The sequence below is a fragment of the Nerophis lumbriciformis genome, linkage group LG26 (assembly GCF_033978685.3).
Source record: "Nerophis lumbriciformis linkage group LG26, RoL_Nlum_v2.1, whole genome shotgun sequence".
In the NCBI taxonomy this organism is placed as follows: domain Eukaryota; kingdom Metazoa; phylum Chordata; class Actinopteri; order Syngnathiformes; family Syngnathidae; genus Nerophis; species Nerophis lumbriciformis.
The window spans coordinates 34778595-34910000 of record NC_084573.2 but is presented as its reverse complement, the minus strand read 5'-3'; the positions used below and the strand labels follow the sequence as shown (position 1 = coordinate 34910000).

At 39.9% G+C, this 131406-nt stretch overlaps 2 protein-coding genes across 2 annotated transcripts in view; both read right to left on the bottom strand.

Moving 5' to 3' along the window:
• Positions 1 to 10218: 10218 nt before the first annotated feature.
• Positions 10219 to 120684, bottom strand: ppp2r5a (protein phosphatase 2, regulatory subunit B', alpha isoform). The gene is made up of 13 exons (XM_061986988.2): positions 119666 to 120684; positions 61088 to 61284; positions 44592 to 44693; positions 44327 to 44419; positions 32748 to 32878; positions 31960 to 32019; positions 29690 to 29798; positions 19294 to 19347; positions 19050 to 19100; positions 18848 to 18967; positions 18650 to 18777; positions 11273 to 11374; positions 10219 to 11176 (listed from the first exon to the last, which is right to left on the bottom strand). The coding sequence occupies exons 1-13, from the start codon at positions 119811 to 119813 to the stop codon at positions 10990 to 10992; spliced, it is 1482 nt and encodes a 493-aa protein (XP_061842972.1). The 5' UTR covers positions 119814 to 120684; the 3' UTR covers positions 10219 to 10989.
• A 9596-nt stretch (positions 120685 to 130280) lies between these two features.
• Positions 130281 to 131406, bottom strand: part of dtl (denticleless E3 ubiquitin protein ligase homolog (Drosophila)) — a 34640-nt gene continuing 33514 nt past the window's right edge. The window contains exon 15 of the mRNA XM_061986723.2: positions 130281 to 130724. Coding sequence (XP_061842707.2) covers positions 130659 to 130724 — 66 coding nt within the window. The 3' untranslated portion in view covers positions 130281 to 130658. The remainder of the gene's footprint in view (positions 130725 to 131406) is intronic.

Here is a 131406-nt window from a genome sequence, read left to right as displayed (position 1 = left end):
TCCGAGCAATGAAGGAGTGGCTCCGTAAGAAGCATTTGAAAGTCCTGGAGTGGCCGAACCAGTCTCCAGACCTCAACCCCATAGGAAATCTGTGGAGGGAGTTGAAAGTCCGTGTTGCTCGTCGACAGCCCCAAAACATCACTGCTCTCGAGAAGATCTGCATGGAGGAACGGGCCAAAATACCAGCTACTGTGTGTGCAAACCTGGTAAAGACCTATAGTAATCGTTTGACCTCTGTTATTGCCAACAAAGGTTATATTACAAAGTATTGAGTTGAATTTTTGTTATTGACCAAATACTTATTTTCCACCATAATTTACAAATAAATTCTTTAAAAATCCTACAATGTGAATTCCTGGATTTTTTTTGTTCACATTCTGCCTCTCACAGTTGAAGTGTACCTATGATGAAAATTACAATTTTAAGTGGGAGAACTTGCACAATCTGTGGCTGACTAAATACTTTTTTGCCCCACTGTACAAGGCCATTGATAATCTCCATCGGTCCGGAGCTCCAAGCAAGGCCTCATCCCGTAAGATCGAACTAACCCTGGGAACGGTGAGCAAAAATTTCAAGAACTCCACAGGGGGACTTGGTGAATGAGCAGCGACCAAGTAACAAAGGTTACCACTACGCTGACAAGGAATCAAATCATACAACGTTAGTCAGACGTGCCCCGAAGCTTAAGCCAGCACAGATCCGTCTAAAGTTTTCCTGGGATCACGTGGCGGTTCCAGAGCTTTGGAAGAAAGTCATGTGGTCAAATGAGAGCAACTCGTCATGTTTGGAGGAAGAAAAATGCTAAATAGCATCCCAAGTACACCACTCCTACTGTAAAGCATTGGAGGTGGAAACATCATGCTTTGGGGTTTAAGGAAAAAATAATGGGGTCATGTATCGTGAGATTTTGAGTAAAGACCTCCTTCCATCAGCAAGAGCATTGAAGATGAGACGTGGCTGGGTCTTCCAATGATCCAATGATACCCCAAACAGCGCCCAGGCAACGAAGAAGTGGCTCCATAAGAAGCATTCCAAGATTCTGGAGTGGCCTAACCAGTCTCCAGACCTCAACCCCAGGGCCGGCCCGTGGCATAGGCCGTATAGGCAAATGCTAAGGGCGCCGTCCATCAGGGGGCGCCACGCCAGTGCCACAAATGTTGGAGAAAAAAAAAGTTGGTACTATTATTTCTAAATACAAAAAATAATCCCACGTTAATTAAAATGCAAAGTAAAGCCTATTTGATAGAAATATTATTTGTTACAACATTACGCCCCCTCCCTTCCCGTATCATGACTCTTTTTGGACGTCACCACATCAAAAAATCAACACAAGATGTCAAAACGGCCAAAACTGTCAGGTGCCCAGGGAAGAAAAAAGAGAAAAGAAGAGGAGTAGAAACGAGAAAAGACAGATGTAGCAAGTAGGTAACGTTAGCCTACATGAAATTATTTGTCTGTTACAGAATGTGATAGTAACCCGGCTTTTTAGCATTAAGCTAATGTTACATGATTCGGCAATTGCTAATCAATAAATAGCTAGTTCTGTTTTAACGTCGGGTTAATATTGTGGAGGGGGCTAAATTGTTATGGAAAATAATAATGTAACGTTAGGTAATTACAGTACTCCCACCTTACATTCCTCAGGGACATTTGTATTAGATCTTTTAAGCAGGTGTTTTTTGTTTACATTGTTATTGCCTTCTGGCTAGCTAATGTTTGCCCTGCAGGTAATAGTCACTTTTCCACCCCTTTATATATTAGGTATAGTTGTAAGTAAAAAAAAAAAAAAAAAGGTCAAAGACAAAGCTATTCGGTTTCTTGTGAGTATATACACTTCACTGCGCCCCCCCGATGTGGGGGGGCGCCACCTAAAATCTTGCCTAGGGCGCCAGATTGGTTAGGGCCTGCTCAACCCAATAGAACATCTGCGGAGGGAGTTCAAAGTCTGTGTGGCCCCAAACACCACTCCTCCAGAGGTCTGCATGGAATACTGGCACAAAATTCGAGCTACAATGTGAGCAAACCTGGGGAAGACCTATACAGGAAAGGTTTGATTTCGGCTATGGTACAATACAAACTTTTGTTATTGACCAAATACTTAATTTCCACCATGATTTGCAAATTAATTCTTACTAAGACTACCTCCCCAGCAGGCACAAGACATTGATTACACAAACATGTCCTTTACATAGTTGTATTAGTACCGTAAATTGAGACATTGTTGATGTCTAACGTTGGATCCACTTTGTTGCTTGGGAAATGAGCACATTTCAATAGTCAAGTCAACCTGACAATAAATAAACGTTGCCAAAAAGCATGTTGTTTCAACGTTGTATAAAATTGGTTGGGAAATGACCAATATTCAACGGTCAAATCAACGTCAGAAGTTGAACCCAACTTTGATTAAACGCCTTCAAAAAGCATGTTTGAGTTCCTCAACGTCAGGACCTAATATAACAAGTTCTCAACGTTGTTTTAATGTCTTGTGCCCGCCTGCTAGGTATTCTTTTAAAATATAGCCTCTTTGACAGTGTCAATCAAAAATGGGCATTATTATATTTTTGATCGTATATGAACACACCCATCACTCTAATTGAGCATTATGAAACATTCTAAACTCGGACATGTCGTAGACTTCACACATGATCGAGCAACACAACTAAAAAAAACATGGAGCTAGTGATGACATTATTGCAAAAAAAAAACAACAACACAAAAACAGTGTGAAAGCAGCCATATTACCACCAAAATGTGACATTGTTATTCTACATCAGTGGTTCTTAACCTGGGTTCGATGGAACCCTAGGGCAGGGGTTGGCAACCCAAAATGTTGAAAGTGTCACACCGCGGTGAGGGAAGTCTTGTCTTGGTTTTTTCTGTCTTGTGATTTACATGTTTTATTTTGAAAAGCAACTCCTTTTGTTTCAGATCACGGGTCCTTCCTCTTGTGTCACCAGTCTGACGTCATTCCTGACCCTTGATTGTTTCCACCTGTTTCCCATTACCCTCATGTTCCATATAAGCCCATGCCTCCCCTTGTTCTGTGCCAGATTGTCTCGAGCTTTCGTGCCTGTCTTGCGTTCCATGTTCATGTTCATGTCCATGCCTTGTCCCACGTCTACGTCCTTGCTTCCAGAATATCCCACGCTGTAATTTTGAATTAACTTTTTTCCTCCCTCAGAGCGACTTTTGTTATTCTACCTTTTTCTACCGCAGTGGTGAGTTATAATTTTTCCTTAAAGATTTTTTCCTCAAAGTTTTTTGAGTGATTTTTTGTTTACATTGATTAGAGTAGTTAAGTTTTATAGTCTTTATTTTCTTCCTCCTGTTGGAGCGTTTTTTTGTTAAAGTTTTTTGATAACAGATACGGTGCTAATTATATTGTCCTTATTTTTGTATTTCCTCCTTTTTGGAGTGATTTTCGGTTTTTCCCTTTTGGAACATTTTGTCGATAGCTATTTTTGTATTTCATAGTATTTGAATTTACTCGGCTCTGGAGGCTTAAAGAGTTTTTCAAAATAAAAGCTTTATTTGGAATCACCTCTCTGCATCTGAGTCCCTTCCTTCGCCCAAGCCTGACAGAAAGTGCCATATTAGACCAAAAATAAATTAAAAAAAATTGTCTGGAGCCGCAAAAAATTAAAAGCCTTATATGAGTCTTATAATGAAGACAACACATGATAAAAGTGTCTATATTAGCTATACATAGGGATGATGTTTGATAAGAAATGATCGAGTTCGAGCCTATTATCGAATCCTCTTATCGAACCGATTCCTTATCGATTCTCTTATCGAGTCCAGATAGGTTGTTGTATATGGACAAAAACACACAATATTTGGTTTAACAAAAGCTCACTTTTATTATATAAGAAGTAAATAAAATCTAATAAGTAAATAAATATTGACTGTTACCACCCTAAAAAAATAAAATAAAATAAATAAATATTGACTGTTGTTACCCAAAGTATATTAAGTGGGATTTTTCAGAAAAACAAATATATACAGTAACACAAAAACAACCTGTCTCTGTGATCACTATAGGTGTATAAATAATAATATAGTGTTAAATAAAATCAGTCCCTTGGGCACAAAACTGAAAATAATACAGCTCTCCAAAAAAGTGCACTTCTGCTGCTATTGGAACATAACTGTTTGTTATGATGCTTTGACATTTTTGCACTTTATTTCTTTATTGAAAGAAAATTCTATGAAGAGAAAAGTTGTTTGCAAATGTGGTTACAATGCTAAAAAATGAGAAGTTAGAGCTAAAAAAAAGAAATAGTCTTTATTGAGTTAACATTATTTCTTTATAGGGGGAAAGATGTGATGTTATGAGCTAGTGCAGAGGTCGGCAACCCAATATGTTGAAAGAGCCATATTGGACCAAAAATACAAAAACAAATCTGTCTGGAGCCGCAAAAAATTGAAAGCCATATTACATACAGATAGTGTGTCATGAGATAAAAATTGAATTAAGATGACTTAAAGGAAACTAAATGACCTCAAATATAGCTACAAATGAGGCATAATGATGCAATATGTACATATAGCTAGCCTAAATAGCATGTTAGCATCGATTAGCTTGCAGTCATGCAGTGACCAAATATGTCTGATTAGCACTCCACACAAGTCAATAACATCAACAAAACTCACCTTTGTGCATTCATACACAACGTTAAAAGTCTGGTGGACAAAATGAGACAGAAAAAGAAGTGGCATAAAACACGTCCTAGAAAGTCGGAGAAAGTTATACATGTAAACAAACTACGGTGAGTTCAAGGACCGCCAAAATTAGTAGGACAAAACGGTGTCCGCCAAATACTCGAATCAGTGAAGCATGTTTAATATAAACAGTGTGCTTTATAACAATTAGGAAGGTTTGTGTCATGTTTGTCCTCCTACAGAAACCATATTAAAACTAAAAAAAAATATTTTTCCCCCTCATCTTTTTCCATTTTTCATACATTTTTGAAAAAGCTCCAGAGAGCCACTAGGGCGGCGCTAAAGAGCCGCATGCGGCGCTAAAGCCGCGGGTTGCCCTAGTGTCTAAATAACTCTAAATTAAGTCTTTGTTACTTAGAATATGTTCCCCTAGTGTCCAAAAAACTCTAAATTAAGTCTGTGTTACTTAGAATATGTTCCCCTTGTGTCCAAATAACTCTAAATTAAGTCTTTGTTACTTAGAATATGTTCCCCAAGTGTCCAAATAACTCTAAATTAAGTCTTTGTTGCTTAGAATATGTTCCCCAAGTGTCCAAATAACTCTAAATTAAGTCTTTGTTGCTTAGAATATGTTCCCCTAGTGTCCAAATAACTCTAAATTAAGTCTTTGTTACTTAGAATATGTTCCCCTAGTGTCCAAATAACTCTAAATTAAGTCTTTGTTACTTAGAATATGTTCCCCTAGTGTCCAAATAACTCTAAATTAAGTCTTTGTTACTTAGAATATGTTCCCCTAGTGTCCAAAAAACTATAAATTAAGTCTGTGTTACTTAGAATATGTTCCCCTAGTGTCCAAATAACTCTAAATTAAGTCTGTGTTACTTAGAATATGTTCCCCTAGTGTCCAAATAACTCTAAATTAAGTCTGTTACTTAGAATATGTTCCCCTAGTGTCCAAATAACTCTAAATCAAGTCTTTGTTACTTAGAATATGTTCCCCTAGTGTCCAAATAACTCTAAATCAAGTCTTTGTTACTTAGAATATGTTCCCCTAGTGTCCAAATAACTCTAAATTAAGTCTTTGTTACTTAGAATATGTTCCCCTAGTGTACAAAAAACTCTAAATTAAGTCTTTGTTACTTAGAATGTTCCCCTAGTGTCCAAAAAACTCTAAATTAAGTCTGTGTTACTTAGAATATGTTCCCTTAGTGTCCAAAAAACTCTAAATTAAGTCTTTGTTACTTAGAATATGTTCCCCTAGTGTCCAAATAACTCTAAATTAAGTCTTTGTTACTTAGAATGTTCCCCTAGTGTCCAAAAAACTCTAAATTAAGTCTGTGTTACTTAGAATATGTTCCCTTAGTGTCCAAAAAACTCTAAATTAAGTCTTTGTTACTTATAATATGTTCCCCTAGTGTCCAAATAACTCTAAATTAAGTCTTTGTTACTTAGAATATGTTCCCCTAGTGTCCAAAAAACTCTAAATTAAGTCTGTGTTACTTAGAATATGTTCCCTTAGTGTCCAAAAAACTCTAAATTAAGTCTTTGTTACTTAGAATATGTTCCCCTTGTGTCCAAATAACTCTAAATTAAGTCTGTGTTACTTAGAATATGTTCCCCTAGTGTCCAAAAAACTCTAAATTAAGTCTGTTACTTAGAATATGTTCCCCTAGTGTCCAAAAAACTCTAAATTAAGTCTTTGTTGCTTAGAATATGTTCCCCTAGTGTCCAAATAACTCTAAAAAAGTCTTTGTTACTTAGAATATGTTCCCCGAGTGTCCAAATAACTCTAAATTAAGTCTTTGTTACTTAGAATATGTTCCCCTAGTGTCCAAAAAAACTCTAAATTAAGTCTTTGTTACTTAGAATATGTTCCCCTAGTGTCCAAATAACTCTAAATTAAGTCTTTGTTGCTTAGAATATGTTCCCCTAGTGTCCAAATAACTCTAAAAAAGTCTTTGTTACTTAGAATATGTTCCCCTAGTGTCCAAATAACTCTAAATTAAGTCTTTGTTACTTAGAATATGTTCCCCTAGTGTCCAAAAAAACTCTAAATTAAGTCTTTGTTACTTAGAATATGTTCCCCTAGTGTCCAAATAACTCTAAATTAAGTCTTTGTTGCTTAGAATATGTTCCCCTAGTGTCCAAATAACTCTAAATTAAGTCTTTGTTGCTTAGAATATGTTCCCCTAGTGTCCAAAAAACTCTAAATTAAGTCTTTGTTGCTTAGAATATGTTCCCCTAGTGTCCAAAAAACTCTAAATTAAGTCTGTGTTACTTAGAATATGTTCCCCATACTAAAGTGTTACCAAAAACATATAACTTTGTCTTGAATTTGAATGTATTTTTCACTAAAGAAGGGTTCGGTGAATGCGCATATGAAACTGGTGGGGTTCGATACCTCCAACTAGGTTAAGAACCACTGTTCGACATGTCTATATAATACAAAGAAAAAGTTATTCAAATCAAAATGAAACAAGTTGGCACCATCTTCTGGCCTTTATGGTGTACTACAACTACCGAGAGAAGGGTTTGGGGGGGAGAAAAGACAAGCAGTTGATGCTTGAATAGAAAGATAGAGTAGACTTTATTTGATGAAGAAACCCTGGTAAAATCTATCTGATTACAAAACAGCTTCTCATCCCTCGTCCAAAAACAAAACAAAGCCCACATTACAGACGCTGGAATGATGTACTGACAGAAAGGCATCAGAGGAAGCGGAACTAAAACGAATACAACATAACGCGGCTCCTAGGATCTATATAGTGTGAGTAGAAGATGAACAGTTCCCGATGAAAACTATCTGAGGTTATTAAGACTGGAGGTAAAGAGTGTTGAGCAGTAGAGTTTGTTTTCTCAATTCGCTACTAGCGAGAGACGTCTGGAAAAGAAACTTTTTGACCTGCACATATACAGCGCTACTGTGAAGAAGACGGATCAAGAATAAGCTCTTAATATGGAATATATAATAATGAATCAACCCTTTCCCCCTCCAATAGAGCATGTTAAATAAAGGCCCTCCCTCCCTATACATGATAACATGACAAACTATCCTCAGCTTGACATGACGGCGGAATTAAAAGATATCGCTCACAGGGACGACCTGTACCTTACTGTACATTTACATCGATACATTTAAAACGGAACCGACACGGTCATACATGTTCCCCTTTAAATAAGAGTGGCGCCGTCCGATAATTCCTACCTCAACTCCAGCTTACATGTAAGACCACTCTACAAATATACTGTACAATCAAGCCCATATAGCCGCCATCCCGTCTTGCAAAAACTAAATATTCACTTTGGAAAAATAGAGTACTGTATGTCTCGTTTTTTGCATCTATTTTCTTTTGTACAGAAATAATTTTAAGTAAAAAAAAAAAAAAAAAAAAAATACTCTGCTTCCCCTCGCTGCAGTGACGGAAACGTGTCCACGGAGTGAATGATGGCGTGGAGGCTGGAACCACGGACGGACCTCGTGCTTGGGAGAGGTCGATTTTGCTTCCGGGCTTCGTGCTAAGCTAACAGCTGGTACGTTGTATTTAACTGAAAGACGTTGACAGCGAGCCAGTGCCGAAACGTGTCAAATTGGAAAAAGCCCTGCGTCAATACTTCAGTGTAAATACTGCGCTGCTCACATGGGGACACCTCGATTAATTAAAAAAAAAAAAAAATAACGGAAATGAAAAACTAAATGTGAGGATGATTTGACTCCTGGAAGTGGTACCTCAGTTTTCGCCAAAATGTTCTCGTTTTTGCGCATAATCGAAACATTCTTTTTATTGACTGCAAAGTAAGCCAACATGGGGCCAAAGAAAGTTGCGAGTGCCAGCACTTTGATGAAGAAGGTAAGGAACGCAGAAGTCGTAGGTGCTGTTTCTTTGCCAACAAACGTCTTCAATAAAGTCATGTTTAATGTTCATTTACACCATACTTGCCAACCTTGAGACCTCCGATTTCGGGAGGTGGGGGGTGGGGGCGTGGTCGGGGGCGGGGCGTGGTCGGGGGCGTGGTTAAGAGGGGAGGAGTATATTGACAGCTAGAATTCACCAAGTCAAGTATTTCATACATATTATATATATATATATATATATATGTATGTGTGGGAAAAAAAATCACAAGACTACTTCATCTCTACAGGCCTGCTTCATGAGGGGGGGTACCCTCAATCATCAGGAGATGAAATAGTCTTGTGATTTTTTCCCCACACATACATATATTGCGCTCTACTACGGTATCGAGCACTATTTTTTGGATAACCTTATTAAGACATATATATATATATATATATATGTATGTGTGGGGAAAAAAAATCACAAGACTACTTCATCTCTACAGGCCTGTTTCATGAAGGGGTTCCCTCAATCATCAGGAGATTTTAATGGAAGCATTCACATACCATGGTTTGTATAGGGCACAGAGTGGGTAGGTACAGGCTGGCGTAGGGGCGTGGTGATTGGCTCATGTGTTACCTAGGAGATGTTTCCGTCTGTGGCGGCATGCTGATACAATTCCGCTGCGCTTGTTGAGGGATGACAGGTCTGGAGGGTATATAATAAACAGTTTCTCTTTCAAGCATAGGTTGCAGGGAGAGTTTAAAACCAGATGGAACAATCACAAGGCTTCCTTCAGGAACCAAAAACCTGCAGAATACCACAGAACTCAGCAAACACATTTGGGACCTCAAAGACAATAATGTTGAATATTCAATAACATGGCAAATTCTTGCATCCAGCACACCTTACAATAGTGGTAATAAAAGATGCAACCTATGCTTGAAAGAGAAACTGTTTATTATATACCGTCCAGACCTGTCATCCCTCAACAAGCGCAGCGAAATTGTATCAGCATGCCGCCACAGACGGAAACACCTCCTAGGTAACACATGAGCAAATCACCACGCCCCTACGCCAGCCTGTACCCACCCACTCTGTGCCCTATATAAACCATGGTATGTGAATGCTCCCATTAAAATCTCCTGATGATTGAGGGAACCCCTCATGAAACAGGCCTGTAGAGATGAAGTAGTCTTGTGATTTTTTTTCCCCACACATACATATATTGCGCTCTACTACGGTATCGAGCACTATTTTTTGGATAACCTTATTAAGCAATATGCAAACAAAACTCTGTTTAGATAATTGATACTTCAAACTTGCATAAATAAATATTAAGGAATGTAACATAACTTGGCTTCTGAGAGTTTCAAAATGTGATGAATAAAATGCTAAAGTTGTTGATAAACAAGCAATTATTTTAATAATTAAATATGGTCATTTTAAATGAATTATTATGATCATTTAAAATCAATTGTTTCAAATATGTTTATTTTAATGTATAATTCTATGGCTGGATGTAATAAGGAGTCACGAAAAAATACAAATGAAAATACAATTAATTTTGATGTTTTTAGCAAAATATTTAAAAAAATTATTTAGTTTTTGGGTTTTTTAATTAATAAATATATTTATTTTTAGGTAAAATGAACATAATAATACAATTTATCTCTAGTCTGGATGATTTAGTTGTTGTCCTCCCGTCATGAAAAAAGGCTGTCCTCACTCAGGTCCGCATGGAGCTGGAGGGGGCGTGGCTTCCAGCTCCGGCTGAAAATCGGGAGATTTTCGGGAGAATATTTGTCCCGGCAGGTTTTCGGGAGAGGCGCTGAATTTCGGGAGTCTCCCGGAAAATTCGGGAGGGTTGGCAAGTATGATTTACACATCGATTATATATATATATATTTCGCATTCTTCTCTACATGTAAAACTATAATCATTCTCTGTAAAATAGATTGGATTTCTTAGGGGAATTTTGCTGGATATTTTTGGATCGGATTACAAACGAAAACCGAGGTACAGGGTGTTTTATCAGATTGGTACATTGATTGTGGTCCTTTATGCAGGATTTAATTAGGTCTGCCTCACTTCCTCCCCCCATGACTAAGGTCGGCAGCGACGACGCAGAACGTTACAAAATAGACATCTTTGTTGAACTATTCATCTTGTCGCAGCAACAATCTGAAATGCTGAATTCAAGTCGTAATTGTCTCTCCGCCGCCGCACCACAAAACATTGACTACAAGAGCGGACAAAACAACAATATATATATATATATATTTATATATACTGCTGCTGCTGACGCGCGCTAACATCAAACCTTGTTTTCCGTGAGGCGTTTGAAGTCACTCTTTATAAAATGAGGTGTAGTTTGTCTCCCATCTTTGTTCGTCCTCTCCTGACAAGTCACGGAGACACAGCGCCAACCAGATTGCTAAAAGCGGGAGTGCGGTGTCGTTTTGGCACGTGGGTTTCTCTCTCTCTCTCTCTCTCACTGGCCGCCGTAAAGGTCAACATCATCGGTGACCTTGTCCTGATTGTTGTTATTGCTATTCTTGTTGTTGTTTTGCAGACTCAGAAGCTTGTGGCTGTTGTTCGGTTCCAGCCTGGTGTCGCTGAGCCGCAATTCCTCAAGCTTCCTCCAGAGCTCGTCGCGCTCTTGCTCCTTCTTCTTCTCCCTGGAGAGGACATTTTACAGTCTTGATCACATTGATACATGCCAGCAAAAGAAACAAAAACAAACGTCAAACTTGCTTTTCGGGGTGTTTACTCACCGTTGCCGGTCTGACTTATAGGAGGAGGTTAACTCATCAAAGAGAGTACAGTTCATCTCCATCAGTGTCTTCAGCACATTGTAGACCAGAGCTACAATGGTCCTGAACAGGAGACAGTGGACATAAAATAGGTTACCTCATAGTTTACCTCACATTAGAATGTTTACATGGACAGGTTATTACCACGTTAAATAAACAATAAAAAGGATATCAATTTGAACGACAGTAGACCTTTTAATACCAGGGATGTCCGATAATATCGGACTGCCGATAAATGCTTTAAAATGTAATATCGGAAATTATCGGTATCGGTTTCAAGACTTTTTAAAACCGCTGTGTACACGGACGTAGGGAGAAGTACAGAGCGCCAATATACCTTAAAGGCACTGCCTTTGCGTGCCGGCCCAGTCTCATAATATCTACGGCTTTTCACACACACACAAAACCCAAAAATACTTGGTCAACAGCCATACAGGTCACACTGAGGGTGGCCGTATAAACAACTTTAACACTGTTACAAATATGTGAACCCACACCAAACAAGAATGACACACATATTTCGGGAGAACATCCGCACCGTAACACAACGTAAACACAACAGAACAAATAACCAGAACCCCTTGCAGCACTAACTCTTCCGGGACGCTACAATATACACCCTCCCCCCCGCTACCCTCTATCTCAACCCCGACCCCCCAACCTCAACTTCGTTATGCTCTCTCAGGGAGAGCATGTCCCAAATTCCAAGCTGCTGTTTTGAGGCATGTTAAAAAAAATGAAACAAAAAAACTGGTCAAATAAAAAAACAATAATGAAAAGATGTCCGATAATGGCTTTTTTGCCGATATCCGATATTGTCGGGTACATTACACGTATGTTTATTATCGCAAGTTTGTCCTTAAATAAAATAATGAACATACTAGACAACTTGTCTTTTAGTTGTAAGTAAACAAACAAAGGCTCCTAATTAGTCTGCTGACATATGCAGTAACATATTGTGTCATTTATCATCCTATTATTTTGTACACATTATGAAGGACAAGCTGTAAGAATTGATTATTAATCTACTTGTTTATTTACTGTTAAAATCTGCTTATTTTATCTTTTAACATGTTCTATCTACACTTCTGTTAAAATGTAATAATCACTTATTCTTCTCTTCTTTGATACTTTACATTAGTTTTGGATGATACCACAAATTTAGGTTAGAGAAGCCCGATTTTTGCCGATATCCGATATTGTCCAACTCTTAATTACCGATTCCGATATCAACCGATACCGACATATACAGTCGTGGAATGAACACATTGTTATGCCTCATTTTGTTGTGATTCCCCGCTGGATGCATTAAACAATGTAACAAGGTTTTCCAAAATAAATCAACTCAAGTTATGGAAAAAAATGGCACAACATGGCACTGCCATATTTATTATTGAAGTCACAAAGTGCATTATTTTTTTTAACATGCCTCAAAACAGCAGCTTGGAATTTGGGACAAGCTCTCCCTGAGAGATATTGTAGCATCCCGGAAGAGTTAGTGCTGCAAGGGATTCTCGGTATTTGTTCTGTTGTGTTTATGTTGTGTTACGGTGCGGAGGTTCTCCCGAAATGTGTTTGTCATTCTTGTTTGGTGTGGGTTCACAGTGTGGCGCATATTTGTAACAGTGTTAAAGTTGTTTGTACGACCACCCTCAGTGTGACCTGTATGGCTGTTGATCAAGTATGAATTGCATTCACTTGTGTGTGTGAAAAGCCGTAGATATTATGTGACTGGGCCCGCACGCAAAGGCAGTGCCTTTAAGGTTTATTGGCGCTCTGTACTTCTCCCTACGTCCGTGTGCACAGCGGCGTTTTAAAAAGTCATACATTTTACTTTTTGAAACCTATACCGATAATTTCCGATATTACATTTCAAAGCATTTATCGGCCGATAATATCGGCAGTCCAATATTATCGGACATCTTAAAGGAAAATTCTTAGCGGTTGTGTTTGCTTCATTGCTTACCATTATCTTTACTTTGGCATCACAAGTTCAACTCTTCTTCTGTAGTTTTTCTGAGCGGGTCTATGTGTTGCTAGTGTGTACGTGTGAGTGGCAGGAAGAAATGTAATTTGGCGCCACATGTTTGATTGCATGCATAAATATCTAGACCCCAAATATACAGTAATACAACTCCTCTTTTTCAGCCTTTTTAAGAGAAAAAAACAAATAGCATCCTGTAATTGGGTCTATAAGATAATAGCACTATTGCAAACCAGCAGCTTTAGAGTACACGTATGGTGTTTAAAGTCATAATATTGTTAATGTGGGAAACCTCAAGCCACCACTGTGTGCATGTAAACACAATCTCTACAAGCCAAAAGCATCACAGACAATGTGTGTGATAAGATTGTCCCGATACCAATATTTTGATACCAGTACCAAAATGTGTTTCGATACTTTGATACTTTTCAAAATAAAGAGGACGACAAAAAATGTCATTATTTGCTTAATTTTAACATATAAAAATCGTATGATACATTAAACATACGTTTCTTATTAGAGTTAAAGAACAATTTTGGCATTAAATAACAGTGAACATAGTAGACAATTTCTCTTTTAGTAGTAAGTAAGCAAACAAAAGCTCCTAATTTGGCTGCTGACATATGCAGTAACATATTGTCATTTCTGATTGTATTATTTAGTCAAAATTATGAGGGACACAATGTAGAAAATGGATTATTAATCTACTTGTTTGCGGACTGCTGATATCTGCTCACTTCATGTTTTAACATGTTCTATCTACACTTCTTAAGATCAGCCGATCAGCTGCTATTGACGGTCCCTGACACAAGGCTGAAGCTTAGAGGTGACAGAGCTTTCGCCGCTGCTGCTCCCAAGCTCTGGAAGGGCTTAGTTTTGAGTGTTGGACAGGCCTCCTCTCTTCCTGTTTTTAAATCGCTCTTATAAACATACTTTTATTCCATGGCTTTTAACACTGAGTGATCTCCATCCTGCTATGGCGTCCCACAATGCACCTGCTGTGAACCTGTTTTTATGTTTTATTTATTTATTTTTTATCGTGCTCTGTTTGTGTTGTGGTGTGCTTGCTCGTTTCTCTTGTGATTTCTTTTAACCTGCCCATTGTACAGCACTTTGGCTACCCCTGTGGTACATTTTAAATGTGCTTTATAAATAAAGTTGATTTGATTTGATTTGATTCTGTTAAAATGTAATAAGCATTTAGTCTTCTGTTGTTTGGATACTTTACAAACGTTTTGAGTGATACTACAAATTTTGGTATCAATCCAATACCAAGTAATTACAGGATCATACATTGGCCATAATTAAAGTTCTCCTGTGTCCGGGGTCGTATTTCCTGGGTTTGTACATAAAAAATGACAAAATATTTTGTGTTCATAAATAAAACTGATGTAATTATTAGAGATGTCCGATAATGGCTTTTTTGCCGATATCCGATATTCCGATATTGTCCAAATCTTAATTACCGATACCGATATCAACCGATATATACAGTCGTGGAATTAACACATTATTATGCCTAATTTTGTTGTGATGCCCCGCTGGATGCATTAAAGTTAAACAATGTAACAAGGTTTTCCGAAATAAATCAACTCAAGTTATGGAGAAAAAAATGCCAACATGGCACTGCCATATTTATTACTGAAGTCACAAAGTGCATTATTTTTTTTAAACATGCCTCAAAACAGCAGCTTGGAATTTGGGACATGCTCTCCCTGAGAGAGCATGAGGAGGTTGAGGTGGGCGGGGTTCCGGTGGGGTGGGGGGTGGAGGATGGGTGGTAGCAGGGGGTTGTATATTGTTGCGTCCCGGAAGAGTTAGTGCTGTAAGGGGTTCTGGGTATTTGTTTTGTTGTGTTTATGTTGTGTTACGGTGCGGATGTTCTCCCGAAATGTGTTTGTCATTCTTGTTTGGTGTGGGTTCACAGTGTGGCGCATATTTGTAACAGTGTTAAAGTTGTTTATACCGTAGATATTATGTGACTGGACCGGCACGCAAAGGCAGTGCCTTTAAGGTTTATTGGCACTCTGTACTTCTCCCTATGTCCGTGTACACAGCGGCGTTTTAAAAAGTCATACATTTTACTTTTTGAAACCGATACCGATCATTTTGAAACCGATACCGATCATTTCCGATATTACATTTTAAAGCATCTCTAGTAATTATTATAGTATCGACTATATACGGCTCTTGTACTTGGTAATGTTACAGTCGATGTCTGTGTAGACCAGGGGTCGGCAACCCGTGGCTCTAGAGCCGCATGCGACTCTTTAGCGCCGCCCTAGTGGCTCTCTGGAGTTTTTTCAAAAATGAATGAAAAATGGAAAAAGATGAGGGGGAATTTTTTTTTTTTTTTTTAATATGGTTTCTGTAGGAGGACAAACATGACACAAACCTCCCTAATTGTTATAAAGCACACTGTTTATATTAAACATGCTTCACTGATTCGAGTATTTGGCGAGCGCCGTCTTGTCCTACTAATTTTGGCGGTCCTTGAACTCACCATAGTTTGTTTACATGTATAACTTTCTCCGACTTTCTAGGACGTGTTTTATGCCACTTCTTTTTCCGTCTCATTTTGTCCACCAAACTTTTAACGTTGTGCATGAATGCACAAAGGTGAGTTTTGTTGATGTTATTGACTTGTGTGGAGTGCTAATCAGACATGTTTGGTCACTGCATGAATGCAAGCTAATCGATGCTAACATGCTATTTAGGCTAGCTATATGTACATATTGCATCATTATGCCTCATTTGTAGCTATATTTGAGGTCATTTAGTTTTCTTTAAGTCATCTGAATTTAATTTATATCTCATGACACACTAACTGTATGTAATATGGCTTTTAATTTTTTGCGGCTCCAGACAGATTTGTTTTTGTATTTTTGGTCCAATATGGCTCTTTCAACATTTTGGGTTGCCGACCCCTGGTGTAGACCCATCCATCCATCCATCCATATTTTACCGCTTGTCCCTTACGGGGTCACGGGGGGTGCTGGAGCCTATCTCAGCTGCACAAACCCACCCATGGCATTTGTTTACATTGGAGGAGCGCTAACTTTCTGTTAGCGATTAGCTATTGTATTCTCCTTATGGTGTAGTAAAGCATTGTCAGCTATTTCTCGTCTTGCAGGGATGATACTTGTAAGAAACGTACTTTGTTTGTCGCCATGGAGGCCAGGATTAGTGACTTGGAAGCAGCTAAAACACTGCCGACTGCGGATGGATGTTAGCCGCTAGATCGCTATGTTTTGAAGCACCTCTTGCTGAACCTCTTCAGTGTGTATAGCTTCCTCTTTATCCTTGGTTTTGAAGCCAAAATGCGTCCATTCTCCCTCTTGTGTCTTCACATGTGTCTGTTTCTAAGTATTCGGTGCGAGTGCGTTGCTTAACATGCGCATCTGCTCGTTTTACCAGCAATGTCACGACGTGACGAAAGTGCGCCATGAAAAAAATGTACTGGTATTTTTCAGAAGCAGTATAGCACCGTTTTTAATTTATTAGTACGGTAATTTATTAGTACCGGTATACCGTACAACCCTAGTGTGTAGGTAATTAGTTACCGTATTTTCCGCACTATAAGGCGCACCTAAAAACCTAAAAATGTTCTCAAAAGCTGACAGTACGCCTTATAATACGGTGCGCCTTATATATGGACCAATATTGAGCTACAACAGGTCTCGCAACTACGGTAAGCAGCCGCCGACTTCATTGAAGAAGAAGCACGCGGTGCATGCTGGGATATATGAGGAAGGCAGGAATTGTCACTGAACTGCTAGACAACAGCAGCGACACTGACTCCATTAATGACGACTTCGACGAGACGGAGCCGGCCATTTCAGATGCCGTATTCGCTCAACTGTTTAATTCGGACACTGAAGAAGAAGAATTCGAGGGATTGGTGGATGAGGAATAACTTCATAACGTGAGCTTTACATGTTTATTTTATGTGTTGTGTTGTGTGACATTAACGTTTGAGCAACGTTGAGTTATTGATATATTGTTATTGCTTTGCACTAGATAATATCGGTCGATAAATGCTTTAAAATGTAATATCGGAAATTATCGGTATCGTTTTTTTTATTATCGGTATCGTTTTTTTTATTAAATCAACATAAAAAACACAAGATACACTTACAATTAGTACACCAACCCAAAAAAACCTCCCTCTCCCATCTTTCTGTTATTAATATTCTGGTTCCTACATTATATATCAATATATATCAATACAGTCTGCAAGGGATACGGTCCGTAAGCACACATGATTGTGCGTGCTGCTGGTCCACTAATAGTACTAACCTTTAACAGTTAATTTTACTCATTTTCATTAATTACTAGTTTCTATGTAACTGTTTTTATATTGTTTTACTTTCTTTTTTATTCAAGAAAATGTTTTTAATTTATGTATCTTATTTTATTATTATTTTTAGAGGCCTACTGAAACCCACTACTACCGACCACGCAGTCTGAGTAGATGAGTGTTATGTGTGTGTATATGTGTAAATAAATGAACACTGAAGTTCAAGTATTTATTTTATATATATATATATATATATATATATATATATATATATATATATAAAATAAAATAAATATACATTTATAGCTAGAATTCACTGAAAGTCAAGTATTTCTTTTATTTATATATATATATATATATATATATATATATATATATATATATATATATATATATATATATATATAAATATATATATATTTATTTTATTTTATTATATATATATATATATATATATATATAATAAAAGAAAAATATATTTATAGCTAGAATTCACTGAAAGTCAAGTATTTCTTATGTATATATATATATATATATATATATATATATATATATGAAATACTTGACTTGTTGAATTCTAGCTGTAAATATACTCCTCCCCTCTTAACCACGCCCCCCGCCCCTGCCCCCCACCTCCCGAAATCGGAGGTCTCAAGTTTGGCAAGTATGGATATAAATGTTGCACTACATGTTATACCTTGCTGTTGTTAAAAGATAAACGAAACACCACGTCACTGACTTTACCTCGGGGAAAATAATAAAACAGCTGTTTATTCATTTTGGGAGTGAACGGAGTTGTCAGAACGCTGCTTTGTAATCTATTAATAGAGTTTGACTGACCTATCTGACTGTTTTGTTGACATTTTCTTTAGCGCAGCTCCATCTAATGGAAGCATAACGTAACCCCAGCCTCTACTGCAGCATCTATTCTATGCGCCTTATAATGCGGTGCGCCTTATATATAAACAAAGTTCTAAAATAGGCCATTCATTGAAGGTGCGCCTTATAGTGCGGAAAATACGGTACTTTACCACGCATAATCTTAAGTACATACTGATTCCAGTGCTCTTTGGAGATCCGGTACAGGCTTCCAAACATGACGGGGAGGATCTTGTCGATGTTCTCCTCGATGAGGCTGAGAATATACTCGTTATTCCAGAAGTACAGTGCTCGCTCCGCTACCTGTGAGTACACATGCAACTGTGGTTGTAAATAAGGGTCCAGGGAAAAAAAATAAAAAATTCTTAGCTACCTGAAAGTGGGGATTGGCCACGCATTTGGAGATCTGCTTGAACAACGGCTCCTGGATTTTCTTAAACTGTGTCGGCTCAATGACATCCAAAATCTCCTCAATCTCACCCAGGAACATCACCTGTTCACACACAAAGAACAAAAGATTAGGACATCCGAGCGATGTAATGTGTGAAAATGTGTTTCTTTAAAAGATGTGACACCTCTTTCTGGCTGCACGTCTTGGGCCAAAACTTCAGCAGGCCTCGGATCACCTAAACATAAAAATAGAAAACTCACCAGGGATTCCTCTAAGATCATGAATAATGTCTCTCAAAAAAGGACGACGTGGGTGGTTTGTAGCACCCAGGACAAATTTCTCTGCAGCGTAAGATAATTTTAGGGCCTTAAGCTGAGTGTGTGGAGTGGGTGGAAAGATTTTTATAAAAATGTTTTTTTTATAAGTACCGGTTCAGTGAGCGTGGGATCCTTTTCCAAGAACTGGACAACACAGTAGGCCAGCTGAAAGACAAAAAATACACATCATAAAAAGTATCATAAATATATATCAACAATACACCATGTGACTTGTGATATGGTTTAATGGGGACCAATATTGAGATTTCCTCTTCTCTGACCTATATTTGTTGTTACAATGTTGGATACTTGTGTAAAACAGTCAGGTTCATGTATTTGGGCGTGACCTTGCACGCAGCTTTGGATGTCTTTAAACCAGGGGTATTCAACTACACTGTTCTGGGGGCCACATTTCCATACAGTTAAAGACCCTTTACTATTATTTAATTTGTATATTCCTGAGAACTGACATCCCTTGCAGTGATAATTTGTTATTAGTCTATTAGTCTTTAGTTGTAGGGGGGGGGGGGAATAGCTGTAGTAGAGATGCGCGGATAGGCAATTATTTCATCCGCAACCGCATCACAAAAGTCACATCCACCCGCCATCCACCCGAACTAACATTTTATCAAATCCACACCCGCCAGTTGTTATATATCTAATATAGACGATGCAAGGCATTAGTGAGGTTAGAAAGCTTTTGCCTGTTAAAGAAAGGAGACTGATCCAATGCAGCAGAGACATTCAATGCGTGCCACGCATTAATATATCTTGGCCACGCATTAGTGGCTAAGAGATATTCATGCGTGATAATATTATTTATCATTATTATAGTATTATTGTCATTTCCATTAAGAAAGTGTTGACTATTGTTGCCAATGCCCTCAGATCAGGAGTGCGTATCTCACACTTTGTGTGCGCAGTTGCAGCAAGCAGAACGATGCTTTTAAGAAGTTAAAAAAATGTTTTAGAAAGACTAGGCCTATATTTTCGTTAGGTAAAAAAAATGTTCTGAATTTATTTCAATGAATATTAACTTGTTAACGTTATAATGCTCAAATAGGGACGAGGGCGGGGTGCACAGTGAAACAGTGAATAATTTTGCGACAAAGATGAACCTTTATTGATTGATCTGCAGCCATGACAAAATATCAGACAATCTCCATTGTCAACGACAGGCAGGAAAATAAAGATAAACACATAGCCTATGTTGTAGGCATAGGCATAGGCTCATACGTTTTTAAGTTGAAATAAAAAAATTAATAAAAAATGTGCCTCATAAGCCTTATGCTGTCAATCACGCGCACAAACTTAAATTATACAATAACATTTGTATGTCATCCCTATTTATCCATCCATCCATCTTCTTCCGCTTATCCGAGGTCGGGTCGCGGGGGCATCGGCCTAAGCAGGGAAGCCCAGACTTCCCTCTCCCCAGCCACTTCGTCCAGCTCCTCCCGGGGGATCCCGAGGCGTTCCCAGGCCAGCCGGGAGACATAGTCTTCCCAACGTGTCCTGGGTCTTCCTCGTGGCCTCCTACCGGTCGAACATGCCCTAAACACCTCCCTAGGGAGGCGCTCGGGTGGCATCCTGACCAGATGCCCGAACCACCTCATCTGGCTCCTCTCGAAGTGGAGGAGCAGCGGCTTTACTTTGAGCTCCCCCCGGATGACAGAGCTTCTCACCCTATCTCTAAGGGAGAGCCCCGCCACCTGGCGGAGGAAACTCATTTCGGCCGCTTGTACCCGTGATCTTGTCCTTTCGGTCATAACCCAAAGCTCATGACCATAGGTGAGGATGGGAACGTAAATTGAGAGCTTTGCCTTCCGGCTCAGCTCCTTCTTCACCACAACGGATCGATACAGCGTCCGCATTACTGAAGACGCCGCACTGATCCGCCTGTCGATCTCACGATCCACTCTTCCCTCACTCGTGAACAAGACTCCGAGGTACTTGAACTCCTCCACTTGGGGCAAGATCTCCTCCCCAACCCGGAGATGGCACTCCACCCTTTTCCGGGCGAGAACCATGATCCCTATTTAAACAAAAATAAATTAAATAAATAATAATAATAAATTACCTGCAACTTATTGGCCAAGGCAAATAGCTGGTCTTTTTTCCCCTGGTCTTTAGTATTCCCTTTTTTAGTTTGTCGTGTACCACGTTGCCATCTTTTTTTTTTTTTTTTCTGTTGTGTTGTGTTGTGGTGTGCTGCAGTGCCTGATGAATAATTGACTGTTTCAAAGAGTGCTGCTCGTTTTTCGTATGTGGGTAACAACATTTAACTATGTATATATATTTCCGAATTGGTTCAACCGCCACCCGCCTGATCTATTTAAAATCTATTTTCTTCGTCATGTCACCCGCCCGACCCGCGGATTATCCGCGGACTCCGCGGTTGTGTCCGCAAACCGCGCATCTCTAAGCTGTAGGTGTCCACTGCAAAAGAAGCTGACTCTTAGGAGGATAAAATATCAATGCAAGGATCTGCCAGTTCCTAAACCAGGGGTGTCCAAAATATGGCCCTACCCTCATGTTTTGTTGGCCCACAGCATGCCGCCGACACAAAATAAAACCAAAAAAACCTGTAAAAATGTTTAAAAAATAAAAATAAAAATAAAAAAGAGTAAAAAGACTAACATAATGAGGAATAAGCTGATATTTTGATATTACGCTTTCTAACCTCCAATCCAAACGTGACAAAGTTTAGTCTTTAAATGTATATCATGTTTGTTTTATTATTAATTTTTAATAATAAAATTAATTGCATGCAGTACGCAGGCTCAGTGGAAAAGGTTTGGACACCCCTGTCCAAACTCAGAGTACCGCTGTTTTATTTGCATATTTAAAACACTTCCCTGTAGTCGTTTTTTTGTTTGATTGATTGAGACTTGTATTAGTAGATTGCACAGTGAAGTACATATTCCGTACAATTGACCACTAAATGGTAACACCCCAATAAGTTTTTCAACTTGTTTAAGACGGGGTCCAAATCATGGTGGTTCTTTGGTCAATATTTTGCATAGATTAGGTTTTACAGACCATCTTCAATCCGGTTTCTGACGGTCTCTTCGGGATGCGCCGCTTTGTGCGTGGTCTTTATTTACGTGGTTCCACTTTGACTGCGTCTTCTACCCGTCATCTTTGTTGTAGTTTTAAGTGCTGCCGTATAGAGTCCGACAGATATACAAGGTTTCTGCAGGTATCAGCAAGTCTAATTTATTGCTTTTTAATGCTTCCTAAATAATTAAATGCCCATGTCCTACTGCAGATAATTATACATAGTCAAAAGCTTACAATTGTCTGTATAGACACAATTGTAAGCATTTGACAATGATAATCTTAAATGATTGAAATATTTCTGTCTGGTTTATTAGAATTGGCTCACAATGTGAGTTTTTATTTCTATTTTCATTTATTTTATACAGTAGAAGTTGCTTTGTTGGTCACGCTAAACGAAACTTGACACCGTTAAGTGCTGCCTGCCTTTAATCGCCGACTTGTGATTAACTAATAGCATGTGTGATTTCACAACGTTGATGCCCATTGAGCAAAGTTCGAAGTTCTTTTTGCACACACTGCAGAATGCCTCTCTGGGTTTACCATGGACAGGCTTTAATCAGCGTTTACGAATGATGACGACGAAAACAAAAAGCTCATGAAAACTTCCCACATCCTGTAAGACATTATAAAGAACATTTCTATCAAAGAAAAAACTAAAACATTTTTAATAGGATGCTTTTGTATTAACATTATAAAAAAAACATTTCCATCAAAGACAAACATTTTTAATATGTTTTTGTATTGACATTACCAAAACCATTTCCATCAAAGACAAAACTAAAGAAATTGTAATACGACGCTTTTGTTACATTTTCTCTTGTTTTTCCTTAGAACGGCGTGGCTCGGTTTGTTAATCGGCCGTGCCAGCAACTTGAGGGTTCCAGGTTCAATCCCCGCTTCCGCCATCCAAGTCACTGCTGTTGTGTCCTTGGGCAAGATACTTTAACCACCTGCTCCCAGTGTTACCCACACTGGTTTGAATGTAACTTAGGTAATGGGTTTCACTATGTAAAGCGCTTTAAGTCACTAGAGATCAGTGACGTGCAGTCACTAGAGGCAGGTGAGGCCCCGCCTCACCTGCCATCATGGAAAGAAAAAAAATGTAAAAAGAAAAAAAATTAATTAAATTGTTATATGTATGCAGTGATTATACTATAAAGTTATTTTCCATTTAACTTCACCAGTTTTAGATTATTTTTATTCAAAATCGCTGAATTTTCACATTTGCCGTTCAAATACTGAGAAGAGACGGTGCGGTGAACAGCAGCCAGTTGAGGCACGTCACTCAGTGCCTCAACATGGACGGACTCGGCTAACTGCTGGCCTGCTGTGCAGTGAGACTGTATTGCTATATGAATTATATTACACATTTCCATAGTTTAGTTAGCTGAGGTATATAATGTACAGTGTATTTTGTCAACAACTGTATGTGTGTAACGTATTTCTTGTGCTGAGCGATCATAAAATGGCTGCAAAAGACGCACTGGCTGAGGCTCCAGTAGCCCCGCCTCCTGCACCCCCGCCGTAGAATTGTTATATCAACTAAAGCCCACACTTAAACTTTCCACGTGCAAGATTGAATCTATTTAAAAAAGTTATTTCATAAGAAGCCAAAAAGTGCAAAAACAATACTGTTGGTGTTGGAGGAGTTGTGAATGACTGCAGGGCCACAACATTAGGTACACCTGCAGACTGCAGGTGTATCTAATTCACAACTCCTCCAACATGAACATTATTGTTTTTGCACTTTTTGGCTTCTTATTAAATAACTTTTGTAACCTATTTTTATGGGCTTTCCTATTTGTGATGTTAAGTTCCTGTTATGCGCTGTTATACATTATATGCCTTGAGCTCTTATTTTGAAGGCGCCAAGAGCGGAAGTGATGACATGTTGTAGTGGAGCGGAGGTTTTTGAAAGAAGGTAAATAAAGTGGTCCTCGTGTAAACTGGAGCCTCCGTGTTTGTTATTTTGTAGTTTCATACAGTATAGGCGACATTTATAAACCCTCGGTTACACTTTTTTAAATAGATTCAATCTTGCACGTGGAAAGTTTAAGTGAGGGCTTTAGTTGATATAACACACCTGTTCATTAATCCAGCACAACAGCGGCGAAAATACTTTATTTATAAGTAAAGGTAAGACCATAATAACGTTTTTTTTATTAAATGTGCTTTTTTGTGTGCTACTGTTTGTATGTGTAAAGTTAAAGTTAAGTTAAAGTAGCAATGATTGTCACACACACACTAGGTGTAATGAAATTTGTCCTCTGCATTTGACCCATCCCCTTGATCACCCCCTGGGAGGTGAGGGGAGCAGTGGGCAGCAGCGGCGCCGCGCCCGGAAATAATTTTTGGTGATTTAACCCCCAATTCCAAGCCTTGATGCTGAGTGCCAAGCAGGGAAAAATGCTGGTATGAGCTTTTAAACATAACCCGTTAACTGCTGCCAATCAAATGGTGAATAAGATACTCTTTAGGGTTCATATGTTTGTAAATCTGACTGTGATGAAGTCAGTGCCTCACCAGTCATGAACCTCACCGCACGTCACTGATATATATATATATATAAATATAATTCACTTCACTTTACTCCCTTGCACATGTTTCATATTTATTTTTTCCTTTTGGTAGTTTTGTTTCAATTTCTTAATTACGGTTTGAAAATTATAGAGAAAATTAATTTTTACTTATATGTTCTGATTAATATAATTTTGTGTCTCATATTGTTTTTGAAATAAAGTTAGGGGGTACTTATTAGGGCTGCTTTGGGTGTGCCACGATTCGATTCAATATGTTTGTATAGTATTGTTCTTGTATTGTATTGTTTATGTTAAATGTGGAATGAGTGAGAGAGGTTGGGATATTATAAGCATCTGCTTCAGCCAACCCCTTTTCAAGCCTTGCATAAATGTCCCTGCCAAAATGCAAAAAAGAAATGTGTGTTGTTGTATTGTGCAGGTTTGAAATAAATACTTCAATTCAACTCAATTCTTGGGGTCACGATTCGATTATAAATCGATTTTTTCGATTCAACGCCATTCTCGATTCAAAAGGATTCTCTATTCATTCAATACAGAGGATTTCAGCAGGATCTACCCCAGTCTGCTGACATGCAAGCAGAGTAGTAGATTTTTGTATCAATCAATCAATCAATGTTTATTTATATAGCCCTAAATCACAAGTGTCTCAAAGGGCTGCACAAGCCACAACGACATCCTCGGTACAGAGCCCACATAATTATTGTAAAAATTATTATTATTATTATTATTATTATTATTGTAAAAAGCTTTCATAATTGTAAAGGACAATGTTTTATCAACTGATTGCAACAATGTAAATTTGTTTTAACTATTAAATGAACCAAAAATATGACTAATTTCATCTTTGTGAAAATATTGGACACAGTGTGTTGTCAAGCTTATGAGATGCGATGCAAGTGTAAGCCACTATTGTTCTTTTATTTTTATTTTTGTAAATGTCTAATGATAATGTCAATGAGGGATTTTTAATCACTGCTATGTTGAAATTGTAACTAATATTGATACTGTTGTTGATAATATTCATTTTTATTTCACTACTTTTGGATTGTTCTGTGTGGTGTTTGTGTCTCCTCTCAATTGCTCTGTTTATTGCTGTTCTGAGTGTTGCTGGGTCGGGTTTGGCTTTGGAATTGGATTGCATTGTTATGGTATTGCGGTGTATTGTTTTGTTGGACTGATTAATAAAAAAATTTAAAAATAAAAAAAATTTAAAAAATCGATTTTTGAAAAATGAGAATCGATACTGAATCGTACAACGTGAGAATGGCGATTTGAATTCGAATCGATTTTTTCCCACACCCCTAGTACTTATATGTTCTGATTAATTGAATTTTGTGTCTCATATTGTTTTTGAAATAAAGTTGGGGGGGGAAAAAAGCTGTGATTGGTCAGCTTGTTACGACGTCATTTCCGGGGTTCACACAGCACACCTTTGCGAACGTGTTCTCCTACGGTTTTGAAGCAATGTGTACATTAAAAGTGACCATTGTTTCAAAATATTTAGTTGAAGCACCAACATTAGAGCGAGTGTCGCTACCACTACAACACACAGGAAAACGTGCGGAAGAGAATTGCAGGTCCCGCCTGCTCAAACCAAAACAAATATTGTGGAGGACTGACTCTATTCATGTCATTTTACTGTCGAATAAATGTGCTCAGGTGCTGAGTGCATAGAGTGACACCTCTTGTCTGCAGCTTGAAAGACAAGAGACAAAGAAAGAAACACAAGGACATAGCAATTTATCGATGATGGCAAAGTTATAAAAGTTCATTTCCATTTATCCTTACATGAATAGACTTATTGATTATCGGGTCCCGGCCTATAATTGTATGACATTTTGTAATGCCTCTGGGCATCGAATTCAATGCTTTTTAATGCCATTTAAGGCTTTCATTTTTGCTAAATGTATTTAATGACTTTTAATGCCCCGCGGAAACCCTGATATAAATTCGAAATATGTGCTACTTTGTATTAGAAATGGCAACAGCGGAGGATGCATGTGCATGTACGAATTAGTCTGCCCCATAACAAGTGGATGGAAAAAAATAAGAAGCTTATTGACTATAAAGTCGGTAGGAAAAAGTATTATTTTTAGCTAATTTTGGCATGCACATTATCAGACGTGCAACGTGCAGTGAGATGAATGCAGCTTCTCCAGTTATGGTGTCCCTAATATTGTGACCGATTAATCTATACTGTTTATGTTTATTTTCGACCGTGTCTGCAAAGAAAATAGCAGTGATGTTCATTTTCAAGATATACAGTACAGGCCAAAAGTTTGGACACGCCTTCTCATTCAAAGAGTTTTCTTTATTTTCATGACTATTTATTTACATTGTAGATTGTCACTGAAGGCATCAAAACTATGAACATGTGGCGTTATGTACTTAACAAAAAAAAAGGTGAAATGACTGAAAACATGTTTTATATTCCAGTTTCTTCAAAATAGCTGCTTTGGACACTCCTGGCATTCTCTCGATGAGCTTCAAGAGGTAGTCACCAAATGGTTTTCATTTCACAGGTGTGCCTCATCAGGGTTGATTAGTGAAATTTCTTGCTTTATCATGGGGGTTGGGACCATCAGTTGTGTTGTGAATGAGAAGGTGTGTCCAAACTTTTGGCCTGTACTGTATGTGTGTATATATATATATATATATATATATATATATATATATATATATATATATATATATATACAGTGGGGCAAAAAAGTATTTAGTCAGCCACCGATTGTACAAGTTCTCCCACTTAAAATGATGACAGAGGTCTGTAATTTTCATCATAGGTACACTTCAACTGTGAGAGACAGAAAGTGAAAAAAAAATCCAGGAATTCACATTGTAGGATTTTTAAAGAATTGATTTGTAAATCATGGTGGAAAATAAGTATTTGGTCACTTCAAACAAGGAAGATCTCTGGCTCTCACAGACCTGTAACTTCTTCTTTAAGAAGCTCTTCTGTCCTCCACTTGTTACCTGTGTTAATGGCACCTGTTTGAACTCGTTATCTGTATAAAAGACACCTGTCCACAGCCTCAAACAGTCAGACTCCAAACTCCACTATGGCCAAGACCAAAGAGCTGTCGAAGGACACCAGGAAAATAATTGTAGACCTTTACCAGACTGTGAAGAGTGAATCTACAATAGGCAAGCAGCTTGGTGTGAAAAAATCAACTGTGGGAGCAATTATCAGAAAATGGAAGACATACAAGACCACTGATAATCTCCCTCGATCTGGGGCTCCACGCAAGATCTCATCCCGTGGGTTCAAAATGATCATGAGAACGGTGAGCAAAAATCCCAGAACCACACGGGGGGACCTGGTGAATGACCTGCAGAGAGCTGGGACCAAAGTAACAAAGGCTACCATCAGTAACACACTACGCCGACAGGGAATCAAATCCTGCAGTGCCAGACGTGTCCCCCTGCTTAAGCCAGTGCATGTCCAGGCCCGTCTGAAGTTTGCCAGAGAGCTCATGGATGATACAGCAGAGGATTGGGAGAATGTCATGTGGTCAGATGAAACCAAAATAGAACTTTTTGGTATAAACTCAACTCGTCGTGTTTGGAGGAAGAAGAATACTGAGTTGCATCCCAAGAACACCATACCTACTGTGAAGCATGGGGGTGGAAACATCATGCTTTGGGGCTGTTTTTCTGCTAAGGGGACAGGCCGACTGATCCGTGTTAAGGAAAGAATGAATGGGGCCATGTATCGTGAGATTTTGAGCCAAAACCTCCTTCCATCAGTGAGAGCTTTGAAGATGAAACGTGGCTGGGTCTTCCAGCATGACAATGATCCCAAACACACCGCCCGGGCAACGAAGGAGTGGCTCCGTAAGAAGCATTTGAAAGTCCTGGAGTAGCCTAGCCAGTCTCCAGACCTCAACCCCATAGAAAATCTGTGGAGGGAGTTGAAAGTCCGTGTTGCTCGGCGACAGCCCCAAAACATCACTGCTCTCGAGAAGATCTGCATGGAGGAATGGGCCAAAATACCAGCTACTGTGTGTGCAAACCTGGTAAAGACCTATAGTAATCGTTTGACCTCTGTTATATAACCTTTGTTGGCAATAACAAAGTATTGAGTTGAATTTTTGTTATTGACCAAATACTTATTTTCCACCATAATTTACAAATAAATTCTTTAAAAATCCTACAATGTGAATTCATGGATTTTTTTTTTCAAATTCTGTCTCTCACAGTTGAAGTGTACCTATGATGAAAATTACAGACCTCTGTCATCATTTTAAGTGGGAGAACTTGCACAATTGGTGGCTGACTAAATACTTTTTTGCCCCACTGTATATATATATATATATATATATATATATATATATATATATATATATATATATATATATATGTGTGTCATAGTTTTGATGCCTTCAGTGACAATCTACAATGTAAATAGTCATGAAAATAAAACGCATTGAATGAGAAGGTGTGTCCAAACCTTTGGCCTGTACTGTATATTTAATATTGTACATTTTCAAAATATAGATTCTGATACTTTTATTGAGGGCGGGGTGTGGAGGGTTTCATTTGCTAATTAAAGGAATGCCTCTACACTAACTGTTTGCAGACAGACCCAGAAAGTAGGTTAAACATAACTGTGGAGCGAAATTGCACGCCAAAGCATATACAATATATATCTCGACCACAAGGAAGTGTTTTGAAAGTAGATTAAAATCATTATAGGTCCCATTCAATGTAAGAATTAATAACTAACATGTTTTGCAAGATTCCAAACTTTTTCTGAAATGAATCACCATTTGTACTGCAAAGACACGGGTGTTGTGGGAGATGAAAATACAGATGCATGAGTAGTTATGAGTAAGTCATGTAGGGAAACATTTACAAATAGACAGTGAGTGTACTGTAAATGATTGGAGAAACAATCCTACCTGCGCGTGAAACAGGGCCAGTCCTTTTGCCGTGTGTAACGGGATGAGCACCTTCATTAGAAACTGTTTATGCTCTGCCTTCAAAGGTAGCGCAAAGCCATTGATGATGCTGCAGACAGGAAGCACAACTTACCAGTTATTATGCTTATTGGAAAGTAGGCTATTAAAGAAAGAAACATAGCTTGCTCCACGTGTATATGCATAATAATTAGTGCTGTCAAACATTTTTTAAATCAGATTAATCACTAGTTTGCATTTTGAATTATCACAGTAAATTAATAGTGCCTCATTTCAATTAACTTAAAAAAGACGCCAGTATTTGCAGACAAATACTATTTTTATTGTCAGAATGTCATTCAGGAACATTTTTAAAATGTTTTACTTGAATGCACGTCATTTATTTGCTCAAAACTTGGGATCGGTTTCACCTAAAGTCTAAAGTAAAATTTGCCAGCAAGCACACCAGTGGGAGTCAACCTCAATTGTTTTTGCACTGAAATGCATTGACCTGACCACTGATCATAAAGTAACCTTCCAGGTAACCATCCGCAGTTAAGGTAAAGGAGCACGTGCGGTAGAGATGCGCGGATAGGCAATTATTTCATCCGCAACCGCATCACAAAAGTCGTCAACCATCCGCATCCACCCGAACCAACATTTTATCAAAACCACACTCGCCCGCCATCCGCCAGTTGTTATATATCTAATATAGACGATGCAAGCATATTAGTGAGGTTATAAAGCTTTTGCCTAATAAAGAAAGGAGACTGATCCAATGCAGCAGAGACTGCATTCCACGCATTAATATATCTTGGCCACGCATTAGTGGCTAAGATATATTAATGCGTGATAATATTATTTATCATTATTATAATGTTATTGTCATTTCCATTAAGAAAGTGTTGACTATTGTTGCCAATGCCCTCAGATCAGGAGTGCGTTCCTCACACTTTGTGTGCGCAGTTGCAGCAAGCAGAACGAGGCTTTAAGAAGTTAAAAAAACGTTTTAGAAAGACTCGACCTATATTTTCGTTAGGTAAAAAAAAATTCTGAATTTATTTCAATGAATATTAACTTGTTAACTTTATAATGCTCAAATAGGGACGAGGGCGGGGTGCACAGTGAAGCAGTGAACAATTTCGCGACAGAGATGAACCTTTATTGATTGATCTGCAGCCATGACAAAATATCAGACAATCTCCATTGTCAACGACAGGCAGGAAAATAAAGATAAACACATAGCCTATGTTGTAGGCATAGGCTCATACGTTTTTAAGTTGAAATAAAAAAATAAATAAAAAATGTGCCTCATAAGCCTTAGGCTGTCAATCACGCGCACAAACTTAAATTATACAATAACATATGTATGTCATCTCTATTTAAACAAAAATAAATTAAATAAATAATAATAATAACAAATTACCTGCAACTTATTGGCCAAGGCAAATAGCTGAAGGGGGGAAATCAAACCCATCAGACTGCACTTTATCATCAAACTTGAATTATAATGAAAATAGACGGTCGCGACAAACAAAGCAGGCTAAATATCCTTACATTGTCGCCAATTGGAGATGCGCTTCACTTGAAAGCGAGGCCAAATAATTATTCACACATAGTAGTATATCTCGAATAGAAAAACCCCACAATAAACAACGCAATTGCCTTAATTCCTTTGCATTGTAGTGCGCCCAAACAACACGTAACCATCAAAATTATTCAGCTGACCGAACTCAATATAGGTTAGACATGGGCTTATTTGGTATAGCCTATAGGTAACGTAGACTAATTCGTTTAACATATCCAACCGTATGTCTACTTACTTTTTTTTTTGTTAGCACTATGCAGGAATAAAATGGCATCTACAGTGCCAGGATTCATGCGAGAGCGCCTGGCCTCTAAAATGCGCCCTGCTGCGCTGAAGGAGCGCTCACTTGCGCCACTTGTTGCTGTGACGCGGTGCCTGATTAATAATTGACTGTTTTAAAGAGTGCTGCTCGTTTTTCATATGTGGGTAACAACATTTAACTATGTATATATATTTCCGAATTGGTTCAACCGCCAACCGCCCGCATCTATTTAAAATCTATTTTTACCCGCCCGACCCGCGGTTTATCCGTGGTTGTGTTTGCAAACCGCACATCTCTAACGTGCGGTCAAAATTAACTGCGCAATTAAGCTACAACTAATGCAATCAGTTTTTTATTATTAATCACATTTTCCATGTTTTGCTTTGACAGCCCTATTAATAATAACAATAAATCACCACTCACCTTCCCAGGATTTCTAAGAGTTCAGCGACGCCATTGAAATGTTCAGTCTCATAGATGAACCTGCAAATGTAACAGGACATTCCAACTCAGAAAAAATGTTCACATTTTAGAAAAACATACAGAAATGTATAGTCACTGTGGCTCAAACAATAAAAAAGTCTCTGGCTAAAAAAGAAAGTGTGTGGACATCCCTGATGATTGACAAATAAATCCTTCCCCTGTTCAGCGTCCCTCTATCAATGTGTTTGTGGTATGTACATACAGTGCCTGACAACTGTGGCACTATATTTATCACGAGAGGCAGATGGTCAAAGTGGGTGCACCCATTTTGCCACCCTTGCCTGTTGGAAAAGACATCAAGGGCCCCCTGTTTCAATAAACTAAATCCCATTGTCACACAGCAACAGGAGCTGTAAAGAATCTAACATGCTGTGGGGAATGGCTGATGCAATTTATCTTCACTTGGCAAGATTGATGTGTTCGAGGTGCAATAATGCAAAGACACGGTTTAGGGAAAACAACAGGAAACACGGACCAGTGTGGCCACACTACCACTACAACATTCGGAAAATGTATTTTTTGTAGTCCCAGTGAGTCCTTTTTCAGTTAGATTTGTGGACCACTGCTGTTGAAAACAAGACATTATTACTTCCTCTCTTCTCCACATACTTCACTGGCTTCTAAACCAAACTATTTTTGGTGCACTATAAATTTCTTATGGTTTCTCCCATTAGGGCCCATAAAGACAGTATTATTCTTAGTATTAACAACAACAAGACATGACTGACCGCAAGAAGATGTTGTTAATCTGCTTCCGGATGAAGGCCCGAAGCCCCAGGAACTTCCCATAAATCCGGTGCAAGATGGTCTTCAGGAAGTCCCTCTCCCTTGGATCCTCACTGTCAAACAGCTCCAGAAGCTATCACAAAAGTGGATAAAAGTCAGGTTCCCTTTCTGGTTAGGTCGAAGAGTTATGACATTTTGTCTAATTCAGGGGTCGGCAACCCGCGGCTCCGGAGCCGCATGTGGCTCTTTGATCACTCTGATGCGGCTCAGCAGCTTATTTGCTGAACCCCCCAATTGTCCCGTGAGACTTCCGGATTTTAGTGCCTGTTGCAGAAAACTCCCGGGATTAATATTCACCGATTTTCACCCTTAAAGTTATATTAAGGGCGTGCCGTGATGGTACGACATTTGGCGCCCTCTACAATCTGTATTGACAACGTGCCAGCCCAACACTTGTTATACAATATACATTTTCTGCTTGCCCACGTACGTGACAGCAAGGCATACTTGGTCAACAGCCACACAGGTTACACTGACGGTGATTATATAAACCAACTTTAACACTCTTACGAATAATGCGCCACACTTTGAACCAAAACCAAACAAGAATGACAAACACATTTCGGGAGAACATCTGCACCTTAACACAACATAAACACAACAGAACAAACACCCAGAATCCCATGCAGCCCTGACTCTTCCGGGCTACATTATACACCCCTGCTACCACCAAACCCCGCCCCCACCCCGTGCGTCGGTTGAGGTGGGCGGGGTTTGGTAGCGGGGGTGTATAATGTATCCCGGAAAAGTTAGGGCTGCATGGGATTCTGGGTATTTGTCCTGTTGTGTTACGGTGCAGATGTTCTCCCGAAATGTGTTTGTCATTCTTGTTTGGTGTGGGTTCACAGTGTGGCGCATTATTAGTAAGAGTGTTAAAGTTTTTTTTATACCGCCACTGTCAGTGTAACCTGTGTGGTTGTTGAGCAAGTATGCCTTGCTGTCACCTACGTGAGCAAGCAGAAGCACCATGCAACATGTGGTTGATCAGGCACGCTGGTTATAGTGGGCGCTATATGCTGTACTATCACGGCACGCATGACGCTGACAAGCGCTATTCATTCAAAACCCGCGTGCCGCACCAGCTAGAAAATTCCGTATAAAGGTGTGGGCAGCGCGTCTGAGACCCCTGGTTTATACATAGCACAAAGCAAAATAAAAATTATATATACAATGTTATTTCATTTCAAATTTCAAAAATTTTTGCGGCTCCCATTGTTTTCTATAATTTGTGAAACTGGTCAAAATGGCTCTTTGACTGGTAAAGGTTGCCGACCCCTGGTCTAATTCCTAGGAGATGTAGCATCATAAACCAAGCGCTACATCTCATATCCTAAAACGAGAAGTATGTGTGCGTCGCACATAAACGCATTGATGACCCATGTCACAGTAATTAGAGCCACCTATAATGAGTCATAACTCACAAGGACATTTTAGGTCACGCTCGGGAATATGGCCCTTACTGCCTGTTTGCATGTCATCGGCACCTCAGCGACAAGGCCGACAGTTTGTATATAAGCTCGCATACATCCAGCACCAGCACACGGCAACGTGTCATCACTAAGGGTGTAACGATACGTGTATTTGTATTGAACCGTTTCGATACGGGGGTTCGGTTCGGAACGGAGGTGCACCAAACGAGTTTCCACACGGACATATTAAGTAGCGCACCGCATGTTGTGTAAACAATGCACACCGAGGCACAACACACGGCATTCTAGAAATGACTGGGCTACTACAAAATGCAAAAAGCCAGAGCTGGAAGACCCTCCTGCCTCGTGAAGATCTCCCGTTTGGGAATATTTCGGCTTCGCGGTGCGATACAACAATGGATAACATCGCTTCAACGAAGATAACACCGCATTTAAGCAGCCTCTCCTCGGCGAGTCAGGCAGGGCTAAAGCAATAACAAATGTATTTATAGCAGCAGATTTAAGACCATATTGCATTAAAAACTAGATTTTGAGACACTTCTATGGTGGAAGAACAATGAGCCCATATATCCTCTTACTGCCAAGTTAGCCAGGCACTACCTCGCCATACCTGCTACCTCCGTGCCCAGTCAAAGGGTATTTTCCACAGCTGGAGACATTTTAACTGTAAGCAGGTCTGCTCTTTCTGCAGACAATGTGGATAAACTGATTTTTCTGGCAAAAAACATGAAAATTGAGTGAAAGTCACCAGGGTTAAAGGCTGGGGGGGGAAGAAAAGTTAATCTGAGGCTGAGTTGACTTGAAACTGTTTAATGTTGCACTTTATTTATTTATATGTGGAAATGTTGCACTTTATATGTAGAAAGGTTTTGTTAAGAAACCAATTCTGAGCCTCATCTTATTTAGTTTTTGTTTGATATATGTTGACTTAGTTTTTGTTTGATATATGTTGACTGCATGAACCCTGGCAATGGACCCTGTGTGTATATGTATGTTATTGTTATGCTTAGCATTCATGACTGCCTGCTGTTGCACTGATCAGCCTAGTGGTGGCTCACATCCATCACACACACACAGCTATTTTAAAGCGATGTTAAAAGGATAAAGCCATTGTTTACAAATGTTGTTAAATAAATAACCAGAAAATTTATATTTTGTTGTTTTCTTACTGTACCGAAAATGAACCGAACCGTGATGTCTAAACCGAGGTACGTACCAAACCGAAATTTTTGTGTACCGTTACACCCTTAGTCATCACGCATGCTTTTGCACTGCTGCGTCCTCTGCGGGTCGTTTGGTCCTAAGTAATGCCAAAGCTAATAATAAATTGTTTTGAGGGCTATATTTCCAGAAAGCTAAGGACTTCTGCCTTCACTAGGAGTCTTATTGTGTATATTCCAGAGAACCAGCTTCCTCTACAGTACACATTTGATTTTGGTTTATTTATTTTATCAGAGTTACAGGAGCACTCTGTTGCTCTTAAAAGGACTTTATGCAAAAATGTTAGTTTTTTTATTTTTTAACTGATCTTGCAGGCCAACAGTTGAATAGCCCAAACGATGAAAAAGAAAGGATCAAAAATGGAATTGACGAACACCACAAACATAACTGAAGATTTTAAACCTGGGGTGTCAAACTCAAATACAGAGTGGGCCAACTTTTAAAACTGAAGAAAGCCGCGGGCCAAGGTTGAACAAATTAACCTTTTTAATAGGGACCCAAACAAGTTTTGCATTAAATATTGAACAAGCAAGGCTTATATAACTTTATAGTGACATGCAAAATCGAGTTTCAAATAATAAAAAAGAATAATAATAAAACCTTACAAATTCAATAGGGTCCTCTGTCCCATTGTAAAAGGAATCCCGAAGGCCATGCGGGCCCTAATAATTAAAAAATATCAATGGCATATCAAATACAATTTAAATAAAAATTGAATGCCTCTTTTCTATTTGCAGCCTTCTGAGGTAATAATCAACATTAACTTTTTCCACAGGCTAATAAATTTGAAAATAAAATAATGAATAAACCAACCATTCAGGACTTTAAACTGCTCAGTTTGCAACACACTGATCTAATCTGATGTGCCCAAGCCTGATACCTGGCATCTTTTCTTGGACGCTAGTTCATTAATAATCAAAAGCTTTGACTGAGGCATCCTTCATTATCGAACAAAGGTGTTCCTCAATCATTATATCTCGTATTCCACAGTCTTGGGGGCGTGCCTTACAGGCACTGCTTTTAACGTCCTCTACGAGCTGTCGTCATGTCTGCTTTTCATCCCTTCTCACAACGTGCCCGCCCAGTCACAAAATATGAGCGTTTTCAGTACGCACACACACACGAATGCAACGCATACCGTATTTTTCGGAGTATAAGTCACACCTGCCGAAAATGCATAATAAAGAAGGAAAAAAACATATATAAATCGCACTGGAGCCCGGCCAAACTATGAAAAAAAACTGCGACTTATAGTCCGAAAAATACGGTACTTCATCAACAGCGATACAGTTTACACTGAGGGTGGCCGTATAAGCAACTTTAACATTGTTAGAAATATACGCCACAATGTGAATACACACCAAACAAGAATGACAAACACATTTTGGGAGAACATCCGCACCGTAACACAACAGAACAAATACCCAGAACCCTTTGCAGCACTGACTCTTCCGGGACGCTACAATATACCCCCCCCCCACACACACACCTTGTAGCGTCCCGGAAGAGTTAGTGCTGCAAAGGGTTCTGGGTAGGGATGTCCCGATCCGATATTTGGATCGGATCGGCTGCCGATATTTGCCAAAAATTGCGTATCGGCAAGGCATGGGAAAATGCCGATCCAGATCCAGTTTAAAAAAAAACTTTGGTCCGTGTTTTCCAACGCACCGATTTAAATAATACATTCCACTTTTCTGCTGCTCCGTAATTTCTGTTCCGCATTTTCCAGCACACCTTCAACACATCCACAGGTCTGTGAATTCTCACGCAGTTGCTTTTAGCTGCTGGCATTACACGACAGGCTCTTCTCACTCTTTCCTGTGTCTCCCTCTCACAGACAGCAAGTGCACCTTCTTACACACGTCACATACTGTCACGTCATACGTCACATACGTATACGTCCTCCCCGAGCAGGGAGGTAGCAGCATGGCTAACGTTAGCTGTGATGATAGCACAGCCGTGCAAGCAACGCTCCCTCTAAGGTGCTCGCCTGTGCAATTGCGCACTGTTTAAGCGTCCTCTGCGCATAGCAAATCTATGCCACGCACAAAATCTAATAAAAAAATAAGCGCATAACAATTTTCGACACACGGACACGACAGAGAAAACAGTTTTCGTCATCATTGTTCAAATATTGTGACGTCTGTCGAGACGCTTATCTCCATTCGGTGCCACACGTCCACACCATCAAAATGCCGAGGCAAAAATTTCTACATCAACACCGTATGAAAAAATTAGTGATTTTTTTAGTTTTGATTTCCTTCTCTGCATGAAAGTTTAAAAGTAGCATATATTAATGCAGTATGAAGAAGAATGTTTTAATGTAGACATGCAAGCCTTGAAAGAACATTTTGAAAATCAAGACTACATTTCCTGCAAATGGGTGCATTTCTACCCTATATTTTAACTTTAGATTTATTCTCATATCAAACTCTTTTGGCTGTCTTTTTGACACTTACATCCGGCGCCCCCCTCCATACCCCGGATTATAAATAATGTAAATAATTCAATGTGATTATCTTGTGTGATGACTGTATTATGATGATAGTATATATCTGATAGTATATATCTGTATCATGAATCAATTTAAGTGGACCCCGACTTAAACAAGTTGAAAAACTTATTTGGGTGTTACCATTTAGTGGTCAATTGTACGGAATATGTACTTCACTGTGCAACCTACTAATAAAAGTCTCAATCAATCAATCAAAACACATAGAATCATCATACTGCTGTGATTATATGCATCAAGTGTTCATTCAAGGCTAAGGCAAAATATCGAGATATATATTGTGTATCGCAATATGGCCTTAAAATATCGCAATATTAAAAAAAGGCCATATCGTCCAGCCCTAGTTCAATGATGCCATTTCTGTTTGTCATGTATAATTTTGTCTATTTTGTGTTTATCCTTGAATAAACAGGTCAGTTTCTTGTTACCAACCATTGTGTATTATTCAAACTCCCCTAATTCAGCTGGCTAGTTGTTATCAAGAGTACTAAAACCCTTTTCAACATGATTCTGACAACTAAGTAGGCTAAATAACTTTAAACTTTAATACATGCTCGGATAGGCCAGTATCGGTCAGTATCGGTATCGGTCAGTATCGGTATCGGATCGGAAATGCAAAAACAATATCGGTATCGGATCGGAAGTGCAAAAACCTGGATCGGGACATCCCTACCTTGGTTACATGAATTACATTCTGGAAAAAAAATTTAAACTGCCAAAAAGGAGAGGACTTAAAGGGGTGCCTTGAGGAACGCCTCAGTTATATTAATCCTAACTTTGGACACCAGTGTTTTGTGTTTGCTAGGAAGGTTGAAATGTCAATGCAATGATCTTCCTACGTGTTTACAGTGGTCCAAGTTCCTCTTTACAACAGGAGCACTGTAGTGTTTTTATCAATTTGCTGCAAAAATGTTTGTCTCCCAAGTTTTGAACCGGACTGAGGGGGACAGTATGGTGTCATTCCCGGTCCGGATTTGGCCCCAAGTCTCCTGTTGAATAGCAGTGTGCTAAAGTAATCATTATTCAATCATAGGATCTGAATGACCAATTACGTGTGTGACTTTTAGGCAGAGGTGCCGTTACCCCTGCAGTGAATATATAGTGGACTTATAATGCTCCCTCTCAATCCCCAACTTCACAATTGGCACCCAAACATCCATACCATCAATTTGCACCCAACCGCAGCCCTCTCATCCTAAAGAGCCAAACAACAGGCAGCTATTTAAAGCTCCCCCACGACACACTCACATCATGGAAAATCAGTCCCGGCACCTCTGATGCAGCCAAGCCAACATTCCAGGCCATTTGATTCATGGGAGTTGCTGCTTGGGAGTGAGGGACGCTAGCTGACAAGACATAGGTCGTTTCTTAATATTTAGACTCGTGTATGGTTTTGTCTAACGTTACTGGCCAGGAGACACTACTTTTTGTAGTAACATGTTGTGCTGACACGTCCCATGACTACGAGCATCATGTTAGAGTGCAGGGATGTGAGCAAAATTGGGGGGTGGGGGGGGGGGGGTGGGGGGGGGATCATTTTTATCCACACAAAGTGCAAACCAAGGATAAAACAATTCAAAATCAACACCACAGTTTCGGTATTGGGTGCATTTCTACAATATATTTTACCTTTAAATTTATTCTCATCTACCAACCATTTGCATGTCCTGTGTAATGTTCCACAGAACGTATAGTGAATAATTTACTAAAATTATTATTGTTGGAAATTCATCCATCCATCCATCTTCTTCCGCTTATCCGAGGTCGGGTCGCGGGGGCAGCAGCCTAAACAGGGAAGCCCAGACTTCCCTCTCCCCAGCCACTTCGTCCAGCTCTTCCCGGGGGATCCCGAGGCGTTCCCAGGCCAGCCGGGAGACATAGTCTTCCCAACGTGTCCTGGGTCTTCCCCGTGGCCTCCTACCGGTTGGACATGCCCTAAACACCTCCCTAGGGAGGAGTTCAGGTGGCATCCTGACCAGATGCCCGAACCACCTCATCTGGCTCCTCTCGATGTGGAGGAGCAGCGGCTTTACTTTGAGTTCCTCCCGGACGCCAGAGCTTCTCACCCTATCTCTAAGGGAGAGCCCGCCACCCTGCGGAGGAAACTAACTCCGGCCGCTTGTACCCGTGATCTTGTCCTTTCGGTCATAACCCAAAGCTCATGACGATAAGTGAGGATGGAAACGTAGATCGACCGGTAAATTGAGAGCTTTGCCTTCCGGCTCAGCTCCTTCTTCACCACAACGGTTCGATACAGCGTCCGCATTACTGAAGACGCCGCACCGATCCGCCTGTCGATCTCACCATCCACTCTTCCCTCACTCGTGAACAAGTGAAGTGAAGTGAATTATATTTATATAGCGCTTTTCTCTAGTGACTCAAAGCGCTTTACATAGTGAAACCCAATATCTAACTTACATTTAAACCAGTGTGGGTGGCACTGGGAGCAGGTCGGTAAAGTGTCTTGCCCAAGGACACAACGGCAGTAACTAGGATGGCGGATGCGGGGATCGAACCTGCAACCCTCAAGTTGCAGGCACGGCCGCTCTACCAACCGAGCTATACCGCCCCAAGACAAGACAACAACAACTCTGAGGTACTTGAACTCCTCCACTTGAAAATGTAATGTACAATTCTATAACATGAATGCAAAGTACTCAGAACACGTTTTCGATTTGGCAGCTCTAACCTGTAGCCACGCCCCCCCGGTTAAAATACTCTTATTTGTATTGTGACCTCCGTTTACAATCCGTCACGTCAAAAAGATACCTTCTCCCTCCATCCATCCATCCATTTTTCTACCGCTTGTCCCTTTTGGGTTCGCGGGGGGTGCTGGAGCCTATCTCAGCTGCATTCGGGCGGAAGGCGGGGTACACCTTGGACAAGTCGCCACCTCATCACAGGGTCAATACAGATAGACAGACAACATTCACACACTAGGGACCATTTAGTGTTGCCAATCAACCTATCCCCAGGTGCATGTCTTTGGAGGTGGGAGGAAGCCGGAGTCACGGGGAGAACATGCAAACTCCACACAGAAAGACCCCGAGCCCGGGATTGAACCCGGGACTACTCAGGACCTTTGTATTGTGAGGTGCATGCACCGTGTTCCACCGTGCTGCCCACCTACTCCCTCACTACTAATAAATACTCTAGTACTACAACTGGTTCGGAACTAACAGTTTTTTGGATTGTAATCACCTAAATATGATTAGCACACTGCAAAAACTGAAATCTAAGTAAGATGAAATATCTCAAATAAGGGTGATATTTGCTTATTTTCTGTGTAATAAGATAATTGTTCTCACTAAGCAGATTTTACTCGTTTTAAGGGTTTTGGTCCTAAATGATCTCCGTAAGATATTACAGCTTGTTGCTGAGATTTGATGACCTATATTGAGTAAAACGTGCTTGAAACTAGAATATCAACTGTTGCAAAGCTGTGTCATCAACACTCAAAACTACTTTTTTAAAGTGATCATTTTGTCAGGTTTGTCACTGACAGTTTAGTTATGTTTTGAGTTTTTCCTCTGTTTGTCTTTATTTCCTGTCGGCGCTCTTATTTTGGTTATTTCCTACTTGTCTCTGTGTCCCCTCAGCTGTGGCTGATTGGCACCTGGCCACACCGGGTGTCAATAAGCCAGCTGCTATTTAAACCTGCCTTCTCCTCCGCTGGATTATTGTCATTCCTACTTGTCGATGCCAGTGTAGCTGTAAGCGGAAGCAGTAAGCTATATATTGTAGTTGTTTGTAGCTTGCTGTCTTTTTGTTCCTTGTCTTCCAGTTCCTGTTTTCCTGGCATCCTGTTTCCTGTTCCTAGTTTGTGTTTTTTCCTTTATTTTATGAACATTAAATTATGTTTTCCCGCACAATGCCTTCTGCCTTCTCTGCATCTTGGGGTTCGTCACCTACAGCTCCTGACACATTTCTTATTTCAAGCATAAAAAAAAAAATCATGACTTTGACACAATTGTGTCTCATAATTAAAACAGATGACTTTGCTGTTTTATTTTCAATGAAACAATAGAAAATACATACTCATATAGTAGTACAGTTGGCACAGTACAGTAAACTGACAGTTAATATTTAAACATTTCACATGTGACATTTCTAACTATTTGGAACAGAAATAGTTCATGGACATTCAGGTAAATTCCTCAAAATTACAATTAAAAAAATTGTGTCCGGGGGCCGGGCTGTATACATGCGCACTAATTGACTGAAAGAGCACACACTTGGCGCGATAATGTCATGTTATCGATGGAAAAATGCATTTTTAGACAATATGATTTGCCTGAGCGGCTAGTAGACCCCGAGAGTAACAAGCGGTTGCCTTGTTGCCTTTCCATTAAGAACAATAAATTTGTTTTTAGTATAAGTTTGCTGGTTTCAAGAAATATAATGCCAAGCGCATATCATTATGTCAAGATAATGGCACTAGCGTTTACTTAATTTAAGAACATTTTTCAACATATTGAGCAGAAAGGTCTCATATTTGTTTTTTCTATCAAGAAACGTGCACTTAGTGAGAATATACTTATTTTAAGGTATTTTGGGGTTCATTGAGGTTAGCTAATTTGACTTGTTTTGGAAAGTCTTGACAAGCCGAATTTTCTTGTTCTATTGGCAGATAATTTTGCTTAGTTCAAGTAAAATACCCCTGATTTTTGTATTTTTTTTCTTGTTTTTGAACACTGACTTTTTGCAGTGCAGCAAAGTGGACAGCCATTAGCGTTGTGGCTCGGAGAGTGAACGGAGGCTAGTAAGTAAAACTAACTAGATGGTTATCTAACTAGCAAGCTTGTTTCGCGACTCCTGATCGTCTTGCCGTCCTGCAACAGCAAATATGCGAGCGTTGTTTAGATCGTATTTTTGACATTTCGTTAAAAAAAAAACGCGGAAGTGATATTTTGACGTGAAAATTATTGTTTAAAGGGGAACATTATCACCAGACCTATGTAAGCGTCAATATATACCTTGATGTTGCAGAAAAAAAGACCATATTTTTTTTAACCGATTTCCGAACTCTAAATGGGTGAATTTTGGCGAATTAAACGCCTTTCTAATATTCGCTCTCAGAGCGATGACGTCACAACGTGACGTCGCATCGGGAAGCAATCCGCCATTTTCTCAAACACCGAGTCAAATCAGCTCTGTTATTTTCCGTTTTTTTCGACTGTTTTCCGTACCTTGGAGACATCATGCCTCGTCGGTGTGTTGTCGGAGGGTGTAACAACACGAACAGGGACGGATTCAAGTTGCACCAGTGGCCCAAAGATGCCAAAGTGGCAAGAAATTGGACGTTTGTTCCGCACACTTTACCGACGAAAGCTATGCTACGACAGAGATGGCACGAATGTGTGGATATCCTGCGACACTCAAAGCAGATGCATTTCCAACGATAAAGTCAAAGAAATCTGCCACCAGACCCCCATTGAATCTGCCGGAGTGTGTGAGCAATTCAGGGACAAAGGACCTCGGTAGCACGGCGAGCAATGGCGGCAGTTTGTTCCCGCAGATGAGCGAGCTAAACTCCCTGGATGTCTTGGCTCACACCGTCCCTTATGCCACCGAAGATGATCAAGAGAAGAATATCGACCCTAGCTTCCCTGGCCTGCTGACATGAGGGTATGTCTACAGAATATATTAATTGATGAAAATTGGGCTGTCTGCACTCTCAAAGTGCATGTTGTTGCCAAATGTATTTCATATGCTGTAAACCTAGTTCATAGTTGTTAGTTTCCTTTAATGCCAAACAAACACATACCAATCTTGGGTTAGAAGGCGATCGCCGATTCGTCCTCGCTTTCTCCCGTGTCGCTGGCTGTCGTGTCGTTTTCGTCGGTTTCGCTTGCATACGGTTCAAACCGATATGGCTCAATAGCTTCAGTTTCTTCTACAATTTCGTTTTCGCTACCTGCCTCCACACTACAACCATCCGTTTCAATACATGCGTAATCTGTTGAATCGCTTAAGCCGCTGAAATCCGAGTCTGAATCCGAGCTAATGTCGCTATAGCTTGCTGTTCTTTCCGCCATGTTTGTTTGTGTTGGCTTCACTATGTGACGTCACAGGAAAATGGACGGGTGTTTATAACGATGGTTAAAATCAGGCACTTTGAAGCTTTTTTTAGAAATATTGCGTGATGGGTAAAATTTTGAAAAAAACTTCGAAAAATAAAATAAGCCACTGGGAACTGATTTTTAATGGTTTTAACCATTCTGAAATTGTGATAATGTTCCCCTACGGATTCCCGCGTTTTTGCAGATATTCACATGCCTGAAAGGGGGATAGCCTATCCATAATGCTCGCTTTGTGGTTTAGTCACACATTATTGCTGACACTTTGCAAACTTTACCTGAAGTACAAACTTCTGATCAATGTAGCGCTTCGCAATGCTGGGCTGGAAGTCCGGATTCTCAAGAAAGCGCAGAAGGAACTCATAGACAAGCTGAAAAGTAGTAGGGGGAAGAAAAAAAAACATTTTACATTATTTAAAGTTACGGCGACACAATTGACTCCTCAGTGGCGAAGAGTCAGAAATGTATCATGATGATGCACTGCAGTCCCCTGGGATGCAGCTGAATGCAGGAATAGAGAAGAAACAAAACTTAGATCCTTACTTGGATATGAGGCCATGAAGCTTCTAGAGTGGGTTCATCCTCCTCTGGGTCAAAATCTGGGTTGTCACTCGGTGCAAGTGTACGGAAAATGTTCGTGGTGATCTGTGGAATAGAATCACACTGTCAACTCAACTCAGTCATTTCTTTTTACCCGCTATTGCTATATACAGCAGATTTCATAGAGTGACAAACAATTAACAAAAAAGAGCAAGTCATTCATTTTGATCTGCCATTAAGTAATGTAATTAATCTATGTTTTAAAATGCTGAGAAAAGCCCTCATCTTGAGTTATTTTCATTTAAAGGGATTAATATAGTCTTTTCTGACTTATAAATGTTACAATGTTTGATACTTGTGTTAAAAAATGCCAAAGCATAAAATCATAAGGGACATGCAGTTTGGCATGGACTTGCAACACATTTTGGATGTACTTATTTGGACATTAGGTCAAGCTCTCACCCAATGGGGAGAACCCACCCCCCGTTTTTCACCAAATACCACCTCAGAAAACACTTGGCTCTCTTGGCGCCCACTAATACACATGTGTAACATGCAGTGACATAAATACTGTTAAAAGCAGCTGTTTTTTATGCAGGTCTGAATCGATTAGATAGTGTGCAGGCGTGACAAATGTTGTGGCCAGGTGAATCTGTTTTTATAAAGTTTATTTTCGACCGTGTCTGGAAAAACAAATTGCGGTGACAACTCAAAGATATACAGTACAGGCTAGAGATGCGCGGATAGGCAATTATTTCATCCGCAACCGCATCACAAAAGTCGTCAACCATCCGCCATCCACCCGAACTAACATTTAATCAAAACCGCACCCGCCCGCCATCCGCCACCCGCCCGTTGTTATATATCTAATATAGACGATGCAAGGCATTAGTGAGGTTATAAAGCTTTTGCCTGTTAAAGAAAGGAGACTGATCCAATGCAGCAGAGACATTCAATGCGTGCCACGCTGTCACGGCCCAGACGCACACCAGTGCGCAATCATCTGGGAGCCGCGCTGAGCGCACCTCCAAGCGCGGTCGCGCCACTCAAACTGCTGCAGGCAGCTGCATTCTATCTTGTTTTAACATCCTGTGGCACTCTTCTGGGATCACGGCGGACGAAACTGCTCATGCTCAGGGTGTTTGTGGAGGTTCGGGGTTTTGCACAAATGTGATGCACCATGTTAGATGTCCCGGTTTTGTGACTGTCGTAGACATAAACGGCGTCGCAGCTCTTGCAAATCACGTAGCCAGCATTACTATCATCCTGATTTACAACCTCATAAAAACGAGTCCACGCTGAACTTTTCTGGCCTTTTTTTCCCCTGGTCTTTAGTATTCCCTTTTTTAGTTTGTCGCGTACCACGTTTGCTGCCGGCGTTGCCATCTCTTTTTTTTTCTTCTTCTATTGTGGTGTGCTGCAGGTGCCTGATGATAAATAATTGCCTGTTTCAAAGAGTGCTGCTCGTTTTTCATATGTGGGTAACAACATTTAACTATGTATATATATTTCCGAATTGGTTTAACTGCCACCCGCCTGAATCTATTTAAAATCTAATTTTTTTTTATTTCAACCGCCCGACCCGACCCGCGGATAAAATCAAAAAAATTTTATTTCAACCGCCCGACCCGCGGATAATCCGCGGACTCCGCGGTTGTGTACGCAAATCGCGCATCTCTAGTACATGCCAAAAGTTTGGACACACCTTCTCATTCAATGCGTTTTCTTTATTTTCATGACTATTTACATTGTAGATTGTCACTGAAGGCATCACAACTATGAGTGAACACATGTGGAGTTATGTACTTAACAAAAAAAGGTGAAATAACTGAAAACATGTTTATATTCTAGTTTCTTCAAAATAGCCACCCTTTGCTCTGATTACTGCTTTGCACACTCTTGGCATTCTCTCCATGAGCTTCAAGAGGTTGTCACCTGAAATGGTTTTCACTTCACAGGTGTCAAAGTTTTGATGCCTTCAGTGACAATCTACAATGTAAATACCGTATTTTTCGGACTATAAGTCGCAGTTTTTTTCATAGTTTGGCCGGGGGTGCGACTTATACTCAGGAGCGACTTATGTGTGAAATTATTAACACATTACCGTAAAATATCAAGTAATATTATTTATCTCATTCACGTAAGAGACTAGACGCATAAGATTTCATGGGATTTAGCGATTAGGAGTGACAGATTGTTTGGTAAACGTATAGCATGTTCTATATGTTATAGTTATTTGAATGACTCTTACCATAATATGTTATGTTAACATACCAGTTGGTTATTTATGCCTCATATAACGTACATTTATTCAGTCTGTTGTTCACTATTCTTTATTTATTTTAAATTGCCTTTCAAATGTCTATTCTTGGTGTTGGCTTTTATCAAATAAATTTCCCCCCAAAATGCGACATATATATGTTTATTTTCTTCTTTATTGTGCATTTTTGGCCGGTGCGATTTATACTCCGGAGCGACTTATAGTCCGAAAAATATGGTACTCCAAAAAATATGGTAGTCATGAAAATAAAGAAAAGGCATTGAAATGAGAAGGTGTGTCCAAACTTTTGGCCTGTACTGTATATTTAAACAGTGTACATTTTCAAAAGATAAATTATAATACTTTTGAAGAGGGTGGGGCCTGGTTTCATTTGCAATCTGGGAACGGCTCGGTTGGGGGGGGTTAAGAGGGGAGGAGTATATTTACAGCTAGAATTCACCAAGTCAATTATTTTATATATATATATATATAAGAAATACTTGACTTTCAGTGAATTCTAGCTATAAATATATATTCATTTTATTATATATATAAAAATAAGAGAAATACTTGAATTTCAGTGTTCATTTATTTACACATATACACACACATAACACTCATCTACTCATTGTTGAGTTAAGGGTTGAATTGTCCATCCTTGTTCTATTCTCTGTCACTATTTTTCGAACCATGCTGAACACCCTCTCTGATGATGCACTGCTGTGTGAAATGCACTAGATGGCAGTATTGTCCTGTTTAAGAGTGTCACAACATTGCGGTTTACGGCAGACGAACTGCTTTACGTTAGAGGAAAACACGTCACTCAGGTCCGCATGGAGCTGGAGGGGGCGTGGCCTCCAACTCCGCCTGAATTTCGGGAGATTTTCGGGAGAAAATTTGTCCCAGGAGGTTTTCGGGAGAGGCGCTGAATTTCAGGAGTCTCCCGGAAAATCCGGGAGGGTTGGCAAGTATGCCGAAAAATACGGTATTTTAACTTAACTTTAAATGTTCAAACTGTTACAATGGCCAAAAATATTAAATATTAATCAATATTAAAATATTAAATACACTTGTTAAATAAAACCTCTACCTTGTTTTTAATGAATACTTAGGCCTACTATGTATTTTAATGTTGGCCATTATAGTGGTACTTGGCCAAGGTTTTTTTTTATGTAGTACTATGTGAAAACAGTTTGAGAACCACTGATCTAAACCACATGGAAGTGTTTTACATGTAAATTAAAACCATCACAGGTCCCTTTTAAATGTATCATTATTGTGGCAGATCAAACAATTGATTTATAACCAAGAAAAGTTGCTTCACGAAGTAATTTATCTTTAACAGACCTAAACAGATGCATTCCTAACTATTTACTAAAATAAAACATCTTAATACACAATTTTGAAGTTAACATCAAAAAACAGCAGAAACACTTCTTAGAAATACAAAAGCAACTATTGAATGTTGGAACTTGTTACTTTTCATCTGTTTCAGATCAAATAAAACTAATAAAACAGACTCATCAATCACAGTGCTGTTCATTACAGTAGAAAAGGACGATTTATTCATTAAATCATTCACAAAAAACTTTGATTTGTATTTTGTTGCTTCGATGACTTGTTAAATGAATAAAAATAAATAAACTCCATTGTTTCCGCAAGACCGCTCCAATAGAGATCTACGATGATGTAGATCGTACTGCGGGTGATGTGGCGTGTGTGTGTGTGTGTGTGTGTGTGTGTGTGTGTGTGTGTGTGTGTGTGTGTGTGTGTGTGTGTGTGTGTGTGTGCAGGACGATACCAGCAAAGTGCTGAGAGAGATGGCTCAAATATGAGGTAAAAAAGAGAGCAAAGGCCCCACAAAATACGAGAGACGCTGTCAAATGTTTAGCGCTGATTTACACTGAAAAAGACAACGTGGTGAAATGTTTGTATGGAGCTGGCATTTCACTTAAGCACTACATCGACACGCCATTACCAGAAAGCATCCTGCATACTTAAAGGGGAACATTATCACCAGACCTATGTAAGCGTCAATATATACCTTGATGTTGCAGAAAAAAGACCATATATTTTTTTAACCGATTTCCAAACTCTAAATGGGTGAATTTTGGAGAATTAAACGCCTTTCTAATATTCGCTCTCGGAGCGATGACGTCACAACGTGGCGTCACATCGAGAAGCAATCCGTCATTTTCTCAAACACCGAGTCAAATCAGCTCTGTTATTTTCCGTTTTTTCGACTGTTTTCCGTACCTTGGAGACATCATGCCTCGTCGATGTGTTGTCGGAGGGTGTAACAACACGAACAGGGACGGATTCAAGTTGCACCAGTGGCCCAAAGATGCCAAAGTGGCAAGAAATTGGACGTTTGTTCCGCACACTTTACCGACGAAAGCTATGCTATGACAGAGATGGCAAGAATGTGTGGATATCCTGCGACACTCAAAGCAGATGCATTTCCTACGATAAAGTCAAAGAAATCTGCCGCCAGACCCCCATTGAATCTGCCGGAGTGTGTGAGCAATTCAGGGACAAAGGACCTCGGTAGCACGGCAAGCAATGGCGGCAGTTTGTTCCCGCAGACGAGCGAGCTAAACCCCCTGGATGTCTTGGCTCACACCGTCCCTTATGCCACCGAAGATGATCAAGAGCAGAATATCGACCCTAGCTTCCCTGGCCTGCTGACATCAACTCCAAAACTGGACAGATCAGCTTTCAGGAAAAGAGAGCGGATGAGGGTATGTCTACAGAATATATTAATTGATGAAAACTTTATTCATTACTCGCGGTTTTACGTAAATTATTATACATAAACTGTGTTTACCAATAATTTAGCTTAAAAACATTTATTTTTTTCAATCATTCGAGTACATTCGGGTAGTCTTGTGTAATGCAGTATTTTGTGTCTATTTAGGTATGGTTAACCTGAGTGCTGAAATTGTGGAAAAATATATGTTCTTAGCGCGCCTGAAATGGGCTGTCTGCACTCTCAAAGTGCATGTTGTTGCCAAATGTATTTCATATGCTGTAAACCTAGTTCATAGTTGTTAGTAATTATCTTATCAGACAGTGTTAAGCCGCTGAAATCCGAGTCTGAATCTGAGCTAATGTCGCTATACCTTGCTGTTTGTTTGTATTGGCATCACTGTGTGACGTCACAGGAAAATGGACGGGTGTATATAACTATGTTTAAAATCAGGCACTTTGAAGCTTTTTTTAGGGATATTGCGTGATGGGTAAAATTTTGAAAAAAACTTTGAAAAATAAAATAAGCCACTGGGAACTGATTTTTAATGGTTTTAACCCTTCTGAAATTTTGATAATGTTCCCCTTTAAGTCCCATCTTAAAACTCATTTGTATACTCTAGCATTTAAATAGACCCCCCTTTTAGACCAGTTGATCTGCCGTTTCTTTTCTTCCCCCCTCTCCCTTGTGGAAGGGGGGGCACGGGTCCGGTGGCCATGGATGAAGTGCTGGCTGTCCAGAGTCGGGACTATTATGTTAGACTCACTATGGACTGGACTTTCACAATATTATGTTAGAACCACTATGGACTGGACTCTCACTATTATGTTAGATCCACTATGGACTGGACTCTCACTATTATATTAGATCCACTATGGACTGGACTCTCACTATTAAGTTAGATCCACTATGGACTGGACTCTCACTATTATATTAGATCCACTATGGACTGGACTCTCACTATTATGTTAGATCCACTATGGACTGGACTCTCACTATTATGTTAGAACCACTATGGACTGAACTCTCACTATTATGTTAGATCCACTATGGACTGGACTCTCACTATTATGTTAGAACCACTATGGACTGAACTCTCACTATTATGTTAGATCCACTATGGACTGGACTTTCACAATATTATGCTAGACCCACTCGACGTCCATTGCATCCGGTCTCCCCTGGGGGGGGCCACATCTGCGGTCCTCTCCAAGGTTTCTCATAGTCATTCATATTGACATCCCACTGAGTTCTGAGTTTTTCCTTGCCCTTACGTGGGCTCTGACCTGAGGATGTCATTGTGGCTTGTGCAGCCCTTTGAGACACTTGTGATTTAGGGCTATATAAATAAACATTCATTGATTGATTGAGTGATTGTCTACCTTTATCAATGGAGCCGTCGGGGTGTTTTTGAAAAGTAACATTCACATTCTTTGGACCAACAATTCACTAACAGCAATGGAGTCCCCTCTGCGGAGAAAAAACGAAAAGAAGAGAAGACAAAACTCCACTCCTCCCCTTTCCTCCCTTTTGCCCGCCCAACTACTACTACCTTTCAATGCGGGGCGGTATAGCTCGGTTGGTAGAGCGGCCGTGCCAGCAACTTGAGGGTTCCAGGTACGATCCCAGCTTCAGCCATCCTAGTCACTGCCGTTGTGTCCTTCTAAGCGCTTTGAGTCACTAGAGAAAAGCGCTATATAAATATAATCCACTTCACTTCACTAAATTAGTCTGATTCCTCAAAAAGTTTGGCTTTAAAGAAGCATCCTACAACCCATGTAAACACTTTAATTAGATCCTGTTTGGCTTTTGAGAAACCGGACTAACACCTAAATTATGCGATTGGAAACCAGATCTCTCGAGTCGGTATGTGCTGCCCCAGGGGACCCTTGTATCGCGCATGCAAAAGTCTCAATGTGCAGGATATCAACCGGGAGCAGATCTTATTCACACGGCAACAACTGGAATGAAGAGGAAACTGTTTATTTGCTTCACAAAAATAATGTTACATTTTGAAGTGCGTCGATGGGAGGAAAAAAATAAACAGATTTACGGTATTTAAGGAGGTAGCTAAGGAAACGGGGAATGCCGGCTTCATTCGGGCTCCCAAACGAAATGCGAATGAGATGAAAGAGAATGAATCAGGCACTGTATATTTCAAAGTAAAGAATTTGTGCATCTGCATTTTTGGACTCCAAACTGGTTTTGCATGTATTCTGTATTGCGCACAATTGGCAAGCTTGTCCAGAACAATAGCAACCATTATCTGGAACACTTTCGGCCTGGGCACGAATGGTCTCTTCCTTCGAATTTCAAACTTCTTCCATCAATCCACAGAGCCTTTAGAATGAACTCCGAGACATTCGATGACATTAGTTTTCATTATTCTTTGTCTGAAAATTCCTTCAAACTCTCTCCCGCCAGTCTTTCTTTGCTTCGGACTTGCATCCGCTCCGAGGCCTTCTTGGTAGTAGTGTCATGTTTGTGGCGAAATCTAAGATAACTTCTTTATGTCATCTATTTAAAAGGGGAACATTATCACAATTTCAGAATGGTTAAAACCATTAAAAATCAGTTCCCAGTGGCTTATTTTATTTTTCGAAGTTTTTTTCAAAATTTTACCCATCACGCAATATCCCTAAAAAAGCCTCAAAGTGCCGGATTTTAACCATCGTTATATACACCCGTCCATTTTCCTGTGACGCCACATAGTGATGCCAACACAAACAAACATGGCGCATAGAACAGCAAGCTATAGCGACATTAGCTCGGATTCAGACTCGGATTTCAGCGGCTTAAGCGATTCAACAGATTAGGCATGTTTTGAAACGGATGGTTGTAGTGTGGAGGCAGGTAGCGAAAACGAAATTGAAGAAGAAACTGAAGCTATTGAGCCATATCGGTTTGAACCGTATGCAAGCGAAACCGACAAAAACGACACGGGAGAAAGCGAGGACGAATTCGGCGATCGCCTTCTAACCAACGATTGGTATGTGTTTGTTTGGCATTAAAGGAAACTAACAACTATGAACTAGGTTTACAGCATATGAAATACATTTGGCAACAACATGCACTTTGAGAGTGCAGACAGCCCAATTTTCATCAATTAATATATTCTGTAGACATACCCTCATCCGCACTCTTTTCCTGAAAGCTGATCTGTCCAGTTTTGGAGTTGATGTCAGCAGGCCAGGGAAGCTAGGGTCGATATTCTTCTCTTGATCATCTTCGGTGGCATAAGGGACGGTGTGAGCCAAGACATCTAGGGGGTTTAGCTCGCTCGTCTGCGGGCACAAACTGCCGCCATTGCTCGCCGTTCTACCGAGGTCCTTTGTCCCTGAATTGCTCACACACTCCGGCAGATTCAATGGGGGTCTGGCGGCAGATTTCTTTGACTTTATCGTTGGAAATGCATCTGCTTTGAGTGTCGCAGGATATCCACACATTCTTGCCATCTCTGTCGTAGCATAGCTTTCGTCGGTAAAGTGTGCGGAACAAACGTCCAATTTCTTGCCACTTTCGCATCTTTGGGCCACTGGTGCAACTTGAGTCCGTCCCTGTTCGTGTTGTTACACCCTCCGACAACACACCGACGAGGCATGATGTCTCCAAGGTACGGAAAACAGTCGAAAAAACGGAAAAATAACAGAGCTGATTTGACTCGGTGTTTGAGAAAATGGCGGATTGCTTCCCGAGAGCGAATAATAGAAAGGTGTTTAATTCGCCAAAATTCACCCATTTAGAGTTCGGAAATCGGTTAAAAAAATATATGGTCTTTTTTTCTGCAACATCAAGGTATATATTGACGCTTACATAGGTCTGGTGATAATGTTCCCCTTTAACATCAACGTAGCCATTAGACACGTAATATTTGTAATATGTGCCAACATTACAGCGGACATCAGGTACAACAAGAGCAGCACAGTTGACTTGTAAGGAGCTGCAGATGCCTTGTTTTGTGCGTGATGTCATAGGTCAATTGGAAAATCAATACAATAATCCGCGCTAAAAAGAAATAAGCGACCCCCAGTTTACGGGAGGCACACTACGTATGACCAATAGTCACATCAGAGAAGGTTTCACAATGTGTGAAAATAACCAAAAAAAACTAACATTCAGACTAATTTAGTCCAAGGAAATGTACTCAATGACAGCCAGACAATGTCCACTTCAGGGTGAGACTGACCATTGTGTTACACACACCCAACAAGTCAAGCATATGAAGGTGGCGAGGAAAATCACAGATACATACAGAGACAGTAAAGTAACGCGCTAAATATGACTGTAATTAATCGCAATTAACACGATAATTTGACGCTTTTAAGTCCACACACTGCTGACATGGCACAACCTGTCTAGACAGACATAAGATCAGCCTCCATGTTCTAATCCTCTTGAGTGCACAGTGTGTCCCACATACTCCAATTATATCATAATACAAACAGTAGGATGCACTGTGTTTTTACATTACTGGACCCTTCAGGCTCACATGCATACCTGTACAGTGACTAAATCATATAGCATTTAAGGTTTTACTACTTACGTATAAAATACTACACGGTCTAGCTCCATCCTATCTTGCTGATTGTATTGTACCATATGTCCCAGCAAGAAATCTGCGCTCTAAGAACTCCGGCTTATTAGTGATTCCCAGAGCCCCCAAAAAAAGTCTACGGGCCATACAGCGTTTTCTATTCGGGCTCCAGTACTATGGAACAGTTAGAGATGCTACCTCAGTAGAAGCATTTAAGTCCCATCTTAAAACTAATTTGTATACGCTAGCCTTTAAATAGACCCCTCTTTTAGACCAGTTGATCTGCCGTCTCTTTTCTGCTCTATTAGGTGACCACAGATGAGGCGCTAACTGTTCAAAGTCGGGACCCGGGGTGGACCACTCATCTGTGCATTAGTTGATGACGTCTCTGCGCTGCTGACTTGTCTCCACTCAAGATGATCCCCTGCTAGCCCCACTATGGACTGGACTCTCAATACTATGTTAGATCCACTATGGACTAGACCAGGGGTCGGCAACCCGCGGCTCTTTGATCACTCTGATGCGGCTCAGCTGCTTACTTGCCGACCCTCCCGATTTTCCCGGGAGAGTTCGGTGCCTCTCGCAGGAAACTCCCGGGATTAATATTCTCCGATTTTCACCCTAACAATAATAATAAGGGCGTGCCATGATGGTACAGCATTTGGCGCCCTCTACAATCTGTACAAACAGCATGCCAGTCCAGCTTTTTGTTGTATGCGTCTTCTACTTGCACACGCAGTGACAGCAAGGCATACTTGCTCAACAGCCACACAGGTTACACTGATATAAAACAACTTTAAGACTCTTACTAATAATGCGCCACACTTTGAACCAAAACCAAACAAGAATGACAAACACATTTCGGGAGAACATCTGCACCTTAACACAACATAAACACTACAGAACAAATACCCAGAATCCCATGCAGCCCTGACTCTTCCGGGCTACATTATACACCCCTGCTACCACCAAACACCGCCCCCACCCCAAGCCTTCTCCCCCACACATCAACCCCGCCCCCTCCGTGCGTCGGTTGAGGTGGGCGGGGTTTGGTAGCGGGGGTGTATAATGTAGCCCGGAAGAGTTAGGGCTGCATGGGATTCTGGGTATTTGTTCTGTTGTGTTTATGTTGTGTTACGGTGCAGATGTTCTCCCGAAATGTGTTTGTCATTCTTGTTTGTTGTGGGTTCGCATTATTAGTAAGAGTGTTAAAGTTTTTTATACCGCCACCGTCAGTGTAACCTGTGTGGTTGTTGACCAAGTATGCCTTGCTGTCACATACGTTAGCAAGCGGAAGCCCCATACAACGTGTGGCTGGACCGGCACGCTGGTTGTAGTGGGCGCTAAATGCTGTACCATCACGGCACGTTCGAGAGAATAGTTGCCCTAAAATTCGTAGTCTGCCGGAAAAATCGGAAGGGCTGACAAGTATGACGCTGTCAAGCGCCATTCATTTAAAACTCGCGGGCCGCACTAACATTCAATTTTCATATTAAGGTGTGGGCAGCGTGTCTGAGACCCCTGGTTTATACATAGCACAAAGCAAAAAAAAAAACTTTGTATGCAGTGTTATTGCATTTTAAATTTCAAAAGATTTTTGTGGCTCCCATTGTTTTCTTTAATTTGTGAAACTGGTCAAAATGGCTCTTTGGGTGGTAAAGGTTGCCGACCCCTGGACTAGACTCTCACTATTATGTTAGATCCACTATGGACTGGACTCTCACTATTATATAAGTTATGGCCCCGTTCAGGGCCATAACCATCCTGAACGGACTGCCCCATTGTCCCTCATAACTGCCTTCTCTTCGGTGCAATAACCCATTCCACCAACCACCCTGTTTTTGTTTTGTTTTTTCATGTATATATTCATTTCACACCATATTCATTGCACTTCTACATTTTTTAAATTTTTATATATTTGCACATTGTTTTTCTAGCATGCACACATCGCACTGTATGGAATGGCCTCAATCTCGTTACCTTGCGTAATGACAATAAAGCTGATTCTGATTCTGATTCTGATATTAGATCCACTATGAACTGGACTCTCACTATTATGTTAGATCCACTATGGACTGGACTCTCACTATTATGTTAGATCCACTATGGACTGGACTCTCACACTATTATGTTAGATCCACTATGGACTGGACTCTCACACTATTATGTTAGATCCACTATGGACTGGACTCTCACTATTATGTTAGATCCACTATGGACTGGACTCTCACTATTATGTTAGATCCACTATGGACTGGACTCTCACTATTATGTTAGATCCACTATGGACTGGACTCTCACTATTATGTTAGATCCACTATGGACTGGACTCTCACTATTATGTTAGATCCACTATGGACTGGACTCTCACACTATTAACTAGATCCACTATGGACTTGACTCTCACTATTATGTTAGATCCACTATGGACTGGACTCTCACTATTATGTTAGATCCACTATGGACTGGACTCTCACTATTATGTTAGATCCACTATGGACTGGACTCTCACTATTATGTTAGATCCACTATGAACTGGACTCTCGCTATTATGTTAGATCCACTATGAACTGGACTCTCACTATTATGTTAGATCCACTATGGACTGGACTCTCACTATTATGTTAGATCCACTATGGACTGGACTCTCACTATTATGTTAGATCCACTATGGACTGGACTCTCACAATATTAACTAGATCCACTATGAACTGGACTCTCACACTATTAACTAAATCCACTACACGTCCATTGCACCGGTCGCCCAAGGGTGGGGTCCCCCACATCTGCGGTCCCCTCCAAGGTTTCTCATTGTATCCCATTGGGTTGAGATTTTTCTTGCCCTGATGTGGGATCTGAGCCGAGGATGTCATTGTGGCTTATGCAGCCCTTTGAGACACTTGTGATTAAGGGCTATATAAATAAACTTTGATTGATTGATATTCTTTGTGGGTCAATTTTGCTAAGTTTAGCAGCTTAAACTCCACCCTAAACATCAGCTTTACAGATGCAGTTTTTTTTGGCTCTGCTGGTGGTGTGCCCTTTTGTCCTGACATATACTGTAACACATGCTGGTATCAGCCATAGTAAAAGGAAATAGGAGAGGAAGGAGGTCAGTGATGTTGATAGGTTTTAAATGTAGTGAGTCCCTGGGATCCACAGGTGGTGGTTTGAGTGGGTTCTGGGAAACTTCAGTGGGTTCTCACTAAAAGGGGCTGTCTGCAACCTTTACGTGGATGCCAACTTTCCAATGTGCCATTAAATGCCGCCCTCTTACGACTTTCCGCACGGTATGTCATAACTACGCCTGTATGTAACACGTGCACACACGCATCAGCTTTGTGTGTTGTCTGGATAGCTAACATTGAATGTATATTCTTCATAACAACAAGACTGCAAATTGCTAATTGCTTCTCTTGGACTGCTTTTGTGTATGTGCACGTGCTCCCTGCATGCACATGTGTAAGAGACAGCATTGAGTGACAAGCCTGAACAATTCTCGGACCAACAAGCAATTTTCATTCAATTTAATTAGCAATTGTGAAAAATATAGACACTTTAAAAAAAAAATTTGTTCGGTAAAATTGCTAGCCGCTGATGTTCTTGTTATTAAAAAAAAAAAAAAAGAAAATCCATATACAGTATTTTTCGGAGTATAAGTCGCACTGGAGTATAAGTCGCACCTGCCGAAAATGCATAATAAAGAGGGAAAAAAACATTAGGCAACTTTCATAAACTATGAAAAAAACTGCGACTTATAGTCCGGAAAATACGGTAGTTCTTATATTCTTATTTTTCTAAATTATTAATAGCATTTGCACAGATAACTGATCTGCTTGTTTATTGGAGTCCAATATGGGTGTTAATATAGTGATTTTGTTTTATTATTTACTCGGGGTGTAACGGTACGTGTATTTGTATTGAACCGTTTCGGTACGGGGGTTTCGGTTCGGTGCTGTACCGAACGAGTTCCCACACGAACATATTAAGTAGCCACCCCCGCTTCCTTCTGCCTCTGTTTCTGTCAGTCCTCTACACAGCACCCAGCATTGTCCCACCCACACAACCATCTGATTGGTTACAAACAGAGCGGTAACAGCCAATCAGCAGTGCGTATTCAGAGCGCATGTAGTCAGTGCTTAGCGTTTAGCAGGTAAGCATCAGGCAGGGGACTCTCCCCAAATGATAATAAACACCTCCCAGTCAACTAGTAGTAACATCACTATGAGCCCGTTGACCTTCTAGAAATATAAAAGGCAGCTCAGCTCGCTCACAGTCCTGGTTTGAGGTGAAGGCTAATTGGCTTTTAGCGTAACGTTAGCTCATTTTGGGGTGTGTGTGTGTGTGTGTGTGTGTGTGTGTGTGTGTGTGTGTGTGTGTGTGTGTGTGTGTGTGTGTGTGTGTGTGTGTGTGTGTGTGTGTGTGTGCATGCGTGTTACGGACAGCAAAGCCCTGTTTGTCTGTTATTTCACTTTACCTTTTTCTGTGTTGATTGAGCTGTGTTGAAGCAGCAAAAAAAGGACATTATGTTAAATAAAGAGTTTCGGTCTCTGATAGTTGATATAATAATGTAACTGCATCACTATGGACTGGACTCTTACTATTATGTTGGATCCACTATGGACTGGACTCTCACAATATTATGTTAGACCCACTCGACATCCATTGTATTCATTCTCCCCTAGAGGGGGGTGGGGTTACCCACATATGCGGTCCTCTCCAAGGTTTCTCATAGTCATTCACATCAACGTTCCACTAGGGTGAGTTTTTCCTTGCCCTTATGTGGGCTTTGTACCGAGGATGTCATTGTGGCTTGTGCAGCACTTTGAGACACTTGTGATTTAGGGCTATATAAATAAACATTGATTGATTGATTGATTGATTAAGCCAACATGAACTCCATGGTGTTCAGGGATGAATAGTCTCTCCTATTGCTATTGTACCATTTTCTCAGCTATAGTTACATTACTCATTAGTAATGCAGCAGCCTAGTTTTGAATGGCAGGGTCCCTGCTATCACATGTTGATAAAAAATATAACATTTACGTAATAAAAATCAACTACAGGCTTCCCAAATGCTGTAATACATTAAGCATGATGAGTTGACTTGAAACTGTTTAATGTTGCACTTTTTATATGGAGAAGAAAAGTTTTGTCATTTTATTTAATCTGAGCAACAACTTGAGGCAGTTTAATGTTGATTAACGTGGGCAGAATTAGTATAGTGTTCCCAATGTTAAAAGGCTATATAAGGCTATAAATGGCTTTATAGCCATTGTTTACAAATTTGGTAAATAAATAACTAAAAAATTTATATTTTGATGTTTTCTTACTGTACCGAAAATGAACCGAACCGTGACCTCTAAACCGAGCAGTGACGTGCGGTGAGGTTGATGGCTGGTGAGGCACTGACTTCATCACAGTCAGATTTACAAACATATGAACCCTAAAGAGTATCTTATTCACCATTTGATTGGCAGCAGTTAACGGGTTATGTTTAAAAGCTCATACCAGCATTCTTCCCTGCTTGGCAATCAGCATCAAGGGTTGGAATTGGGGGTTAAATCACCAAAAATGATTCCCAGGCGCGGCGCCGCTGCTGCCCACTGCTCCCCTCCCCTCCCAGGGGATGATCAAGGGGATGGGTCAAATGCAGATGACAAATTTCATTACACCTAGTGTGTGTGTGACAATCATTGGTACTTTAACTTAACTTTAACTTTACACATACAAACTGTAGCACACAAAAAAGCACATTTAATTAAAAAAACGTTATTATGGTCTTACCTTTACTTAGAAATTAAGTCCATGCGCCGCAACTAAAGCCCTCACTTAAACTTTCCAGGTGCAAGATTGAATCTATTTAAAAAAGTGTAACCGAGGGTTTATAAATGTCGCCTATACTATATGAAACTACAAAATAACAAACACGGAGGCTCCAGTTTACACGAAGACCACTTTATTTACCTTCTTTCAAAAACTTCCGCAACGTGACATCACTTCCGCTCTTAGCGCCTTCAAAATAAGAGCTCAAGGCATATACTGTATAACAGCGCATAACAGGAACTTAACATCACAAAGAGGAAAGCCCATAAATAACTTACAAAAGTTATTTAATAAGAAGCCAAAAAGTGCAAAAACAATAATGTTCGTGTTGGAGGAGTTGTGAATTAGGTACACCTGCAGTCTGCAGGTGTATCTAATGTTGTGTCCCTGCAGTCATTCACAACTCCTCCAACACCAACATTATTGTTTTTGCACTTTTTGGCTTCTTATGAAATAATTTTTTTAAATAGATTCAATCTTGCACGTGGAAAGTTTAAGTGTGGGCTTTAGTTGATATAACAATTCTACGGCGGGGGTGCAGGAGGCGAGCCTCAGCCAGTGCGTCTTTTGCAGCCGTTTTATGATCGCTCAGCACAAGAAATACTTTACACACATACAGTTGTTGACAAAATACACTGTACATTATATACCTCAGCTAACTAAACTATGGAAATGTATAATATAATTCATATAGCAATACAGTCTCACTGCACAGCAGGCCAGCAGTTAGCCGAGTCCGGAATCCATGTTGAGGCACTGAGTGACGTGCCTCAACTGGCTGCTGTTCACCGCACCGTCTCTTCTCAGTATTTGAACGGCAAATGTGAAAATTCAGCGATTTTGAATAAAAATAATCTAAAACTGGTGAAGTTAAATGGAAAATAACTTTATAGTATAATCACTGGATACATATAACAATTTAAATTTTTTTTTCTTTTTACATTTTTTTTCTTTCCATGATGGCAAGTGAGGCCCCGCCTCACCTGCCTCTAGTGACTGCACGTCACTGAAACCGAGGTACGTACCGAACCGAAATTTTTGTGTAACGTTACACCTCTAAGCAACATCATCAACATCATCATGAAGAACCGTTTCTATTTGTAAAGGCCAAACGCTGAACATATCCTCACCATGTTGGTGATCTCAGGGTACGCAGACTCCACGAGGACTCCCCTGTTGGTGGACACATAGTCCACCAGCTCATTCAGTGTGGCCCTCTTGATCTCCTTGCTCTTCATCTCCGTCACCGAGTCAATGAAGTCAAAGAGCATGCAGCACTGCCGGAGTTTCTGACTGAAAAGTTCCTGCTGCTCAGTGGAGGGCGCATCTGGAATCACACAAGTGAAAATAAGGAAATGTTGGTTACTTCACACTACAGCAGTGCTTCTCAACAGGGGGTCCTTGTTATTTTCCCAGGTTTTAGCCAGTGAAAAAAGAAAATAATTTGAAAATAATATAACTATCTGATGTCCGTGAGTGTATGTCGCTTTTTGCTTGCTACACTACCTTAAGGTGCGTGCCATGTTTCAGGGCAAGGGTACCGAGTGGGGAATTAACGCGCAGTGTGCCACGAGCGGGGGAAGGACACCACTGAAGGAATAGAACACCATAAAGAGAGCGATGGCGTCTCACGGCAGCAGCTCACGCTGTTCTGTGTGGGAAAATCGAGCACAAGTTCTGTCTCTAAACTTGGGCTGTCAAAGGTTTAAAACATTGACTTGCGATTAATCACATTTTGGCCATAATTTACTCGCACTTAATTGCGGATATAATTTTTTATTCTTTAATAACTGATAACCTGAGAAAGATAATTTTCTAGTTGTTTTGCTTTATGCAAATGTTTGTTAATTAAACACCATTCTTTTTCAACTCAACACAAAATGGCCATTAACACTCTTTTACTTGCAAAAAATAAATACCTGCTGTTTTTCTTTGTATCCCCTGCTAAGGAGCGCTTCCACTTACATTTCTGTGTTCAGATACCAGCTTAGTGCATTAAAAACACAAAATGTGGATTGTTACCATCATTAGGGGAGCTGAAAAAAAATAAATTCATATCTAAATTGCGATTTTTATTCATTCTGATTCTTAAGTCAATTCATAGTTATCAAGATTCGATTTAAAAAATATATAAATTTATATATATATGTATTTTTATATACTAATGCATTTTTTTAAATACATTTTTGTGTCATCTTCGCAGTATATCTCAAACGTCAGCAAAATAACATTGAATCGAGAATAAATTCTGAATTGAATTGTCAACGGGGCGATATGGCTCGGTTGGCGGAGTGGCCGTGCCAGCAACTTGAGGGTTCCAGGTTCGATCCCCGCTTCCGCCATCCTAGTTACTACCGTTGTGTCCTTGGGCAAGACACTTTACCCACCTGCTCCCAGTGCCACCCACATTGGTTTAAATGTAACATTGATATTGGGTTTCACTATGTAAAAGCGCTTTGAGTCACTAGAGAAAAGTGCTATTTAAATGTAAAAAAAAAAAAAAAAAAAAAAAAAAAAAAGTAAGTAAGTAATATATATATATATATATATATATATTTATAAAATAAAATATATAATATAAATATATCAACTCAGAATTGACGCGAATCGTCACCTAAAAAAAATCGGGAAAACTATATATTTGGTAATGTAATCTCTGATACTTCCACAAAAATAAGCAGGGGTGTCAAACTCAAATACAGAGTGGGCCAAAATTTAAAACTGTTACCCTAATAAAGCACTGTACAAGTACTAAATAAAACAGTGAATGATATGTCTGGGCTAGATCAGAAGAAACTAAATTCAGCTCTAGGAATGGAGAATAATAAAGACTGAACACAGGATTTATGTTTGAGTGGTACCAAATTATATTAAAGAATAATAGGAAAAATAACAAACAACATTAAACATGTAAATTCAAATGGCCATTCACATATACATAAATTCACACAACGTTCAGTTATTTACAACATCAGTATACGTGATTTAGTCCTTGGTTTTTACCAACGATGGTATGAGCGCAACACAAATTCATAGTACATTAAACAGCCCCGCAAAGTCCACGTTGTGGTGGCAGTGTCCAGAGGGGTTTTAGTGAAGGGACGGGGGAAAAGTGAAGGTTCAGGAGGACCGCAATGAACTTGCTGCGTTTTGGCAAAAAAGAAGGGAAAACAGAGGGCGGCTGCTGAGAAGCCTCCTACCAGCCCGGGGTTCGGTTGGGTGGATTCAGTTCAGGTAGTTCGGTTCCAGGCATAAAGCTTCAGACTCTAGTTCAGGGGCTCTAAGCTCGCCATCCAACCTGGCCAATTCCGCAGATAAATCATTCTCAAACACTCCCGCGGACGACCCACGGCTCCGGTAGTCGGCTCCTGCAGCAACCTCACAGTGTGTTCCTCTCGCTCTCCCCGGTAGCAGCAGACTTCCGGGTTTTATGCTCGTCTGACAGCCGCGTTAAGTCACGTGACCGCGTGACGTAATGACGCACGCAAGAACAGCTTCGACGACGAAAAATAAATAGACAGGATATTTAAATGGGGTTTTGTCACCCGGGTTACATGAACAAAGCCGCGGGCCAAGGTTGAAAAAATTAACCTTTAACGTACTCTACGAGCTATCGTCACGTCCGCTTTTCATCCATTCTAACATCGTTCAGACCCACTCACAAGATATGTGCGGCTTCTGTACGCACGCACGAGCGAATGCAAGGCATACTTCATCAACAGCAATACAGGTTAAACTGATGGTGCAAGTATAAAAAACTTTAACACTGTTAGAAATATACGTCACACTGTGAATCCACACCAAACAAGAATGACAAACACATTTCGGGAGAACATCCGCACCGTAACACAACAAAAACACAACAGAACAAATACCCAGAATCCTTTGCAGCACTAACTCTACCACCAAACCTCCCCCCCCCACACACACACACCTTGTAGCGTCCCGGAAGAGTCAGTGCTGCAAAGGGTTCTGGTTTGGTGTGGATTCACAGTGTGGCGTATATTTCTAACAGTGTTAAAGTTTTTTATTCGGCTACCCTCAGTGTAACCTGTATCGCTGTTGATGAAGTATGTGTTGCATTCTAATGTGTGTGCGTGCAGAAGCCGCACATGTTATATGACTGGGCCAGCGCTCGTTGGGCGGGCTGGCTGGCTGGCTGGCGTTTGGAAGACTCTCGGGAGGATCGGCGGGCCAGCTTTAGTGTTAATTTGATATAGCCTCAAGGGCCAAGTGAAATTACACGGCGGGCCAAATTTGGCCCGCAGGCCAGAGTTTGACACCAATGCGCTAGTACATCAATTAATTAATAATTATTAGAGGGGGTAGGGGGATGGAAATGGCTTAGTCTTGTCGGGAGAGCGACCTATCTGGGTTTTTAAGATGGGCTCTTTTTTGTCGATTAAACTAACTGAATTTTCCAACGCTACGAGATGGACAGAGGGTCACACAAGGTGAGGTTGCACATCCTGATTGCAGGTCAGATAAAATTGTCCCATTAACAGGAAATGTTCGTTAACTCTCTATTGTCGCTTAACTTTGACAATCCTACTCTAAATAAACAAAAAAAAAAATGTTACATTCAGCCAGAAAGAGGCAGTGTAGTCATTTCCAGCTTTGACAGTAAGGCTTTTTATGGATTAGGTGGTGAGTACGTTCAGGGTTATTAAAGCTGTCCAGACCAGCCAAGCTATTAACAGCATTTGGAAGCCGTCCAGGCAGGCACACTGCACGGCGATGTTGTGTTCAGGCACAGCGTAGGTAATCACTGTGGCCACAGGACAGTACCCTGCTGAGAGTTGCATCACTTTGAGTTCATACACTTTGTGCAAGGTCAGCGTCAAGCACTTTCATAATCCCCTATCAAGCTTTTTAGTGCACCGTACAGAACATTAAGAGTCAATATTTTTTTTAAGAAAGAAAACTTGGATGGATCACAAATTGTTATGTGTCAAGTTGCAAGCTTAATATTTAGCGATGCAACAAAATAGGCAGCACACAGCTTGTCAGGACCACAAATAAAACAAAACAAAAAAAGCCGGCGGATGGTGCTGACAGTTGACAGAGCACATATGCAACTTTAAGGGTCACACTTGTCATGAACCCGTTAACGAGTAGACATGTAGCCAACATGAAGAATTGGATTCTGCTTTAATGGTATAAGCCAGGGGTCGGCAACCCGCGGCTCTTTGATCACTCTGATGCGGCTCAGCTGCATACTTGCCGACCCTCCCGATTTTCCCGGGAGATTTCCGGATTTCGGTGCCTTTCGCAGAAAACACCCGGGATTAATATTCTCCGATTTTCACCCTAACAATAATGATAAGGGCGTGCCATGATGGTACAGCGTTTAGCGCCCTCTACAATCTGTACAAACAGCGTGCCAGCCCAACCTTTTGTTGTATGCATCTTCAACTTGCACACGCAAGTGACAGCAAGGCATACTTGGTCAACAGCCACACAGGTTACACTGATGGTGGCCATATAAAACAACTTTAAGACTCTTGCTAATAATGCGCCACACTTTGAACCAAAACCAAACAAGAATGACAAACACATTTCGGGAGAACATCTGCACCTTAACACAACATAAACACAACAGAACAAATACCCAGAATCCCATGCAGCCCTGACTCTTCCGGGCTACATTATACACCCCTGCTACCACCTAACCCCGCCCCAACCCCAACCCTGCTACCCCACACATCAAACCCCCCCCTTCCGTGCGTCGGTTGAGGTGGGCGGGGTTTGGTAGCGGGGGTGTATAATGTAGCCTGGAAGAGTTAGGCCTGCATGGGTTTCTGGGTATTTGTTCTGTTGTGTTACGGTGCAGATGTTCTCCCGAAATGTGTTTGTCATTCTTGTTTGGTGTGGGTTCACAGTGTGGCGCATTATTAGTAAGAGTGTTAAAGTTTTTTATACCGCCACCGTCAGTGTAACCTGTGTGGTTGTTGACCAAGTATGCCTTGCTGTCACTTACGTGAGTAAGCAGAAGCCCCATACAACGTGTGGCTGGGCCGGCACGCTGATTGTAGAGGGCGCTAAATGCTGTACCATCACTGCACGTTCGAGAGAATAGTTGCCCTGAAATTCTTGGTCTGCCGGAAAAATCCGGAGGGTTGACAAGTATGATGCATACCTGCCAACTTTTGAAATCAGAAAAACCTAGTAGCCAGGGTCCAAGGGCCGCAGGCCCCGGTAGGTCCAGGACAAAGTCCTAGTGGGGGGTTCCTTCGCCCCCCGACGCAAAATGATTATTAGCATTCAGACAGGTTAAAATGTTGCTAAAACCATCACTTTTCTATCAGTCACAGTGACTTTTCAAAACAAAAATATTACAGCAAAAATCATATGGGTTGATTGACATGTTTATTCTGTAAGCTAACTTCAATAGTTTGAAATTATTTTGACAGTTAATGCCAGTTATCCTGTCAACCTTTCACAAGACTTCAATTTGTTAATTGAAAGTATAAACAGTATAAACACTTTTTACAGTAAACAAATGGTAAAACAGTACTAAACAATTCCATTAAAAAAAAAATTGGTGTCATTATTAACTTTCTGTCCAAGCTTGTATAATCTACTGCCTTGTTCAATTGTAAAAAATATTCTGTGCCTAAAATTCACATTTCTATCACAATTATCATACTGTAAACATGGTAAGCTAACTTAATTAAAATTAATAGTCCTGTCAATAGCATGGAATTACAATTCAAATGTAGTTTTTTTTGTAAGCCTTTCAAAAGAATTCAAAATATGAAAAATTAATGAAAATTAATTTAAGCCATCAGACACTTGAAAAGTGGCACATCACATCTCTAATGTAATCATTTTAACTTTTCAACAGAAATAGCACTGCAAAAATATTAAGGACATACTTCTGTATTTTGGTAGTTATGCTGTCAACATTTAACAAGATTTCTTCAACTTGGACTTGAAAGCATAAATAGTATAAACACTTTTAACAGTATAACAGTACTAAACAATTCCAATAGATAACATTGGTGTCATTACCTTTTTGTTTGCTCAATTATTGCCTCCGTAAATAAAACTACGGCATTTATCACATCCAAAGAATCTGTTTGGGCGACGAAAAACGTTGAAAGTTTTCCACTTGTATCGCTAGCAACGGCATTAGACTTGTGTTTTTTTGTCCCAACGCGGTCTTTTACATCGCTAATTCCTCCGTGTCCGATCGAAAAATCTTGTCTGCACAAGGTGCAATTCGCGTAGTTTTCACCCTTTTTGGAACGGATAATTATTCCCGGATAGGCTTTTGAATATTCTTCACGGAATGACTGCAGTTTTCTTTTCGGTTTAAGACTCGTATGCGATTTTTCTCCGGCTGATTCCATGATCGTTCGCTCGTTTGGAAACAATGGCCTCGTGCTTGGCAGCGGTGCTATAAATAGCCTCGCGCATGGCATTCGGAATGGCTCGATAGGAAGTTACGGGAAGCTGTGTCGATTGTCATTGTTGTTACGCGATTTCGTGAATAAAACTTTTTTTTAAATATTTGTTTTTAATTAATGAAAAACCGTATTTTTTTTATCACTGCAACCGTAACCCGGAATAGGTTGATGAAAACCGTACTAATTACGGGAAAACCGGAGTAGTTGGCAGGTATGGTACTCTGAGCTGCCGTTTGGCGCGTAAACGCAAACAACAGTCAGGACCCGTCCCCCCACCCGAAGGCGGAGGGAAGCTACCCTCTCGTCCACCGGGTTGAACTCCAACGTGCAGGCCTTGAGCCGAGGGGCAACAAGAATTGCCACCCCAGCCCGTCGCCTCTCACTGCCGGCAACGCCAGAGTGGAAGAGAGTCCAGCCCCTCTCAAGAGAAGTGGTTCCAGAGCCCTTGCTGTGCGTCGAAGTGAGTCCGACTATATCTAGCCGGAACTTCTCCACCTCACGCACTAGCTCAGGCTCCTTCCCCCCCAGCGAAGTGACGTTCCACGTCCCAAGAGCCAGCTTATGTAGCCGAGGATCGGACCGCCAAGTGCCCTGCCCTCGGCTGCCGCCCAGCTCACACTGCACCCGACCTCTATGGCCCCTGCTATGGATGGTGAGCCCATTGGAGGGGGGACCCACGTTGCCTCTTCGGGCTGTGCCCGGCCGGGCCCCATGGGGACAGGCCCGGCCACCAGGCGCTCGCCATCGTGCCCCACCTCCGGGCCTGGCTCCAGAGGGGGGCCCCGGTGACCCGCGTCCGGGCGAGGGAAATCTGGGTCCTTTGTTTGTGTTCTTCATCGAGGTCTTCGAGCTGCTCTTTGTCTGATCCCTCACCTAGGACCAGTTTGCCTTGGGAGACCCTACCAGGGGGCATAGAAACCCCCGGACAACATAGCTCCTAGGATCATTGGGACACGCAAACTCCTCTACCACGGTAAGGTGGCAGCTCAGAGAGGCTCCCATTGGTTTCTTAAATTTGTGAAACTGGTCAAAATGGCTCTTTGAGTGGTAAAGGTTACCGACCCCTGGTATAAGCAGAACTGTTTTATCATTTTGGAGGGGCATTCAAATATTCTTGTCTATGATGAATCACAGTGAATAGTACATCTTAAATATACGTGGACTGTAATAATTTCGCCAAAACCTTAGGTCAAAGAAAAATATAATTTTTGTGGATTTGATACATTATCCTCACAACTGCATAACTCTTCCATTAAATATTTGGGTTATGCAGAGGATGATAAATATAGCCTGCTATTTTGCTGCAAACAATTACCACTGGCAACAGTGTTGCTTAGATTATACATACCCCACTTGTCTTTCAAATCTTTGGGTGTTTGAAAGGAACCATTTTCGTTCCATTTTTTTCTCTCTTTGCCTCTCCAGCTGCAGACTGAATTGTATTCCCCCTGCCTCCCAAATGTGATGCTATTTTTGCCTTTAAGATACAAATGCATTAGTGCAAAAATTCCTGAGGGTGTTTCAGAAAAAAAACACATTTCTATAAGAGCTCCATAGCTGTGTCAAGAGTGAGTACAGGGAAGCAGTTGAGAAAAGACAAAAATATCCCAATTAATACAGCTGCAAGGTCGATAACAGTGAGCAAGAATAAATAATCACGCGTCCCACGTGCGTGTTTAACGCTTGAATCTAAAGTGATATGTAATCACACTTACACACTTGCAAAACAAAGCAAGTTTGGCAGGCTGCACAAGACGCTGGTATTTCTAAAGCTTTTTGATTGCACATCCCCGGGTTGCTTAAACGAGCAGCTATATTGAAAACACAAACACATTTGCAATTACTATTAGGGTTAACTATATTTAAATGTCAAGAAAAGACAAGAAAAAGAAGATGTGAAAAATAAAGACCATGTTTATACATCAGGATATATACCAAAGAGACAATGCAAAGTTGGGTCGTTGAGGTTATTATATGACACTTTTGACCTCTTCACGAGGGATACTTATGGAAAATGTCTGCTCCAGTTTAACTGAACTCCATGTGAACACCTCTTTTCATGACACAGCATGTTTTTTTAAGCAAGTCAGGACTTGTGTGGCTGAAGTACTCATCTGAAAACAACAACGGTCATAAACAGGGAGTTAACATGATAAGATACTGTTACGTGGTGTTAGAAACCTTGTAATTCATTCTAATACATGAACCAACAACATAGAATCAACATAACTGCATCTATCCTAAATAGGGAATATAGTGGATTAATCGATCCGTAAAGGGGTCATATTATGCTAAACTCACTTTTCTTACCTGCCGGCACTTGTTTTTGTGTATTTGGGGTTTACATTTGAACCATGGAGGCGTTGCAAAGATATTTATAAAACAATTATGTCTTGAACTCTGTGAGATTTGCCAACAATTGTGACCGAGGTTGCCATTGTTACATCAGCGGATACATGGTAGAGCAGGGCTATTTAACTAGTGGCCCAGGAATGACACCATACCGGACCCCCCCGAGCTCAGTTCAAAACTTGGTAGGCAAACATGTTTGCAGCAAATTTCTAAAAACACTATAGTTCTCCTGTTGTGTAAACACATTTGAAGAACCTTGCATTGACCTTTTAACCTCCTAAAGGCCAGCGGACACTTGTATTTTACTAAACTGGGCTATATTGTTCAGATATTTGGAACTGATAAAATAAACAGAACAAAAGCAAATGTACACTGCAGAGTATATTGGTACCAAAATAAGAATAAGTGTGTGTATGTATGTATGTATGTATGTATATATATATACATATATATATATATATATATATATATATATATATATATATATATATATCCATCCATCCATCCATTTTCTACCGCTTATTCCCTTTTGGGGTCGCGGGGGGCGCTGGAGCCTATCTCAGCTACAATCGGGCGAGTCGCCACCTCATCGCAGGGCCAACACAGATAGACAGACAACATTCACACTCACATTCACACACTAGGGCCAATTTAGTGTTGCCAATCAACTTATCCCCAGGTGCATGTCTTTGGAAGTGGGAGGAAGCCAGAGTACCCGGAGGGAACCCACGCAGTCACGGGGAGAACATGCAAACTCCACACAGAAAGATCCCGAGCCCGGGATTGAACCCAAGACTACTCAGGACTTTCGTATTGTGAGGCAGATGCACTAACCCCTCTTCCACCGTGACGCCTATATATATATATATATATATATATATATATATATATATATATATATATATATATATATATATATATAAGGGATGTCCCGATCCGATATTTGGATCGGATCGGCCACCGATATTTGCCAAAAAATGTGTATCGGCAAGGCATGGGAAAATGCCGATCCAGATCCAGTTTAAAAAAAAACTCCGGTCCGTGTTTTCCAACGCACCGATTTAAATAATACATTCCACTTTTCTGCTGCTACCTAATTTCCGTTCCGCATTTTCCAGCACACCTTCAACACATCCACAGGTCTGTGGATTCTCACGCAGTTGCTTTTAGCTGCTGGCATTACACGACAGGCTCTTCTCACTCTTGTCTGTGTCTCCCTCTCACAGACAGCAAGCGCACCTTCTTACACACGTCACATACTGTCACGTCATACGTCACATACGTATACGTCCTCCCCGAGCAGAGAGGTAGCAGCATGGCTAACGTTAGCTGTGATGCTAGCGCAGCCGTGTGACCAACGTTCTCTCTAAGGTGCGCGCCTGTGCGCATAGCAATTATATGCCACACACAAAATCAAATAAAAAAATAAGCGCATAACAATTTTCGACACACGGACACGACAGAGAAAACAGTTTTCGTCATCATTGTTCAAATATTGTGACGTCTGTCGAGACGCTTATCTCCATTCGGTGCCACACGTCCACACCATCAAAATGCCGAGGCAAAAATGTCCACATCAACACCGTATGAAAAAATTAGTGATTTTTTTAGTTGTGATTTCCTTCTCTGCATGAAAGTTTAAAAGTAGTAGCATATATTAATGCAGTATGAAGAAGAATGTTTTAATGTAGACATGCAAGCCTTGAAAGAAAATGTTGAAAATCAAGACTACATTTCCTGCAAATGGGTGCATTTCTACCCTATACTTTAACTTTAGATTTATTCTCATATCAAACTCTTTTGGCTGTCTTTTTGACACTTACATCCGGCGCCCCCCTCCACACCCCGGATTATAAATAATGTAAATAATTCAATGTGATTATCTTGTGTGATGACTGCATTATGATGATAGTGTATATCTGATAGTATATATCTGTATCATGAATCTGTGGACCCCGACTTAAGCAAGTTGAAAAACTTATTCGGGTGTTACCATTTAGTGGTCAATTGTACGGAATATGTACTTCACTGTGCAACCTACTAATAAATAAGTGTCAATCAATCAATAAAAACACATAGAATCATCAGACTGCTGTGATTATATGCATCAAGTGTTCATTCAAGGCTAAGGCAAAATATCCAGATATATATCGTGTATCGCAATATGGCCTTAAAATATCGCAATATTAAAAAAAGGCCATATCGCCCAGCCCTAGTTTCAATGATGCCATTTCTGTTTGTCATGTATAATTTTGTCTATTTTGTGTTTATCCTTGAATAAACAGGTAGGTCAGTTTCTTGTTACCAACCATTGTGTATTATTCAAACTCCCCTAATTTAGCTGGCTAGTTGTTATCAAGAGTACTAAAACCCTTTTCAACATGATTCTGACAACTAAGTAGGCTAAATAACTTTAAACTTTAATACATGCTCGGATAGGCCAGTATCGGTATCGGTCAGTATCGGTATCGGATCGGAAGTGCAAAAACCTGATCGGGACATCCCTAATAAATATATATATATATATATATATATATATATATATATGTATGTGTGGGAAAAAAATCACAAGACTATTTCATCTCTACAGGCCTGTCTCATGAGGGGTTCCCTCAATCATCAGGATTGAGGGAACCCCTCATGAGACAGGCCTGTAGAGATGAAATACTCTTGTGATTTTTTTCCCACACATACATATATTGCGCTCTACTACGGTATCGAGCACTATTTTTTGGATAACCTTATTAAGACATATATATATATATATATATATATATATATATATATATATGTCTTATACATATATATATATATATATATGTCTTATACACTATTTTTTGGATAACCTTATTAAGACATATATATATATATATATATATATATATATATATATATATATATATATATATATATATATATATATGTGTGTCTTAATAAGGTTATCCAAAAAATAGTGCTCGATACCGTAGTAGAGCGCAATATATGTATGTGTGGGAAAAAAATCACAAGACTATTTCATCTCTACAGGCCTGTCTCATGAGGGGTTCCCTCAATCATCAGGATTGAGGGAACCCCTCATGAGACAGGCCTGTAGAGATGAAATAGTCTTGTGATTTTTTTCCCACACATACATATATATATTTTTTTATATATATATATATATATACATATATATATATATATATTCTACGTTTTTAGTGTTTACATGTCGAGTCTAATGACAGATATAATTTCGAACAAACACCACTTAGTATTAGTAATGGCCACAGCGGAGGATTTTAGCATGCACGTGCATGTATGAGCCAGTCTGCCCCACAACAAGAGGACTGAGAAATAGAAGGAAGTTATTGACTACAACTGAGTAAAAATGGCGGACTCGCGCAACGCTATTCAGGTAAATCTTTACCATGTATGGTAATCTGCTGACGTAACAATGGCTAAATACGTCTCTAAAGGCTCAAATTCCAAATGGCAAGATCGTTTTATACATTTCTCCGTCCATGCCTACATGATTTCATTTCATTTGTTGGGAGTTATGGAGATCCCAAATACACAAAAACAGGTACCAACAGGTAAGAAAAGTTGTTTTTTGCATAATAGGGTCACTCTAAAGATTGAGCAAAATGGAGTGCACAACTGGTCTGTGACCACCGTAGGGGCTGGTGATTCAGTCTCTACTTTGTGGACTAAACACGGCTGGAAGGTTATTTTACAGACCTGCACCACGGCACCATTGCAAAAACCGATCCGCCACAAGGCCATGAAATGCAGTAAAACAGCTATGTTATCTTGTTTTTTTAAATTGGAAGTTAAAGGGGTTTAAGAATGATAAAAGGTGTCCTGGTAATGGTGTTCAAATGTAAACCTATGGGCATTATTAGTGAACACGTTAGGCCAAAAGTTCTGGTTGTGAACAGAATGCAGTTTGCGTGACAGAATGTGGTTATATTACGCAACAATTTTCCATTTTAGCATCCCCGTGTTTCAGTAACTGCAGCAAAGGTCAACCACCATGGGAAACAGATATTCAATACTCAAATGGTTCATTTGTAGCACCACAATTATGTTGATAGACCACACAGCCATGCAAAATTTGGGAGTTTTATTAACCTTTTGCCTAGGACTGCTATGTACAATACTGGTGTACGTAATTCAACACCCACCTATAGTCAAACACCTTTTAACTGCATTCAATAAAAAAAGATCAAAGAGAAAACCCTGTTTGGCACAATGATAACAACTAGCTGTTAGTGTGAACACAGAAGAGTAACCACAGTTAAAATGTACAACAAACCAAGGCTGCCATGTAAAAACCTATACCTGCTCTAGTGGGTATCTATCAACATTTCATAGAAACAAGCCGAGCAGGAAAAGAACCAAAACAAACGGAAACTATGCTGGTCAGGTGACCCCTGAACAGGGAAAACTGGGTCCTACACAAAGACAAACATCAATCTGTGGCAATCTCAAACTGATATGACAACATTTGGAGCAACAAGTGGATGTTGTGACTATACACACTATTATATTGTGGGGGCACTGCTCCCCCTACTAACTTTATCTTCATACAGCGCCAAAGCACAACAGAAGTCAATTAGAAAAATACAAGTCTGTAAATATTGCTTTTTATGAAACTAACTAAATGCCCAAAATAATTTATCTTACAACAAGATGACATGTCATTTTTTTAGGGTTTTTATGGATTTTTTTAAATCAAACATTTAATGCTGTTAAATGATTTTTAAAAAACATTCCGATTAATCACAGGGTAGTTGTGAATTCATTCCCCATAATCTCAATACAATATTCATTTTGCAATAACAAATCATTAAATGTATCTAATAGTAGTTACCTGCGCCTCCAGATGAACCATGAAGTTAAAGGGGAACATTATCACCAGACCTATGTAAGCGTCAATATATACCTTGATGTTGCAGAAAAAAGACCATATATTTTTTTAACCGATTTCCGAACTCGAAATGGGTGAATTTTGGCGAATTAAACGCCTTCGGACACATTACAAACACCGAGTCAAATCAGCTCTGTTATTTTCCGTTTTTTCGACTGTTTTTCGTACCTTGGAGACATCATGCCTCGTCGGTGTGTTGTCGGAGGGTGTAACAACACCAACAGGGACGGATTCAAGTTGCACCAGTGGCCCAAAGATGCGAAAGTGGCAAGAAATTGGACGTTTGTTCCGCACACTTTACCGACGAAAGCTATGCTACGACAGAGATGGCAAGAATGTGTGGATATCCTGCGACACTCAAAGCAGATGCATTTCCAACGATAAAGTCAAAGAAATCTGCCGCCAGACCCCCATTGAATCTGCCGGAGTGGGTGAGCAATTCAGGGACAAAGGACCTCAGTAGCATGGCAAGCAATGGCGGCAGTTTGTTCCCGCAGACGAGCGAGCTAAACCCCCTGGATGTCTTGGCTCACACCGTCCCTTATGCCACCGAAGATGATCAAGAGAAGAATATAGACCCTAGCTTCCCTGGCCTGCTGATATCAACTCCAAAACTTGACAGTTCAGCTTTCAGGAAAAGAGGGCGGATGAGGGTATGTCTACAGAATATATTAATTGATGAAAATTGGGCTGTCTGCACTCTCAAAGTGCATGTTGTTGCCAAATGTATTTCATATGCTGTAAACCTAGTTCATAGTTGTTAGTTTCCTTTAATGCCAAACAAACACATACCAATCGTTGGTTAGAAGGCGATCGCCGAATTCGTCCTCGCTTTCTCCCGTGTCGCTGGCTGTCATGTCGTTTTCGTCGGTTTTGCTTGCATACGGTTCAAACCGATATGGCTCAATAGCTTCAGTTTCTTCTTCAATTTCGTTTTCACTACCTGCCTCCACACTACAACCATCCGTTTCAATACATGCGTAACCTGTTGAATCGCTTAAGCCGCTGAAATACGAGTCTGAATCCGAGCTAATGTCACTATTCCTTGCTGTTCTATCCGCCATGTTTGTTTGTGTTGGCATCACTATGTGACGTCACAGGAAAATGGACGGGTGTGTATATAACGATGGTTAAAATCAGGCACTTTGAAGCTTTTTTTAGGGATATTGCGTGATGGGTAAAATTTTGAAAAAAACTTCGAAAAATAAAATAAGCCACTGGGAACTGATTTTTAATGGTTTTAACCCTTCTGAAATTGTGATAATGTTCCCCTTTAAACAAAAAACTACCGTATTTTTCGGACTGTGGTGCGCAACAGTATATAAGCTGCACCCGCTAAATTTTAGAAGAAAAAAAATATTGTTACCATATATTAGTCGCACTGGACTATAGGCTGCAGATATACCGTATTTTCCGCACTATAAGGCGCACCGGATTATTAGCCGCACCTTCAATGAATTACATATTTCATAACTTTGTCCACCAATAAGCCGCCCCGGACTATAAGCCGCGCCTACGCTGCGCTAAAGGGAATGTCAAAAAAACAGTCAGATAGGTCAGTCAAACTTTAATAATATATTAAAAACCAGCGTTCTAACAACTCTGTTCACTCCCAAAATGTACGCAAATGTGCAATCACAAACATAGTAAAATTCAAAATAGTGCAGAGCAATAGCAACATAATGTTGCTCGAACGTTAATGTCACAACACACAAAATAAACATAGCGCTCACTTTCTGAAGTTATTCTTCATTCGTAAATCCTTCGTCTTCGGTGTCCGAAGTGAAAAGTTGGGCAAATTTACGATCCACTGGCAGATGTTGGCGTCGTCTGGCGCTGCCTCCTCGTCTTAGTGAAGGTGTGTTCGCCTTCTGTCTTCCATTGTTCCCACGCAGTTAGCAGTCTAGCTTCGAATGCCCTGTTGACACCAATATCTAGCGGCTGGAGGTCTTTTGTCAATCCACCCGGAATGACGGCGAGTATTGAATTAAGCGCGTAAGCGTGTCTCTCAATGTGCTGTTATGAGCTAGCAAATATAACAACTACACTACCCAGCATGCAACGATAGTTACGAGCATGCGCGGTAGCCCTGAGAAGCGTTGTTGTATGCTGGGAGTTAGAATGTGGTTATGAGCACGCTGTGAGAAAACGTTGAGAACTCAGTTAACACGCCTCGTCTGCATTATTTATAATTAGACAGACAACACACTTAATAGGAGCCATTTTGGGGTCTTTACATAAACACACAAATGGAAATGAAACGTCACATATCCCAGCATGCACCGCGCGCTTCTTCTACGGGGAAAAAAGATGGCGGCTGTTTACCGTAGTTGCGAGACCTAAACTTTATGAAAATGAATCTTAATATTTATCCATATATAAAGCGCACCGGGTTATAAGGCGCACTGTCAGCTTTTGAGAAAGTTTGTGGTTTTTAGGTGCGCCTTATAGTGCGGAAAATACGGTATACGTTATAAAATGACTTATTTACATATAAATATTTTGTACATGTTTATTTACCTTAATTAATTTTAAACGGTGTCTGTAACACAGCAGTCTAACGGCTGATCAAACAAAACAAAAGTCATCGTCATGGACCAACTAGCTGCGGATCAATCAGCTAAACAGACTCAATACCTCCACGGTGACATTTTGGTGAATTTACGAAACAATACAAAAAAAATGCCAATGTAAGCAAATAATACTAATAAAGACACTCCTCAACATGTTAGTATATTAGCTAATACTAACAACGCGAGCTTGATTACATTACAATAGCACGTACAAATATGCATGAAAACACTTCTGGACATCACACATGGGACGGTTGAGTAAGTAAGAATAATTTTACTTGTATTGTAAAACTAACAAACGCTACTTGTAGTGATGAAGGAAGAATCCATATGAGTAGTAACACTACGCACGACCAGAAGACGGAACAGTAGTTGTACTTCCGGTTGAAAGCTCAGTCTATACAGAAGGGCAATGCGGCAATGCAGTACCTCAAGTGAGCGAACTCACCCAAAAGATGGCACCATAGCACAAACAGTAATACACTTACTTTGCATTACAGCCGTCAGCAAATAAAAATCCATTAATTAGCCGCACCGTTTTACAAGTTGAAAGGTTCAAAGCATAGGGGGAAAAAAAGAACGGCCAATAGTCCGGAATTTACGGTACTCATTTTGTCATTAAGTTACTTTGCCCTATGGTCTTTTCTCTCAAACTGTTGCCGACGCTAGGTCTCACGCTCTTGGCTCAGCAGCACGAGCGGATTGATACTTTTTCCATAAATCTTCACAGTGGTAAATTTTAAGGTGACTAATCACATTTTATTGTGTTGAAGCTTGTCTTTCCCCCTCCCCATGCAATTTTTGCAGAACACTATTCTTAAACTACGGATGAAATGTCTTCTTCTGACACGATAAAGACAGCCCACACCGCTGATTGCTGCGCCATGATGCTTTTCTTTGTACACAACAAGCCATGTGCGCAGAATCCTGATGTCACAAATACAAAACCATACCGTAAGGGAGCAGAAGGGTTGTGGGAGCCAGGCAGAAGCACAAGCCACAAGAGAGAGCCCAACAACAAACACGGAGATGATAAGCCTTTATTATCGTCGGCTCATTTTTCGTCATAATTGCCATTATTGGTCAACCCTCGGCCGCCCACCAACATTGGCCGAGAGTTGGTGGGCGGCCTAGGGTTGCTTTATTGGGTCTGCTCCTGTCTCTGGCCATTCTCCCCCCACCCCAGCAGACGATGGCGTGGAACATCGCAGAGGCCAACACAGTGTTGTTGTTTTACTTTTGTGGTTGTGTGTAGAAGTGGCTGGTTGCATCAGCTCTGATCTTTTAATGTCTTTAATGTTCTTTGACGTTTCCCTCTTACACACATGTTTATGTGGGCTATGGCTATGACGTTTTTTTTTCCTTGGCCTCAGTCTGGAACCCCTCTCCAGGGCCCCAGGCTGAGACTGAATTTTTAAACTATTTTCAGCACAATCCCATTCAAGATCAGACAAACATTACAGGGAGACAGAACAGGATCACTGACGGGTCTGCCAACTTCCGGCACCACTTACAAAAAAGGTGAGATACAGGTAAAGAATGGGGGAGGGAGGTGAGAGAGAAAAAATCGGTCTGAGCCTAGGCCCCTGGAGAGGGGGTCCAGACTGAGGCCAAGGGAAAAAACAACTCATAGCCATAGCACACATCCCTCTTACATAAGAGGGAAACATCAAACATCAAAGGGCATTAAAGACATTAAAAGAGCAGAGCTGATGCAACCAGCCACTTCTACACACAGCTATGAATAAAAGTAAAAGAAACATATACACTAGTGATGGGTTGATGAGGCGTCATGAAGCGCTTTGACACATTGAAAAACTGTATTGATACCGTGTCGATACTGTGTCACTAAATACTGACATCTGCTGGACATTAAAAATCCCTACAGGCAACCTATGGACCGACTCAACTGACACTGATTTTATGCCCTAGTACAGGGGTCACCAACCTTTTTGAAACCAAAAACTACTTCTTGGGTACTGATTAATGCGAAGGGCTACCAGTTTGATACACACTTAAATAAATAAATATATTGTCATTTGTAAGTTACACGTAAGTGTGATTTAAACAAGAATAGCTAAATAAATAAATTTATACATATAAAAAAATGGGTATTTCTGTCTGTCATTCCGTCGTACATTTTTTTTTCCTTTTACAGAAGGTTTTTTGTAGAGAATAAATGATGAAAAAAAACACTTAATTGAACGGTTTAAAAGAGGAGAAAACACGAAAAAAATTCTAATAAAATTTTGAAACATAGTGTATCTTCAATTTCGACTCTTTAAAATTCAAAATTCAACCGACAAAAAGAAGAGAAAAACTAGCTAATTTGAATCTTTTTGAATAAATTAAAAGAAGAATTTATGGAACATCATTAGTAATTTTTTCTGATTAAGATAAATTTTAGAATTTTGATGACATGTTTTAAATTGGTTAAAATCCAATCTGCACTTTGTTAGAATATTTAACAAATTGGACCAAGCTATATTTCTAACAAAGACAAATCAGTATTTCTTCTAGATTTTCCAGAACAAAAATTTTAAAAGAAATTAAAATACTTTGAAATAAGATTTAAATTTGATTCTACAAATTTTCTAGATTTGCCAGAATAATTTTTTTGAATTTTAATCAAAGTAAGTTTGAAGAAATATTTCACAAATATTCTTCGTCGAAAAACCAGAAGCTAAAATATTTATTATTCTTTACAATAATTACAAAAAAATGTACTTGAACATTGATTTAAATTGTCAGGAAAGAAGAGGAAGAAATTTAAAAGGTAAAAAGGTATATTTGTTTAAAAATCCTAAAATCATTTTTAAGGTTGTATTTTTTTCTCTAAAATTGTATTTCTAAAAGTAATAAGAAGCAAAGTAAAAAATAAATGATTTAAACAAGTGAAGACCCATCCATCCATCCATTTTCTACCGCTTATTCCAAGTGAAGACCAAGTCTTTAAAATATTTTCTTGGATTTTCAAATTCTATTTGAGTTTTGTCTCTTTTAGAATTAAAAATGTCGAGCAAAGCGAGACCAGCTTGCTAGTAAATAAATACAATTTAAAAAATAGAGGCAGCTCACTGGTAAGTGCTGCTCTTTGAGCTATTTTTAGAACAGGCCAGCGGGCGACTGATCTGGTCCTTACGGGCTACCTGGTGACCGCGGGCACCGCGTTGGTGACCCCTGCCCTAGTATATACAATAATAATATAAACCAAGTCATTGTATTTCATTTAGGATTATTTCATATCTTCATTTAAATAAAAATATATTTTTATCTTTTTTAGATACAGTCAATAAATAATGTGAACATGTATCATAACATGGAAATCTAAGAGAACGTGTTGTGGATGATTGTGGACTGGGAATTTTTTTAATTTAATTTTTTTACACATTTTTATAAAAAAAAAAAAAAAAAAAAGTTTTTCCGACGTATTACATTTTAGACGATTTCTCTTAGTTATTATTTCTCCGGCTGTAGAAAAGACCCGCTCACAGGGCACAGAGGAGGCGTCAGTGCGACACAGTTCGCGTATCGGTCACGTGACCAAAACAGCTCATGATCGGTCACGTGACTTTCTAAAAGCGGTACGGGCACCGACACAGGGTTTCGCTCTATGAGCTCGACCCATGCGCCGATGCATCGGTGTTGCCGGACCCATCACTACTGCATACCTGCCAACTTTTGAAATCAGAAAAACCTAGTAGCCAGGGTCCAAGGGCCGCAGGCCCCGGTAGGTCCAGGACAAAGTCCTGGTGGGGGGTTCCTTCGCCCCCCGACGCAAAATGATTATTAGCATTCAGACAGGTTAAAATGTTGCTAAAACCATCACTTTTCTATCAGTCACAGTGACTTTTCAAAACAAAAATATTACAGCAATGGGTTGATTGACATGTTTATTCTGTAAGCTAACTTCAATAGTTAGAAATTATTTTGACAGTTAATGCCAGTTATCCTGTCAACCTTTCACAAGACTTCAATTTGTTAATTGAAAGTATAAAGAGTATAAACACTTTTTACAGTAAACAAATGGTAAAACAGTACTAAACAATTCCATTTAAAAAAAAATGGGTGTCATTATTAACTTTCTGTCCAAGCTTGTATAATCTACTGCCTTGTTCAATTGTAAAAAATATTCTGTGCCTAAAATTCACATTTCTATCACAATCATCATACTGTAAACATGGTAAGCTAATTTCATTAAAATTAATAGTCCTGTCAATAGCATGGAATTACAATTCAAATGTAGTTTTTTTTGTAAGCCTTTCAAAAGAATTCAAAATATGAAAAATTAATGAAAATTAATTTAAGCCATCAGACACTTGAAAAGTGGCACATCACATCTCTAATGTAATCATTTTAACTTTTCAACAGAAATAGCACTGCAAAAATATTAAGGACATACTTCTGTATTTTGGTAGTTATGCTGTCAACATTTAACAAGATTTCTTCAACTTGGACTTGAAAGCATAAATAGTATAAACACTTTTAACAGTATAACAGTACTAAACAATTCCAATAGATAACATTGGTGTCATTACCTTTTTGTTTGCTCAATTATTGCCTCCGTAAATAAAACTTTGGCATTTATCACATCCAAAGAATCTGTTTGGGCGATGAAAAACGTTGTATCGCTAGCAACGGCATTAGACTTGTGTTTTTTTGTCCCAACGTGGTCTTTTACATCGCTAATTCCTCCGTGTCCGATCGAAAAATCTTGTCTGCACAAGGTGCAATTCGCGTAGTTTTCACCCTTTTTGGAACGGATAATTATTCCCGGATAGGCTTTTGAATATTCTTCACGGAATGACTGCAGTTTTCTTTTCGGTTTAAGACTCGTATGCGATTTTTCTCCGGCTGATTGCATGATCGTTCGCTCGTTTGGAAACAATGGCCTAGTGCTTGGCAGCGGTGCTATAAATAGCCTCGCGCATGGCATTCGGAATGGCTCGATAGGAAGTTACGGGAAGCAGTGTCGATTGTCATTGTTGTTACGCGATTTCGTGAATAAAACTTTTTTTTTAAATTGTTTTTTTAATTCATGAAAAACTTATTTTTTATCACTGCAACCGTAACCCGGAATAGGTTGATGAAAACCGTACTAATTATGGGAAAACCGGAGTAGTTGGCAGGTATGCTACTGCTCATTCAGCCAAGACACCGTGAAGCCTGTCCGTCCCGGCGCTCAGTGCTAGCTCCGCAGCCCTGTCTCTTCATCTGCATCTCCTCCAGTCTCTCCAAACGGACTCTGGTGTGGCAGAGACCCAGCAGCTGGTCTCCATGGCCAAAAGGCTCCCGGGTGGCAGATCCAGAAGTCCACAAAAAAGCACCGCAGAAGTCAGGAAAGTGCCACCCCTTGTTGCACAGTCCCAAAGAGTCCCCAACCAAAAAAATAAAAAATAAATATATATATTAAGGCTGAAACGACGCGTCGACGTAGTCGACGTCATCGGTTACGTAAATACGTCGACGCCGTTTTTGTGCGTCGGCGCGTCGCATATTTATGTCACACTACTGTCATGGCGGAGCGCAAAGCAGACGATGCGAGCGAGGGGAAAAAAGCACGCCAAAAGTCGTCAAAAGTGTGGGAGTATTTCAATAAACGGCCTAATAATGTTGTTGTATGCACACTGTGTCGAGCGGAAATGGCCTATCATAGCAGCACAACGGCTATGAACGAACATTTGAAAAGAAAACCCCCGACAGCGTTCTTGCCATCACCATCAACTAGTCAATCGTCCCCGTGCGTATACGTTGTCATTATTACACAAAAACATGAATGTGTCATTTGTATCTGCGTTGTAAATTCATAAACTAAAGCACCGTTTGCTCTGAGAGGCGCGTTTGGCGTGCCTGTTCAGTGTTTACAAAGACGCGCTCCTCTTTAACGCTGTGGAGAGGCGGCGGCGGCGAGCGAACGGCGAGGCGGGGCGCGCCGGGAGCGACGCCGCAAGAGACAGGGGACGACGAGCGAGCGAGGAAGAGGAGCTGAAAAGCGAGGAAAGAAAGAGAAAAGAGTTGGAAGAGAAAAGACTTTGTGTAAAATTAAAAGATTGTAAACCTGGCAAAGCCGTCTGGCGTTCAGTCTGTCGGTCCTGAAAGAACCCCACGGCACAAGACGTGTCACAAACGCTAACGTTAATTAGTTGTGCAAATACCTTTTACAACATTAACAGTTACATATACTATGTACAAACCAACAATTAACTTTCACTTTAATCATACTATCATTGTTGTGTTATTAAGCAAAATAAGCAATACTTTTACTTTTGTTGAAATGTTTACACTGTACACTTTTTTGTATTGGATGTTTAGCTTTATTTTTGCACATTTTAGCAAATAAGCAATACTTTTACTTTTGTTGAAATGTTTACACTTGTTACAGAATATTTCCGTTTTGCACTTTTTTGTATTGGATGTTTATCTTTATTTTTGCACATTTTAAAGCAAAATAAGCAATACTTTTACTTTTTAAATGCTTATACTATTCCAGAATATTAAGATTTGCACTGGATGTTTACTTTTATATTTGCACATTAAAAAGCAAATAAGCTACTTTTAATTTTGTTAAATGTTAAAAGTTTTAAATGTTTACATTGTTACAGAATATTTTGTCATGTTGTTGTCAATGTTGACTGAGTGGCCATACTTTTTTTTTTGGAAATAAAAGCCATGCCTTTTGAAAAAACTGGCCTACATTTATTTTTTCCTCTTCATTTTAAAATAAAAAAATAATCGGTAAAAGGAAAAATAATCTATAGATTAATCGAAAAAATAATCTATAGATTAACCGATTAATCGAAAAAATAATCTATAGATTAATCGATAGAAAAATAATCGTTAGCTGCAGCCCTAATATATATAATAACACATGAAAACAAGAGGGAAACACAAAAGGATGACACAAGAGCACAGAGCATCTGCCAACAGCAGCCACTACAGCGGGTAATGTTTGTCTGCTCTTGAACGAGATTGTGCTGAAAATCTTAATTTCCCCTCGGGGATTAATAAAGAACTTCTGATTCTGATCATCGGCCACCTCTAGTATCGTGCATCCCCGTGATTTCTATCAAAATGTTGATTTGGACCGCCCAAATTATATTATACTTATAATGTAAAATGTGGTATCATAGACTGCCTACATCTACGTCAAACAAACCCTAATGTTATGTTCATAATGTAACTTGATGAACGGTGAAAATTTAATTGACAGCCTACCGAAAGCAAAACGCTACCTTAACGATACCAGAAAGAATATCGCCGAGTGGCTCAGCAGGTTGGACGGGATGTTAGCGCATGTTGGAGTTGATCAAATATTCTTCTTCACTTGTTTAGTGTGCAAATGGCACGCATGCTGGTGCAGTCTGTCGCAACAGCAACATAAAGGCGGTTAATGTGTCACGCCATCAAACAGCAACAGGCACATGCTGTAAAATGGCACATTCAATTTCCAAAGAATTTCAGATACCATTTGTTAATAAGAGCCTAGAACACTATTACCAAAGCTGAGGTCAGTGTCTGAGGATGATACGGTCATGGACAGCGGAATTACAGTAAAAATACAATTTACAATACAGGTCTAAATAAAGAGTTCTGTGTCCACACCTATTAAGTAAATTGAGTGTTAGTGTAAGAAAAAGGGGCTAAATTAATCAGAAAAATGTATTTCAAATTAGGGCTGGGCGATATGGCCTTTTTTTAGTATCTTGATATTTTTAGGCCATATCGCGATACGCGATATATATCTCGATATTTTTGCCTTAGCCTTGAATTAAGGCTGGGCGATATATCGATATACGCGAAATATCGCAGGGTTGTCTTTGTGCGATATAGAAAATGACTATATCGTGATATCGAGTAGGGATGTCCCGATCCGATATTTGGATCGGATCGGCCGCCGATATTTGCCAAAAAATGCGTATCGGCAAGGCATGGGAAAATGCCGATCCAGATCCAGTTTAAAAAAAAAACTCCGGTCCGTGTTTTCCAACGCACCGATTTAAATAATACATTCCACTTTTCTGCTGCTCCCTAATTTCCGTTCCGCATTTTCCAGCACACCTTCAACACATCCACAGGTCTGTGGATTCTCACGCAGTTGCTTTTAGCTGCTGGCATTACACGACAGGCTCTTCTCACTCTTTCCTGTGTCTCCCTCTCACAGACAGCAGCGCACCTTCTTACACACGTCACATACTGTCACGTCATACGTCACATACGTATACGTCCTCTCCCAGCAGAGACGTAGCAGCATGGCTAACGTTAGCTGTGATGCTAGCGCAGCCGTGTGACCAACCTCTCCTCTAAGATGCGCGCCTGCGCAATTGCGCACTCGCACTGCTCAAGCGTCCTCTGCGCACGGCAAATCTATGCCACGCACAAAATCAAATAAAAAAATAAGCGCATAACAATTTTCGACACACGGACACGACAGAGAAAACAGTTTTCGTCATCATTGTTCAAATATTGTGACGTCTGTCGAGACGCTTATCTCCATTCGGTGCCACACGTCCACACCATCAAAATGCCAAGGCAAAAATTTCCACATCAACACCGTATGAAAAAATTAGTGATTTTTTTAGTTGTGATTTCCTTCTCTGCATGAAAGTTTAAAAGTAGCATATATTAATGCAGTATGAAGAAGAATGTTTTAATGTAGACATGCAAGCCTTGAAAGAACATTTTGAAAATCAAGACTACATTTCCTGCAAATGGGTGCATTTCTACCCTATATTTTAACTTTAGATTTATTCTCATATCAAACTCTTTTGGCTGTCTTTTTGACACTTACATCCGGCGCCCCCCTCCACACCCTGGATTATAAATAATGTAAATAATTCAATGTGATTATCTTGTGTGATGACTGTATTATGATGATAGTATATATCTGATAGTATATATCTGTATCATGAATCAATTTAAGTGGACCCCGACTTAAACAAGTTGAAAAACTTATTGGGGTGTTACCATTTAGTGGTCAATTGTACGGAATATGTACTTCACTGTGCAACCTACTAATAAAAGTCTCAATCAATCAATCAAAACACAGAATCATCATACTGCTGTGATTATATGCATCAAGTGTTCATTCAAGGCTAAGGCAAAATATCGAGATATATATCGTGTATCGCAATATGGCCTTAAAATATCTCAATATTAAAAGCATCATTGAAACTAGGGCTGGGCGATATGGCCTTTTTTTAATATTGCGATATTTTAAGGCCATATTGCGATACACAATATATATCTGGATATTTTGTCTTAGCCTTGAATGAACACTTGATGCATATAATCACAGCAGTATGATGATTCTATGTGTTTTGATTGATTGATTGAGACTTTTATTAGTAGGTTGCACAGTGAAGTACATATTCCGTACAATTGACCACTAAATGGTAACACCCCAATAAGTTTTTCAACTTGTTTAAGTCGGGGTCCACTTAAATTGATTCATGATACAGATATATACTATCAGATATATACTATCATCATAATACAGTCATCACACAAGATAATCACATTGAATTATTTACATTATTTATAATCCAGGGTGTGGAGGGGGGCGCCAGATGTAAGTGTCAAAAAGACAGCCAAAAGAGTTTGATATGAGAATAAATCTAAAGTTAAAATATAGGGTAGAAATGCACCCATTTGCAGGAAATGTAGTCTTGATTTTCAAAATTTTCTTTCAAGGCTTGCATGTCTACATTAAAACATTCTTCTTCATACTGCATTAATATATGCTACTTTTAAACTTTCATGCAGAGAAGGAAATCACAACTAAAAAAATCACTAATTTTTTCATACGGTGTTGATCTGAAAATGTTTGCCTCGGCATTTTGATGGTGTGGACGTGTGGCACCGAATGGAGATAAGCGTCTCGACAGACGTTACAATATTTGAACAATGATGACAAAAACGGTTTTCTCTGTCGTGTCCGTGTGTCGAAAATTGTTATGCGCTTATTTTTTTTTATTTGATTTTGTGCGTGGCATATAATTGCTATGCGCAGAGGACGTTTGAGCAGTGCGCAATTGCACAAGCGCGCACCTTAGAGAGAACGTTGGTCACACGGCTGCGCTAGCATCACAGCTAACGTTAGCCATGCTGCTACCTCTCTGCTGGGAGAGGGCGTATACGTATGTGACGTATGACGTGACAGTATGTGAGGTGTGTAAGAAGGTGCACTTGCTGTCTGTGAGAGGGAGACACAGAAAAAATTGAGAAGAGCCTGTAGTGTAATGCCAGCAGCTAAAAGCAACTGCGTGAGAATCAACAGACCTGTGGATGTGTTGAAGGTGTGCTGGAAAATGCGGAACGAAAATTAGGGAGCAGCAGAAAAGTGGAATGTATTATTTAAATAGGTGCGTTGGAAAACACGGAGCGGAGTTTTTTTTTTTAACTGGATCTGGATCGGCATTTTCCCATGCCTTGCCGATACGCATTTTTTGGCAAATATCGGCGGCCGATCCGATCCAAATATCGGATCGGGACATCCCTAATCGTGATATTCGAGTATATGTTCTCACGCAGTTGCTTTTAGCTGCGGGCATTAAACTGCATGCGTTTCTCACTCTATCTTGTCTCTCCTTCTCACAGAGACTTAAAACAAGCGCACCTTCTTACATACGTCACGTGTGCAACGTCACACGCTCCCGCGAAGCAGAGAGGTAGCGACATGGTAACATTAGCTGTGATGCTAACGGTGTGGTGCGGGTGGTAATACGAGAGAGAGAGAAGGTGCGAATCTGGTAACAAATGGAGGAAGAATTCATTCCTAAGAAAAACAGCACGGGGTCCATCGTCTGGCGGTGGTTTGGCTTCAAGCGGGAATATGTTGAACAATTATGCGGTAAAAGCATTGCTACAAAAAGTAGCAGCACTGCTAATTTGTAGCATCATTTGAAAAGTCACCCGCTAGAGAATGAAGAGTGCTTCAAACTCCGCATGTCAACATCTCCGTTCGGTGCCACACCCACAAAATGCCGAAGCAACCATTTCCACATCAACACCGTATGATATATACTATTTGATATGCAGCTCATTTTTATTTGACACTTATTGAAATATCTTGTGTGACATCATGCACAAAAGTGCACTTTATTTGTTTTAAACTATTGGAGTCCACATCTCTAATGACTTCTCCTGGACAGTCAACACCACATCAATCATCAAGAAGGCTCAGCAGCGGCTACACTTCCTTAGAGTCCTCGGGAAGTACAACCTGAAGCCTGACCTGCTGCTGACCTTCTACCGCTCGTCCATCGAGAGCCTGCTGACCTACTGTATTACGGTATGGTACGGCAGCTGCACTGCAGCAGACAGGGAGAGGCTGCAAAGAGTGGTCAAGACGGCTCAGAAGATCATCGGCCGCCCTCTCCCCTCTCTGACGGACATCTACACCTCCCGCTGCCTCAACAGAGCCAGTGCCATCATCAAGGACAGCACCCACCCTGGCTCTGACCTGTTCCACCTGCTGCCCTCTGGGAAGCGCTACAGGTGCATTAAAACCAAAACAAACAGGCTAAAGAACAGCTTCTTCCCCAGGGCCATAACCATCCTGAACGGACTGCCCCATTGTCCCTCATAACTGCCTTCTCTTCGGTGCAATAACCCATTCCACCAACCACCCTGTTTTTGTTTTTTGTTTTTTCATGTATATATTCATTTCACACCATATTCATTGCACTTCTACATTTTTTTATATTTTTATATATTTGCACATTGTTTCTCTAGCATGCACACATCGCACTGTATGGAATGGCCTCAATCTCGTTACCTTGCGTAATGACAATAAAGCTGATTCTTCTTCTAGTGGTGTTCTGTACAAAAAGTACACTTTAATTTAGTGTTGTTTTGATATGTCATCTTAATGACATCATGCACAAAAGTGCACTAAGAGCTTGTTTTAAAATGTCTCTGACAATCTTGCACTTTGTTTTGGAAATGACATGAATGTTTGTGCCACTGCTTAATAACTGTTTAATAAATACACTTTTGCCAAATTGACTTAGTTGTGGTTTCCCTCTATGCATGAATGTTTAAAATGAGCATATATTAATGCAGTTTGAAGAAGAATGTTTTAATGTAGACACATAGAATCATCATACTGCTGTGATTATATGCATCAAGTGTTCATTCAAGGCTAAGGCAACATATCCAGATATATATCGTGTATCGTGACATGGCCTAAAAATATCGAGATATTAATAAAAGGCCATATCGCCCAGCCCTATACTGAACGGACTAAATCTTTTCAGACCACTCCGTGTTGTTTAAAAAAACATTTAGAGTGCAGTTCATTGGGGAACATTGAAGATAGCTGTAATTGAGGCAATCTGGTCAATGGAGGTGAGCAAGGCAGGTCTCACATGAATCCCTATTACTGTCTTAGCTGATAGATTTTAAAACGTTGTGATCGGCCTTTGCTTAATCCTCAACCGTCTGATGGAGACACTTCCACAGCGTTTCTCCTCCCAGGTGCCAGCCTGTATTTATGTTTTGACAGTGTGACCGGAGATAAGCTACGAAGAAGATTGGAAAGCTAAGTTGTTCTGCAGAAGCACTGGACCTCGTCCTTGATATTTAAATACTGCAGACTTTTATTGGGCTACAGAGGCCGAACTTGAAAGTGAATGCACACCGATCTTTCCACGTTGGAGGAAGCGATTCTGTCCAAAAATAGTCAGCCAAAAGCCGTTAAGATAATGCGAACAGTACTAAGGGTGGAACGATGCACAGAATTCAGAGGTCAAATCTTATCACGGTTTTGGGTTGGGTTCAGCGTACATTGTTCTTTTTTAACACCCCATACCATAAATCCCAATAATCCACCATTACCGTTGAAATTTTTTACCATGTACAGTATAGTACGTATAGTTACAGTAGATTATGTGCTGTTGACTCTCTAGGGTCAGGGGTCGGCAACCCGCGGCTCTTTGATCACTCTGATGCGGCTCAGCTGCAAACTTGCCGAACCCCCCGATGTTCCCGGGAGACTTCCGGATTTCGGTGCTTCTCGCCGAATACTCCCGGGATTGTTATTCTCCGATTTTCACCCTTGCAATAACAATAAGGGCGTGCCGTGATGATACAGCAATTAACACCCTCTACAATATGTATTAACAGCGTGTCAGCTAGGTCTCTTGTTATAAGCATCTTCTGCTTGCACACGTAAGTGACAGCAAGGCATACTTGGTCAACAGCCACACAGGTTACACTGACGGTGGTCATATAAAACAACTTTAACACTCTTACTAATAATGCGCCACACTTTGAACCAAAACCAAACAAGAATGACAAACACATTTCGGGAGAACATCTGCACCTTAACACAACATAAACACAACAGAACAAATACCCAGAATCCCATGCAGCCCTGACTCTTCCGGGCTACATTATACACCACTGCTACCATCAAACCCTGCCCCCACCCCAACCCTGCTCCCTCACACATCAACCCCTACCCCCCCTTCTGTGCGTCGGTTGAGGGGGTTTGGTAGCGGGGGTGTATAATGTAGCCCGGAAGAGTTAGGGCTGCATGGGATTCTGGGTATTTGTTCTGTTGTGTTTATGTTGTGTTACGGTAATAGTTGCCCAGAAATCCGTAGTCTGCCGGAAAAATCGGGAGGGTTGACAAGTATGACGCTGTCAAGCGCCATTCTTATAAAACCCGCGGGCCGCACTAACATTCAATTTTCATATTAAGGCGTGGACCGCGTGTCTGAGACCCCTGGTTTATACATAGTACAAAGCAAAAAAAAAACTTTGTATGCAGTGTTATTTCATTTTAAATTTCAAAAGATTTTTGTGGCTCCCATTGTTATCTTTAATTTGTGAAACTGGTCAAAATGGCTCTTTGACTGGTAAAGGTTGCCGACCCCTGCTCTAGGTGCACACAAACTCCAGTGTACAGATGGCGCAGAAAGTCCACAGTTATCAGAGCTTCTATTATTGCGCGCACTGCCGTGCAATAGTTTCCTGTGAAATTTCCCACAATCCCTGCATATTGTTTACATTTATCTGTCATGGCGACCTACACTGACAACGAGGAAGTGGAACTACTCGACCTGCTCGTTTTGCAAAACAGTGGTATGTACGGCCATGGAAAACATTTCATTCATACAATGACCGGATTTACATTTTATTTTATGCTTTGGCGGAAAAATGCTAATCGGTGTGACTTATCAATGCGGGTCAATGTGAAAAACGCACACCGAACAACAATTATGATGAACATCTTGAACCCTTTTTTTTTTTTTGAGAGAGAGATTTTTGTTTATAATGTATATTTTTTTCTGGATCTACTCTCTATTTTATGCTGCCCTTTTTTTTTTTGCTGCAGCTGTTACATATACTGTAATATTGTACATGGTAATTGGGATTTGTTATATACTGTATATATCATATACAAATATAATATAATAATAGAATATATCAGTATGTATTATATACTGTATACCGTATTTTCCGCACTATTAGCCGCACCTAAAAACCACAAATTTACTCAAAAGCTGACAGTGCGGCTTATAACCCGGTGCGCTTTATATATGGATTAATATTAAGATTCATTTTCATAAAGTTTCGGTCTCGCAACTACGGTAAACAGCCGCCATCTTTTTTCCCCGTAGAAGAGGAAGTGCTTCTTCTTCTACGCAAGCAACCGCCAAGGTAAGCACCCGCCCCCATAGAACAGGAAGCGCTTCTTCTTCTACTGTAAGCAACCACCCGCCCCCGTAGAAGAAGAAGAAGCGCGCGGATATTACGTTTCATTTCCTTTGTGTGTTTACATCTGTAAAGACCACAAAATGGCTCCTACTAAGCGACAGGTTTCCGGTTCATGAAAAGACGCAATCTCTCCATCCGCACACGGACTACTATTTCACAGCAACTGCCTAAAGACTTTCAAGAAAAGCTGGCTACTTTCCGTGCATATTGTAAAAACAAGATAGCTGAAAAAAAGATCCGGCCAGAGAACATTATCAACATGGACGAGGTTCCACTGACTTTTGATATTCCTGTGAACCGCACTGTGGATACAACGGGAGCACGTACGGTGAATATTCGCACCACAGGGAATGAGAAGTCATCCTTCACTGTGGTTCTAGCTTGCCATGCTAATGGCCAGAAACTTCCACCCATGGTGATATTCAAAAGGAAGACCTTGCCAAAAGAGACCTTTCCAGCCGGCGTCATCATAAAAGCTAACTCGAAGGGATGGATGGATGAAGAAAAGATGAGCGAGTGGTTAAGGTAAGTTTACGCGAAGAGGCCGGGTGGCTTTTTTCACGCAGCTCCGTCCATGTTGATATACGACTCCATGCGCGCCCACATCACGCTGGTTTTTAATATATTATTAAAGTTTGACTGACCTATCTGACTGTTTTTTTGACATTCCTTTAGCGCAGTTAGATGCGGCTTAAAACACGGGGCGGCTTATAGGTGGACAAAGTTTTGAAATATGCCGTTCATTGAAGGCGCGGCTTATAACCCAGGGCGGCTTATGGTGCGGAAAATACGGGTATATAATATGTAAATATTACATATATGTTATATTGCTACTATGGTACATTTTTAGTCTACTTAATACCTGCATTATCCTTTCCATCCTTTGTAACTGAGCTACTGTGTGGAACAATTTCCCTTGAGGATCAATAAAGTTTGTCTAAGTCTAAAGATTATTTAATATTTGTTTACTTACTATGGTATATTATTTATTTATTATTTATTCACTGTTCTGTTCCAGAGAACAAGGAAATGGGATAAAATTGCTACGGTATGAAAAGGGGTAGGATTAAATAAACTCAGCTTCTTCCTACTCCTTTTCGGACGTGCTGTGATGAAACAACTAGAAATATGTGATGCATTACATTGTGTCGTATGCATCTTAGAAATAAACTGAAACTGAACTGAACAGAACAAGTGCGCGTAACAGAGTCCACGCAGTCATAACAATTGAGTTTTCCGCCTACTTCTGCGAAACTTCTACCGTTCCATTATGTGGACTCTTATTTACGAGCTAAAATGCATTTTTTTTAAACTACATCCGTCGTCATGTCTTTCATGATTGTGAACAATAGGCAAAATTCCCAAAAAAAAGTGCAGTTCCCCTTTTAACTCTTAGGTTTTGCTCACATTTGCTTTTTTTTTTTTTTTTTCCGAGTTGGTGCTTTATGAAACACTTGTGGCAAAAATGCATTTTAAGAACTCCGAAACAAGATAAAATACAAATAATATCAAGATAATGCTTAAATGGGAAATACTAATTGTTAAAAGTATATCAAACAAATTTAAAACGTGTGCGCTTTTCGACTCGATCTGCTCCAATGGAATGGAATGCGTGCCACTTTTCTCGTGGTTTTTCATTATATCTTGCACTCTTTTGCCCTTCTTGATTACCTCTCAAGGAACTCTGAAGAAACGTTTATCCTTTTTGCGTTTTTAACGGTTTCCGACAGCCTAAAATCAGTGCTTCTCAAATATTTTCTGCTATGCCCGCCCTAGGAACAAGAACATTTCACCCCCAGGGATGGGTACCGAATCCGGTACTTTTTGGCACCGGCCGAATCCCGCCTGTCCTACCCAGCATGGATTCACGTAAACTCCAACTGTGCCATGTTACGGTACCTGGGTTGCGCATGACTCAGCTCTTTGCACCTCGGCACTTGCCGATCACTCCAGCAGCACTGAGAGAGGACTCAGTCAAACTACCTCAAGGTAATGTAACAATTTAAAATATTGAAATTGCCTCAAAAACACTTTAAGTAAGGCTCCACATTTCCAAAAATTAGCAATTTTACATGGCAATTTAAACACCCCCCAGGTGCATGTTTTTGGAGGTGGGAGGAAGCCGGAGTACCCGGAGGGAACCCACGCAGTCACGGGGAGAACATGCAAACTCCACACAGAAAGATCCCGAGCCTGGGATTGAACCCCAGACTACTCAGGACCTTCGTATTTTGAGGCAGACGCACTAACCCCTCTGCTGAATGTGAGTGTGAATGTTGTCTGTCTATCTGTGTTGGCCCTGCGATGAGGTGGCGACTTGTCCAGGGTGTACCCCGCCTTCCGCCCGATTGTAGCTGAGATAGGCTCCAGCGCCCCCCGCGACCCCGAAGGGAATAAGCGGTAGAAAATGGATGGGTGGAATTTAAAAACCTCCAAACGTATTAATGAAAACTACAACCAAGATGGATGCTACAATCAAACTGCTGGTGCTTATTAAGTACAAAACTTACAGTATTAACACTTTATAGGGCGCCACCAAAAAAACACCATGAACTATACACAACTTCCGTGTCTTGGACTTGCAACTGTAGTTACAACTTAATGCCATATCTACAAATGAGACTCAGATATACAGAGGTGGGTAGTAACGCGCTACATTTACTCCGTTACATCTACTTGAGTAACTTTTGGGATAAATTGTACTTCTAAGAGTAGTTTTAATGCAACATACTTTTACTTGAGTATATTTATAGAGAAGAAACGCTACTTTTACTCCGCTCCATTTATCTACATTCAGCTCGCTACTCCCTACTGATTTTTATCGATCTGTTAATGCACACTTTGTTTGTTTTGGTCTGTCAGACAGACCTTCAAAGTAGGATCTATCGCATGCCTGCGTTTCACCAATCAAATACAGTCACTGGTGACGTTTGACTCCGTTTCACCAATCAAACAGAGCCAGGCGCTCACATGATTAACAAGCTTAAGCTTACATGAACTCAACGTCAAATTTGAGGAAGGACATGGCGGTAAGTAACGTTAGTAGATATTTTGGCTGTCACCGTAGGCTGATGTTAGCTTCCCTGCTATGAATCACTGTCAAATGTACATCGTGTGGGGACACTGCAGCCTCATAGACACACACACACACACACACATGCATAGAAACACTAATCAGTGTGTTCCCAGGTGTTCCCACACCTATCAGTTTATGGTTTGCGTAAAGGCTAACTTGTTATTTTCCTTTGTAATCTCTGCCTACTTCGCCTATGGTGCTGTTAAATTATTGTGGCTCAATTTGCCTTAATTTTTTTTATGTTAATGTATTATTATTTAATATATATTATTGTTTTAGTTGCTTAAGAGATATTCCTGGCTCTGAATTTGCTCAGTGCTATTTTTATGTTTTTGTGCATTATTTGTTGCCGTCATCATTAAACAAACAGGTTACTCATCAGTTACTCAGTACTTGAGTAGTTTTTTCAAAACATACTTTTTACTTTTACTCAAGTAAATATTTGGGTGACTACTCCTTACTTTTACTTGAGTAATAAATCTCTAAAGTAACAGTACTCTTACTTGAGTACAATTTCTGGCTACTCTACCCACCTCTGCAGATATGTCATAATAAAACAAGATACAACTGCTAGACAGCAGTTATAATCAGCTATTTTTTATATGTTGCAATAAAAAATTAGATTTTATTATTAAAAACAATTATTTAGTCAAACACACAAAAGTACTGATATTGATTCCCATATATCAGGAATTGGTATCATATCAGTTCAAATGTGAATAGTACCCATCTATGGTTGGCCAGTAACACGGTATATATTTGAGACAATACCACCATACCAGTATCTTTTGATGTGCCTTTGTTACGGCTGTTGGCTCTTCTCTGCGCCTGATGGGCGAAGCACAGGACATCCTCTTTGGCTCAACCCCGCTCCTTGCGTGTTTACAGAGGCTTCTTTGACGCACTATGACACAGCGCATCAAACTTTTCATTTGGCCCGCCGAACACCCAATTAGTGGAAAGAATTCCACTTTCAAAGCTTCAACAATTAGTTTCCTCAGTTCCCAATCGTTTATTGAGTGTTGTTAAAAGAAAAGGTGGTGTAGCACAGTGGTGAACATGCCCTTTCCCAACTATTTTGGCACGTGTTGCAGCCATGAAATTCTAAGTTAATTATTATTTGCAAAAAAAAATAAAAAATGTATGAGTTTGAACATCAAATATCTTGTCTTTGTAGTGCATTTAATTGAATATGGGTTGAAAAGTATTTGCAAATCATTGTATTCCGTTTATATTTACATCTAACACAATTTCCCAACTCATATGGAAACGGGGTTTGTAGATTTTTGGTAGCATATAAGTATATATTGTATTTATCAATGTTGTTCTGTTGTCTCTGTCTGTCTTATCTCTCTCTTGTCTTCCAGCAATTTCCCCCTCTGTCTTCTTTTTCTTCCTATCCTCTCCTGCTCTGGCCCAGCTGCAGCAAACACTAAATATATCCATTTAATAAAGTAAAATACAAATAACGCAACAAGAGAATTATCTCACACTTCACTTTTGTAAAGCAAATCTGTACAGCAGATATGGGCATCAACATCAGCAATATGATTGGCTGCATTGGCAGAGTGGCTGGACAGGATATACGGGGGGAAAAAGAAAACAGCATGCTATCTGTGCTAACATGATAAGCGCCATTCACGTCTTTTCCCATTAAGAAACGTCAAACAGTATTAACACTGAACATACAGGCTGGGCTGTCTTTGCACAAAGTGATCGATCAATACGTTGAAACAGACTGACATCCGTTCAACAGAAAGTAAACTCACGTGACGTCACAACGGAAGTGAAAATAACTGATCACCCAATTTGGATATATAAAACAAAAAATTCTAAAATGATTACAAATTAAAATAGAAAAAAAAAATAATTAAAATAATATGAAGCTAGAACAATATTTAATGTTTCTTCTGCAAAGAAAGTCTATTTATTTTGGTTATTTAAAGGGGAACATTATTACAATTTCAGAATGGTTAAAACCATTAAAAATCAGTTTCCAGTGGCTTATTATATTTTTCGAAGTTTTTTTCAAAATTTTACCCATCACGCAATATCCCTAAAAAAAGCTTCAAAGTGCCTGATTTTAACCATCGTTATAAACACCCGTCCATTTTCCTGTGACGTCACATAGTGAAGCCAACACAAACAAACATGGCGGAAAGAACAGCAAACTATAGCGACATTAGCTCGGATTCAGACTCGGATTTCAGCGGCTTAAGCGATTCAACAGATTACGAATGTATTGGAACGGATGGTTAGTGTGGAGGCAGGTAGCGAAAACGAAATTGAAGAAGAAACTGAAGCTATTGAGCCATATCGGTTTGAACCGTATGCAAGCGAAACCGACGAAAACGACACGACAGCCAGCGACACGGGAGAAAGCGAGGACAAATTCGGCGATCGCCTTCTAACCAACGATTGGTATGTGTTTGTTTGGCATTAAAGGAAACTAACAACTATGAACTAGGTTTACAGCATATGAAATACATTTGGCAACAACATGCACTTTGAGAGTGCAGACAGCCCAATTTTCATCAATTAATATATTCTGTAGACATACCCTCATCCGCACTCTTTTCCTGAAAGCTGATCTGTCCAGTTTTGGAGTTGATGTCAGCAGGCCAGGGAAGCTAGGGTCGGTATTCTTCTCTTGATCATCTTCGGTGGCATAAGGGACGGTGTGAGCCAAGACATCCAGGGGGTTTCGCTCGCTCGTCTGCGGTAACAAACTGCCGCCATTGCTTGCCGTGCTACCGAGGTCCTTTGTCCCTGAATTGCTCACACACTCCGGCAGATTCAATGGGGGTCTGGCGGCAGATTTCTTTGACTTTATCGTTGGAAATGCATCTGCTTTGAGTATCGCAGGATATCCACACATTCTTGCCATCTCTGTCGTAGCATAGCTTTCGTCGGTAAAGTGTGCGGAACAAACGTCCAATTTCTTGCCACTTTCGCATCTTTGGGCCACTGGTGCAACTTGAATCCGTCCCTGTTCGTGTTGTTACACCCTCCGACAACACACCGACGAGGCATGATGTCTCCAAGGTACGGAAAACAGTCGAAAAAACGGAAAATAACAGAGCTGATTTGACTCTGTGTTTGAGAAAATGGCAGATTACTTCCCGATGTGACGTCACAACATCATCGCTCCGAGAGCGAATATTAGAAAGGCGTTTAATTCGCCAAAATTCACCCATTTAGAGTTCGGAAATCGGCTAAAAAAATATATGGTCTTTTTTCTGCAACATCAAGGTATATATTGACGCTTACATAGGTCTGGTGATAATGTTCCCCTTTAAAGACATTAAAAGATCAGAGCTGATGCAACCAGCCACTTCTACACACAGCCACAAAAGTAAAACAAAAAAAAACAAAAAACATATACACTGTGGTGGCCTCTGCGGTGTTCCACGCCATCGTTTGCTGGGGTGGGGGGAGCATGGCCAGAGACAGGAGCAGACCCAACAAAGCAACCTCGGCCGCCCACCAACTTGGCCAGTGTCCAGTCTGCATGGATGAGCGAGGATGCGTCTAAGGAGACCGAGGTGTCCGATGCCTGCTCATTCAGCCAAGACACCGTGAAGCTTGTCCGTCCCGGCGCTCAGCGTTAGCTCCGCAGCCCTGTCTCTTCATCCGCATCTCCTCCAGTCTCTCCAAACGGACTCTGGTGTGGCAGAGACCCAGCAGCTGGTCTCCATGGCCAAAAGGCTCCAGGGAGGCAGATCCAGAAGTTCACAGAAAAAAGCACCGCAGAAGTCACAAAAGTGCCACCCCTTGTCACACAGTCCCAAAGGGTCCCGAACCAAAAGGCAAAAAAACCACTCCCCTTCCTTCTTCCAAGACGTGCTTGCAGACCAGAACCGTACATGTGTGACAGTCTATTACATCGTCGACTGGGAATTAAAAAGTGTCTGCCTGCAAATGTATTTGTTTATCTGAGTTTGATACAATTAGCATTATTTGCACAGCTATGTTATTTATCTTACATAGATGGAGGAGGTGAGGACGGACTCGATGAGCATCTCGGTCGGCACCTTAAGTTTCCTCAACTGCCGCAGGAAGTACATCCTCTGCTGGGCCTTCTTGATGAGGGTGCTGATGGTAGGCTCCCACTTGAGGTCCTGGGTGATGGTGGTGCCCAGAAATAATATTCTTCTATTTTTATGTAATTCTGTGGCACTTAAACAGTTTATTTTCTGTGCTGTTAATACCCATCTTGACTAACTGGGTTAATAAAAGTGTTTACAGTACAGTTGTCATTCACTTCAACTTCAGTGAATCTCGCTCAAAAATGAATATCTTTATATGTATACTTTCACGGGAAAATATATCGAGATCAGTGACGTGCGGTGAGGTTGATGGCTGGTGAGGCACTGACTTCATCACAGTCAGATTTACAAACATATGAACCCTAAAGAGTATCTTATTCACCATTTGATTGGCAGCAGTTAACGGGTTATGTTTAAAAGCTCATACCAGCATTCTTCCCTGCTTGCCACTCAGCATCAAGGCTTGGAATTGGGGGTTAAATCACCAAAAATGATTCCCAGGCGCGGCGCCGCTGCTGCCCACTGCTCCCCTCACCTCCCAGGGGGTGATCAAGGGGATGGGTCAAATGCAGAGGACAAATTTCATTACACTTAGTGTGTGTGTGACAATCATTGGTACTTTAACTTAACTTTAACTTTACACATACAAACTGTAGCACACAAAAAAGCACATTTAATAAAAAAAACTTTATTATGGTCTTACCTTTACTTAGAAATTAAGTCCATGCGCCGCAACTAAAGCCCTCACTTAAACTTTCCACGTGCAAGATTGAATCTATTTAAAAAAGTGTAACCGAGGGTTTATAAATGTTGCCTATACTGTATGAAACTACAAAATAACAAACACAGAGGCTCCAGTTTACACGAGGACCACTTTATTTACCTTCTTTCAAAAACCTCCGCAACGTGACATCACTTCCGCTCTTAGCGCCTTCAAAATAAGAGCTCAAGGCATGTACTGTATAACAGCGCATAACAGGAACTTAACATCACAAAGAGGAAAGCCCATGAAAATAGGTTACAAAAGTTATTTAATAAGAAGCCAAAAAGTGCAAAAACAATAATGTTCGTGTTGGAGGAGTTGTGAATTAGGTACACCTGCAGTCTGCAGGTGTATCTAATGTTGTGTCCCTGCAGTCATTCACAACTCCTCCAACACCAACATTATTGTTTTTGCACTTTTTGGCTTCTTATGAAATAATTTTTTAAAATAGATTCAATCTTGCACGTGGAAAGTGTAAGTGTGGGCTTTAGTTGATATCACAATTCTACGGCGGGGGTGCAGGAGGCGAGCCTCAGCCAGTGCGTCTTTTGCAGCCGTTTTATGATCGCTCAGCACAAGAAATACTTTACACACATACAGTGGTTGACAAAATACACTGTACATTATATACCTCAGCTAACTAAACTATGGAAATGTATAATATAGTTCATATAGCAATACAGTCTCACTGCACAGCAGGCCAGCAGTTAGCCGAGTCATTGCGCAATCCATGTTGCGGCACTGAGTGACGTGCCTCAACTGGCTGCTGTTCACCGCACCGTCTCTTCTCAGTATTTGAACGGCAAATGTGAAAATTCAGCGATTTTGAATAAAAATAATCTAAAACTGGTGAAGTTAAATGGAAAATAACTTTATAGTATAATCACTGGATACATATAACAATTTAATTTTGTTTTTTTCTTTTTACTGCACGTCACTGATCGAGACATATATTGAATATCGAGTTTTAGTACAAATATATCGAGATATACTTTCGTCCATATCGCCCAGCCCTAGCCCATACAATGCCACAGACAAATCCTTTAACTCTGACTGTTGGGGAAAAAAAGTCTGCTCATCATATCTATAACTAGGGATGATACTCCAAACCGGTTTTCCCAGTTGTTCGATAAGAAAAGAACCGAGTCCTCAGACTCGAATCCCTTTTTGAGAACCTTTACCCGTTATCGGGACCACTAGAGTAAAGAAAAAGAGTTGGTTCTTTATTCAAATCCCTGGGAACGAATCCCGTCCCGACCAGAAATGCCCCGTGGGACATCACAAGAAATGACGTCACGTAGCTCAGTCATTAAGACGCAGATAGCGAAAGCAGGAAAAACAATAGACCGGAAAAAGCGCTCCAAGGTGTAATAAAGTTCAAAACAAAAAGGTATAATCCAATGAATAACTTTACTGAGAGATTTGAGCAGGGTACAAACACATGACGAATACTTTTACGACCAACCGGAAACATAGCAACCAGGCTAGCAACGCACCTACTTTACGGCAGCTGTCGCAACGTTCTTAAAGCAACCGCAGCACATACATATATATACAACATATCTCCCTTTTTTAACTTTTGTTTTTCTTTCCTTGTAAACAAAACAAAATCACACTGTATATGTGTTGCCTGTCTAATTATAAATAATGCAGACGAGGCGTGTTGGCTGAGTTCTTGACGTTTACTTTCACAGCGTGCTCATAACCTCATTCTTAGCTGCCGGCGTGACGACATGCAACAACACTTTTCGGGGCTACCGCGCATGCTCGTCACTCCCGCTGCATGCTGGGTAGTGTAGTTGTTATATTCCCTAGCTCAGGGGTCGGCAACCCAAAATGTTGAAAGAGCCATATTGGACCAAAAATACATAAACAAATCTGTCTGGAGCCGCAAAAAAATTAAAAGCCATATTACATACAGATAGTGTGTCATAAGATATAAATTGAATTAAGAGGACTTAAAGGAAACTAAATGAGCTCAAATATACCTACAAACGAGGCATTATGATGCAATATGTACATATAGCTAGCCTAAATAGCATGTTAGCATCGATTAGCTTGCAGTCATGCAGTGACCAAATATGTCTGATTAGCACTCCACACAAGTCAATAACATCAACAAAACTCACCTTTGTGCATTCATGCACAACGTTAAAAGTTTGGTGGACAAAATGAGACAGAAAAAGAAGTGGCATAAAACACGTCCTAGAAAGTCGGAGAAAGTTATACATGTAAACAAACTAGGGTGAGTTCAAGGACCGCCAAAATTAGTAGGACAAAACAGCGCTCGCCAAATACTCGAATCAGTGAAGCATGTTTAATATAAGCAGTGTGCTTTATAACAATTAGGGAGGTTTGTGTCATGTTTGTCCTCCTACAGAAACCATATTAAAACAAAAAATTTTTTTTTTCCCCCTCATCTTTTTCCATTTTTCATACATCTTTGAAAAAGCTCCAGGGAGCCACTAGGGCGGCGCTAAAGAGCCGCATGCGGCTCTAGAGCCGCGGGTTGCCGACCCCTGCCCTAGCTCATAACATCACATCTTTCCCCCAATAAAGAAATAATGTTAACTCAATAAAGTGTTTTGTTTTTTTTTAGCTTTAACTTTTCATTTTTTAGCATTGTAACCACATTTGCAAACAACTTTTCTCTTCATAGAATTTTCTTTCAATAAAGAAATAAAGTGCAAAAATGTCAAAGCATCATAACAAACAGTTATGTCGAATAGCAGCAGAAGTGCACTTTTTGGAGAGCTGTATTATTTTCAGTTTTGTGCCCAAGGGACTGATTTTATTCAACACTATATTATTATTTATACACCTATAGTGATCACAGAGACAGGTTGTTTTTGTGTTACTGTATATATTTGTTTTTCTGAAAAATCCCACTTAATATACTTTGGGTAACAACAGTCAATATTTATTTATTTTATTTTATTTTTCTAGGGGGGTAACAGTCAGTATTTATTTACTTATTGGATTTGATTTACTTCTTATATAATAAAAGTGAGCTTTTGTTAAACCAAATATTGTGTGTTTTTGTCCATATACAACAACCTATCTGGACTCGATAAGAGAATCGATAAGGAATCGGTTCGATAAGAGGATTCTATAATAGGCTCGAACTCGATAATTTCTTATCAAACATCATCCCTATCTACAACACAAATGTCTCCAGAACTCCTGCTTCTCCTTCGCCTCACAGTGCACAAGTGTTTGATCAGAACTATATACTCATGCTCCAATCTGAGTAGTATAACAGAGAATAAACACGAAATCCAAACGACACACACAATTTTTTTTTCGTTCCAAACCGTTCAAGCCTTAGACAATACACATCACAGGACATTGATGCTATTGCTGAGCAGTGCAGTTGGTTTGCAGCATTTATTGACTGATTGTCTGTTGGCAGGCATGATGGAAATATTTGGTAGCTGCTTGCCAATCAATGGGCCACCAGACTAAAAAATACTTTCAATTGTCGGAGCAATTACTTTCTCTTATTTTATTCCAGTGTACATTTGCAAAGAGATGTTCCAATAATACTTTTTGTTCATTTGAGAGGCAAAGCTTGTGCTATGCTCTGGGAATGCATCCTTTCGAATGAAACATACAATACAAACACTATTATGCAAGATGGAGTTGAAGGGGAACATTATCACAATTTCAGAAGGGTTAAAACCATTAAAAATCAGTTCCCAGTGGCTTATTTTATTTTTCGAAGTTTTTTTCAAAATTTTACCCATCACGCAATATTCCTAAAAAAAAGCTTCAAAGTGCCTGATTTTAACCATCGTTATATACACCCGTCCATTTTCCTGTGACGTCACATAGTGATGCCAATACAAACAAACATGGCGGATAGAACAGCAAGGTATAGTGACATTAGCTCGGATTCAGACTCGGATTTCAGCGGCTTAAGCGATTCAACAGATTAGGCATGTATTAAAACGGATGGTTGTAGTGTGGAGGCAGGTAGCGAAAACAAAATTGAAGAAGAAACTGAAGCTATTGAGCCATATCGGTTTGAACCGTATGCAAGCGAAACCGACGAAAACGACACGACAGCCAGCGACACGGGAGAAAGCGAGGACGAATTCGGCGATCGCCTTCTAACCAACGATTGTTATGTGTTTGTTTGGCATTAAAGGAAACTAACAACTATGAACTAGGTTTACAGCATATGAAATACATTTGGCAACAACATGCACTTTGAGAGTGCAGACAGCCCAGTTTTCATCAATTAATATTTTCTGTAGACATACCCTCATCCGCTCTCTTTTCCTGAAAGCTGATCTGTCCAGTCCAGTTGGAAATGCATCTGCTTTGAGTGTCGCAGGATATCCACACATTCTTGCCATCTCTGTTGTAGCATAGCTTTCGTCGGTAAAGTGTGCGGAACAAACGTCCAATTTCTTGCCACTTTCGCATCTTTGGGCCACTGGTGCAACTTGAATCCGTCCCTGTTCGTGTTGTTACACCCTCCGACAACACACCGACGAGGCATGATGTCTCCAAGGTACGGAAAACAGTCGAAAAAACGGAAAATAACAGAGCTGATTTGACTCGGTGTTTGTAATGTGTTTGAGAAAATGGCGGATTGCTTCCCGGTGGGACGTCATCGCTCCGAGAGCGAATAATAGAAAGGCGTTTAATTCGCCAAAATTCACCCATTTAGAGTTCGGAAATCGGTTAAAAAAATATATGGTCTTTTTTCTGCAACATCAAGGTATATATTGACACTTACATAGGTCTGGTGATAATGTTCCCCTTTAACTTCATGGTTCATCTGGAGGCGCAGGTAACTACTATTAGATACCTTTTATGATTTGTTATTGCAAAATGAATATTGTATTGAGATTACGGGGAATGAATTCACAACTACCTTGTGATTAATCTGAATGTTTTTTTAAAATCATTTAACAGCATTAAATGTTTGATTTAAAAAAATCCATAAAAACCCTAAAAAAATGACATGTCATCTTGTTGTAAGATAAATTATTTTGGGCATTTAGTTAGTTTCATAAAAAGCAGACAGCCCAGTTTTCATCAATTAATATATTCTGTAGACATACCCTCATCCGCTCTCTTTTCCTGAAAACTGATCTGTCCAGTCCAGTTGGAAATGCATCTGCTTTGAGTGTCGCAGGATATCCACACATTCTTGCCATCTCTGTCGTAGCGTAGCTTTCGTCGGTAAAGTGTGCGGAACAAACGTCCAATTTCTTGCCACTTTCGCATCTTTGGGACACTGGTGCAACTTGAATCCGGTCCCTGTTCGTGTTGTTACACCCTCCGACAACACACCGACGAGGCATGATGTCTCCAAGGTACGGAAAACAGTCGAAAAAACGGAAAATAACAGAGCTGATTTGACTCGGTGTTTGTAATGTGTTTGAGAAAATGGCGGATTGCTTCCCGGTGTGACGTCATCGCTCCGAGAGCGAATAATAGACAGGCGTTTAATTAGTTCGGAAATCGGTTAAAAAAATACATGGTCTTTTTTCTGCAACATCAAGGTATATATTGACGCTTACATAGGTCTGGTGATAATGTTCCCCTTTAATGAAAGTTCAGCTAAAAGCAGCCCAGTGACAGAAATATAACCTTAAGTTAAACTGGCTGTATTTAGAAAATGAACTATTTTCCTAGCCTGCTCCAAAGGCTTGTGGTTGCCACAGCAACTATGATAGTCTCTGAGTGACTCATCTTTACGGTGTTTACCACACAACAGGATCTTTACACATCCCCATCCACGGGGGTTTAAGCAATTTTTGCTCCCGCCATTAAGAACCCCCAGCCCCACGCATAAAACGCTGCTTTAAGAATTGTCCTGGTCACAGTAAGGTTACAATAGTAAGCACAATAGCACTCGGGAATTGGGTAGCGTGTGTCTAAGGTTATTCATCGCAATATGTTGATGTTTTGCATATAATGATATAAAAGGTATTTTGTTACATGTAAACACCCCACACCTGCAACATGGAGAGTCATAAATACATGAGTCACACACCAGCACAAAAACTGAAGGTCAATCAATACATGGCGTAACGTACACTACAGCAAACCATGCAGTGTGTTTCTCATCCACATCCTATTACAATTTTTGGTTTTACATTTAGACATGACATAATGACAACTCTAGGTTTTTTTTTTAATCACAGGGCAAGTCCTAACACAATAGGAGGAAATTCTCAGGAAACACACACACACACACACACACACACACACACACACACACACACACACACACACACACACACACAATGAGCTTAAATATTTTGTTAATCACATGTGGGAAATTAATTAGACTAAATAACTGCAACTCTACTCTTTCATCCAGCAAACACCAACAGTTGGAAAATGGCCTGCCTGCACAATACAAGTCAAAGAAACCTTTTGACCTTTTGACAGCAAAGATTGTAACACCAAAAGTTCTAAATCACACAAGATTTCAGCAAATCTCATGAGACTTTAGATCATAGAGAAGCTAAAGGACGAACTCTACAAGTGTTTCTGTTTTTCTGTGCCATCTCGGTAGGATAGCCATGACCATGCCTTATTGTTATCACTGTCCTGGCTGCTCAGTAAAGTACAACATGGAAGAAGAATGTAAGCTGCCATGTTGAGTCTTTTTATGATGGGCAATGAATAATCCCTCCACACATTTGACAGTCGTTCGTCACCGTGTCCGTCACACATCTTCAAAAGGGCAATTACACACTTTATTAGGGCCCAAGCACCGAGGTGAAAGCAGTGTGAAGACCCCATGGAAACGATAGTTACGTTCTAATATTAAGAGTGGTTAACTTATTTTTACACTTGCATTACAGTCAACAAAGGACAACTTTCAACTTAAAACATTGTGTGTTGACTTATTAAAGGGGAACATTATCACCAGACCTATGTAAGCGTCAATATATACCTTGATGTTGCAGAAAAAAGACCATATATTTTTTTAACCGATTTCCGAACTCTAAATGGGTGAATTTTGGCGAATTAAACGCCTTTCTATTGTTCGCTCTCTGAGCGTTGTGACATCACACCGGGAAGCAATCCGCCATTTTCTCAAACACATTACAAACACCGAGTCAAATCAGCTGTTATATTCCGTTTTTTCGACTGTTTTCCGTACCTTGGAGACATCATGCCTCGTCGGTGTGTTGTTCGTGTTGTTACACCCTCCGACAGGGACGGATTCAAGTTGCACCAGTGGCCCAAAGATGCGAAAGTGGCAAGAAATTGGACGTTTGTTCCGCACACTTTACCGACGAAAGCTATGCTACGACAGAGATGGCAAGAATGTGTGGATATCCTGCAACACTCAAAGCAGATGCATTTCAAACTGGACTGGACAGATCAGCTTTCAGGAAAAGCGAGCAGATGAGGGTATGTCTACAGAATATATTAATTGATGAAAACTGGGCTGTCTGCACTCTCAAAGTGCATGTTGTTGCCAAATGTATTTCATATGCTGTAAACCTAGTTCATAGTTGTTAGTTTCCTTTAATGCCAAACAAACACATACCAATCGTTGGTTAGAAGGCGATCGCCGATTCGTCCTCGCTTTCTCCCGTGTCGCTGGCTGTCGTGTCGTTTTCGTCGGTTTCGCTTGCATACGGTTCAAACAGATATGGCTCAATAGCTTCAGTTTCTTCTTCAATTTCGTTTTCGCTACCTGCCTCCACACTACAACCATCCGTTTCAATACATGCGTAATCTGTTGAATCGCTTAAACCGCTGAAATCCGAGTCTGAATCCGAGCTAATGTCGCTATATCTTGCTGTTCTATCCGCCATGTTTGTTTGTATTGGCATCACTATGTGACATCACAGGAAAATGGACGGGTGTATATAACGATGGTTAAAATCAGGCACTTTGAAGCTTTTTTAGGGATATTGCGTGATGGGTAAAATTTTGAAAAAAACTTGGAAAAATAAAATAAGCCACTGGGAACTGATTTTTAATGGTTTCATCCCCTTCCCCTTTAAAGGTTTTATGATTACGACAACTCAATTCTAGTTACCTCTGGGAAAGTGTGCACCACTTTATGTATGATTTGCCTTCCAAAAATACATGTTTGCCAGATTTTGCACCGGTTTCCATATTCTGTTTTGGTTATCGTACAACCAAAGATAGCACGCAACAAACCCATCCGTTAGCCCGGGTAATTGAGTGCCCAAATAAAGAATCCGACACAGAGGTGACTCAGTTTCTGTGGGTTTTTTTATTGAATATTATTATTATTATTAGCCTTTATTTAACCAGGTAAAATCCCATTGAGATCAAAGATCTCTTTTCCAAGGGAGACCTGGCCAAGAGGGCAGCAGCAAGGTTACATTAAAAACAGTAAACATATACATAAAACATCACATTTACAACATTAAAACTTGCTCACATGACACATGTGGATACAGACAAGGTAGACTGCAGTCCTTTCACAGAAGTTTTAAACTCATTCAACGTAACTATGGTTTGAAGTTTAATATTCGATTGTAGGTTATTCCATGCCTTCGGTGCTGAAAACCTAAATGCTTTCTTGCCCAGTTCAGTTCTTACTTTGGGGACGACAAATTGCAGAACATATGGTTGCAAATAAGCCAACATGGGGGCTAAGAAAGTGCTGAGTGCTGTGATGAAGGTGAAAATTAATTTCTAAGAATTAAAAAAAATGTATTCGAGAAATAACTTATTGCAAAGCACAAAGTTGGCGTCCTCCTTCACTGCCCAATGTTTATCAATCCACTTCATTTGTCATTTGTATGTGTTTCACATTGTTTGCCGCATGTAGAACTATAATTATCCAAAATAAAATGTGTATTGTCTTCACATTTTCGGGTGTCTGAAACGGATTCATTGGATGTATAATTATTACAGAAAAAATTACTTTGTTTTTCATTGGATCTTTCCGAATATATTACCATATTTTTCGGACTATAAGTCGCTCCGGAGTATAAGTCGCACCGGCCGAAAATGCATAATAAAGAAGGAAAAAACATATATAAGTCGCACTGGAGTATACCGTATTTTTCGGAGTATAAGACGCACCGGAGTATAAGTCGCACCTGCCGAAAATGCATAATAAAGAAGGAAAAATATATATAAGTCGCACCCGAGCCCGGCCAAACTATGAAAAAAACTGCGACTTATAGTCCGAAAAATACGGTAAGTCGCATTTTTTGGGGAAATTTATTTGATAAAACCCAACACCAAGAATAGACATTTGAAAGGCAATTTTAAATAAATAAAGAATAGTGAACAACAGGCTAAATAAGTGTACGTTATATGAGGCATAAATAACCAACTGGTATGTTAACGTAACATATTATGGTAAGAGTCATTCAAATAACTATAACATATAGAACATGCTATACGTTTACCAAACAATCTGTCACTCCTAATAGCCAAATCCGATGAAATCTTATACGTCTAGTCTGTTACGTGAATGAGCTAAATAATATTATTTGATATTTTACGGTAATGTGTTAATAATTTCACACATAAGTCGCTCCCGAGTATAAGTCGCATCTTCGGCCAAACTATGAAAAAAACTGAGACTTATAGTCCGAAAAATACGGTACAAATGACAACTTGATCGTCGTTATGACTATACGGTTGGACATCAAGGTTTGGGCATCAAAGGGAAACGGAATTTACATTCCGGTTCTCCCGGAACCATCAAAATTTTTAACGTCGATTTCTATATTTGATAATTTTCCTATATTTTGATGGAACAAATAGCTTCCTCTGGCCAAATGCATCTCCATACACCGTGTGGATTTACTCTCCGAAGTAAATCATCCACTATTGCGATAAACTGAATTTCTTACAACTATAATGATCACTGGAGGACGAGGCTAAGCATGGTACACAGTACACAGAGAAAGAGCAAGCAGGAGCAGACAAGCTAATTGCTAAGCTAGGCGTTAAACTGGCTTGAAAAAACACACAATTAATGCATAGTTTAGTTTAAGATGTGCAAATGGAACAGCTTTACAGCAAACAGTAAGCAGCTATTAACAGGAAATGAACACGTAGATTAAAAAGAGTCTAGAGAGAGGAAAATAAAGCAATTGTTGGGCTGCTCTATTTTGGTTTTGCATTCCCACATACTGGAAGGGGAATATGGATCAATCCATAAATCGTTAGTGTAGATACCAAGGGTAGTATCAGATTAACTCTACAATGATTAGATCAATAACTCTATTTTCCAAAATCTGTTTTTCCCCTCGTATTTGTTAATGTTTACAAACTCAGGGAATAAATCCTTGGACATGGGGACTTTGAGGGCAAAAACCAAAGCATTTCAATGAGCAGTTTTTGCTTTTGTTTGGTTATTGTGTACTATTGACTTTGTTTTGCACAAACAAATGTATACAATAAAATAAATAAGGAACTATTTGTAATAGTGTTGATATCTCCACATTGTCAATAGCACTCATCATGAATAAACTTTTTTTTTTTTACAATTAAAACATATGACCTGTATCGGACGATATAAACCCTGATCAGAACATCCTATCTCCAACACATAAACAAAAGTATAGGTCTGAATGTTTTTGACGTGGTTTTCCAAAATGAAGTAATAACATTCATAGTACATTGTTTGACCTTGCCTCTTAAAAGAACCAAAATAGTTAAGAACCGGAACTAAAACAAAGAACCAAAACCAGAAACAAAAACGTCCAGATTCACACGATGCCTAAGCCTAATTATGACTGTTCAACTCTGTTGCAGACATGGCTAAGTGGTGTGAGGGCTACAAGACAACATGGTCCACATTTATAGCCACTATCATGGGGTTATGTTTTCATAGCAGTTTGTTTGTGTTGTCTGTAAACACGATTTCCACAAGCTCGGAGGAAGAGGACCCGGCCAGCAGCAGACTACAACTACATACCTTTAGAGCTCATACCTGTCATACCGCATTCGGAGAGTTTAAAGTGACATCGGCAAAAAACAGGTTTCTTTTACCAAGTAGCGGATGTTAGGCAACATATAAAAAGTCTGGGGTTTTTTATGCATGTTTGCATTTTTCGGACGTACATAACATAATTTGTTCTGGGATCCTGGTCAACGTGATTTATTTGGATTTTATATCATCGTAAATAATGGATAATACAATGGTACTTCAGTTTTTGTATGCCTCACTTTTCATACATTTGGGAACATTTTCGCCAAAAGTTTGCTTCGGTTTTTGTATGTCCTGATTATCAATACGGCCAAACAACGCGCGTAACAAACTGGTCGTCTGCCCACATAACTCCGCGGAAGAAAGTCCAAAAACAAAGCATCCCACTCATTGGTGACTCAATCTGTGCTTATTTTATTGCACAGGCGTCACTTTTACTTTTTTAAACATTTAATTAATTTTTTGACACACAGTTAACAGAAATACGATACAAACAAATATCATTCCCCCCCAACCCCTCAAAAGTCAAATAAGTACAGGCAAATATTACTATAAAGACACAGACAACTACACTTCCGAATTGTGCAAACATGGCGCAGCAATACACAAAAGTAAACAAAAGGCTCATCAACCATCCACAATTTAACCACGTCTCAATCGGGGTACAACTGGAGATCAGTCTCCTTTACATATTTTAAGAACGCATACTTCTTGAAATTTTATAGAACAATCATTCAATGTCAGCCTAATTTTCTCCAATTCAAGGAAATAAAGAATATCTCTGATCCAGCGGGTGTGGCAGGGAGGCGCCGCTGCCTTCCAGTTAAGCACAATAAGACTTCTACCTAACAATGTAGTGAATGTCACCGGATTCTTTTTGGATTTGCTGAGAGAGGATGACAGAGGGGCTATCTCAAATAGTCCACTTAAAGGATTCGGTTCAATCCTTTCGCTGATTACCAAAGACAGAGTATTAAAAATGTCAGTCCAATAACTGCACAGGAATGGGCAGAGCCAAAACATAGGCATTAATTAAGTTAGCTGGAAACTGTTGGCACACGATTCAGATATTCCGTCATACGTCTTAGCTTGTGGAGCCTTGGTATGACAAGTATGATGTACAGTATTACCTTGCATTGGACGAGGCTGTGTCTTGCACAAATATGAACTCTACTTAAAATCTCTGTCCACCTATTCTCAGATAGGGTCACTCCTAAATCCTCCTCCCAAAGTGACTTAATTGAATTTAAAGACTCAGGGCGTAAAAGAAAAAATTGGTTATAAATACGTGAAATTGAACCTTTTAAAGTTGGAAGCGGTGTCAGAAACACATCTAAAACCGTGTCAGTCTGCAAATCTGGAAACCAAACGAAAGTCTTACAAACAAAACTGTGGATCTGTAGATATCCAAGGCTATGTCTACACTTAGCTGGATAACCCCTTAAACGAATAATTATTTAGCCCAGGGGTGCTCACACTTTTTCTGTAGGCGAGCTACTTTTCAATTGATCAAGTCGTGGGGATCTACCTCATTCATATATATAATTTATATTTACTTATTTATGAAATATATGTTTTTGTTAATAAGTTAAAGGTGTTTAATGATAATGCAAGCATGTTTAACACATATAGTTAATATTGTTAATAAATTAAAGGTGTTTAATGATAATGCAATCATGTTTAACACATAGTTAATATTGTTAATAAATTAAAGGTGTTTAATGATAATACAAGTATGTTTAATACATATAGTCAATATTGTTAACAAGTTAAAGGTGTTTAAAGATAATGCAAGCATGTTTAATACATATAATTAATATTGTTAACAAGTTAAAGGTGTTTAATGATAATACAAGCATGTTTAATACATATAGTTAATATTATTAATAAGTTAAAGGTGTTTAAAGATAATACAAGCATGTTTAACACATATAGTTAATATTGTTAACAAGTTAAAGGTGTTTAATGATAATACAAGCATGTTTAACACATATAGTTAATATTGTTAATAAGTTAAAGGTGTTTAAAGATAATGCAGGCATGTTTAACACATATAGTTAATATTGTTAATAAGTTAAAGGTGTTTAAAGATAATGCAGGCATGTTTAACACATATAGTTAATATTGTTAACTAGTTAAAGGTGTTTAATGATAATACAAGCATGTTTAACACATATAGTTAATATTTTTAATAAGTTAAAGGTGTTTAAAGATAATGCAGGCATGTTTAACACATATAGTTAATATTGTTAACAAGTTAAGGTGTTTAAAGATAATACAGGCATGTTTAACACATCTAGATTCCTTTCTTTCATGAAGAGAAAAATATAAGTTGGTGTATTACCTGATTATGATGATTTGCATTGATTGGAATCAGACAGTGGTGCTAAAAACGTCCGCATTTTCGAATGGAGGAGAAAAAAGTCCTCCTTTCTGTCCAATACCACATGAAAGTGGTTGGTTTTTGGCATCTTATTTGTCCAGCTTCCGTACTCCTTTGTATACACTTTACAAGAAATACATTGTCGGCAAACTCCGTAGCTTGCTAGCTTGTGCACGCCAGCTTTCCGAGACTGTTATTTTGTTAGCGCAACTGCGCCACTGTGCAGTCGGTCTTTGGAGTTTTGACGACAGGTACGGCGCCAGAGTCTGTTGAAATAAAGTGTTTCTCGCCTTCCAGTCGGTAATTGTAATGAGCTGGCAGCAGCCAGCGTCATCTCAGAAGACCCTCGGGTGCCGTGAATGTCAATCAAGTGACGTCATAGTAAAGATTTATGATCGCTCATTTTTAGGACTATTTTTTTAATGCCTGGCTGGTGATCGACTGACACACCCTCCGAGATCGACCGGTAGCTCGCGATCGACGTAATGAGCACCCCTGCCTTAAACGAATAATTATTTAGCCTAAGCCCCCGTTTCAGCCACACTAAACCATCGTTTAAGGTGCCCCTCCTTGGACCATTTTTTACACGGGTAAGTGCCCTGTGTATTTCTTGAATCTCCGGCTCTTAGCTTTGTATGGACTCATTGATTGTTTACAAACTGAGTTCGGAGAGGAAGTGACGCCAGAAAGACTGCGTCCCACACCGGAAGTGACGTCAGAAAGAACGCGCCACAGCTATTTTCATGACAACTGGTTTTCACTCGGAGGTAAACACTAGAAATATGGAGGCGAGTATATATGATAGTATATATCTGTATCATGAATCAATTTAAGTGGACCCTGACTTAAACAAGTTGAAAAACTTATTGGGGTGTTACCATTTAGTGGTCAATTGTACGGAATATGTACTTCACTGTGCAACCTACTAATAAAAGTCTCAATCAAACATCCAGACATGCCCTTGTTTCTACTTCTTCTACATGTACCTTGTTGAAATCACACATGAATACCTTTAGAGAAAGCGATTGCAGCTATTTGGGATACAACACTTCTTAGACTGCAAGAGAACTTTCCAATGTCGAGGTCAGCTTTGATTCTACTTACCGAAAAACTTTGTCCATTTGTCGAAGGAGAGTCAACGAGAATGCGGGCTCCCGTGGATGTGATAAAAAAGGTAGCATGTGCTTTGTATTACCTGGCCGTTGAAGGAAGACTACGGAAAACGGCGAATGCTTTTGGACTGGCAAAGCAGACTGCATCGGTTATTGTCCGCCATGTATGTCGCAGACTCAACGTCTCGGTCCAGAGTATATAAAGTCACCAAAAACTAACGGACAATGAAGGTGAAGGCAAAAGAGTGAGGAGTGTCCTGACCAGATTTGTAGATCCCTAGATTGAATGTTGTAAAATGTTCTTTATCACATTGTGTTCTTTTGTGTCCAATAAAGATTTGATCAATTTATGATGGCTCACTAAAATAGGGCCCCACAGCACACTATATTCCAGTTAATTGAAATACCACTACACTGGATATTGTTCAGATAAGTTACATTTAAGAAAATGCACACAAAGCAACACTGGAGGTGACTATAACGTGTGCATTTTCCACGCATGTGTACTAGGTTGCGTTGTGCCGGCTGACGAAGGGTGGGAGGGGGTCTTAAACGACCATTGTTTGGACAAGGATAAGGTTAGGTGGGATTTACCCCTTAGTGTACTGGCTTAGTGTAGAAGGGGCCTAAAAAAGTGATGATAGCGGAGTGAAAATGTATCACAAAGTTGCTGGAAAGAGGCAAAAGTGTTGTCTAGGGGGAAAACCTGGAAATGTACTCATTCTTTCTATTTTGACAGAAAAAAAAAATGTATGTACTGAATGCACTTGCATATCTTTTACACACTAATATCTGATCATGCAAAATATATCATATACTGTATTACAATTTGTCACCTTGACTTCAGAAATAAAAGCAAGTTATCCATCGATGTGTATGTAAAAATAAAGCTAATATTCAAATGCATGACCAATTATGTAACAATTTCTTATATATTAATTGTTACAAGCGGCCCCCGTTTTGATTGCAATTGCAAATTAATCCACCGCAGCATGAAAGAAAGTTGCCGGTTGTTGTGTACTGCTGAGAGACTGTGGAGTCGCGACAGTGTGACGTGTTGTGCCCTAAAGCAGTCCTACCCATGTGCCTGAACAGGTGATGTAAATAAAGTCATGAGAGCATGCAGCTGTTTTTGTGCGTTCTTGCATTTAACACAAGTTCTTTGATTAAAAAAATCACCATACACAAAACCCAAAACCAGTGAAGTTGGCACGTTGTGTAAATTGAAAATAAAAACAGATTACAATGATTTGCAAATCCTTTTCAACCTATATTCAATTAAATAGACTGTAAAGACAAGATACTTAACGTTCAAACTGGAAAACTTTGTAATTTTTTGCAAATGTTAGCTCATTTGGAATCTGATGCCTGCGACATGTTTCAAAAAAGCTGGCACAAGTGGCAATAAAGACTGAGAAAGTTGAGGAATGCCCATCAAACACTTATTTGGAACATCCCACTGGTGAACAGCGAGGGTCACCACTTTGTCAACAAATGCATGAGCAAATTGTTGAATGGTTTAAGAAAAACCTTTCTCAACCAGCGATTGCAAGGAATTTAGGGATTTCACCATCTACGGTCCGTAATATCATCAAAGGGTTCAGAGAACCTGGAGAAATCACTGCACGTAAGCAGCTAAGCCCGTGACCTTCGATCCCTCAGGCTGTACTGCATCAACAAGCGACATCAGTGTGTAAAGGATATCACCACATGGGCTCAGGAATACTTCAGAAACCCACTGTCAGTAACTACAGTTGGTCGCTACATCTGTAAGTGCAAGTTAAAAATCTCCTATGCAAGGCGAAAACCGTTTATCAACAACACTCAGAAACGCCGTCGGCTTCTCTGGGCCTGAGCTCATCTAAGATGGACTGACACAAAGTGGAAAAGTGTTCTGTGGTCTGACGAGTCCACATTTCAAATTGTTTTTGGAAACTGTGGACGTCGTGTCCTCCGGACCAAAGAGGAAAAGAACCATCTGGATTGTTATAGGCACAAAGTTGAAAAGCCAGCATGTGTGATGGTACGGGGGTGTATTAGTGCCCAAGACATGGGTAACTTACACATCTGTGAAGGCACCATTAATGCTGAAAGGTACATACAGGTTTTGGAGCAACATATGTTGCCATCCAAGCAACGTTACCATGGACGCCCCTGCTTATTTCAGCAAGACAATGCCAAGCCACGTGTTACAACAGCGTGGCTTCATAGGCTTCACCTACTCAGTGGCCTAGTGGTTAGAGTGTCCGTCCTGAGATCGGTCGGTTGTGAGTTCGAAAAATAAATAAATAAACATTGATTGATTGATTGAAACCCCTGGCCGAGTCATACCAAAGACTATAAAAATGGGACCCATTACCGCCCTGCTTGGCACTCAGCATCAAGGGTTGGAATTGGGGCTTAAATCACCAAAAATTATTCCCGGGCACGGCCACCGCTGCTGCCCACTGCTCCCCTCACCTCCCAGGGGGTGATCAAGGGTGATGGGTCAAATGCAGAGAATAATTTCGCCACACCTAGTGTGTGTGTTTGTGACAATCATTGGTACTTTAACTTTAACTTTAGTAAAAGAGTGCGGGTACTCGACTGGTCTGCTTGTAGTCCAGGCCTGTTTCCCATTGAAAATGTGTGGCGCATTATGAAGCCTAAAATACCACAACGGAGACCCCCGGACTGTTGAACAATTTCAGATGAACATCAAGCAAGAATGGGAAAAAATTCCACCTGAAAAGCTTCAAAAATTCCAGTTCCAAAACGTTTACTGAGTGTTGTTAAAAGGAAAGGCCATGTAACACAGTGGTAAAAATGCCCCTGTGCCAACTGTTTTGCAATGTGTTGCTGCCATTAAATTCTAAGTTAATGATTATTTGCAGAATAAAAATATGTTTCTCTGTTCGAACATTAAACATCTTGTCCTTGCAGTCTATTCAATTGAATATAAGTTGAAAAGGATTTGCAAATCATTGTATTCTGTTTTTATTTACCATATACACAACGTGCCAACTTCACTGGTTTTGGGTTTTGTAAATCTAATCCATTAATATTGTTAAAGAAGGTGAGAAACACTATAGATATCTCCTTTACCTAAAAGAGTCTTCAATGAAGGTAAAGTGCTGTTAAATGCTCTTTTATACGCATTTTGCTTTGTTTTTCTGAACTAACCAAAACAATTTCTCATTATGTCTGAATTTAGAGCTACCTTTGCACAAAAAAGGACCTCCGTCATCATCATGCCTGACTCGTCGTGTTGTCATTTTTCACTTGACGCCGGTTTGCTGTTCCCTCAGGTGGCTTGGCATACTAAGGACTTGCCAGTAGTACCGTATTTTCCGCACTATAAGGCGCACCTAAAAACCTCCAATTTTGTCAAAAGCTGACAGTGCGCCTTATAATCCGGTGCGCCTTATATTACGGATGTCCCGATCCGATATTTGCCAAAAATTGCGTATCGGCAAGGCATGGGAAAATGCCGATCCAGATCCAGTTTAAAAAAAAACTCCGGTCCGTGTTTTCCAACGCACCAATTTAAATAATACATTCCACTTTTCTGCTGCTCCCTAATTTCCGTTCCGCATTTTCCAGCACACCAACACATCCACAGGTCTGTGAATTCTCACGCAGTTGCTTTTAGCTGCTGGCATTACACGACAGGCTCTTCTCACTCTTTCCTGTGTCTCCCTCTCACAGACAGCAAGCGCACCTTCTTACACACGTCACATACTGTCACGTCATACGTCACATACTGTCACGTCATACGTCACTTACGTATACGTCCTCCTCGAGCAGAGAGGTAGCAGCATGGCTAACGTTAGCTGTGATGCTAGCGCAGCCGTGCGAGCAACGCTCCCTCTAAGGTGCTCGCCTGTGCAATTGTGCACTGTTTAAGCGTCCTCTGCGCATAGCAAATCTATGCCACGCACAAAATCTAATAAAAAAAGAAGCGCATAACAATTTTCAACACACCGACACGACAGAGAAAACAGTTTTCGTCATCATTGTTCAAATATTGTGACGTCTGTCGAGACGCTTATCTCCATTCGGTGCCACACGCCCACACCATCAAAATGCTGAGGCAAAAAATTCCACATCAACACCGTATGAAAAAATTTGTGATTTTTTTAGTTGTGATTTCCTTCTCTGCATGAAAGTTTAAAAGTAGCATATATTAATGCAGTATGAAGAAGAATGTTTTAATGTAGACATGCAAGCCTTGAAAGAACATTTTGAAAATCAAGACTACATTTCCTGCAAATGGGTGCATTTCTACCCTATATTATAACTTTAGATTTATTCTCATATCAAACTCTTTTGGCTGTCTTTTTGAAACTTACATCCGGCGCCCCCCTCTACACCCTGGATTATAAATAATGTAAATAATTCAATGTGATTATCTTGTGTGATGACTGTATTATGATGATAGTATATATCTGATAGTATATATCTGTATCATGAATCAATTTAAGTGGACCCCGACTTAAACAAGTTCCATCCATCCATTTTCTACCGCTTATTCCCTTTGGGGTCGCGGGGGGCGCTGGAGCCTATCTCAGCTACAATCGGGCAGAAGGCGGGGTACACCCTGGACAAGTCGCCACCTCATCGCAGGACTTAAACAAGTTGAAAAACTTATTGGGGTGTTACCATTTAGTGGTCAATTGTACGGAATATGTACTTCACTGTGCAACCTACTAATAAAAGTCTCAATCAATCAATCAAAACACATAGAATCATCATACTGCTGTGATTATATGCATCAAGTGTTCATTCAAGGCTAAGGCAAAATATCGAGATATATATCGTGTATCGCAATATGGCCTTAAAATATTGCAATATTTAAAAAAGGCCATATCGCCCAGCCTTAGTTCAATGATGCCATTTCTGTTTGTCATGTATAATTTTGTGTTTATCCTTGAATAAACAGGTCAGTTTCTTGTTACCAACCGTTGTGTATTATTCAAACTCCCCTAATTCAGCTGGCTAGTTGTTATCAAGAGTACTAAAACCCTTTTCAACATGATTCTGACAACTAAGTAGGGTAAATAACTTTAAACTTTAATACATGCTCGGATAGGCCAGTCGGATCGGAAATGCAAAAACAATATCGGTATCGGATCGGAAGTGCAAAAACCTGGATCGGGAGGTCCCTAATATATGAACAAAGTTTTGAAATATGCCATTCATTGAAGGTGCGCCTTATAATCCGGTGCGCCTTATAGCGCGGAAAATACGATAGTCAAAGAGTCCAGGTGAATTCCTGAAATAACTACGACTGACAGACCCAACGCAACAGGTGGCCATTGTCTTCTATTAGAAAGCCTGTCAACTTGAGATCCCAAAGTTTTGACAGACTCAACAGTGGAAGGCAGGAGATGATGCAGTGTAACGTGTCCATACCTCCTGGTGGCCTACTTAAAGCCAACCAGACCCCCAGTCATCCTCTTACCTTTTAGCTGGGGCAGAGACGAAAGCTCCACCGGAACGATCTGATTCCTGTACTGAGACGAGCCGGGGGATCTTCTCTGCTTCTGGGCCTTCCTCACGGACTTTTTCGTAAATCCGTCCACTTTCTCGGCTGCAGAGATGGCCGACATTTTGATGCAAGGAGTCGACCAAAAAAAAAAATATATATATATATATATATGCCTGATTTGAAGACGATCTGTCCGTATCCCTTTTGTCAGACTTTAAAAAAAATTACTCCTCGGTGCGTTCGCATCCGCACGACAACAAAAAATGTGGAGCAACCTGCGCGACTTGACGCTCCGTCTTCTGTCAAAACTGCGACTGTTCACTCGGCGTGATCCGGCATTGTGCGTCGGCGGTGGGGGTTAGGCTGTTTGCAGGGGCTGCATCTTGCGGGCGGATCAGCGTTTTCTGGGAGTAATCTTCGACACACATAGCACATAAGCCCGACTCGACACGACCCTTTAAACCCAACGAGTCACTCGTTGATAAAAACACACAATATTCTACTTTTGAGCCGGATCCTTGAGCGAAGCCTAGGCAAAGTTGTGCGGCTAACCTCGGTGCTCTACGGCGGGGCTAGCAGCTAACACCGACCTAGCTTACCTAGCTGCTAGCATTAGCTGACGTTACCGGACTACCACACTTTGCTACACCGTCAAAAAGTAGTGGCTCCATGCGAAACCGAGTGACTCTTCGTATAAGCGAAAATACTAAAAAAAAAAAAAAATAATGGTGTCGTTTCTACCGTCGCTGAGTAGTTCAAAGCCCCTCTACGGCTCTATACTCCATTAAAAAAAAAAAAGTTAGCCGCGTGATCCGCCGTGTGTTAGTTACATTCCCTGCCGAAATCCCGACATGTATAACCTTAAACCTCATGTAGGAAATATTTTTTCAAATATGTACGGGGGGGAAGCCCTCCGCAGCGAGTCGGCAGCCGTAAAACAACAACCCCCAGCACCGCCGTTTTTTGTGTCGTTCTCTTCCGACTTGCTGCTGTTAGGTGGAATGGGACTGCCTGACGGGGTTGGGTTTTTTTTTTTTTTTTTTTTTTTTTTTGACTGACATGTCCAGGAGCCAATCACGGGAGAGGATGTTCAAAACAGGAAACTTTTTTAACCAATAGGATAACAGCAAGCCCCAACACGTGACATGGGAAAACAAAATATGACAGTTGCGCCAGAAATGGCAACTACTGTATGATTTGTTGTGATTAGAGATGTCCGAAATAAGAGAACGACTTCAACTCCAGTTATGGAAAAAAAAAGTGCCAAGTGCCATGTTTATTATTGAAGTCACAAAGTGCTGTATTTTTTTTTAACATGCCTCAAAACAACAGCTACAAAAACAATGAAGGCACACAGCTTCAGTCCAGAGTATACTAGAGCAGGCCCATAATATCTGGTCTCACAGGCCCATGCATTTAGAGGTGTGCAAGCCCATATTTTGTAGCCTCGCAGATCAATATTGTGTTGGTCCTGCAGGCCCATAAAATCTGGTCTCACAGGCCCATATTTTTGGGGGTGTGCAAGCCCATATATTGTAGCCTCTCAGATCCATATTTTGTTGGTCTTGAAGGCCCATAATATCTGGTCTCACAGGCCCATACATTTACTGGGGTGAGTTTTTCCTTGCCCTTATGTGGGCTCTGTACCGAGGATGTCGTTGTGGCTTGTGCAGCCCTTTGAGGCACTTGTGATTTAGGGCTATATAAATAAACATTGATTGATTGATTGATTGATTGCAAGCCCATATTTTGTAGCCTCACAGATTCAAATTTTGCTGGGCTGTGGGCCCATATTTTGGGGGGCGTGCGCTAGCCCATATTTTGTAGCCTCGCAGATCCATATTTTGTTGGTCCTGCAGGCCCGTAATATCTGGTCTCACAGGCCCATACATTTAGGTGTGCAAGCCCATATTTTGTAGCCTCACAGATTCAAATTTTGCTGGGCTGTGGGCCCATATTTTTTGGGGGCGTGCACTAGCCCATATTTTGTAGCCTCACAGATCCATATTTTGTTGGTCCTGCAGGCCCATAATATCTGGTCTCACAGGCCCATATTTTTGGGGGTGTGCAAGCCCATATATTGTAGCCTCTCAGATCCATATTTTGTTGGTCCTGCAGGCCCATAATATCTGGTCTCACAGGCCCATACATTTACTGGGGTGAGTTTTTCCTTGCCCTTATGTGGGCTCTGTACCGAGGATGTCGTTGTGGCTTGTGCAGCCCTTTGAGGCACTTGTGATTTAGGGCTATATAAATAAACATTGATTGATTGATTGATTGATTGCAAGCCCATATTTTGTAGCCTCACAGATTCAAATTTTGCTGGGCTGTGGGCCCATATTTTTGGGGGCGTGTGCAAGCCCATATTTTGTAGCCTCGCAGATCCATATTTTGTTGGTCCTGCAGGCCCATAATATCTGGTCTCACAGGCCCATACATTTAGAGGTGTGCAAGCCCATATTTTGTAGCCTCACAGATTCAAATTTTGCTGGGCTGTGGGCCCATATTTTTGGGGGTGTTCGCTAGCCCATATTTTGTAGCCTCGCAGATCAATATTTTGTTGGTCCTGCAGGCCCATAATATCTGGTCTCACAGGCCCATATTTTTGGGGTTGTGCAAGCCCATATATTGTAGCCTCTCAGATCCATATTTTGTTGGTCCTGCAGGCCCATAATATCTGGTCTCACAGGCCTATACATTTAGAGGTGTGCAAGCCCATATTTTGTAGCCTCACAGATTCAAATTTTGCTGGGCTGTGGGCCCATATTTTTGGGGGCGTGCGCCAGCCCATATTTTGTAGCCTCGCAGATCAATATTTTGTTGGTCCTGCAGGCCCATAATATCTGGTCTCACAGGCCCATACATTTAAAGGTGTGCAAGCCCATATTTTGTAGCCTCACAGATTCAGATTTTGCTGGGCTGTGGGCCCATATTTTTGGGGGTGTGCGCTAGCCCATATTTTGTAGCCTCGCAGATCCATATTTTGTTGGTCCTGCAGGCCCATAATATCTGGTCTCACAGGCCCATATTTTTGGGGGTGTGGAAGCCCATATATTGTAGCCTCTCAGACCCATATTTTGTTGGTCCTGCAGGCCCATAATATCTGGTCTCACCGGCCATACATTTAAAGGTGTGCAAGCCCATATTTTGTAGCCTCACAGATTCAAATTTTGCTGGGCTTTGGGCCCATATTTTTGGGGGTGTGCGCTAGCCCATATTTTGTAGCCTCGCAGATCCATATTTTGTTGGTCCTGCAGGCCCATAATATCTGGTCTCACAGGCCCATATTTTTGGGGGTGTGCAAGCCCATATATTGTAGCCTCTCAGACCCATATTTTGTTGGTCCTGCAGGCCCATAATATCTGGTCTCACAGGCCCATACATTTAGAGGTGTGCAAGCCCATATTTTGTAGCCCCACAGATTCAAATTTTGCTGGGCTGTGGGCCCATATTTTTGGGGGGCGTGCGCTAGCCCATATTTTGTAGCCTCGCAGATCCATATTTTGTTGGTCCTGCAGGCCCATAATATCTGGTCTCACAGGCCCATATTTTTGGGGGTGTACAAGCCCATATATTGTAGCCTCTCAGATCATACTTGCCAACCCTCCCGAATTTTCCGGGAGACTCCCGAAATTCAGCGCCTCTCCCGAAAACCTCCCGGGACAAATATTCTCCCGAAAATCTCCCGATTTTCAGCCGGAGCTGGAGGCCACACCCCCTCCAGCTCCATGCGGACCTGAGTGAGGACAGCCTTTTTTCATGACGGGAGGACAACAGGGTGACAAGAACTAAATCATCCAGACTAGAGATAAATTGTATTATTATGTTTATCTTACCTAAAAATAAATATATTTATTAATTAAAAAAAAAAAACAACTAAATACATTTTTACTATATTTTGCTAAAAACATCCAAATTAATTGTAGTTTTATTTGTATTTTTTCTGACTCCTTATTACATCCAGCCATAGAAAATTTTATTAAAATAAACATATTTGAAATAATTAATTTTAAATTATCATAATAATTCATTTAAAATGACCATATTTAATTATTAAAATAATTGCTTGTTTATCAACAACTTTAGCATTTTATTCATTACATTTTGAAACTCTCAGAAGTCAAGTTATGTTATATTTCTTAATATTTATTTATGCAAGTTTGAAGTATCAATTATCTAAACACAGTTTTGTTTGCATATTTTCAGGATATATATATATATAAATATATATATATGAAATACTTGACTTGGTGAATTCTAGTTGTCAATATACTCCTACCCTCTTAACCACGCCCCCAACCCCCGAAATCGGAGGTCTCAAGGTTGGCAAGTATGTCTCAGATCCATATTTTGTTGGTCCTGGAGGCCCATAATATCTGGTCTCAGAGGCCCATACATTTAGAGGTGTGCAAGCCCATATTTTGTAGCCTCACAGATTCAAATTTTGCTGGGCTGTGGGCCCATATTTTTGGGGGCGTGCGCTAGCCCATATTTTGTAGCCTCGCAGATCAATATTGTGTTGGTCCTGCATGCCCATAATATCTGGTCTCACAGGCCCATATTTTTGGGGGTGTGCAAGCCCATATATTGTAGCCTCTCAGATCCATATTTTGTTGGTCCTGCAGGCGCAGGGTTGAGGTGGGCGGGGTTGGGGGGTGGGGGGGTTGGTGGTAGTGGAGGGTGTATATTGTAGCGTCCCGGAAGAGTTAGTGCTGCAAGGGGTTCTGGGTATTTGTTCTGTTGTGTTTATGTTGTGTTACGGTGCGGATGTTCTCCCGAAATGTGTTTGTCATTCTTGTTTGGTGTGGGTTCACACTGTGGCGCATATTTGTAACAGTGTTAAAGTTGTTTATACGGCCACCCTCAGCGTGACCTGTATGGCTGTTGATCAAGTATGCATTGCATTCACTTGTGTGTGAAAAGCTGTAGATATAATGTGACTGGGCCGGCACGCTGTCTGTATGGAGGAAAAGTGGACGCTAAAGGCAGTACCTTTGAGGCACGCCCCCAATAATGTTGGCCGGGTGGAAATCAGGAGAATTATTGCCCCGGGAGATTTTCGGGAGGGGCACTGAAATTCGGGAGTCTCCCGGGAAAATTGGAAGGTTGAAACCGATACCGATAATTTCCGATTTTACATTTTTAAAGCATTTATCGGCCGATAATATATTTATAATATTTATTTTATTATATATATATATTAGAGATGTCCGATAATATCGGCTGATAAATGCTTTAAAATGTAGCATCGGAAATTATTGCCATCGTTTTTTTTATTATCGGTATCGTTTTTTTAATTTTTTTATTAAATCAACATAAAAAACACAAGATATACTTACAATTAGTGCACCAACCCAAAAAACCCTCCATCCATCCATTTTCTAACGCTTATTCCCTTCGGGGTCGCGGGGGGCGCTGGAGCCTATCTCAGCTACAATCGGGCGGAAGGCGGGGTACACCCTGGACAAGTCGCCACCTCATCGCAGGGCACCCAAAAAACCTCCCTCCCCCATTTACACTCATTCACACAAAAGGGGTTTCTTTCTGTTATTAATATTGTGGTTCCTACATTATATATCAATATATATCAATACAGTCTGCAAGGGATACAGTCCGTAAGCACACATGATTGTGCGTGCTGCTGGTCCACTAATAGTACTAACCTTTAACAGTTAATTTTACTCATTTTCATTAATTACTAGTTTCTATGTAACTGTTTTTATATTGTTTTACTTTCTTTTTTATTCAAGAAAATGTTTTTAATTTATTTATCTTATTTTATTTTATAATTTTTAAAAAAAAGGACCTTATCTTCACCATACCTGGTTGTCCAAATTAGGCATAATAATGTGTTAATTCCACGACTGTATATATCGATATATCGGTATCGGTAATTAAGAGTTGGACAATATATATATATATATATATATATATATATATATATATATATATATTATGGATGTCCGATAATGGCTTTTTTGCCGATATTCCGATATTTTATATATATATATATATATATATATATATATATATATATATATATATATATATAAAAATAAAATAAGTACTTGAATTTCAGTGTTCATTTATTTACACATATACACACACATGACACTCCTCTACTCATTGTTGTATTTGAAAGTGCAATGCTTTGCAGCCAGTAGCACAGCCTTTGAAGGAGCATAGGTATGGGCAGCATCTGTGAAATGTAATTTACAGGAAAGGAGTGAGTTTAGGGTTGAATTGTCCATCCTCGTTCTATTCTCTGTCACTATCTTTCTAACCATGCTCAACACCCTCTCTGATGACTTGCAAGCGTACTTCTTCTCCTTACTCGTCGTCGCCATGACTGTCTCTTCTTCGTTCGTCTGCTTCGTCTCCTTCTTGTTGTGTGTGCAGTTGTGCACTCTCCAAAAGCCGTCGATGTTATAACGTGACTGGGCCGGCACGCTGTTTATATGAAGGAAAAGCGGACGTGACGACAGGCTGTCCTCACTCAGGTCCTCACGGACCTGGAGGGGGCGTGCCTTAAGTCCTGCTGGAAATCGGGAGACAATTGGGAGAATGGTTGTCCCGGGAGATTTTCGGGAGAGGCACTGAAATTCGTGAGTCTCCCGGAAAATTTGGGTGTGTTGGCAAGTATGCACACCATACACCCCCCCTCCACATTTCTATTACATATAAGATGTCCGGGTCCACTGGACCCGGGGCTAATAGAAGTGTGGAAATTGATGTTTTGTGTACCACACGCACCCACACAGCAGGTCTAGACAGGAAGAGGACAGAGTGTAAGGTACACAGAACATCAAATGTTCGAGAAAATGAGAGCAGACAGTGTTGACAAACAATGTTGCAACCTGTGGGATGCAGAAACTGGCAGAGAAATTTTCCGTGCAACGTTCATATTGTTGTTACTAAGCCAGCGTTTGTGGGTCTGATGGACCCGTTGCATTTTGTGGCTTTTAATGCCTCACAATCAAACACTTTTATGTTAAAATACTGAACAGATGTTGATTGGAGATAAGGTAAACATCTGTGTAGTATTTTAACATAAAAGTGTTTGATTGTGAGGCATTAAAAGCCACAAAATGCAACGGGTCCATCAGACCCACAAACGCTGGCCGAGTAACAACAATATGAACATTAAACAAGGGTTAATATATAATACTCTTTTTTTATGATTATTTAAAAAATAATTATTTAACTAAAGGTATAATGTTCTGTATTCATTGTGAGGTTTTCCTCCTATATTAGTTTTTTATTATCCAACTACAATACATTTTCATTGAGGGCCACATCTCAATTATGGCTACCTTCAGTATACAAACAGAGAATATAAATTAATTTAAATGTATAGTCGCCTCGTAATATTTAACAGTTCCCTATGCATTTGATTATTATATTTTTTGAACGTACAAATTGATGGATGCTTTGAAATCATAAGTCAAGGTCACAAGCAGACACTTTTAACTTCTTTTTTTTTTTTACAATAAAAAATGTAATATAGTATATGATACTGTATATATTTGATATCAAAGTTTAAAATATATGCAATACTTACCTTTTTTTTTGTCAAAATTGAAAGCCCCCAAAAATATTAAAAGGATGATGTATTTAATTTTTTATCATTTTATTTTTCAATTATTTTAAAATATATAGTCGAGGTTTATGTGGTTTATCCGTTATATAGTGCTCAATACCGGGATAGAGTGGAATATATGTCAGGTCAGGAAAAAACACAGGCTATTTCATCCCTACAAGCCCGTTTCGCAGGTTTCTCTGCTCTTCAGGGGATTTTATAATATAAAATCCAGTAATTTGATATTATAAAAATTGTATAATATCTGATCATGCGACAATCATTTACATATCACAAAATATAATTTTATTTATTAATTATTTATTTTAAAATATATAGTCGAGGTTTATGTGGTTTATCCGTTATATAGTGCTCAATACCGGGGTAGAGTGGAATATATGTCAGGTCAGGAAAAAACACAGGCTATTTCATCCCTACAAGCCTGTTTCGCAGGTTACTCTGCTCTTCAGGGGATTTTATAATATAAAATCCAGGAGATTTGATATTATAAAAATTGTATAATATCTGATCAAGCGACAATCATTTACATAGCACGACATATCATTTTATTTATTTAAAAATATATAGTCGCGGTTTATGTGGTTTATCAGTTATATAGTGCTCAATACCGGGGTAGAGTGGAATATACGTCAGGTCAGGAAAAAACAGGCTATTTCATCCCTACAAGCCTGTTTCGCAGGTTTCTCTGCTCTTCAGGGGATTTTATAATATAAAATCCAGAATATTTTATATTATAAAAATGGTATAATATCGGATCATGCGACAATCATTTACATATCACAAAATATAATTTTATTTATTAATTAGTTATTTTAAAATATATAGTCGAGGTTTATGTGGTTTATCAGTTATATAGTGCTCAATACCGGGGTAGAGTGGAATATACGTCAGGTCAGGAAAAAACACAGGTTATTTCATCCCTACAAGCCTGTTTCGCAGGTTTCTCTGCTCTTCAGAGGATTTTATAATATAAAATCCAGGAGATTTTATATTATAAAAATTGTATAATATCTGATCATGCGACAATCATTTACATAGCACGACATATCATTTTATTTATTATTTAAAAATATATAGTCGAGGTTTATGTGGTTTATCCGTTATATAGTGCTCAATACCGGGGTAGAGTGGAATATATGTCAGGTCAGGAAAAAACACAGGTTATTTCATCCCTACAAGCCTGTTTCGCAGGTTTCTCTGCTCTTCAGAGGATTTTATAATATAAAATCCAGGAGATTTTATATTATAAAAATTGTATAATATCTGATCATGCGACAACCATTTACATATCACAAAATATAATTTTATTTATTAATTATTCATTTAAAAATATATAGTCACGGTTTATGTGGTTTATCCGTTATATAGTGCTCAATACCGGGGTAGAGTGGAATATACGTCAGGTCAGGAAAAAAACACAGGCTATTTCATCCCTACAAGCCTGTTTCGCAGGTTTCTCTGCTCTTCAGGGGATTTTATAATATAAAATCCAGGGGATTTTATATTATAAAAATTGTATATCTGATCATGCGACAATCATTTACATAGCACGACATATCATTTTATTTATTTAAAAATATATAGTCGCGGTTTATGTGGTTTATCAGTTATATAGTGGTCAATACCGGGGTAGAGTGGAATATACGTCAGGTCAGGAAAAAACACAGGCTATTTCATCCCTACAAGCCTGTTTCGCAGGTTTCTCTGCTCTTCAGGGGATTTTATAATATAAAATCCAGGAGATTTTATATTATAAAAATTGTATAATATCTGATCAAGCGACAATCATTTACATAGCACGACATTTCATTTTATTTATTTATTTAAAAATATATATTCGAGGTTTGTGTGGTTTATCCGTTATATAGTGCTCAATACCGGGGTAGAGTGGAATATACGTCAGGTCAGGAAAAAACACAGGCTATTTCATCCCTACAAGCCTGTTTCGCAGGTTTCTCTGCTCTTCAGGGGATTTTATAATATAAAATCCAGGGGATTTTATATTATAAAAATTGTATAATATCGGATCATGCGACAATCATTTACATAGCACGACATGTCATTTTATTTATTTAAAAATATATAGTCGAGGTTTATGTGGTTTATCCGTTATATAGTGCTCAATACCGGGGTAGAGTGGAATATAAGTTAGGTCAGGAAAAAACACAGGCTATTTCATCCCTACAAGCCTGTTTCGCAGGTTTCTCTGCTCTTCAGGGGATTTTATAATATAAAATCCAGTAGATTTTATATTATAAAAATGGTATAATATCGGATCATGCGACAATCATTTACATAGCACGACATATCATTTTATTTATTTAAAAATGTATAGTCGAGGTTTATCCGTTATATAGTGCTCAATACCGGGGTTGAGTGGAATATACGTCAGGTCAGGAAAAAACACAGGCTATTTCATCCCTTCAAGCCTGTTTCGCAGGTTTCTCTGCTCTTCAGGGGATTTTATAATATAAAATCCAGGGGATTTTATATTATAAAAATTGCATAATATCGGATCATGCGACATTTATTTATTTAAAAATATATAGTCGAGGTTTATGTGGTTTATTTGTTATATAGTGCTCAATACCGGGGTAGAGTGGAATGTATTTTATAATATAAAATCCAGGGGATTTTATATTATAAAAATGTTATAATATAAAATCCAGGGGATTTTATAATAATATCGGATCATGCGACAAATATATGCAGTATTTTATAAAATAAAATCCTCTGAAGAGCAGAGAAACCTGCGAAACAGGCTTTTAGGGGTGAAATAGCTTATGTTTTTTCCTGACCTAACGTATATTTAAAAATATATTTTTTTTTTAACTTTGACACATTACTTTACAGGCTTTTGCGGGCCACATAAAATGACGTTTTATTAAAAATGATTCTTTTGTGACAGTTGTGCAAACAAGAAGCCGATACGCTCAGTACAAGTTGAAATATATCTTCAATTTAATAAAAAAAAATCTGTGCCTCATAAACAAAGCAAGCGCATGCTATTTTGTACATATTAACAACTTGAGCATTTCCTCAGAAAAAAAAGAAAAGAAGAAACTGTTCAATAAAAGCTGATATTTCATAAAGACTTCTTTTCTTAAAAGGTAGAGCTTTTGAACTCGTTTTTTTCTCCCCATCTTTGACAAATTGACACAAATTGGGGAAGCTGTGTAAAATGAACACATCTAAAATTTGTCCGGTTACAGTAAAACTACCAAAAAAATTAGTTCAACTTCTCATCAAAAACTTGCGAGAAGCAGGAACTGTGACCATGACGTGTAAATGTGACTAATAGTTGTCCATTCTGACAGTAGTTTGTGGATTAAAATGACCTAACACAGCATCTCAAACGCTACAAGGTCACTCCGTGTGTCTCCTGGTGAAATAGGAAGATATCTTTTTCATACTTGGTGGCGAGCTGATTGTCTGAAAAAGAAGAAGAGGTAGAATAAATGTTACGAAAGGTTTTGCGGGACTTGACTTCCTTTGCTGCATCACCAACTCTCACAAAAGACTTGATTTTCTTGACTGGCAGCATATTTAGAATGCCTGCATGAGATGTCTGCTGCTAGCAGGAGGAAACAAGCGAAAGGAAATGGCAGATGCTTCTCTCCAATAGCACACGTCAAACTGCTGTCTCATGCATATTCCAGGTGGTTGTTGACTCCACCCTTTGCGGCAGGGGTGTCAAACTCTTCTTCACTGAATTACGGCTGCCATTGAATTCAATATAAATGTTTTAGAAACACATGATAGCCTCATTACACATTTGACAATTAGATTATTTACTGACAGACTGATGGATACATTGTTTTGAAATCATGAGTCAGATATTTAAGTATTTTTGATAACACCCCCCAAAAATGCCCATATATATAACACCATAGGCCCATAATTTGTTGGCCCCGCAGGCCCATAATTTTAGAGGTGTGCAAGCCCATATTTTGTAGCTTCACATATTAAATTTTTTTGTTGGGCTGTAGGCCCATATTCTTGGGGCGTGCACCAGCCCATATTTTGTAGCCTCGCAGATCCATATTTTGTTGGTCCTGCAGGCCCATAATATCTGGTCTCCCAGGCCCATATTTCTGGGGGTGTGCAAGCCCAT

Bases quoted from the DNA above. Each gene is read 5' to 3' on its own strand.
- ppp2r5a (XM_061986988.2), bottom strand. From the start codon at position 119,813: ATGTCGGCCATCTCTGCAGCCGAGAAAGTGGACGGATTTACGAAAAAG. The intron at 19,348-29,689 runs GTAGGATTGTTT...TTTGTCTTTCAG, and splicing joins TGGCCCTGTTTCACGCGCAG to CTGGCCTACTGTGTTGTCCA. The intron at 18,968-19,049 runs GTGTCACATCTT...GTGTGTGAACAG, and splicing joins AGACGTGCAGCCAGAAAGAG to GTGATGTTCCTGGGTGAGAT.